The sequence below is a fragment of the Strix uralensis genome, chromosome 14 (genome assembly GCF_047716275.1).
Source record: "Strix uralensis isolate ZFMK-TIS-50842 chromosome 14, bStrUra1, whole genome shotgun sequence".
Lineage (NCBI taxonomy): Eukaryota > Metazoa > Chordata > Aves > Strigiformes > Strigidae > Strix > Strix uralensis.
In genome coordinates, this window is record NC_133985.1 from 23,841,959 (window position 1) to 23,958,778 (window position 116,820).

General features: G+C 53.1%; 1 protein-coding gene across 3 annotated transcripts; it reads right to left on the bottom strand.

Annotated features, from left to right (window-relative positions):
• Window positions 1–835: 835 nt before the first annotated feature.
• Window positions 836–102,678, bottom strand: PPP2R2B (protein phosphatase 2 regulatory subunit Bbeta). 3 transcript variants are annotated; one of them, XM_074883601.1, is made up of 10 exons: window positions 102,540–102,678; window positions 102,320–102,397; window positions 27,912–28,009; window positions 26,197–26,362; window positions 23,801–23,913; window positions 13,878–14,055; window positions 11,171–11,335; window positions 4,094–4,263; window positions 3,586–3,677; window positions 836–2,863 (listed from the first exon to the last, which is right to left on the bottom strand). In XM_074883601.1, the coding sequence occupies exons 1-10, from the start codon at window positions 102,547–102,549 to the stop codon at window positions 2,584–2,586; spliced, it is 1,350 nt and encodes a 449-aa protein (XP_074739702.1). In that variant the 5' UTR covers window positions 102,550–102,678; the 3' UTR covers window positions 836–2,583. The 3 variants fall into 3 exon arrangements, with proteins under 3 accessions (XP_074739702.1, XP_074739703.1, XP_074739704.1); XM_074883602.1 differs by lacking the exons at window positions 102,320–102,397; window positions 102,540–102,678 and adding an exon at window positions 97,476–97,804; XM_074883603.1 differs by lacking the exons at window positions 102,320–102,397; window positions 102,540–102,678 and adding an exon at window positions 67,744–67,914.
• Window positions 102,679–116,820: the final 14,142 nt, after the last annotated feature.

Genomic DNA, 116,820 nt, shown 5'->3' on the forward strand with positions numbered 1-116,820 from the left:
GGAGCAGCTCGTTTATGGGCATGAACGTCCCCATGCGATTGCTCGTGATCCTCCCACAAGTGTTGTGCAAAGGAGCATCCAGCTGCCGTTAGCCGCTGGCTCCAGCTTGTGCCAGAGACACCCCAGTGCTCCTCTGCCGAGCCAGGCCCTGATGCCGGGTGGAGTTCTGACGGGGTCTGAGTCGCTCCCTGGACACTGTCACCAAACTGAAGGGTCCAGCAGCTCCATTTTCCAGAGGCCAGGCTGCAGGGTAAGAGTAATGGCCCTTGTCACTCCACACAGCCCAGTTATCGGAGTTATTTAGTGCTGAGGCTGGGCTGCGGGGCTAATATCTGGGATGTGATAATGTCTCTCCCTGCATGGGCGAGCAGGACATCGATTGCGGGCTGTTGGCTGGCCCCTCGGGCGCTGCGTGCACCGGGCAGCGTCCCGCGCATGGCACCAACCAACGCTGCTGGCACGGCACGCGCTGCCCCACCCCGCAGCAGCCCCCGGCACCCCAAACCCCCCGCTCTGGCTGCAGGGAGCGCTGGGGATTGCAGCGGGACAGTGGGGACCAGCTGAAGCATTGTGTGACATTTCCTCAGCCCCACCACGGCGCTGCCCCCAGTGACTTGCCCTCCCCACGGTGCACCCGGCTAAGGGGGAGGCTGTACTCCCCCGGAATTATCCACTGCCCTGGTGCAGAATCCCTGGGGTCCCTGGGACACCCCAGCCCTCCCTCCTCAGCACAGACCCGGCAGCCAAGCTCTGAGCAGGGACCCTCTGGGTGCCACAGCGCTCCCCTCGCCCAGCACGCCCGAGGCACAGCAAGCAGCGACTCCACACAAGGACGTGTTTGGGACAACTTTACTTCTGATACCAGAGTGCAGGCTTTCTTTACAGGAACCAAAAAAGAACATTTTTTTTTTAAAAAAATGGTTCATTTACTCTTGCTATTTTTTTATACCATTTCGTTTTTAAAAAAAAGTTACTCCTGAAAGCCATCACTTGTAATAAATTTACGAGCCAGTGCACTTTGTTTTTTCCCTTGAGGTCACTCCTCGGAGGCAGCAAGTTCTGCCTGCCCCAGCCCTGCGCAGGCGCCCGCGGCGGGGACGGCCGTCCCGGGGGGTTCAGCACCCCCAGGCTCCATCCCAGGGCCGGGGCACCCGCTGCCACGCAGCTCCTGGTTTTCCACACGGTCCCTGCGCTCCTGGAGCAAGCGGCAGCTCGTCCCCCTCATCGGTGAGAGGCAGGAGGCCACGGCAGGACATGCGGGAGCCCCGGAGGTGCCTCGCAGAGAGGCCGCCCAGGAGGGGAAAATGCCCTTGGAGTGGTGGAAATGTCCCTGCGCTGCCCCCGCGGAACGGTGGGGCACAGCGGGGTCACCCTCACCGAGCCACTTCTGAAGTGACAGTGCTGAATTTTTTAATTGACTTTATTCATTTGCTTTTTGTTGCAGGAGCAGTTTTCAGATTGACTGAAAATTCAGTAGTTCTGGTTTTTTTGTTGAACAGTTGCTCAAGTGAAAGAGGGACCTGAACAATCTTTAGAGTAGAAAGGGGCAGCCTCGCCATGCAAAGAGGAAGAGTTATTGTTTTTATTATTATTGTCATTATAATAATGTAGGACCACAGACAGCCTCTCTCTGAAGCAGTCAGGTGCTAACAGCAATATATGGTTGGATTCTTTTTTAGAAGGTCATAAATTAGCAACTTATACTTTATCTTTAAAAAAATTGAATGAATAAATAAATAAATTAATTTAAAAAGAAAGAGAGAGAAAGAGAGAGTCACGACATGCAAGAGCTTACAACAGAACAAGTAAAAAGGACCAAAGCAAAGACAAGAAATGCAGAAGAGAAGCCCAGGTTCAATTTGGTTTGCAATCAATGCAGTTTGGAAGCATCATTTATAAAGGTATTTCATATACCAAAAAAGGCACCACAGTATCTACAAAGCCAAATCCTCACGAGGGTTTCTGTGGGGCGGGGGGGAAGGCAGCAGCCTGGCTAGAGCAGACGCGTCCCGGTGCGCAGCAGAGCCCCCCCCTTTAAACTTGTCCTTTGCAAATCTGAACTTTTCCATTTTACGTTTGGTTTTGCTGTCTCTGTTGGTAAAAACACAAAATAATAATAGTAAAAAGACAAATGTGAAAAATGGCAAAGGGGACGACATTCTGATCTCGCAGCATACCAGGTGGGGAGTTTCTAGGGTCGGGTTCAAAGCAATCGGAGCGGGACGCTGTGACCGGTGCTGGCGCCCCCGACAGCCCCCGCCCCTCGCCACGCTCGTCCTTCACCTGCAGCTGCCCCGGTGCCGCCCGGGGGGCACCAGCCCAGCGAAAGCCAAACGCTGCCCCCGCCGCCCCACAGCTCTCAGTGCGTAAATAAAGAGAAATCGGGGGTCTCTGGGGGTGCCCCCCGCCCTGGGGGGACAGGGGTGCTCGCCTCCGCACAGCCACTATCTGCAGAGCAGTAACTGAACACAGGAAGAGGAAGGAAAAGGAAAAAAAAAAAAAGGAAAGAAAGAAAAGAAACATTTGAAAACTTGTGTTTACTAGTAATCAGTACATGAGATTCCTAAAGAACAACTTGTCCTCCTAGTTAACCTTGTCCTGGAATATATACAGGTTGTTTGTTGCTGCGACGGCAATGATGTTCTCGGAGGGGTGCCAAGCTGTGTGCAGGATCTTTTTGCTAAAGTCCAGACTGTCCACGCTAATCTCGTCTTTCCTCCGCTTGCCGCCCACGCAGACCTTGCGCGGCTTGAGGATGGCGCGGGGTTTGCTGTTCTCCCGCGAGGCCTCCAGCGTCACGTCCCGCTTGGTGTTGCGGTCGAACATGCGGAAGAAGTTGTTGTAGGAGCCCGTCATGATGACGCTGCCAGGAGGGAGGAAGGACGATGGCATCACCGCGCGGCCCCGGCCCCCGTGACACCCGGGCCCTGCCTGGCCCCGGGGGCACAACGGGGACGCCAGGTACCTCCGGCACCAGAGGGCGAGGGCTTGGCCAGCGACGCCATGTCCTTCTCCTTACCCCGGGGAACATGCATGGGGGAGGCAATTCCTCGCAGGAGAACAACAGGAGAACAGTCTTTACAGCAAAGATTTAGCTGCCCTGAACCCAGTGATTTTCACACCTTTTTTTAAAGGCAGACTGAATATCCAGAGGCATAATGAGATTTGGATTAGATTTGGAATTGGCTTCAGGCCCAGTTGTGCCTCGTTAACTCGCTCTGATGGTTCAGAGAAAAAAGTGTGGCAATCCTGCCATGTCAACTGGCCACACCTTTTGCCACCTGGCTCGATGTGGCACACGTGTGGATAGTTGTCATCCCCAGACTTTGGCAATCTGGAGCCAAACGCATCACCACCCTCCCCCGCGTGTGGGAGAAAGGGGGACAGGAACTGAACCCATCCAGGAGGGCCCCGGGACCCCCTTGGCCACCCTCAGCAGCGCCTGGGTGTGGGGCTGGGGGTTTGGGTGATCCCTGGTGTACCCACAGCTACTCCCCAGACCCCGAAAGCCAGGGCAGGGCCGGCGCGGGGGGAGCGGGTGCCACCGGGCCACCGCAGAGCGAGACCTGGAGCTGCGCTGCTCACCTGTCGGACCCGTTCCAGACACACTCGAACTTGTCGAAGATGCAGTCGTTCTCGTAGAGCGAGCAGAGCTTGCTCCGCAGGTAGTCATGAACCTGCCCGCAGGGAGGAATGGGTGTGAGGGCCGAGGCCCCAGCTGGCATGGCCCAGCGGCCAGCAAACACCAGCCTGGTGCTTGCTGGGAGCTGGAGGACCCAGCCCAGCCCCACGGCCGAGCCGGGCAGCATGGCCCGATATCACATGGCCTGGACCACAGCCACCCCTCCGCCGTAGGAAGCAGCACCAGCACCGCTTCACAAACGGCTCGGGCAGCGCCAGGCATGGGGCCACCAGCACCCGAGCTTCCCCTCCTCACCCACACGCAGCCTGGTGTGGTCTCCAGCCCCTCGAGCCCACGTTTAACATTTCTTTGTTCACGTTCCATGATTTCACGGCACAATGCTGCCATCCATGGGGTTTGTACCACCGCGGGTGCCCAACCGCTGCCGGAACCCGGCCGTGCCGCACTCACCTGGTAGGTCTCGATGGGCCGGTTCTCCATGTTCAGGTCCCAGACCTTGACGGTGAGATAGTCCCGGGTCATGATATACCTCCCACTGTGGCTGAATTTGACATCAGAGATTGAGGAGATGATCTCGGAAAAAAACGACCGGTTACTCGGGTCTTCGGGCTCTTCGAAAACTGCAGAAGAGGAAAGGACAAGCCCCAGCATCAGCCAAGGCAGGAGTTCCCTGTCCCCAGGCCAGGACCTGACATCCCGCCCCGGCACCGCGGGGCAGAGGAGGCTCCAACTCGGCGTGGAGCCCCACAGACGGCACCGAGCTGGGGCAGCCACCGCCCATTCCAAACGCCCTCCAGCCCCACTCCACCGAGCAGCGGCACCCCCGTCCCCACGGGACCTCACCACTGGCCTAGACCAGACAAATGTCCGTATTTAAGGACTTTACTTAGCACAACTGAAGCTCCTTTGGTTTTAATGCATGCAGTAGGCAACCAGGATCACTGGAGACCGATCCATCATCAGCACCACAGAGCCCAGAAGATTTAGAGCCTTGCACGGCACTGCTGCTCCCCAGAAATCAATGTGCAGCGTCAATGTAAATATTTTATAGCCACTGCAACCTATAGACTTAATCTGATCAGTCTGTGAATAAATCACAGTTTGAAGGAGACAAAGTTCCAAATTAAATGTATTTACAAATTTGATTTCAAAGTAACATCAGCTGGGCAAGTCTGGCTTTAAAAAACCATCACAGAGAGATGCTGCGGGGACGTCCATCCATCTGCCTTTTCCCGCAGACAGCTCTCTGGCACGGCGTTAAAGGACACCGCTGGCTAACACGGAGCAGCTCACACCGCTTCGCTTCTCTAACAGAGAGAAATCCAGTCGCCACCCGTGTTTGTTCGACCCTCGTCCCCAGCGCTGAGGTTCTGCCACGGCGGCTGTTGGCTCCGACACGCCGGTGGCCGTGGCCGGGGCAGGGGATGTGCCAGCAGCCGGCCCGGCCACTCCCTGCCCTGGAGGCAGCGTGGCCAGTGCCGCACTGAGCACCGGCGCTCACTCGGGTTTATCGTCCCCGCGCTGAGCCCCGTGGTACCAACGCCGGAACTCCTGCGTACGGCGGGAAAAATCCCTGAAGTGCCAGTATAAATGATCTCCCTACAAATCAGAAACGGCATCGCCCACAGCAGGACCCAGCTCTGGGTCCTTTCATCACCAGCAGGAAATCTGATGACACGTCAGGTTTTTTAAATAAGAAAAGCGACAACAAGGAGAGGCCCGAAAGATCTGAGCGGTCTGTGGAGAGCAGCTGACGCCACGACTCGTCTCGCTGTACCACGGCGGGTTTGCTCGCTCCGGGCCCGCTGCTCCTGAGCTTGTTCCAAGGGCTGTGTCCTTCCGTCACGGTGTAGGGGAGCTGTGCCACGGCTGGAGGGGTTCAGTTCACAGAACAGGGGCAAGAGGAAACTGTTGCTGATACTGTAGAAGTAGAAGATGTTAACTTGCAGCTCAACTACCCAACAGGAAAGGCCTCAGAGAGTGAGCCCCAGGGCAGCAGCACGGCTGTGGAAGGGATCCCCGACGCCCGGTACCGACCGCAGGGCCCGGCACAGCTGCCGGGAGCGTTCCTGCTGGCATGGCACCACGTCTGCTCTGCTCCTCGGCCATCCCCCGGCCCCCCGCCGTCCCCTCGTGCCCGGGGGGGGAGCTGGCACCCGAGAGGGGCTGCAGCCATGCCCAGGAAGGGGCTGGGGCAAGCGGGAGAGCACGCGGGCCCCAGGCAGCTCCTCCTCTGTGCCGAGGAACTCGAGCAGCACAGGATCCAGCCGTGCACAGCGGAGTCCAGCACGGGATCCAGTCCCGTCCGCGGCCGGTGCAGATGAGCCATCGACCTTTCAGACTTTGGAGCAGCCTGGTGTGGGTTAACTGCCTCTTCCCTGCGCCGGTACCATACTGAGGCTCTGACACTGGGAAGCAAAACCCAGACCTACCAACGCTGAGAGCCATCGTTCAAACGGCACTTCTGGAGGTGACACCCCCTGAGCTGCTGCCTCCACACTCACCCCGTGCTCCCAGGAGCACCCCTCGGCCAGGGGACCCCCTCTCGGAGCAGCTTCAAAGCAAATGGGTTTTTTTCCACTCATCAATAGATTTAACCACTCATCAATAAATTTAACACCAATTCAAGCACTGTCTTTTTTTTCTCACTCCTCATTTAATCATGACAATTAGCAATGCAGACTGGAAAACCAACAGCTGAGCAGAGCTGTCCTGCACCACCACCAAGGCCAGGCTGGGCCACGGCTGTCACCCATCCCTCCCTGCACTCAGCGTCACCTCTCAGCTCAGCCCCAGCACCCGCCCCGTTAGACGGCAGCGAGGCACCAGGCCGAAGGTTTGATTTCAGACGAAGACAGGAGAGTGTTGCAAAGGCAAAGAGGTTTCCTGCTTTGCTAAATGAGCTCAGGGTGGCACAAGAGGCTTGTTCTTCACCTCCCTGGAGATTGTGCACAACCAACTAGTTAATTCTTAGCTTGAGGTCTTGCCAGGCCTATTATTCCCTGCAGCAGGACTTCATTAGCTCCTGCGAGGGCTTGGAGGAAGATGATTAGTTTCTGGGGGTGACATGACCAGCTCAGCTCTGCTCCAGCTGAAACCTGGGACAATGAGAGCTCAGCTCACCTCACCTCACCGACTCCCAGTGCTGCGCAGGTCTGGCTTTGTCTACACAAACAGGGAATCAGATCCCTGTGCTCTACTTAGATAACCTTTCTCCTCTATAAAAGGCTTAGCTGAAAAAATAGGTGAAGAGAACATGCTGTTAGCAGGAACTCAGGAGTGAATGTGTTTTGCCGGAGCCTGGTTCAGCTTTGCAGAGCTGGCACTTTAGTTTCATCCCTGCCTGCGCCAATGGCATGGGGCAGCCCGGGACACGTGGCTCAGAGCCTCTCCTCTGAGCTGGCCAGGGGTGAGGCCAAGCCTCCCGGGGTGTTTAGAGGCCACCCGCTAGCCAAGCGGCAGGTCACCCTCCGGCAAGGCCAGACTGTCACCCGGTGGGATGTGGGTGGCAGCTGCTGGGGGAAGAGCCCTCAGCCCAGCCGCAGTGCTGGGAGTGTCTCCCCAGACCACATGCCGAGGTCGGAGAAGTTAATTTAGTCCAGATGCAGCTACTTCACCCCTGTGCTCTCCTCTCTTTGGAAAGAGCCAGCTAGCAAAGCCCAGCTTCCCTCTCACCTCTTCTCCTCCTCCTCCTCCTCCTCTCCCCCTCTTATGTGCATCCTGAGTTTCAGGCTGCACCAGACCACTGGCTGCATTAAGCAACTTGCCAGATAAAGGGACTCTGGATCAGTCCATCCCAGCTCTGCTTGAGCAGGCGCGTCCTACACAGTAGGTCCTCCCTGCTGAGCTTTTGGGGCGTTCCTGGGACTGGCCACCAGCAAGCGCACTGTGGGTTTAGCTATTTCAGCATGGGTCTGTATTATCCTGTGTGAAACGAACGGGCAGAGCCCTGTCTCTGCCGGGTTCTGGCTGCCTCCTGCCCCCTCCTGCTCCCTCGCACACCCCCAGCCTTGGTCAGGGGGCAAGGGGGCTGCTGGCCCAGGGGCCACATGCCGCTCCTGTGTGCAAGGTGGTTGCACCAAAAACGATGGGGCCACTTGGAGGGTAAGCCCCAGGCAAGGCACCCGACCCCTCCGGATTTCAGCTGAGACTCCAGTTAATCTGGTAATAAATGGGGCCCCCATGGAAACCTGGAAGCACAGCGGAGCAGCACTTGCACAGGCAAATACGTTCACCCTCTGCTCCTTCTCTGGCTTCAAATAAAAAGTCAAAACCCCACTGATAGTTCACCTAAGCACAAAATTAATCATGACCACCACTGAGGAAAAGCTAAGCTAGCACAAGCAGAGAACTGAGCTTTGCTCTGCATCAGAAAAATCAACTCTGCAATCCACCCTCATCCCAGAGGTGCAGGAGCCTTGCAACCGCGGGCTACAGGCAGAAATTACTGGTCTGGTGCCAATTTCCCCCGCAAACTCGAATGATTCGCTTTTCTGCCTCATTCTGCCTATCTGTAGCGAGGCAACAAAACGTGCTCCGCCTCCTCACAGCTGAGGTACGGATTAACGAAGCGCTTTGGGCAGCTCGCTCTGCGCACCGACGGGGGCAGGGTGGGGGGAAGCTGCTGTCTGGGGGGCGGCTGGACCCCGCTGTCCCCAGCCCCTGCCAGTGCTGTCCTCACGGCCACCGGGCAGCAGGGCTGCAGCTGCCCGCTCCACCACGGGATGCCCGGGCCCTCCCCGGCCCTGGTGAGGGCTCTGCCAGGACGGGGGTCACAGCACACGGGCAGGGCCCCCCGGTCCCCAGCGGCTGAGCGGAGCGGGTCGGAGAACGCGGCTGGCCAGGGCAGGGGCTCAGGGGAGCTATTTCTGCTTCCCGGCTGAAGGCTTTTGTGTGGCTTTGCTCCGGCTGCAGAAGCAGATCCGGGCTGCTGAGCTCACGGAAAGGATTTCTGAGCACTAATTCTCTGTTACACAACAAATCCATTTTCCTCTGACACAGAGCAGCCACTGCCCTCCCCGCGCCGGCTCCCTCTGCCACCAGCCCTCCAGCCTTGCCCAGCACCCTCGCTGTGGGGACGCAGCCCAGACAAACCCCGAGGTGCCACAGAGGCTGCACGGCCCCAGGGTGACCCTGCTCCTCGGGGACTGGCCTCTCCTCCGTGCCCGGACAGCAGCGGCGAGGCAGAGTCCAGCTGGGCCTTCCTCGCGGGGCCCCCCCAAAGGCAGCAGTGCCTGCCCAAATGAGGGGGGGGGGCTCATTTCAGAGAGACATCTGCAATATTGGAGGGTAAAACCTGTGAGCCGTGGGTTACCTTAGCAAAGCAGCTCTGTGTGCTTCTTATTTCTAACCAAAGCTGAAACTGTTTTCAGCCAAGAGTAACGTTTGGTAGCATTGCTGTAAGGCAGTCAGCAGGGAAAAGACAAGAAGGCAAAGGCCCCTCCTTGGGCAACAGGCTGTACCCGGAGCCTCCTGTTTCAGGAGCCTGGTACGTACAGTCACAGGTGGCTCCTTAAAAAAAAGGTGGAAAGCCCAACGCCTTTGGCTATGAGGGACTAACCAGTGTCTTTCCTTGCTTTCCCATAGGCTCTCCAAACATTACTTTTGCCGGCGTTACCAGCTGCTCCAGGAAACCCAAGCTCCCCGCTGGCTTCCCGTGCTGCTTCGGACATGCACACTATTTTGTCGGGCCCGGTGTGCCCGGGCAGGTTCCCCCCGCAGGACCATGGCCCCTCTCAGCGTGGTGGCCTGCAGCTCTCCACCTCCCTGTGGAGCAGGCATTTCCGTGTGGAAGCCGATGGCCTCCGAGGCCAGCTACGAGGCTGGAGGTAACAGACACAGTGTCACAGATCACAGAAGCCTCAAATAAAATGGGCAAACAAAAGTTAATAAGTAGAAGCTGGCCCCGAGCAGCAAACTGCATCTATCTAAATAAACATGACTGGGATGTGCAGCGCTACCTTCTGCATTTTTATTAAACATTGACAGTTATTAAATGTCTCCGTTGGAGGATTCGCCTCCAAAAGCCAATGTTGCTTTTCATTTTGAACTTTGATGGACTGTCTCAATTTCAACTCACACATCTGCTGAACTGCAATTGACTGAGGCTGATGCTTCTGAGGGACGGAGGGAAATCAATAAGGAAATGTCACGGGAGAGGTCAAACCCAGCCGGGATTCACCGCTGGCTGGAGCGCTCGCCGAGGGCTGGAGGGACGCAGCAGTGCCCACACAAAGGGAAATGCTGGGGGCGGGGTTCCTGCCGCTGGAGTGTCAGGAAAATGAATTTTGTTTGCTCCTTAATTGTATTCTGATTCTCAGCTGGGGGCCGTCACTGTAGGACTGTGAGACACAATCGGGAAATCCAAGAATAGAGAGGCGTGTTTTGGGAAAACTGACACTTGACACTTCCGTCTCTCCTGCCAGCGATGTAAGCTTTCCTCTCCACCCACTACCCTAGTTTAAAAACAGGCATCGGACTGTGACCGCAGCTCAAAAGCCCAGAAGCACTAGCTGGTGTGTAATTCCCTGTCACCTCTAGGAAACCTCAGCCTGGAGCACAGCCAGGTGCTCTCTGGATGTAGATTATTAGCACGGGGCTCCAGGAAGTTGCACCTGGTCTGTGCATCTTGTTCTCGTAACATGATCACACTTTGAATACCAAAAATCTCCTTCATTTCCCACAAGACATTGGCCATTTTCTGAAAAAAACTCAAGAACAGGAGACACGGGTTTAGCTGTCCAGTCACACAGCACAGTGGCCCGTATTTCTGCTCGGAGGCAGATACCAAACTCCTTCAGGTCTGTCCCACCTCTGTGTCTTATTTACAGCACTGAGCTCAGCACGGAGCTGCCTCCCGGGAACTGCTGGGGCATCAACAACAGCGACAGGGACTCGCCAGCCCACCCCTAACTGCTACAGCTGTTCGTGCTGGCAGTTTACCCAGCAGTTGCTCATATTTCCTGATGGGCCTGGGCTCAGCAGGAGCCACACTCAGCTGGCTGCCTCGGCAGCAGCTCACTGGTCGCATCAGCCCGGGGAGGACCCAGGACAAGCTCCCTGCCTGCCCACCTTACTCCAAACATTGCGGGGGCTTTTCTGCACATTCTGACCCCTGCGGTGTCAACTGCAGCTGGCAACAGGATGTGGGGCTGTTTGGACAAACAGCCTCAAGAAACACAGCACTGTCTCTGGCACTGACAGCTCCGCTGATGCTGGGCACCAACATCCCAGGGACCCCTCAGACCTGCTGCCGCCGAAACATCACAACTGGGGTTTTTTAACAGGCTCCCCCAAGGGTGTGTGGCCAGGACCCAGGGGAAGCTGCTCCTCTCGGGGACAGGGAGGGCTGAGGGCAGGTGGCCATGGGAACGCCTGGGGGCACACAGGACCCCAGCCCCGCACACCCCAAGGGAAGATGGGGTGAGCTGGTGGGACAGACCTGAGCCCAGGTCGGGCTCCACACTCCCGTTTTTGGGGTCTTTTATGCCAAAGGGGGCTCTGTACCGCTGGCGGGGCTGTACTCACACTTGGCGTGGCGGTCACAGAGGGCGGAGGTGCGCATGTCGCACAGTCGGATGGTGCCTTTGCTGCTGCTGTAGACAAAGGTGTTGCAGTGGTGCGGGTGGAACTCGGCGGCTGTGATCACCTCCGTCAGCTCCTCCATGTTGGCCGGTTTGATGTCCACGATGTCTGGCGGGGCGAGTCAAGGAGCCCCACGGAGCCCGCCCCAGACCCCGCTGCTCCCACGGGGTCTCCTCCCGCTGCCCTCCCGCTGCCGTCTCTGGACACCCCGGCTTCCCCTCGCCCTGCGCAAACCGGGGGCTCCTGGGAGAGCAGCACCGGCCGGGGCAGAACTGCCGCGCCGAGCTGGGACCAGCCAGTGCCAGCGCAGGGGAAAGCCACGTCCTGCACGGTGTGAGTTCAGCCAGGGACCGCAGCTCCACGGCCCGGAGCCCCTCTGCACGGCACAGGACCTGGCTCTGCCCGCTCGCACCACGCCAGAGTAAATGTCTTTTATTGCAGCATCAGGGCACCAAAAACAACCCAGGGGAAACAAAACCCAGAGCATGCAAAAACCACCACAGCCCTGGGGCGGCTGCCCAGGGACCTGTGATTTCCAGAATATTCCACGTACTAGGGCTTGGCGAAATGCTGGGTTGAAAACCGAGCTGCAGACCCTGTCCCCAGGCCCCGCAGATGGTGCCAGCAAGGACCCGCACAGCCCCACAGAGCATCCTGGTGCTGCAGGGGACGGCTGACAAGTGTCCGCCCCAGTCTGACACCGAGCCAGCGGTCACCAGTGGAGGCGGCTTCAGTTCTTACAGTGCAGTGCAGACACCCAGCATGAAATGATTTACCCGCTGGCCAGAGGGGGAAAAAGAAACAGCACCTTTCCTCACACCCTGGAAAGCAAATTAAGATCCTGCTGTTCCTAGCAAGACAGGAGTTTAAAAAAAAAAGGAAAAGATGATGATGACCAGATGAATTTCTCACCCACGTGGGGTGTTTTACAGCAGCAATTGCTCCCACAGAAGAAGCCACCACAGTTCACAGCCATCGAGTGGTTTCACAGCCCGGCCGTGCTGCAGATGCGCAGCGGCACCTGGACCCTGGTTGAAGCCAGACCCACACCCAGCGCCCGGCCCTGCGGGGTAGCGATCGCTCCCCCCCAAGCTGCCGCAGCCGGGGTGTGCAGGTGTTGGTGAGGCGTGTGGCCAGTCTGCAACGAGGAGCGGTCCAGGGCCGCACCGTGTCCCGTGCCGCCCTCCCCGCGGCTCTGTGCCGACCCAGCGCTTCTGACCCACAACAACAGCCCCCACGCTTTGCTCAGCAGGGGTTTCAAACCCCATCACACTGTGCAGCACCTGGCTGACAGGCACAAAACCGAGAAACCCCAACCCACAGCACTGCCTCTTCCCAGCTCACAGGCAGGGGCTGGTTTGGGGTTTTTATTGACAAAAGTGAAAACCAGCGACGTGCTCCTCACCTCCCTGGGCAGGCGGGCGGTGCAGCCTCGGCTCTCCTCCCACCATCCGGCCCCTGCAGAGAGCCCAGGGGGGCTGGTCCCGTGCTCAGCCAAAGCAGGGACACCCCGGGGAGGGCCTCCAACAGGCTGGGTGGAGAGGTGACACCAGCAAGCCAGTGGGATGGGACATCTGAGGGGACATCTCTTTGGTGGTGACGTTTCTCCATCAATTCTTAGCAAGCGCTTAGGGTGCTGCACTTGCACCTTGGCCAAACTCCCTCAGGCCATCTAAACTCCCTGAGGTTTCACCCAAATTTAGTACTGCTCACCTGCTTCCCTGAAAGGTGACACACGCTGCAGCCCTGCTCAATCGTACCCACTGCGAGCTCCCACCAGCCACATGCTGGGATTGCTGAAATCCTCTCCAGCTGCCTAAATTTGCCACATGCCCTGGGGGTTTCTCCGTAGGAAGCACTATATAAATATCACCGGTGATTAGTGCCCCGTTGTTATTATTTCTGATGCGGCTGTTACAAGGGTGACTGGCACAACCTCATTTGTATGACTGTGACTGGCAGCCTGTCACCCTGCTGCAGGGTACAAAGGACACCGCACGATTAATATTTCCTCTCTCCATCTTCCCCAAGGCAGCTGTCTTCTCCATCACCCGCGGACCCCCCTCCTTCCCTACGCACACCCTGCAGGCAAAATTCAGAAATATGTCACCCACACCGGGAAGCAGCAGCCACGGTGATGCCAGCTGAGCCCTGCGCCACAGCAGGAGCGACTCGGCCATGGCCCAACGTGCCCACCAGAGATAGCCCGGCACCCGGCTGGCAGCTCAGGTGAGGCAAGAGGGATGTAATGACACCTGGGGACTGGAGATCTCCGATGTCCTGCAGCCGGACGCATGATTTTGTACTCCCAAGCCCCCACATGCCCTTGCCAGTGGGTGAAGCTCCTCTACTGAGGAACCACGATCGGGGTGCGGGGACGGGGCCAGGCAAGAGGCTGCGTTACCGGCTCAGTCACCATCGCAGCAGACACGGGCCTGGCTCCGCTGCCTCCCGTGGCACTGGGCCTTGCAGGTCCCCCCTCTGCCGCTCACCTTCACCAGGGACCTGTCTCCCCCACGCAGCTTTCTCCTGCTCCCACTGACACCTGCACGTGTCTGGGCTCCCAGGGCCTTCACACCCCAATTGCCAGCCGAGGCACCTCCCTCATTCCTGCTCTCGGTCACGCAGGGCAGCACGCACCAAAGGATACTAAAGCTTTGATTTGTGATTTCAAAGTTCCACAGGTTTATCCTCAGGTCGTCCGCCGACATGTAGGTCTCGTAGTCGCTGTTGACGGAGATGGAGTTGATGTGGTAGGTGTGCGCGTTGGCGAACACCCGCCGCGGCGTGGCCTCCACCATCAGGTCCATGGGCCGCAGCACGGGGACCTGCAGGGCGGGGAGCAGAGTGTCAGCGCCCAGGGACGGGCCTGGCTGTCCCACCCACCCCACGCCAGCACCCGGCACGGAGGCACCCCCTTGGACACGGCACAGCTCCAGCCGGCAGTGCTCCACCCCGTCCCTCGCGCTCCCACTGGGGAAAGCCAACGCCTCGCTCAGTGTGCGAGAAGGACGGGCAGGCACAGACGCCTTCTACACCTGAAAGCGACACCAGTACGGTCGGACTGCAGTGAGGCAGCAAAAGCCCAGCAAACCAGGCTCGGAGCTCTGCTGCCGCAAGCGTTCCTTCTTTGAGAAAAACCAATAAAACCCACTTCTGCCTTGTTTTGTCACTGTTAACCTGAATCTGAAATTCCTGGAGCGTTTCTAACAGAAATATGTTTCTTGCGAGAGCCAGGTCAGCACAGATTTTTCTTTTAACATTTCTGCGTTTGCTTCACAGCGAAGTGACGGAGGTAAGAGATGAGAAGAGACAGGGAAAGGGAACGCACAGGCCAGGGACAGATGGAGGGACTAGAAACAGAGCTACACGTTTGCCTTTAGATGAATAAGCATAAACACCGGGGGATGGCGAGCTGCGGTACCAACAGCATGTGCAAGGAGCGGTGTACGTAATAACTTCAGACAGAACACTCTTAAGGCAACTTAATGCACTAGAAAGGTGTCAGTCTGTGCTGCCAGTAAGCTCTTCCCTCAAGCTACTTCATTACTGTGTACATTATCTGTGCGCTGCCCAAAGAGACTTCCCATGGCTGCAGAGGTGGGGACAGGAGTGTGACAGCCAGCTTGAGTGACACTGGAGCACAGGGGCTGCCAGCTCAGGGCCTGAGCTTAATGTGACGAGCCTGCCCGCTAATTCCACCTGACACAGCCAACGACGCATCGTCTGCACTGGAGGACTCTGCCCAGCCATCTGGGGACAGAGCCTCGCACTTCGCTCGGCGATTACAGAACCGGGCTGTCACTCCGACTGTCGGAAACATGACGGCTGTGCAAGGGGAAGGGGTTCAACAGTTACACCAGGCCTTGCCAGGCACAAAAATAAGTAGAGCAAAGGCTTCGGCAGAGGACTTCACTCAGCGAGACGAGGCTGTGTGGCCTCGCGGTCCAGCCCCAGGCCCGGCAGTGTGAAGCAACCAGGGCAACCCAGGTCCGAGCCAGAGCAACCTCCAACGCCCCAGCACAGCTCCCTGCCTGGTTTGTGTACGGCAGCGACTCACAGAGCTAAGATAAACTCTTCAGCCAAGAAAATTCCCCACATGTTACTCCAGAGCCAAACTCTAGGGCATTTTTTATGTCTGGAACTTGGTCCATCAACAGGTAAAACCCCACGAGAGGAACAAACCTGGTCATCCGAGAGTATTTTGTTAAGTCAGGATTTTTTATCTGCTACGGTGGCAAGAATCTGCCCTGGAATATGGAAAACAGCAAGTGTCCACACCCCTCCTCACCACGTGCTGCAAGGTTCTGCTCAAGTTTATCAACAATAAGTATTTAAACCTGAAAGCACTGACATTTTGCAGCAGGAGCAGCCAGGAATGCGCTGGGAGCACACACCGGCCTGGGGATCTCGTCCCACAACAGCAGAAATCTTGCAGCAGAAGGCAAACCCTGGCTCAGGCCGGCCAAGGGGAGAAGCCACCCAGCACAGGCTGGGCCCCAGCCTGGGTTTAATCTCTTCTCTGCTTAAGTCTGCCCTGAAGAGGCTGGAAACACCATCGCCGCGGGGGAGGCCGATGTGGGTCTGTGGCGACGGCTCGACCCCAGTGCGGGCACTGGCCTGCTCTTGGCCATGTCCTTCCCAGCGCGGGAACCCCCAGCGCCCCAGGGCCCGCCCTGGCAGCTGGCAGACACCCGCATTACACTTCTGCTTCACGTACAATGCAGGAAAAGAAAGGGTGGTCTGGGGAAGACCCCGCAGACCCCTCCAAGCCCAGGGGGGAGAAGGCAGGAGCGGCTCAGGGCAGCAGCGGCCAGTGACGGTGAAGAGAAAGTGCCCGACAAACAGGGCAATGTGACAGAAGCTGAAACTTGTCTTTTTTTTTTTTTTTTTAAGCACACAGAGTCCCAGCCAGCATCTGCATAAAGCACCCGGCTCCCACCAGCATTGCTATGGCAATCCTCACCAGCACATAGACCTCCCCAGTGCATCCCTTCTTCAATTACAGAGCCAACCTGCAGGGCAGGCTCTGGTATTACATATACCCATTATTAAAGGGTAATTCAGTGTAACAAACCGCATCAAGTACATAGAAAGGCTGTCAAATAAAATAAACCACTAATAAATTAAATTACTTTCTGTTTTCAGGAAGGGGGGGGAATGCCAGTCATTTTTCATTTAAAACAAAGTATGTCTTAATTTTCTTTCTGCCTTTAGCAGGCACCCCCTGCAAAAGAGCCGGTCCCACTCATTCAAAGCGCACACGACTCGATTCCTCTCTCCTCGCCTGTTGAAGGCTTCCCCTTTCCTGGGTTAATGAGGCACTCATCCTCCCCTGAGCTGTAAAATTCATTTTCTGAGTGGCTGGGGGTGGAGGGAGCTGGCATGCCCTGGCCCCTTCCCACCACGGGTGCTGCATGGCCTCCAGCCACCTCCAGCCGCCGAGCACAGGACCACGGCGCAGGGAACGCGATGTCAGTAATTGCTGCCACTTCGCTGCTTTGCCCCCTGTTCCCATCAGGTTTCCCCCTTTTCCTGTCCATCATATCGACTGTCACCAAATGCTCCCTGCTCTCACAGGCAAAAGCTTCACCTGGCAGAGCTTCTCCTCATCATTTATAGCACTGTGATGGACGCGGCCTGAGGAGATGCAGAGGTTCAGCATTTCTGCCCAGAGGTTTTCAAAACACAAGTCAATGCACAGGGAAAAAAGATGAAGGCCTCAGCCGCCAGGACGGCGTGGTCACACAACCCTCACAAACCCGCGGTGTGCCAGGTTTGAGCTGCCCACTGCCGGGGTCACACGGGTGACAGGACGCCCCCAGCACAGCCCCGCAGTGAGACGGGACCCAACCACCACACGCAAGGCGAGAGCGCTGCCGGGAATCCGCACGGGACACGCTGGGGGCCAAAAATTCCTAAAGGGAGGAATACGACAGGGCTGGCTCACGAGGGGAAAGCCCAGCGCAGAGCCTCGCACAGCCCTGGCGAGCCGGCAGGATTCGGTCAAGCAGGGTTAGTCACAGCCAGAACCCAGGCTAACCCGAGCCTTGGGTTTGCAAGAAGGAAAATGTAACGGAGCTCCTGGCACACCGGAGGGTGAGCAGGGCCAGCTGCTCGGGGATGGATCCGGCACGGCTCTGCGCCTGCTCCAGCTGCTGAGCTCCTCCCGGTGTGCTCCCTGACATGCGGTTCTTACCTACAGAAGTCACATTCTGCAACTGGCCAACGCTGCCTGCAGATTAATAGTTTGCAGACAAAATGTGCATCCAACACTGTTTTCATGGCAGGCTGACAATTTTGTGCCCGTCAGGATTTTGTCTTATTGGACCTTTCCCGCGAACTGTGGACGGCACTGTCCCGTGGGAGGATAAACCCACTCTCGATTCTGGTCCGTGTAGCTGATAGAGCTTCTGGTTTCATCTCTTCTCCATTGACGTGTCCCTCCCTGCCAAGCACCACACCAGCACCGCTCCTGTGACCTGTTTCTGAGCCTTATTTCACACAGTGAAATGCCGGCTCAGACCAGCTGCCAACCACAGATCCACCTGCACGTGCACAGGCCCAAAAGGCAGCGGCTGCCCCAAAAGGCTCTGGGTGCCGGGGGGCCAGGAGGAGGGGGAGAAGGTGACACACGTATCTGGCTGTGTGCCGAGACCCTGCCGTGCCAGTGGCAAGGGCTGAGGCCGCAGGTCCCTGTGCCACCAGCCCCGTGCACCCTCCTGGAGCCCCCAGCCCCGTGGCGGAGCAGAATCGGGATGATTATCCTTCTGTCCCCAGCCGGGTGCCCCAGCAGAAGAGACGAGAGCCCTTTGCAGGCAGCAGGTCCCAGCCACAACAGGGACAGGGTCACAGGAGCATCTGCCAGGCTCCGCCCCACCAGCACCGAGGCGCAGGGATCAAAGCCTGACGTGAGTCCGTCTGTGGCAACTGCTGGGGCCATCACCATAAACACCCCCCCAAAGACAGGGCCAGTTCATGGAGGGTTTTGAGTGCAAGGCTGAGTGTTGACTGCAAGTGATGCTCCACATACAGCCCAAAGCATCCCAGATTTCCCATTCTTTGTATATTTTTATAGCTTGATAGGATTTTTTTGTTTCTAACTGAGAATTTGTCCTAGTTCAGTTATTACACTCCCTGATTACTTTCACCATCTGTACCTAAATTCTGAAATAAATCTGCAGAAACCTCAAAAAACAAACAGAACATTTTTCTTATCTGAAGTTAAAAATCCTGAAGTCTTTGTGCCAATCTCATTAGAACTGCATTCCCCTTAAAGATGTGATTGTTTGAAAAGATATTTTTTAACTTATTTCTCCCACTGAAAAAGAGCTGGTGTCAGTAAAATCCCACAGGGCCGTTTACAATTTTCCTACTTTTCCTGGGAGAAGTGTGTGGAAGCACAGCCATGTTACCAAACACACACTCAGAGCAATCCAAACCCCGTTGATAATTCTGCCCGGCGCATTGTTTTTACAATATGTCTAGACACAGATACCAGCAGTGCAATTGCTGTGGAAAAAGAGAAAAAATATCTGAAAGGTCAATTCTGGTCATCAGCATTTCAAGGCAAGTTCACAAATACTGAGAGGATGAATAATGAGTTTTCACCAGAAAAGAAAAAATTCAGCTCATGACCTGGGAAAAACAAAAAAACGAGAAAAGCAACATCAAAACAGGCTCCTCCATTTTTTTTCACATTCTGCAGAACGAAGCAGGCTGAGGTGCAGCCAGGGCACGCGCGCAGGCCGGGTGCTGCCGTGGGCTTGGTGGAGGGAGGTTCCCTGGAGAACCGCCGCTACCGGCATGGTGACTTCGGAGCCCGGGCCCTGCCGACTGGCCGTGCCTCGCCGCGAGACCGAGCCAAGCCCTGCCCTCTTCGCACAAGGTGTTGCTTCCAGAGGGACAAAAATGACAGACCCCCAGCCCTTGCAGCCTGCAGGTCCCCAGCACGTCTCAGACCAGCGTGGCGTCTTCCCTGAGCTGGCACGCACGGCACGGCACGGCACAGCACGGCATGGCGGTGCTGCCTGCTCGGGCAGAGGGGCCAGGCCACTGAGGGCAGGCGAGCATGCACACATTAGACATCGAGCTGCTTTAGAGCAATGTAAGCAACTAAGGAAAATGGGAAAAACCTTTTTTTTCTTTTCATTTCTGTAGCAACAGTTTGATGACGATCATTTGGAATTGATTAGTTCTGCCATGTGCATTTTATAGCCAAAAAAAGCCAAATGTTTCACATTACCTTGTCATTTAAATTATAATGCTTCAGAGAAGGATACAACCAACGGCCCCAGAGCTCACTGGGTGCACACCAGCCAGTCTGCAGGCTGCTTCCTTATTCACCAACATTCTGAAGTGCTCGGGGCAGGGATTGGCTGCCCAGGGCAGGGAAAGCTGCTCCCAAATGGTACCTGTGCTCCCCTGGGTCTCCCTGGGACAGAGGAGGGGAGGCAGCAGCAGGCCCCCGAGAGCCCCCGGCCAGAGCCCCGCCAGCCCCAGGGAGCCCCGGCTGCTCTCCCTGTTGTGGACGTAGCTCAGGAGCAGGGGTGGTGGAGTAAGAAACCCCAGCCTGGCTTGAGAACGCTCGATACAAGACCCTCCCACAGCAGCAGCCTCGGCCGGGCAGTCGGGAGGCAGGCGGCCATCCCCGTGGCGCTCGGAGCTCAGGCGTTACGTGCCGAGGTAGCGCTGGCAGCACGGCCCACTGCTGCTCCTTCTCCTTAAACGAACAAGGTAAAGATCAGCCCCTCTCTAGAGCAGAGGAAGGCCCAGGAGCCGTCCCTCTGGCCGGTTCCCCTGTTTCGCTCACCAGAGGCACATCAGCGCCTCGTCGCACACACAGCACCCAGGTGCCCGCGGCCGCCACCTCCGGGTGTTTCACCGCAGTCTGACTCGGGCTGTGAGGAATCAAAGCAAACACATTCTCTACATTCTCTATTCAGAAAGGTTTAAACCCTGGATATTATTTGTGTTAATTATTTCCTGTACACATCCCACGGCGTAGGTACGGCCGTACATCACGCGGCACTTGAGAGCTCGCAGAGGCTGTTAAATGAGGCCAAAGGGCTGTAGCTATTGGACTGGGGGCTATCCTAATCAGCAGAGCTCTTTTAACGACAGCAAAAGCCTTACTTTACAGTCTGAGCAGAGATAAATATTCCTTTTGCACTATGTGGATTAGAAATTCCTCAGAGAACAATGCTCATCAAGTACATTTAAACCATTACGACGAATGGGTAAGAGATGATTGCAGCAAGGTGGTTTTAACACCTTTTTGCTTGTCTGTGGTTGAAAATTAAACTGTGGACGGATGCGGCTTTACTCCAAAGTACAAGCATCACAGGACAATTAAATGTCAAAGATACACCAAGCTGCAGCAAAATGGTTACAGCTATGTAAATATCTGTCTGAGCAAAATCATCAAAACGTTCGATCAAAGCGGGGCTGGTGGAAGACTCCTCAATCTTCCGCCCTCAGGGACAGCAGGCGTTGCACAGGCAGATACCAATAACCATCTACTGAGCACTTACATCGTGTTTTACCCCTTCCTGCTCTGTGAAGCAGGAGCAGCCATTCCTCACCAGAGAGCAGGGGAATCGCAGCGTCTTATCTCACAGCATGAGGGCAGACACCCAAGTACCAAACTCCTCCAGCCTCAGGGTGCCAAGCTGCTGCCAGGAATAAATGGACTGAAAGTAAAACCAAGGCTGAAACTTTTGAGGCAAACCGCAGACTCCAGTAAATAGTGCCCTGATCTCTGATATTCCAGTGTGACTTTCTACAGGGAAAAAAAACCTCCCAATTCCCTCCTTCCTGAGCAAACTCCATCGCCCCGGCAGTGCAGGGGCACTCCAGGGTGAGCAGGGACGGGACAGGTGGGTGCCCAGTGGGATGGGCCGGCTGCCCCCGCCCCAGGCACGGCCCCCGCCCGCTGCAGGTGGCCCATGTCCTCGGGACACCCCTGGCACCGCGCTGCCCAGGGCTGGTCCTGGCACTGGCCACGCTGGCAGCACCTCTGCATCCCTGCCCCTCCTCGGGGACGCCCCGCCGGGCACCAGTGGCGATGGCTGGATGGGCTGGATGGTGTAACTTCAGGCTGAGCACTTCCAGAAACAGCCGGGTTGATTTTCAGCTCCACTTCAGCCCTGCAGTCGCCAATTCAAGTGCCAGGATGTGGTCAAATGCTATCAGCTCGTGCCAACAATCAATAATGAAGAAAAGCATGATGATTATTTATTGTCATAACCACACTGCCCGTGCGCCTGCCGAGGTGCCGGTACCCTCACCGTGGGCTCCGACTGATTGGCAGCCACTGCCCGTCAGCACGGCAGGAGCAGACGGGGGGCACAGAGGTGGGTCCAGGATGGGAGCCCGACCTGCCAGCTCGGCCCTCCTGCATCCACCCTGTGCCACCTCCACGGGTTGGCTCCTCTTCCCACCCAGCGGCTGTAACACGGGTAAGAGAGGAGGAGCAGCTACACAACAGCCTTCAGCCCCCGGCACACACGGCACCGCAGAGCCCACGTGAGCTGTGCCGCGGGGAGGGCAGCAGAGCCGGCACCGTGCACAGGAGAGGACATGGTGCCATGCAGCCAGGGCCACCCGCCGTGCTCCTCGTGGCCTCCCCTTGCCCAGGCAAGGTGGTGCACATCCCCCCACACTCCCCACGTCGGCCAGCCTCGGTCTGACCGGGTAGCAGCCACCACAGGCGAGACAGATGTTGTGACGCCTACAGAGCTGACAGCTGGGTCAATCCAAAAGATAAAAATGCATTTTCAAAAGGTTAAAAAGTTTCATTTCAAAATGTCAAAACTCAGTGTTCCCATAATGAAGTATTTTGCTTAAGAGGTTATATTGATTTTTTTGGCAGTTTTACTACAGTTTGTGTTGGAAAAGAAAAGAAATATGCATCACATTTATCCTGGACTCTTGAGTTGCTTCACCTCCCCCAGAAATTCAATGTTCTTAAAGAACAGACTAGAAATAAAAATAAATCAGCATTCAGAAATTGCTCCTTTGAGAACGCTGACCTTGCATTTGCTGTTTCGGGTGGTTTCCAGCAGTGCTGGGGTGCTCAGGTGTCCCCAGGCACAGGACCGACGCCAACAGCGACCACAGCGGAGCTCGGCACCGGCACCGCGACAGCGGATTTAGGCAGAACAGTGACTTGTGTTTCCTCAGGAAGTCCAGGGCCTTTCCAGCACGTTTACACAGAGGAGGAAGCGCCACCTGGAGTAACACCCCTTGGCACCGCCAAGCCCTCAGAGCGCCGACAACCCAGCACCGACATGCAGATGCCGAGCAAACTCCTCCAACGGGCTCTCTAAGTAACGTGTACCAGGCTGGAAATGCTGCCTGAAACGTGGCAGCAGACACATGGATACATGGAATAAAATGTTTTCTTGCTCAGTAAAGAAAAATGCCTGCCAGCCACCAGGAGCAACTCAGCACGGAGAGAATTAACTACCTGTCCGGGGTTCTCAATGGCTTCATCTCCAATGGAACTGGAAGCCAGAGAATGAGCTAAGGGCAATCATAGCAACAATTTTGTATATATAAATATAAAACCACCAAGTGCTCAAAATGCAAATTCTGTCAGAATGTTAATAAATTACAAGCTGCTCTAGTCTGATTAACATGACAAAATTCCTGCACACTTGACACTTCCAGGCCTGTGGGTTAAAGCAGGTACTGTCTGTTCCTGCTCTAGCACCAGGCGGTGGGGAGCACGGCTTCTCCCCACTCGCTGCTGGAGCCCACGCGCTCGGGCTCTCCAGCACTGCCTGCGCTCGCTGCCTGCACCCGCTGCCTGCGCCCGCTGCCTGCGCCCGCTGCCTGCCAGAGCTGCCAGGGTGCGGGTGAGCTCTGATTGAATTACCAGGGTGCGTAGTGCCTCAGGCCAGAGCAGGCTCTTTATATGCAAATTAAAGATCATAAAGAGCTATCCCAGGGCAGCCTGGGAAGAGCAGGTGCAGGCAGCTGCCCGGGCGGCAAAGCGATGCCCAGCAGACGGGCACTGCTGTGCCCGAGGGAGGCGCTCCCGGGGCACAGGGGCGGCTGCGTTAATGGGGTCTGTGCATCCATCCCCTTGCAGGAAATGGGAAACGCAGCCTTAGATGTTTGCATTTGATTTGGGAGGCCGATTTTAATCTCCTTAGGCTGGGAGGAAAACTCATTTAGAGGAAGTACTTAGGCTCCTGAAGCAGGACTTGCACTTGCAAACGCACTAAGAAGGGAGAGCTCGTTAACTGCTGCCTTGCCCATCGGGCACGCAGGGCACGGGGCACGCAGGGCACGGGGTTACCTGGCACGCGCTGAAACACGGCGCCTCGTGACACACCCGCCCAGGGCCGGCACAGCCCGGGCACCACTCCGGCGGCAGCTCCCGTGCCCACACACCAGCCAAAGCACCAGCCTCCGAAACAAGGAGCAAGCGCTGCCCTCCAACATCGCCCTACTGCGTCAGCGGGGTGTTACCGGTACCGCAGCACGTGGACGACACTGGCAGCCATTTTCATCCAAGAGCCTGAAGAGGAAGGCTCCCGGCAGCCTCGGTCTCCCCGTACTCACCCGTAGCATGGTGATCATGGAGGGGTCTCGGAGGCGGCCGTCCTCATCCTTGAGATTGTATCCCTCCGGCCTCTTGTCCCGCTCGCTGACCTTCCATAGCTTCACAGTCTTATCTGGGGGGCAGGAGAGAGGAGGCGTTACAGCCGGCTGCCCCCCCAGCCGCCCGCTGACCAACACACCGAGGCTGGCCGGTTTATGACGGTGAGAAATCTGCTGCGTTCCCGCCTGCCACTCGCTGGAAGGGGCTGCAGAGGTACCTCTCACCACAGCACTTTATCCCCCGAGCCCCAGTTTTCCCATTCCTGCCGGACAACTGCTGGTGCACTTATGCCCCATGTAAGGAGATGTTGAACAACAGAACACAACTACTGGACTAATGGAGAACTAACAGGAGAAGTGACTTCCCAGGGCTCAGAGCACCAGGGGTCAGGCCCTGAATGTTGGCATTTGATCTATCAAGTGACAGGGCCGAGTTCTGCCCAGAGGAGGTGACAAGGTGCTGGCACCGGGACGGGGCAGCTCAGGCAGCGCAGGGCAGCCAAACCCCAGGTCCTGGCGAGGGGCCGGTGCCACACGCGCTGCTCTGCTCCTCCATGACACATGCGCATGCTTGTGCACACACAGACACCCCCCCACTTCCCCATACCTGCACACTCAGCCCAGAGCAGACTCCCACCTAAGATTTTTCCTCCTACGGTTCCCAGCTCATGCAGCAGTTACCCGGGGGCCACCGGTTACTTTTCAAGAGTAATTTCTAAAGTAATTCAGCTTCTGGTAACTGGAAACGTGTTAAATACCAAGGAAGCACCAGCTCTCCTAATTCTGTCCCTGCTAGCTGCTCCGTTTCTCCTCCTCTTTGATCCTCACTCTGCCAACACCCCTCGACCATCCCTGCTGACCCCCAGGCCCACGCCAGCCCCTCTGGCAGCAGGGAAGGAGGGACGGGGACACCAGGGGTAGCTCCAGCTGGGGGTAACCCCGCAGGTGTCAGGGTGCAGCAGCGCCCGTGCCAGCAGCAGGCACCAGGAGCTTGGCACGGCTTTAGAACTCATCAGGCACAGGGTGCCACAAGGTAGATGATACTTTTGGTTCTGGTGGAGTTCCTGCAGAAATCCAGCGTGCAGTGAGCGGGGCAGAGCATCGGGAGACTCCAGGTCCCAGCAAGCCGGCTGGTGCGGCAGCAGGCGGAGGAGCGGAGCGCACCTGGAGGTACACAGCCCCTGGACACTCCCCCAAGGAGGTGAGATGGTGCCTAAAACGCACTTGGACGTCACCCTGACCTTCCCCACCAGTGGCTGCGCAGAGCCCAGCACTCACCGCGGACCAAAGGCAGCTCCGATCTGCCCCCCGCGGCTCCCCATCCCCTTCTGGCGTCCAACCCACCCGGGGCCACCGAGCCCCGGGGGAAGGAGCCCCAGGAACGTGTGGCTTTATTCTGAATAATGGTGTTTTCTTTCCTCTCTCCTGGCAGAGACTCTATCAGTAGTTTATCATCACTTCCACCAGGTTTCATACACAACCGTATCATCCATCTTCATTTTCTCCTTTACACGGCAATTCCAATAGAGTGCCATTAATTTTGTTTTTATTAACCTGCTTCATTTCAGAGGGTTTCTATATATCCTGTTAGTTTAACAGGAACAACAAAAAGAAACAGCATAACACAGGAGTGTTTCTAAAAGAATCATTTTGATAACCTGCTAGCATATGAAACACCATCCCAAATGGAAAGATAATATCCCTGTTAATCAAAAAACTATTTAAAAACTCAATTAACAGAACATTATGCTCTATAATTAATCTTCATTGCATTTCAATGATTCTTCCCCCAAATGAGTTTAATAAGTCTTTGAATTTTATTACAATGATCAATAGAGTCAATTCTATAATACAAAGTAAGTTGGTTATGGAAGATAATTAGACCCCTCCTTTTCCCCTGAAGTAATTAAGTCACATCCATCTTAAGGTCCCATTCATCCCAAGTAATATTCCTGGATCCTCCTGATATTTATCTGAACATAAGATGGAACTGCTGAGCTGAACACAGCTGCAAATTGAAACAAATCTGCTGCAGTTTTTCTTTTTAAAAAAAAAGAGTTCTCAGGATCCAAAAAATAAAAAATTAAAGTTGTCAGCAGGGGAAAAGGCTCCCTCTCTTGCAGGGAATGGCTGCTGTGAAATAAGGACAAAACCTCGTGTGCAGGAGTCGAGCTCAGCCAGACAGTGCTGGGCCCGATCCTGCTCCCCCATGATACCCATGTTACCGACATGTTTTTAACATATATTTTCCCCACAGAAACACCACAGAGAAGGCCCCATCCGGCTGTGGGGCCACGGGACGGCAGCGCTGGTGTGTGCCAGGCTGGCCCAGGCTGCCCACGGCCGCCGCCACGTACCGTTGGTGGAGAGCAGGAAATAGGCTGCGTTCTGCTGCGGGAGCCATCGTATCTTATTGATCTTCTCCTCTATCTCCAAACTCTTCAGGTAATCGAACTCCGGCTCGTGGCTCTGGAAGGTGCTGTAGACATTGTACTCTCCCCTGCGATGGGGCTGGTTTTTGCTCTGGAGGGAAGGGAACGGGGCGAAGTTAACGCACACGGAGCGAGGGAACATTTTCTGTTGGCTCTCTGGTTCTCTAAGGTTTGTTAAGTGACAGCAAGTGCCTGGCCGTGGTGATGCAGCACGGGTCTGAGCCTGAGGCACGGCCTGCTGTGGCCTGGCGGCTTCTGCACGCTGGTGTGCTCGGTGGGGACGGAGCGGGGACAGAGTGGGATTGGAGCAGGGACGGAGCAGGGACGGAGTGGGGATGGAGTGGGATTGGAGCAGGGACAGAGCGGGGACGGAGCGGGGATGGAGCCCACTGCGCTGGCCATCCCCGTGAGCGGCTGGGACCAAGCGGCAGCTCGTGCTGGGCAGCGAAAGCGTCCCCCGAGGAGCGGCCGGCCGCACGCCACCAGCACGGGGGGAGCAGCGTTGGCCCCGCAGGTGCACAAATACAAAGGAGGAGTAACACAACCAAGAAAAGGACACGATCTGTGCAGGAACTGATGCTGCGCGCCACGGCCCAGCACTCGGACTTGTGCGGTATCGTGTACCTGCAAATCCCACCCGGTGAACCGCCCAGCACTGGGCGCAAACGGGGCTGGGGTACTGAAATGAAAACTATCGTGGAGGTGAACTTCCCGCATGCAAATGAAGTGTTTGGGTTGGTGAAGCGCCACTTGTCCCCTGGAGCACGGCACTGCTCCGAAGTGGAAGCTGCACAGAATATACTCGGTGAGATGCTAGGAGGCTTAAAGTTCAGGAAAAGAGTAGAATAATAAAATGAGACATGAAATAGTGCTGGAAAAGTTGATGAAGCATCTCTGCATGTAACCTTTAACCGATTGGTTCTCTCCAGCGTATACAGAAACAATTTTGAGGCTATAACTTTGAGAAAAATTTCAAACCATCATCGGACTGTGACATTTTTCATGGCCAGGCCTGACTCATCCCTCCCACCACCAGCAAAGCCCCCCCGGGGCAGACGGCTCCCACTGTGCACTGAGCCGACCGGCTAAGCCGACCGGCTAACCGGGACCAGCTAACTGGGACCAGCTAGCCAGGACCAGCTAGCGGGACAGCTCCAGAAGCGGCAGGAACCTCCCAGGGCCATGCAGCTCTGCAGGCCAGGCCGGCTCTGGGCACGCCAGCGCAGGCGCCCCGGCCCATGGCCGAGCACTCACTCCTCCTGCGGCAGATCCTCACCTCGAGGCTCCAACAGAGGGTTTGTTAAAATGTCCTGGGGCAAAGCATTTCGGAAGGGAAACGCGATTTCCGGACATCTTGGCCATGTGAGAGGGTTTTTTAGGGTGGTGTTAGCTATGAGATGGACAAGTTACACGCGGCTGCAGAGAGCTGCAAGCAGAGCAAAAGGATGTGGGAAATGCAACGTGGTTTTGGAAGGTGTTTTACAACACAAAACCTAGTCCTGCTTATGTTAATGGTTGCTTTTCAGTTTGGAGTCTGCCAGGAGAGGCCTGAGGTTAGGAGTGACACAGAAGGATTAGGAAGCAGCAGGAAGCTTCTCCTAAAAGGATCAAATGGGCATTTTGCATTCACTGGCACTCACCTCCTGCTCACGCTGAAATATTACAACACGGCCCCCCTTGTCCCCTGTCGCTAGTAATTCTCCAGTGTGGTTGAATTCTACTGTAGAGATGATGTCAGCTGGAAAGAAGAAGACAAAGACAATTTAAGTAACCGCAGACTGGCTTTCACAGGCCTCTAGAAAGCGCCATTCCCCGTACAGCTACACGCCTTGTCAGCACTTCGTCCCCCTGTGGGATCTCCATAAATCTCCCTTTTTTTATTGTTTATAATAATAATGGCCACAGCATTTTGGAACTTTGCTCGGCACTCCTGCCCCCTTGGTCTGGCCTGCACCCCGGCGGCCAAATTCAGGGGTGTTTCCATCTCTGTGCTGCTCCTGCGCCCAGCACAGCCTGGGGACCACTGCCGGCAGCAGGGGTGTGGAGCTGGGCAGCACGGCTCGGCTCGGCACGGCACAGCACAGCATGACATGGCACGGCACAGCACGGCATGCTCCCCTCACATCCCGGGGAGCTGCCGCCATCACTTTGGGGGACCGATCGATTCCTGGGACCTGGGGAGGGCTCGGTGCTGCCTCAGCACCTCGCCTGGGCAAGGGGCAGGCTTCGCTCCCGGCCGGCTCTTCTGCTCCCCCTCTCCAATGCTCGGGGAGGTGGTTTCCCTTCGCCCCTGGCAGATGAAGGCACCTTTGTATTCTTCATCCAAACTCACCGGGCAGAGCAGCCTGGGTGACCACAACAGCTCGGCCACTTTCCACTGCCCGTTGCTGAATCTCCCATTGTCTATCAAGGCAAATTAAAGCGAGGCCTCTCAGCCCTCGGTCACCCCAAAAGCCACCATGCTTGTGCCGCCCTCCCTCCCCACGGACCAGGGGCAAAACCCCTGAGCAGGGACGGGTGTTCGCTGCAGTAACAGGGAGAAGCGGGGACACGCTCAGGGACCTGTAACTTGTAAATGCTTTAATCTGCAGTGTTTACCCTTGAGGCAAAGCAAGCAGGAGAGCTGCTAATGATTGGATTTATTGGGTCTATTTTTAGAAGAATGTCAGAGGTTAATTCCACAGCAATTACTGCCCAACTGGTGTTCACCCACTGCCTGGAGCGCAGCTCCCCGCCAGCACCAAGCTGGGGAGGGGGAAGAACGAACCCAGTGCTGGGTGCAAGATTGATTTTGCCATGAACAGCACTTAGCTGTGATAACAGCCAGCTCCCCCCTGCCGCCACGGCTGACAGCATTTGCATTTCTTCCCCCTCTCCTCTCCGCAGGCCACCCGCACTAACAGGGTTGCGCAGCCCATGGCTGCAGCCCCCGTAGCTCCGGGAAGGGGCAGGTCCCCTGCGCTGGCTGCGAACACCGGCTGCGTGCTCAGGCCACCACATTCACCCGGCCGCGGGCACTGGCACCCGCAGAGAGCCGCGATGATTCCTCTTGCTCCACAGCAGCGGAGAAAACATCTGAACCACATAACCTGAAGTGCCCCTTCTCCCTCCTACGATTTTCATCCCTCTCAGACATGTAGTAGAAAGTTACCACACCAGACTAGAAAAGAGAAGGAAGAAAAGGCCATCAACCCGAATTCAGAGACTGGAACACTTCTAAGGTCTCTCTTCCAGGACATCGGCCTGGGAAACCAGTCCTCCGGTGCAGAGAAACCCAGGACACAAGACCATCCCCAATTTGTTCACGCTGGCCACCACTCTCTGTCTTCAAGAGGACGTCCCTCTCACTCTCTGGATCTTCTGTCCCCAACAGCGTGCAAGGAACCCACCACATCTGCTGAGCTGTGAAAATCCAGACGGCTGCAGGCAGGTGAGTGACGAACTCTGGGCTGCTCCTGTTAATATTGTCCCACCTCTGTGGCAGTAAGCACGTTTGCAGTGACACACGAATACGTTCTGAAGCTCATCTTAATTCATTTACACCACTTGGCTGCTGTGAACAGATTTAGGGAGACGGTTTCACCGCAGATGGAGATGGTGCTGCGGAAGCAAAACCCAAGGGGCTAACGGTAACACCCCGTCCTGCCGAGCAAGAGGAAAGCGGGGAGTGCCAGGGCTGGGCTGGCAGGCACTGAGCTGGAAAGCTCGAGGGCAAAGCACCTTATTCCCTGGCATGGAACCTTCTGCCTCAGACCACTTCCATGGGCAGCAAAGTCTGCCAGGAAGGTTTTAACCATCTGCCACTAAAAGAAAAGGCTGAAGCGCGATGCAGAAAGGCCGAGCTCTGCTCTTGCTTATGCCGGAGAAGAGCCAGGCCAACTGCGGCAGGGCGGGCTGTAGCGCCAGCACAGATGGCATCTGTCAGGGATTTCAGTCTTCTGGGGTTAAAGTTACTGAATGGATCTTGAACTTCTTCAGGTCACCTGTTCTTTCTCTCCCGGCTGGGTTTGAGCTATTGGTTAAATATCCTTTCCACTAACCAACTGGGAAAACAGGTCATGGAAGGTTTTCAGGGTTTTTTCATCTGGTTTCCCCTAGGCAACATAATCTACACATAATTCTTGGTTTCTTCCACTGTTCTTGTAGCTCTTTAAAACCTCTTTGAACAGATCCCCTCTCCGTCAAGAGGTCTCCAGTCCATGAATGCATCAGATAACTGACGCACAGCCTCCGACCTCTAGATCACCGTTTTGCCTCCAACAGGGACTGAGACAACCCGGCACGTTCCCTGGTGCGCCCAAGACCTCCCCGCGCTGTGTGCGAGGCGCTTCCCTCCTCCGCGCGGCTCCTGAGCGAAGCCACAATACACAGCGACGTTACTGGGTTTGGCAGAAGGAAAAGAGATCAACAGCCTGCTCCCACAGTACACATGCTGCTGTTAAACAAGCACCTACTACAAAAACCAACCTCTCGTACCCACCCAGCTCTTTACCCTTGGATTTGCTCGACCAGAATAGCGAGGATCCACGAAGTCCCTGCGTGAGGGAAGCCTTTGCGAAGAGGCTGCACTGAAGCTAGAACCTCTGAAATTAAACGAGCCAAAGCCAGTGAACCAAACACCCAGCTGGTAGAGTTCTCCTTCCTACAGTCGCCATATGCAGGGAATGTGTCCGAAGGGGCAGGACAGGTATTTTAAACACCCGCTGAAGGTTGGCAAGGAACACCTAGGCAGGGCAAATCCCACCCACGTCACTGTGAACCTGCCAGACTTGCTACAGTGTTTGAGGGTCCTGCAGAATCAGAAACCAATTTTCAATTTTGAGGAAAGGACGTTGGGTCTAACAAATGTAAGAAAAAACCCATCCCTGGAAAGTTAAGCCAGAAGCTGCCTCCCACTCGCGCAGGTAACCGCATCCACAGCTGTAGACAGATGCCTCAGCCAAAATCAAACCCGCGTGAGCACTGAGAAACTTTGTGTTTGGAACCAAAGCTGGCTTGGCAGCTTGAGTGAGGCCCCAGTTCACGCAGAGGCTTTCACTCCTGCACCAGCCGAGGTGTCAGGCAGAGAACACGTCAGGGGCAGAAGCTGCAGCAGCAGCCGAGGAGCCGCAGCGGCCACGGCCAGGCAGCGTTAACGTGCACCTCACACTAAATGGCACTTTTCCCTTTGAAAATGTATGTTTTGCACTATTTAATCTTCTCCATCCCAGCTGCTGGTTTTAGGTCATTCACTTTTCAATGAATTAAAAATAACTTTCTGTGCTGCAGTGAGACATTTTTCAGGCAGCGCCGGCTACCTAATGCACCACCTTGTCAGCAGAGGCACCACCCAAACACCAGGGCCGGGCACCACCAGGATCCCCACACTGCCCCGGCCCTGCCACCCCCAGGCTCCGTGGGGAAGGGGGATGCTCATGCCCACCGTCAGGATTTCAGACAAGGATAACAACGGAGCCTGGCTAACAACTCACTTCCATACCTTAAAAAAACCCTAACAATTAAAAAACCCCTCTCTGAGAAGAAGTATTGAACCCAAGGCAAAACCCAGAGCATCACCCCCAGGACCCACAGGCTGGGTGCTGGCTCTGGGCAGGACCAAGGGTCTCGTGTTGCACCAAAGAACATCCCCAGGGTAAGATGGAGGAGTCTTGAAGAGGCGACATTTTGGGGGCACAGAGCAGCCTCAGATCCTTTTCACAGACATCTCTCCATGAACTTGGGCCCCTCCAGCACAGGCTGGTTGGTCACGGGCTGTTGCCGGCTCATCCCCCCCCACCGCACTTGAGAGACACAACAGGGCGATTATTAATTAAAATTCACATGTATTCTCATTGAAATGATCAATAATTTATGCCCATTTCTCCTAAGGTTCCTATAGCAGTTTTGTGACAACAGAAAGGAAAAAAGCTTCTCTCTTTTTTTTTGCTTTTTCATTTCCTTCATCACCTCCTACACGCTCAGTGCCCCGAATGTGGGAATTTAAAGAAAACAGTTTCCATGGAGACCCTCCCCTCCGCCAGCACCCGCCCGTCCTCCCTTCCCTCAGCATCAGTGCTCCTTCACGCTTTCATGCTAAAAATATCGAAGACGGGATTTGATTTCCGCCGTAGCGATACAGTTTTATCAGAAAAATAGGAAATTTATAACACACACACGCCCCCCTCCCCCTCTGCCAGTGTGGAGGGAAGGCGTGCTCTCTGTGAGGAAGGGGAAAATGAGCCCGTTATTAAAAAGAAAGAAGACAAAACCAGGGGAGCTGCATTCGGTGCTGGGACCTGCATCCCTGGAGCAGCCTGACCCAGAGCAGGAAGCTGCCCACGCTGCTGCCCCTCTGCTCTTGCCCACCAGTGCAGGGGCCTGGGTGCCCCAACCCCACTCCTGTAGCATCCCAGGCACCTCTTCCCTGCTCCTGGAGCATCCCAGGCACCTCATTCCACTCCTGAAGTGCCCCAGGCACCTCGTCCCTGCTCCCAGCACATCCCACCTGCCCCAGCATCATCATCAGCTCCATGCAGATGGTCCCCAATACCGCCTGTCCCGGCGGGTGTCCCCAACCTATGCCAGGAGCGCGTGCCCCGGCCTGGCAGAGGGTGACACCCCCAGTCCAGCCTGCAAGGGGGTCAGGGCGCAGCAGGGTTTCACCACCACACGCTGCCACATCACACTGCGGGACGGCCCAACAGGCTAGAAGGGCCCTGCAGAAGAGCTCGGCGTGGCTTCCAGTACAGAAGGCACCGGGTACCGCGGCCGAGCAGGCCGTGGGCACGGCCCTGTGCTGCCTGCGGGACCGACCTGCTGCCCAGGCCAGCCCCGCTGCCCTCGCCGGGAGGGATGTCGGCAGAGGCGCGTTTCGAGGGTTTGCAGTGTATCAGCTCAGAGCAGGGGATGCCGGAGTCACCGCACAACAGCGTCCTGCCCACCCGCCTCTGCTCCCGTGCCTGCTGCACCCTCCTGCGCACCACCTCCTCCAAACGCAGGGCAGGACCACGGCAGACACACAAATACTTCTGCAAAGCTTCTCTCCCTGCGAACCCCAGAGAAAACCCTCCAGAGGCAGGAAGAGCGTCACTGTAACCACCACTGTGATAAACCGGCTACAGAGGGAAGATCACAAACAGCAAACTTTGTGTCTGGGGTCCACAAATGAGTCAGGCATACAGCTGCAAAATTAGCAATTTCCAGCACAACAAGACATCTCCCCGTTGCTATGCATGGTTTCACCCTAAAGCTCCTCTGTTCCTATAAACACCTCGTACAGCTCACTCGCCCCAGGCAGCGGTATAGAGGAGCCGGCGTGTTCTTCAGGTCCTGGTGCTCCGTCACCGTTGCTCAGCCCCTCATGCATAAAACGACCTGATTTTCACTCCCCCAAAACGAGTGACACGTAGGTGTTCTTGCTGCTACTTTGTAGGACTGACACCAAGCTGGTGGAGCCTGCTGAAGTCAAGTGGATCCATCTATTTACAGTCATGGAAGATCCATGAGAAGAGCATCACGTAGCAATAATCAGGAGAGAAAAAGGCAGAAAATAAATCTGCAACGTTTTCAGTGCTTTTTAGGATTATCCTTGCTCCTGCCAAAATGTTGTCAAAAATACAACAAAACTCTCAGATTTTGACCAGCTTCAGTTCCAAGGAAGTGGCCGCTGCCTCCCTGCTCCTTGGAAGGGGTGACAGCCATGGTCTGTCCCTCAGGGACACTTAGGGGTAACCCAGAAGGGATTTACCCCTAAATCAGCCCTGGCGATCTGGCTCCTTCCAGCTGTGCAGAGCTTTGCTCTCCTTTCTCTCTCTTCACTTTTTTATGTACCTACTGAAAACACGATCCCAGCCCTTCCGCGGGGTGACGGGACGGGCCCTGTCACAGCGCGGCCGAGGGTCCCCTCAGCCAGACACCTGGGACAGAGCAGAGGGGAGCGCTCCAGCCCTCAGCTCTGCTCTGCACCTCAGACCTGGTGCCCCCAGGACCTGCACATTTTCTGTAACTGAGGGCAACTGCAAGCGCTGGGAGTCCAGGGAGGAAGAGCAGGAGGGACCTGATCCTTGTCGCTTATTCCTGCATCTCCTTCCCCTCTGGCTGCTTTCCCAGCAGGATGGGTCTGGTTTGGGGTGGGGAGCGTGGGCAGGTCTGTCACCCCGGCCCCGGGGCTGTGCAGATGACACCATCAGGCCGATTCCTTCCCTAATCCCCCAAGGGTGGAGCTCTGCCTTCCTCAGGCAGGTCCTGACCTCTTCCCTGCACCCGACTGTCCCCAGCTCGCTGGCTCGCTCGGCCCTGCCAGCAGGCACATGGCCCCGGGAGGGCTGCAGAGGGGACCCGTGACCACAGCTCAGTTCCGGATGCCCCGTTCTTTTTGTTATTTGTATAAATCACTCGGCGGATGGCACCGCACACAAAGCCTCCAGCTCTGCAGATGATAATAAATTGGGAAGCACCATAAATAACAGCAAATCAGGCTGCCAAATGAAGAAGGATTTAGATCATTCAAATCGCAGGCTATGAGTTGTCAAATCCAGTTTAATGCTGGTAAGTGTGGGATAATAACTCACTGCAAACACATCTCTCCTCCCCACCACGTCAGTCCCTCAAACAGAGCCAGGGCAGAGGGGGATTTGCTGAGCGGCCGGGGATGCCGCTCCCAACCAGGAACGTGATGGAGCTGTGGCATGATCCCCCCGCCCAGCTGCTGCTCGGCCACGGTGGAGAGAGCACCTGGGACCGACAGGTCCTGTTAACTGCAAAACAAAATCTACAGCTGAAACCATTCAGGTGGATGAAGAAAGCACAAGGAGGTCATGAAAAATTAAACAGCTTAGGGAGGGAAATGAAGGACACAGCCATGTCTGGTAATGGGAGAGCCAGACCATAAGCCCACCCGTGGATCCTCTGCGGGGGTCTCAGTGCAGGCGAAGCACCATCTCTGCAACCTACCACTCCGTGGCAGGAGGTGGGCCCCAAGCTCAGAGAGGGGTTTCGAGGATGACACAAACCTTCAAGTTGCCACTGAATAATGCAGCACAATCCTCAGCCTCCCGAGGACTCCTGGCTCCGAACCTCAGTGACAGCCTGTGGGTCTTATCTTGCTCAGGAAATTGTGAGACTCTTTGCATTTCACTGTTTAAGAGATCCCTTTGGTTTCCCTTTCTGTCTGCCTCTCTTAGGGAAAAAAAAAAAAAAAGAGAGAGAGGGGGGTTTTTTAATAACTCTGAAACTCACAGGCTGTCAGTGATGAGGAATTCACGCTGCATGTCAGAGCTTTAAATGCAGACTTGCGGAGTTTTGATGGAGAGTTGTGAAAATACCAGTGTGAGGGCTTGAACACTGCAAGGTGTTTTAAAAGGAACCATGACCTGCTCTAACCTTTGTAAGTTCAGATTTACAAAAGAAAAAACCCAAACCAAACCCAAACCAAGGAACCAACCAAACCCCAGTCCCAAACGCAAACCAGCCAACCGTACCGACTGTTGTGGGTGCCGACTGGCCGACAAATGGAGGGTGCTCCTGGGGCTGGTCCCTCCAGATCTGCAGCCCAGGGGTTGTCCTGGCCACTTCAGGGACTCGGAAGCTTTACAGGGTCACCTCTTGGGTGATGCCAGGGCATCCTGGAAACACTTCCCAGGGCATGAAGCAGCCCAGCAGCTCCACAAGCAGCACTGGCAGTGCCGGCTGAGGAGCGGGACCCAGTCCCAAGCCCCCAGCACAGCCCGTGGCAGAGCCAGGCCCCCCAGTCGCCACCCCAGCAGGCAGAGCAAAAAGCTCGTCCAAAGACCTGAATGCAGCTTTCTTCCCTGCTGGTGAAAAAGGGCTAGCGAGGACCCAAAACCAGGAGGACTCCAGGGCCCCTCAGCTACAGAAAAGACAGGCTAAAAGGGAAAGCCTGGGCAAGGCTGTGGAGGGGACAGGGAAGTGACACCTGAGCCCTACCAGAGTCGCAGGGTGACGCAGGGCTCAGCCTGGGCCACTGATCCTCCCCCAAACTGTGTGGTCCACGGTGGGGGGCAGCGGGGCGGGAAGGGAAGAGGACAGCAGAGGTTAAGCTGGGATCTAATGGCATGCAAAATCACGTGATTGATGGGCATTGATTCTTCCCTGCTGAGGTGAATGATAGCCTGGCAAATAGAAATCAATTCCACTGCATTAAGCCCAGTAAGGATCTGGTATCATCAGCAAAATGCCCTGAAACACCATTGCTGGCCGACACCGCACAGCGCGGCACCTGCGCCCGGCCGAGCCCTCCGTCCTGGCTGGGCCAGGGCTGCGGCCAGCGAGGGAGGACAGGCTCTGTGGAAAAACACCACCCCTGAGCATGGTGAAAAGGCCTGGGAACACCCAGGCCAGTTCCTCTGCCCCACCACGAGTCCCATTCCCTGCAGGGATCGGGCTGGAGCCACAGCTCGAGCCAGACCTCCTGGCAGCTTCGGGGAGGGCTGGACACACGCTGGGCTCTGCCGTCTGGGTACGGCTTCTCGCCGCGACGATGCGATGCTGCAGAGCTAGCAGCAGCTGCTACTCTTCCCCAAAATGGAATAACTCTCCTAGATTTAAGTGCTAAAAATACTGGCACATTCAAAATTTCTCTGCCCTTGTTACAGCAAAGAATAATTTAGTGCTACCGACCTAGACGAAAGAAACTTCCATTTGGCAGCTCCCCCAGTGCATCTCTACAGCATCCCCCACCGCAGCGCCTGTTTCAGAGTGCCTACATGAAAGAATGTGAATTTACATCTCTCCCACCATCCTCGCAAGGTTTGATTCACTGTAACTGCTGGAAATGAGGGTTCAGGAGGAAATAATGTGGAAGTGTTTAGCAGGAAGGCGCAGGGAGAGCAGCGGCTCTCGCGGTCCCAGGTGCCCGGGGCAGTGCCGTCCCCGTCATGTGGCAGCCGCGACCAAACGCTCCTCCAGAGCAGAATGCCCTCAGCAGAAATCATGCAGTTCGACATGTGATGGGTCGGTTCATTAACAGAAGCAGAACAATAAAATAGAAAAGAAAGCCAACACCAGCTTCAGGCAGAACCATAACTTAGCATAACACGCCCGGCAAACCACGGGGCAGGAGCCCCCACCTCAGGGGAGCTCCAGGTCCTCTCCCAGCACAGTGCAGAAACACACTTGCTCTCATGGAGCTCATGTAGGGCTCCAGCCCCTCCTGTCCGGCCATGCAGCCTGGCCATGACCCCGAGTCCCGGAGAGACAAACGGCACCATCTGCCCTGCAGTAACATACTCTCCCCAAGGACGGGGGGACGAGGGAAGAGCTGGGACTGGCAAGTGAAGGTGAAGGTGCGTCCTGGGGCTCAGCTGTCCCTCGCCCTCCCAGGTGGGCCGGGCCGAGCAAGGAACAGGGTGGAGAGGGAAGAGAGAGGGTGAATGGAGAGATGCCGGGGCTCGGTCTGTGTGACAGGCCGGGCCAAACCACCTACCCCTGCCGGGGTACTCACGTGCCACAGGGGTGGGAAAGACCTCCCAGGCTCGGGGCAGGAACACCCCAATCCTGACAAGCCCCGGGGAAACCTGTCCCCTGGGGAAGGATGCAGCCCTCGGGCCACAGCTTTGGAGGGCACCGGAGCGGGCTGTGGACATCGTGCTGCCGCAGCCACGGGCCACGTCCCGCGGGGGCGCGCAGCAGCCACTGCTCGCAGGACAGAAGCGCTCGCTTCGGAAAATGCTGGTGGTTGCAGACGGTGGCTCTGGGCAAGAAGCAGAAAAGGCAGAGGCCAAGGGCTGAGAGCACAAGGCGAAGGCAGGTGAAACCCCCCGCGCTGGGCACTTGCGTCCCCCTTCTCCTGGCCAGACACGAGTCCCTTCGTTAAGCAGAGGCGCTTGCTGCAGGCAGATGAGGAGGTGATGGGGGAGCGGGGGCAGAGCTCCAGGGCTGGCTCCCAGGAGGCTGCCCCGGCTCCCCCGGGCAGCCCTGAACGCCTGCGCATGTGCCACGAACCCTCGCTGGTCGTGGATTTGCACGTGCACACAAAACCCCTCGCTCAGCATTAAGATGCGCAACTTGTTAGCTCTTGGATTAATGACAATTTTTAATTGGTCAGGCTATGAAAACCTTACAGAGCTGTTATACATTACACCTGTGATGGCGGAACAGCATGTTAATCAAGACAATTAGTGTGGGACCCAGAGAATCTCTCTACCAGCACAAATAATCCTTCTCACTTTGAGAGGAAAATTAACAGCTGCTTTACAGCGCCCCAGAGCACCTCGCTTTGCAGGAGACCCGGCTCAGCCCTCTGCCAGGCCAGTGGGTGCTCCCTGGCCAGGGTGGCCCAGCCTGTGCTGTGGGGACTGGCCCTCGCCCCCATGAAGCCCCTGGCCCAGCAGCAGGACAGACCCTGCCCCACGCGAGAGCCCGCGGCCCCTCCTGGCACCCAGGAATGGCCGGAGCCATCCATGGGGCCTGGCCCCTGGCACCAGGCAAGGGCCGTCGTCCCCTCGGATACCAACTTAAGGACACATGTATGCAGAGGGAAGGCTGCAGTGCCCGCTCATGGAAAGCAAACGTGCACACAGCTCCGTGCGTGACAGGAAAGATTTAAAGATGCTGCCTTGATAATCCTGGTTGTGGCGGGACAGACACACTAAGTATGCTTAAGATAATGACAGAACATGCTCTACAGAGTGCAGTAATTTCAAAGCAAATGACACCTGTCATGAACTGTGCAACTACTAAAATCCATCATTTCCTCTATGAGCACTCTTCTCTTTTTCCTGTTCTTTTCTACATTATCCCTCTTGCACGCAGGCACATGCACATGTAAGGACAGCCTTCCCAGACATGCCGGCGTTTCGACCATTAAAGGGGATCAGAGGGCCAGGGTTTGGGAAGGGGCACCCCCGGCCCCAGCACCCCCCCCAGACCACCCAGCCTCTCCTGTCACGCGCTGCTGGGCGGGCTCACGCTGCCCGAAGCGTCCCCGGACAACTCATCCAACCGTACTCTGGGCCTTGGCTCACAGCAGAATTTACACTGCCATCCTTTTGCCAAGAGATCTAGGGGCGCACTAGACAGAAAACCTCCTCAATATGGCTGATTTGGGCTTAGAAATAGTAATAGAAAATCCAAGTCCACCTGCAAAAATATACTCTTAAAGTAAATTAGATTTTGTAAAAAGCATCTGAGCACTGACCAAGTCCTCCACTTCACCCTTTCCACACTAATACGTTTAAAAACTCTAAGGATTTCTGCAAACCTCGGGCTCTCTAGTCTGCCATGAGACCAGCTGGGCAATTCTCATTCACAGCATAAAGGAATAAGCAACCCAGAAAGTGGCCGGCCAGGTTTCCAAAAACCTTCTGAAAACCTGTAGTTTCCTGTGACATCAGGGGCTGCTGAAACCTGAACAGCTGACATAGGAAACTCGAATTCACAGACATTAACCGTACCTGGCTCTTTGTATTTAAAAGATCTTTATCTTCAGCAGAAATACAAAGACTGCTTTTCTAGGAAGATCAACATCGTGGTGGCCACTACAGCAACCAGCTCAGACTGTCAGTACGTACATGTATTCTCAAGATGTTGCCATGCAAACCCAGGAAACCCTAACACATGTGTACACTGTTAAATTATTATTACAGCAAAAGGGTCGGCGTACAGACACCAGGATGGATGTTTTGCCAAAGCGCTCAGTGTGCCATGCATTCTGCCTTTCTGGTCATCTTGCTGAAGCCATCTGCTAGCTTATCAGCAAAACCTATTGATTTTTTAAAAATTTTAATTAGAAGTACCCAAATGTCAGCTAAGTGAGTAAAATTTGGAAGCAGCAAGCTTTCCTCTCATGTACAGCAGCTGTTTTCAGCTTATGACCAAAATTTGTTATCGTCTTGCACTGATGCATTCTCTGTCTCATTATTCCAGTTTGGTGCCCCTGGAACAAACATCTCGGCTGAACGCAGGCAGTGCAGCACCAGAGATTTCCTCCTGCAAGTGGAGTTTCTAACAGGACACTGATACTGAGCATTCAGTAACGAGCACCACTTAGAGAGACTTTGTCCATGAAGGATCACAAAATGTGTTACAAACACAGAGACTCACAGGAACAATTGTACCAGTGGGCAGACCCGGGCATGGGATGGCTCCATGAGCTGCCTGAATCCCCTAAGCCATACCCACCATCTGGGCTACTCTGCTCAGAATTTCCCTCACCAGATAGTTTTTCTGTTTTCTCCTCCTTCCCAGTTTTCTGACACCTGAGTAAAGTCGAGAACCTGCAGCCAGGCATGGGGCAGCTCACGTGAGGTTTCACACGGGGTCCTCCCCTGCCAGCCCACAGCTCCCCTCGAAGTCTGACAGATCAGGGTTCCCCAGCCCGCAAGGTCCGAAGACCTTCTGGCAGTCACCCTCGTGGTGCTCCAGGCCCCACAGCCAGCTCCCGTAATGCCTGTCACGGGCATCGGGCAGTGCGGGGCCGGGCACGGCGCAGCCCTTGAGTGCTCGCACAGGCACGCTGCGGATCTCATGACACCATCAGGCACTTACAGGATGGACATTGCAACTGTTCACCTTCTCTCCAGCTCTGAGGTGAGATGCTCCACTCCCACCTCCTCTGAAGCTCCCGAGATCAGACACCTCCTCACCAAAAGACCACTGCTGGCCAGACACACGCGCTTGCTCTTCAGCAGTGCTTCAGCTACGGACTGGAGACTGCAGCCCTCACAGCCCACGTCGAGTACGGCCCCGGGATACTCCCCCTCCGAAGCTGAAAAGCCATAAGGAGGGCGACGCAGCTTAGAACACGTTTTAGAAAGCTCATACACCAGAGCAGGAAAAGTATCATCTACTGCAAGGGGGTACTTGTGTAAATAGGGTGGACCCATTGCAGGGTTTTCATAAAGATACCCCAAAATGAGAACATCTCTTGGGCTGCCCGCATGCGGGGGCAGACGGGAGGCAGCGCAGAGGAAGAAACACCAGTGGATTGGCGGTGAGATGATGCGGGTGGGCCCAGCACGCTGGGGAACGGGAGGAGGCAAACAGGGAACGCAGCAACGGGAGATAAACACCTTCCGCATGGAGCAGCTGAGCCTCCTCAGCCATAATCTACCTTTACAGGAAGCACACGTGGAAGCCGCAGCCTTCAGAGAGCGCTGGTATTTGAGAGAACGTGCTTCATATCCCTGCTCTATATTTAGGGGAAAGCAAACACACTGAAGCTATGTACAGACAGTCCCTGGCATTTGTTGCATAGATTTGAATTTAATCAGCTAAAGATGGCTTAATCCAACATCTGGGGCTATATCGAGCTGGAAGGCATCACAAAAGGATTTCTTTCTCGTTGGGCTCAAGCAGTCGCAGCCCAGCGGTGCTGGGCGATGCCACCCGAAGGACGGGGCTGTGCCCCCACTGCCTGAGCCAGCCCATGCCCCAGCAAGCCGGGCCTTTCAACTTGGCACCGGCCACCACCAGGCTCTGCTGAGGGCGTTTCTCCTGCCACTGTCCCAGTCGAGTCCCATCACCTGTCAGTCCTCACGTTCTCCCTGTCGGTACCCACCATCACCCTCCCAGTGCCATCAGGGACTCCCTGAGCGATGCACCCCGTTCCCGCCAGCACCCAAAGGTGCTGCACCCCTGGCAGGCAGCCGTCGGCCGCTCGGGCTCCACCACCACACTGGGCTCAACTGTGATGCTGCCACCGCCCCGCTGCTCCTCGCCTCGGGGCACAAACCCCGCAGCAGACAGTGAAAAACTCATGTTAGCCCAGGAAAAGCGTGACAGAGCCCCTGCACGGGGCCAGTCCACAACACGTGTCTCATCTGCTCGGTTTAAAATTCATCATAAACTACATTTCTGTCTATTTAACATTTCTTCCAACGGAAGCTGGATGTCTGTGCCATCACTTTCAATCTGTCCCTGGAAGAGCTTGTCTCAAGACATTTTCCATGCAGTATTTTAATTAAACTTTCTTTCTTTCAATTTAGTGTTAGGTTCATTAAGTGACATTCTGAGCCGCTGAAATGAATAGCTTAAAAGTAATTTGTGCAGCAGCTGAAGGAGGAGATTATAGCTATAAATAAGTCCATCTTCTTGCATTTTTCGCTGGTGTCTGTTCGCAGTGAGCATGTGCACGTTTCTGTACCTAGCAGCACTTGGCATCATCTGACGTAATGGTTCAGAAAAGGTAACAGGCACCCGTCCCTGCAGAGCCCTGCCCGATTCCAACGCGACGCTGGCAGCAGCTGCCGAAGGAGGAACCTGCCCCCACGGTGCTCCCCGGCCTCAGCACCACCCGGCAGAGCCCACAGCCGCGCTGCGGGGGAGCAGAGAGCGCTGAGGTGCTTGCTGGCGTGTGCTGCCTTCCCCCTGGGGATGGCCTATGCTCTGTCTGGGTAAGAAACAGAGAGTGAAAAATACTTGGTTTATAAATTGCAAGTGTAAATAACAAATATTTCTTTCTGAAACCAGTCAGGAATTTCACACACACACACACACCTGGTTGTACTGTTCTTCTCCCAATTTAGATAAGGATCTAATGCACCACTGGAATATCTCCTCCTGTCTGCCCAAAAGGAAATAACCTTGCTTACTTCCCTGAGTGATAAATCACTATTCAATCTCTATCTGAAATGGAGAGGTCGTGGTCATGCTATTTTTAGGATCTGCTAGGTTGTGATAACAAGAATTCATCTCTGAGATGAGAGAACAAGTATCTTTAAGCTTAAAGACGCCCACAGTTGGGCCCTAGCTAGGCTGCCATCACCACCACCACCTGCAAGGAGCACACACAGCATAAGCCGAAGGACCCTTCAGTAATACAAGGCCAGAGGTACCTGCTGATCACTCTCCAGCAGAGCCTCTTCATCAGCACAAACCAGCCTGTGAGTGAAGTGTGCGAACACCGGGATTTCAGAGAGCTGAGAGCAAAGATCCTCTGGAGCACTTTGGGGAGATCAGAGAGCTCCCCCAGTTGTCTGCTGACGTGTATCCTGAGAACTTACCTCAGGGTTATGGTCGGGGGTAGGTGCTGTGTGAGAGGGATCATGTATCGTCCCCACATGGGGACCAGAGCTCCCCCCTGCCAGCCGCTGAGCTCCTGCCCTGGAGGACTGTCCCCAAAGCACCAACTGACCCATCGGCTCGAGGTGCGTTGAGGATGCCCCAACGCGAACACGCTTGCGGCCACTCTCCAGGTGATGGGTTCAGACCAGCTCTTCCACACAGAGCGAACCAGCTGCGAGGCATCTTGCCACGCCACCACCCCCCGCTGCTCTGTTCACCGCCCGCCCAGCAAATTCAACTACAGTCCCCTTGCTTTTCATTTTTAATTAATCATTCTACCATGGATTTTGTCCTCTTGGAAGGAAAATTTATTTGGATTTATTTTAATCTCTCTTTAGTGGAAACAGGCAGACAAACCCTGCTTGCTATCAGGAAATAAACTCCGGGATGTAATACGCTTCCAAATGGAAGCATGGACATTCATCAGATCAAAAGAAAACCCTCTCCCAGTCAGATGGGATTTAATTAAGTTGATTCTGACAGGGAATTAAAGGTCTTTGCTGGGAGCTCTGCTTCTGGTGTCAGGGCTGCACCACTGAAGCTAAACATAGTGCTTCCAAGGCAGTATTAGTACAAAATATTTTGCACAAAATTGTCAGACTGAGATAATCTTGACATTGTTCATCTGCCACATTGCAGGAACTGGAGTCGGAGCTGAACCTGGGTGTTCCTACTGAGGTCTTACTGTTAACACAGTAACATGGCAAAAATGCATTAGAGTGCATAGAAAACTGACTTGTTTATTCTAGAACTAGTGACATATGCAGAGACAAATACAGAAAATGATCCTGCAACACAACAGGGCCGAGCAGTGGCAGAGAGGGATCGCTCGTCAAGACGTGGCGACTGCTACTGCACAAGATCCACGTGCAATCGAACAGCAACACCCACGTGCTTTTAGTAAAACATCCCATTCTCGGGTCCACCGATTTTCTATGAAACTATGAGTAATCCTGCTTAAACAGATTGCCTGCCCGGCCTTGCCCCGTGGGTCCACGGGGAATGGGGGCTCTTGGCTCCTGCGCCGGGAGCACGGCAGCTCCCGGGAGGCTGCGGTCGAGGTGCTGGGCTGGGGGCACAGGTGCTTCTGATAGCTCTGACCGAGGCCGGTGTGGGGATGGGCCCGTCCTGCCCCATCGAACCGCCAAGAGGATCACCGCGGCTGAGGGACATGGCAGCTGCCACAGCCTGGACAGGCAGGCTGGGGGAAAGATGGGGGAAATCCCCCCAAAGTCACATCTCAGCCCCTCCCAACTCTCAGCCGACTCCCTCCCGAATTGCCCACAGGGACCCCACGACATGGCAGAAACCCTCTTCCTCTACATTTGGGGGCTGCCAGGCGGGGTCAGGGCTGGCAGCGCTGCCGAGTGCCTCTTCCCCGTGGGCAGCAGTCTCACCCCCCACTACCCTCTGCCCCCTCACCCCCCTCAGCCCCCCCACCCCACCCCCAGCCACGGGGCAGAGACCGCAGCGGCTGCCCTGGGGAAGCACCAGTTACTGCCACCCCAGGGGGCTGCTCAGCTCCGCAGGGTCACACCGGGAGCATTCAGGCGTGCAGAAAATAAGAGTTAATTAATAATTTCCAGGGAGGCCAGAGCCTATTACGAGCAGATCCCTTGCTGTTCCCCGCGGTGACCCACAGCTCAGGGACGTTCCAGACCTTGGCTGGTCACAGGCTCACATCAATCTCTGATTTGTGGCACAGGCTGCAAGGCAAAATCACCTGGATTTAAACAGTCCTTTGCAGCACCACCACTGAAAAAATTGGGCTTTACTATATCTTTTTTTTTTTACAACTATGTAATTTCCCAAGAGTTAGGGCCTCGTCACAAAAGAAGATTTTTCTTCTATTGTCCACACTTTGTTTGAACAAAGCTCTGGTTGGTGTGAAGAGCACGACTCCCTGTGTATCACAGGTGAACAGCGTGGCACCACAAGCATAAAGATCTTGAACACAAACCTGTTACCGACATGAGAGGAGTGGGGCGAGTGTGCAAAATGGCTCCGACCCAGCAGGAGAGGTTATCGAGTGTGTCTCCTCAAGCACCCATGGCCAACACCAAACAGATGTAATTATGCAACATCCACCAATTTCCACTGAAAACACTCAGTGATAAACAATATGTCCTCTTACAGACCATCTTCTGGAAATTATTTCAGGGCTTTGCAAGTATTAATCACCACCACGCCTCTGTGAGATAAGGGCTGGGTCCCTGATCTCTATTCCTCCCCGCGTTGCCGGTGAGAGAGCAGGTTACCAGATGTTACCAGTTGTTGGGCAATGCCGCTTTCACACACCACCCGTGGCCCGCCCGACGCTTATCTGCAGCCGAGGCACTGAGCTTCCCTCTCCCCTCACTGCCCGCTGAGGTTCACCAAGTAGTGAATTACATTTTTGGACTAAGGCCACGTAGCACGCAGAACAGATCTAAATCCTGCTTTAAATCTGGGTCACAGCCAGCTCCAGTTCAGGGCTCCCCCCTACCCCCACAGCATCACCCGCCTCCGGTGACCCTGCGCATTGCTGCCGGCCCAGTGGAGCCTCCTGAAGCCTGGCGGTGTCCTGTCACGCTAACGAATCTGGGACAGTCTCTGCCACCAAGAGGGATGGGTGCCGTGGAGGCTCGCACACGCCTGCCTCGGGTGGGACGCTGCAGCGTGCAAACGCAGCACTCGACCCTGGGCCCAGCCAGGGGCAGGACCAGCAGCTCCCGGCGGCAGGGGCCCGTGGTCAGCACAGCACCCTTCCCACGCTGCGCTGCCGCCAGCCCGGCACAGCCCGCACCAGGCACAACTGTCTGCGGAGGCTTCCGCTGCGGCAGACGGGAGAGCTGGGCAACCAGCTCCTGCTTGAACACTCCAGAGCAATGCTCCGCGCAGGTCAGCAGGCTGCCGCTGCGGCTGCCGCCATGCAAGGCGAGACAGTGCCTCGCCCCAGGGATGGGGGACAGGAGCACCACCCTCCCCCAGAGGGGCCATCGCAGCGAAAGCGGCCGCAGGACGCCCAACGGCTGCCGCGGCGCCTTCCAGCGCACCGGGGTGCAAGCTCAGGGTGATGGTGTGGGTTTTAGCAGTTGTGCTGGGAAGCTGCTCCCCGCTCTAATGGAAATCTGGGGATTACTTAATTCAAAACGGGAAACTCAAACTGTGGGTTGTGAGCACATGTTTGGGCTAAGGGGAAAAGTGAAAATACTAATTCACCTTGGTTGTTGGAAGAATGCCCTGCAGAAACGTGATTCAGAATGGGTCACAAATCATAAAATAATAATAATAATAAAAAAGCCACAATGCTCTGGGGACATTAAGCGATTACAGAGAGTTGTTATTTGGCTGATTTTCACACTTCATTAGCATATGCATAATTTAACAAGTGAACGTGCTGAGGGCTGGCAAGACATAAGAGCCACTTTCTTGAAACACGAACTGTAAATTGGGACAGCCAGATAGATTTTTTTTTTTAAATCATGATGGAAAAGCAACAGACATCAATTCTAGGCCTTCAACAGAAGCAACTGATTTTCAGGGACCGAGGACCCTGTGGAAAGGCAGCGTAATGTGGCCCAGAGCACCCAGTTTTACATGGCTGGGAGCTACTTCAAGACAGTTTAACATAGAATTAGATAAATATAGGGGAAAGCCACACAGTGAATCTGTGACTTTCCACCATAAAAGGTAGTGCACACTCTGGCAGTTAACGAGGGACCTAGTGATGAAAGGCTGTGCCAAACCAGCCCGTGTCAGAGAGTCTGGTGCTGCGATGCGCAGCTCCTTGGTTTTGCAGCAGCAAAACGAACTGCAACACCGAGTGTCCAGGCTGCCCCCATGGAATAATTGCTGCTAGTAATTAATGGCCCGTCAGTCCCCGGGAGTGCTTCCACCATACACGCAGATTGAGAGGAGAGAGGACTGATGCCCTGGGCCTCAGCCCCGCCAGTCGGTCCACAAGCCCCTGTGCAGCCCAGGAAGGGCAGGGGGAGGGCACGGGGGTTTGCCCGAGGCTCACGGCGGGTTGGGGATTCCGCCAGCAGCCCCAGCCCTGGGGAGCAGGGGGGTCTCTGCAGCCACCCGCGCCGGGGGAGAGCAGCTCCCGTGGCCTCGTCAGCAGCCGCTGCTGCTCGCCCAGCGCTGGCCTTGGGAGCAGCCAACGACACTAAAGGAGAGGGCGGACACACTCCTGGGAGTCACCGTCAGAGCGTGGCCTTCCAGCACACTTCTTCCCCTCCAGTGGGGGAGAGATGAGGGCAGGAAACAAAGAGGATTCATCCGTACTGTACCGCCGCGTTGTCACAGAAGGGGCGATGCCAGGACGCACCAGCCCGCGTGGGGCCCTGGGCTGCTGCCAGCCCTCGTTCACGCCGCGGTGGCCGGGCTGTGGCACCGGGGACCGATGCGACACCGAAGGTCAGGCAGCCGTCGGCCATGTACGGGGCACCCTGGGTCAGCAGCCCAGGGCACACGCGGCCCACAGCGGGGTGCCCGGGCAAGTGGGGTCCCAGCCCCAGCCATGTGGGTACTGTGGGGCCCGAGCGGGATAGGGGGACTTGGCCTGAGGAGGCCTGCAAGCAAGAGAGAAAAGGACGGCTCAAATGGTGGAGAGACCGGCCTTTTGCAAAAAAAAATAATCACGCTTCTTTGCCCCCACAGTCTGCAGCAGCCACATTTCTAACAACCGTTCCAGACCGTAATTTCTCCCTATTTTAACAGATGTTCTGTTTATGAAACTGCAAGAGGATTTAGGACTTATGAGTAACGCCATGAGGTCTGGGAGACATTTCTTTATATGATTAACTGACCACAGGCCATTTGTTTTATGACAAAGATGCTCAGCGATCCATGCACATCGCTTCATTCAGAGCCCGTCTATGGTAACGGCTGACATCTCCTGGTACCCCTCATTAGCACCCACCCAGCAATGGGAGGGATGCAGATGCCCAGGGCGCGTCCCACTGCTCCCCTTCATAGTCCATCAGCTGGGGCAGAAGCCACAGGCAGGAGACCCAGGATCATGATGAGGGGAACCTAACAACTGGCAGGTTTGGTGAAGTCCCACTGTCAGGGCATCCCTAGCACTCTGCTGACTGTGGCAGTTTTGCACCTTTCACCTACATGTCTGATTTTAGATATAATAATATTTGCTGCAAAGATAACAGGTATCGCAGATAAATTGGGGGAAGCAAATAATAGTCGTCACATCGGAACCCTCCCTGACATTGTTTGTAGCTGAAATATTGCTGCACCGAGGCAGTGTGTGAGAACTGGCAAGTGGATCTCACTCTAAATGAAAGTGGAACAGACAAATACACCTTAATTGGCCAAATTAAACAGCTGATGGCGAGTACCTGGCATCATCCAGGTAACACAGATTTGCTTTCCATAAGTGCTTTATTTTGATCGGTCTAAGTTCCAGTGAAGACAAATGTTAATGGCTGCTGGAAAGGTTATTTTTTATGCTGACTCTGGCACTTAATAAATGAACGAGAAATTTTATGACTGTGAAAGAACTTTGAGTTTCTCCATCAAATGAGACACAGCGATGCCTGGATGGCACTTAGTGTTGTTTTGTTTTGTTTTGTTTTGCCACACATAAATAATTACGAGTGAGGAGGCAGTACTTTGAAGTCGAACTTAGGAGTATGAGCAAAGCTACAGCGAGTAATAAATTATGCAAAACTATTTGTGCTTGGAATGTCAATATTTCAAGATGATGCAAATAGGCACTTTTGGAATCTCTTCTAAAAACCCAAAGAAGCCTTGGGACCAAACCATATGGTTCAAGTCAGCTACCCATAGCCAGTGTAATGCTTCCACCAGCCAGCAAGGATTTGGTCAATTAGTTTATTAATGTGTTTACGCAAACACAGAGAAAAAGAGTTGGGGAAAGTCTCTCTGATTTCTCTCTACCAAACTTATTGAGCACCACAGGGCTGAGAAAATACTAATCTAAAAAAGAAAAAAACCCCAACAAACTCCCCGCATCGGTCCCAAGCACCCTGACAGGCAGAACTGATGACCCCATCGGATGGACGGGGCTGGAGCAGAGCTGTGTCTCACCAGAGGTCAAAGGGAACGGGCAAAACGGTCCCTTCCGACCTTGAAAATCTATGAGATTTTTCAGCGGAAAGCTGCCATATCAGTTACAGTTTATTATTGTATACCCTTGGCTCAGGATGAGGAATATCTAATTATACTAATTGCTTCTGGTTTGGGAATGGACCCTTTGCGCTTGGATAAAGGTGCCTATGAACAACAGCGTTTCTGCCTGCTCAGGCTGCGGGTCAGGTTTTACATGCTCGGAGAAGATTAACTTTATTCCTAGTGAAGAATTTAATTACAGAAGTGATTAGCCAAGTGCTCCCAGTCAATACAACTGCAGTAGGAGCTGCGCAGGAGCCTGCGCGTCTTCTGTTACACTGGAAGCCCAAGAACGGCGAAATTGTAGCGAAGCCGTTTGGGTTTTAAGTGATACCAGCAAGACCTGGATCTCCACAGGCCAATTACAACACGCTGACTCAAGCAACATTCAGCAGGGCTGGGAAGGGGAGAAACCAATAAAAAGACAGCAGGGGACTGAAACTCCATTTTAAAATACAGAAATAACATCATTTTATAGGCTTCTTGTTTTCTAATTGCAACACTGCAAAAATCAATGGCTTTTGGAAAGTAAAAGAAATGCACACAGTAAACTGCTTGCAAGCCCTGCTGGCCAGAAAACAATGCCTGCCAATAGATATAAATATTGTTTTCCGCATCTTTTGGAGGGGGATGGGGCAAAAGAATGCCTTGAATATTTCCCATGTGCTTCAACATTTTTCACTACAGGTTAATAATTGTACCAGCAGCTATTCACTAAGCAAGAAAAAACTGTAATTAAATATACCTAAAATAGCCTTCCAGCCTCCAAATAGCACTGCCAAGAGCGTAACAAAAGCTAAATCTGACAATCTAGCCAAGCTGTCTATTAGCTTTCTCACACTGGCGGTAACCAAGTGCAATGGTTAAAACAAGCTTCTATTTTAACGTCCTGTCACGCAGAGACTATTTAAACTGCACTAGGAAAAGGCAGCCCATTCCTACTGAAAGGGCCTGGAGATGCAGCCGCCTCTGCAGCTCCTCACTGGGCTGAGCTGGCCAGGGCTGGGGCACCCAGGGCCGCAGGTGCCCGCGGGGCGAGCAGGCGTTTCAGGCTTGGCTCCCAGAAAGGCGTCTCTGCAAGGACAGCTGAAGGCGACAGAACAGCCAAGAATAAATGTCACCTAAACCCAAACACTAACTTTGCAGAACTAAAGTCTTTCCAAGCACTCTGCTAAGACAGGATTCTTCCCAACAAACTATTCCCAAAAGCTTCGTCTGCATGAACTGGTATCACCATCCACTGGGAGTGTCTTGCCATTTAATGGATCATGGACCACAGAACGGTTTGGGTTGGCAGGGACCTTTAAAGAGCATCTGGTCCAACCCCCCTGCAGCGAGCAGGGCCATCTCCAACCAGACCAGGCTGCTCAGAGCCCCACCCAACCTGGCCCCGCGCTGCATTCTCTCACCCTGACCCCCCTGAGGAAGCCAAGTCCGTCAGCAGATGGCAGAGCACTCCTGGAGCCCACACCAGGGCCTGCGCCCAGAGGTGCATCCATGCCACCATCGCCAAACACCGCAGTGACTCCTGCCACGACACAAAGTTCCTGGACACCGGGCAGATACGAAACAGATGCATCTTGAGACTGACTCTGTAAGACAGCATTGAAAACTGCTCCTCTTTCCAGGGGATAAAATTGCTGCAGGTTTATCCTAACCAGGCACAGGACAGGGTTTGGTGAGCAGTATCCAGCACCCGAGGGAAGAGAACTCAGGACAATATCTCAGTGCATTTTTCTTGTGCTAACAATCACCCTCATCTCTTCCAAGGCCTGCACATGCACTGAGAAGGTACCGCTGGACCCATGGGCCGCAAGACCATCAGCCCAGCAGTTGCTGTCTGCAGCCGCTGCCCTGAACCCCATCCACTGCGCATCAGCACACGGGTTTTAAAGGGGGATGGTTTCATTTGAAGGCCTGAGACTGCACATGCAGAGGAGAAAAGCCTTCTTTTTCTGGCAAATCCTAGTCCACCAGATTTCATCACCTTGTCAATAACTTCGCACGTTGTCAGAAACAGATTGCAATGAAAGAAAGAGGTTTGGTGAGGCAGTAGCTCTTGGAAGATAAAGAACAAAGTGCCACAGAAGTCAGGAATTCAGCTGTGCGGTGGTTCTTCAAACCAGGGCACGTCTCCTGTCTGGAGCCATGATGATTGTTTGTAGCCAGCGAAGTGAACAGCTACATATTCTTCAGCCCAGCTGCGTTATCACCTGGCAAACGGAAAAGCCACGAAGCGGAGCAGGCAGCCATGGTGCCCCTGTTCGGAGGGGAACACTGACACACACCGTACTCACCACAGGGATCGCTCCCCGGGGCCAAGCCACAGTATATAAACACACCAAAGCCTTCGGGCAGGACCCATCACCCCACTCCAGCAAGGCAGAGACAGGGCAGCACCCCCAGCCCGATGGGGACGGACAGCTCCTGCACATGGGACACGAGCATCCCTGAGGAGACGCTTCCCTCCAAAAAGTGCGAGGAGAGGTAAAACGAATCTAAAAACAACCTCACAGTTTTAACAGCAGGTTCTTAAGAGAAAGCAGAGCTCTCTTAATTAAAGAAACAAAGCCTTCAAGAATAAAACTCCAAAGCCTCGCTCGTTCCCAGGGCTGCGTGGGTCCCTGGCAAGGGGAAGCACACCAGACGTGAGCACAATTTGGCACAATTTCTGGCAGTTTCTCTCCAAATACAGCTCTGTGCAGGGTCCCTCCTCCTGCCTCTGAAGGAGGTCTCTGTCCCACCCCGTGCCGATCTCCCGTGAGAGGGGCCCTCCTGCCTCCCCCCACTCAATCCACCGCCTGCCCACCGCCCCTCCTGGCCCTCAGGCAGGGCTGAGTGGTGCAGGGCCAGCCCCCCATGTCCCTGTGGTTCTGGGTCCCCCCGTCCCCATCGCAGCACCGCCGGGTCCCCGCAGGCACCAGCTCTCACGGCAAAGGCGGGAGGTGGCTGGCACTCCTGGGGCCCGGAGGTTTGTACAGACGTGGGGACTTCACACGAGCTCCCTGCTCGGGGGTTTTGCCAGATCAAACGCAGGCCACGGGCTCAGCCAGATCTCTGCTATTCATTTCAAAATGAAATTCATTTGGGTTTATCTTGTTCCCATACCTACCAAGGATTTTATTCTAACACATGGCAGAAGAGAAGCTTGCTATTTTGGTTAGAAAAGTAGTAAAATATACAGGTTGCCATTTGAGAAGACAGATGTCCTGGTTTCAGCAGAAATTTTAGCAAAATTCTCAGTTCTCAGCCTGGAATTAGACACATCAACCCCTGCGGGACAGCTGCCCAAACCACAAACTGACTTTATTTCTTCTGCCCAGATCACATTTGTGTTTTGAGCTATTCCTGTTTGCAATGAGTATTACACCACAGAAACTCTGTGAAGCTCACAGGCCCAGTAGGTGAAATCCTGTTGAAATATGCATTACCAGTTACTTTGCAATGTTTCATACTCCCCTTCAGGAAGGATTTCCATAGGTTTCAGATTTTTTGGTGTTTTCATAGAACAAGGAACACTTTCTCAAGAGCCCCACCTCTCCTGCTTTTGCAACTCGGGACTGTTGTACTGGAACGTGGTACTTGTTATACGCCAGGCAGGGAAATACCATTTTTTTATGTTTTGCAAATGAACAAAGGAGGAGGAGGAGGGTTGGTGGTGCTGCCTGGCAGTCGACGTGAGGACAGACCCCGGCCATCAACATTGAGGACAGAGTCACGTCACTGTTGGCTCCACCCGACGGTGCCATGGAGGCAAAGGGCCTGACCCTGCCGTCAGGTCGGTTGAGGAGATGTTGGCCACTGCCTGGGGTGGGCCAGAGCCCCCCGAGAAGAAACAGTGGCCGAGGTGCCTTTGTGCGAGGATGCCCTTCAGGCTCCTGAGCAGCTCAGGGAGGTGCGGAATTCAAGCGAGGGATCTATGAATGATCTATAGAATAATGTCACGGGTTTGTAACTCTAGCAACAGACTGACACAGTTACGGAAAGATGAGGCAAAATGCAATTTGGAGAATAAAATGAGCTAGAGTTTCCAAGACTCCAAGCAGAGCAAAAATAAACACAGAAGTCCACAGCTTTGAATCTGTCACGCTACCAGCCACCAGCATCTGACACAGCCGTGGTGGTGCCGTGTCCCCGCACCCCTCGGCGCTGCCTGCAGCCACGCACCCACCCGCAGGGACAGTGCCCTGCCCGGGAACCCGCCACGGGCGTTCTGCCTGCTTCGCCTAAGCTGTCCTAGTGCACTTAATCCAGGCTCCCAGCTGCTCTGAGGCCAAGGCGGTTGCTCTTTTCTCTCCCTTTCCCCTCCTAGTAAGTGCTGAGCCCAGCAAGCAGGAGCAGGTTCACTAGTGTATGTGTGTGCTGCCAAGCACGTGGGTACACAAGGTGGTGAGTGAAAACACAACCAACCACCCTTAGCTGTTGGATGCACAGCTGCTTGTCCCTTCAGAAAGGGGTCCCAGAAATGCTCATGAACATTCCTCTGCCCTTCCACCTCCTCCTGCAGGTAAAATACCCCCCTCAGAAAGGGAGACTTGGCTTCTACTCGCCACACAGAAAACCCTCATGGAAAGCGGGCAGCTGGCACTGTGACTGGTTTTAGTTGTTCAAGGAGATGGCAGGAAAGGCACCCAGTCAAAGCCCTCGACAGCCAGCGTCCTCAAGCAACCCAGACAAGCTGCAGAGCAACAATTCTCCCACCCTGGTGCCATAAACTACGTGGGACATCAGGACGGCACAGCCAGAGGCATCGGGACCAGGACCTCGCGTCTCTATTTAACAGGCAGACAGTGCTGGTGGCGAAGCGCCACGGCCACGTCGTCAGCGACGGGAGTGACATGGGGATGTGCTGGGGGGGATCTGCAGGCCAGGACACAACAGGCAGCCTTCACAAAACTGGGGGCAACGTTTGGTCCTGAGAACCTCACTTAGAGCAAGCCTAATTGCATTAAGGACCACACAGCGTATTGCTTTATTTGTAATGAGTTTTAGGCTTCAGAAGCGGAGAATCCCATCTGCAGGAGCAGACTGTTGCAGGATTCAGCTATTAATAGCCACTGGTACATGCTTACTTCCAGCTGAGGGACACGAGGGGGGAGGAGACAACCAGATGGAGATAATGCATTAGGGTGACACAAAGCCAAAAAAAGGATGATCCACTTCCCCACATCCTCACACACATCTCAGCCTTGCAGCGGGGAGCAAACAAAGTGTCACATGTGATTAACTCATAAACATCCTAATTAGAAAGTTCTTATGTTAGATCAAATGTCCAAACATGACAAGACTTCACCGTCTCCTCTCAAGAGACCCGTACAGACAAGGTAACGCTGCAGACTTCAGCTCTAGCTTCAAAGCAGCATCGCCAGGATCAGTGCCCAGCCTGGAAGTGCACTAAGAATCGGTAAATACATCTGTAAAATATGAGCAGGAAGCCCCATCTCATTTATGAACCACTTTGAGAGCTGCTAGTGAAGGAGTGCTGGATGAGAACCAGGAGCCGCTGCTCCCTCACCGACCTCACAGCGGTTCCCGAGTGCCTGGCCGGGGCCAGATCCCCGTGTCCATCTCACAGCCGGGAGTATTGTCACCCGACGAGCACGCACCGACGGTGAACACTGAACTCTGCTCACCTCAAGGCCAGCGAGGAGAAATGGATCTGGCTCCACGGACACCGGGGACAGCCCTGGCTACGGGGTGATCTCTGCCAGCATCACAAACACAATCTTGGGCGAACTAAACCAGTTCATGCCACAGGTACTGACCTTTGACTTTATTTTTATGCCTGATGACTAATAAAGGATGTTTCTTCATTACTTCCATTGCTGAAAAAAGCTTAATAGCCTGTTATTAGCTGGAGGCGCTTCATCAGTAACACTAAGCTGCTGTATTTTGCAGGACTCCTAATGAAAATATTACATCAAGGTGTCAAACAACAGTATGAAACAGGATCCATAACTGAAATGCTCTGGCTGGAGGGGGACTCAGACCTAGCTGGTGCGGGGGGAGAGGGGCTTCCAGCTGCACCTTGCTGGATGTGACAAACAGTAGACACCTTCAGGGTGCCAGCAGTGTGAGAGGTGGCTTCCCTCCAGTTTCCTCACGAACCACAGCCTAACACACTCGCTAGCAACAGTGCAGAGACTCCTCACAGCAACTGTGCCTCCAACTCTCTCCCCTGCCCAGCCCCCAGGCTGCTGTCTACTCCGACACAAAGAGCACAGCAGATGCAAAAATCACCAGCTCAGAGCATCATTCCGTGCGTTCCAGCCCAGCGAAACTCCTGGGCCTCAGAGGCATTGCCGGGGCAGTCAGGGCCCTGTCGCCGCACGACTCCAGCTACACTCTGCACGTGGCTGTGTCTCAGCAGGCTGAAATCACGCTGGGTCTGGTGGCTGCATGAACCCCCAGCCCAGAGAGCACAACGAGGGCTGGGGCAGAGGGACACCTTCTCCAAAACTTAGCCAAAATTCAGCAGCACATCACTGGCTGGAGATGTGCAGACCCCTGTTCACTCCAGTGCCTTCTAACATAATGACTCTTGCAGAAGGTAATTGCTGCCGAGACACTTGAGAAGATTGTGATGGGCCTATGCAATGGGACTCTGGCTTCTGCCAAGAAACTAGGCAAACAGACCAAGCCACCCCCGGATACCTGCGTTATTTGTATCCTCCAGCTGAGAGCGTTACCCCGAGCTGATCCTCCCAACCAGAGGCAATCACAAGCAGACATCTGGCATACCACTCCTGCTAGCCAGAAATTTTCAGTGGGGAACCAGTTACAAAGCAACACTGCTCATGCTGTTATTATAATTAAGGGTCTGTCAGCCTACTGCAACCGAGGCCAAGTTTATTTAGGCATGGTGAGGGAGGGCACTCAGAAACCACCTCTCTAATTCTCCCTCTTCCATTCCCCTGACCCCACACAGACACACGTCTCCACAGACAGCTTCCCAGCTCAGGCTGGAGCTGCTTCCACCTCTGCCGACGTCTGACCCCCAGCAGCAGAGCACATCTCCTGCTCCGAAACACCAAGTGCAAGGGTCCTGAGCCAGGAGTCACAAAATAATCGGCTCATAACAGAGGCTTCCTCTACCTGCCAGGCAGGTGGAAATTGGTTGATACACACAGGTTTGGAAAAGTGTTAATTTTATATGTATCTACCTGTAAGTGTTCAGAAAATTCAGATCAAATGTGTGACATGTTTAGCTCCCTTTTGTTACATCTCACGTGAATTATGCACCCCACTAAACCACTCTGCTTAAGATCATCTCCTGCTGCAGGTGGTGGGGTGACAACCTTCCCCCTCCCCTGGACAACCCTGTTGCCACAGCAGAACAAAGACCAACATCGGTCACAAGAGCCGTTTTGCTCGCTCAGGAAACATCAAGTGTGTCTCATTTTCTCAGTGCAGAGCTCTCATCCCAGCATTCAGAGAGCTCCTCAGAGCTCTACAGCCCAGCTACCTGCACCTGGGGCCCACAACAGTATTTTATGACAGAACATCATTAAGCGCTTCCCTTAAAATAAAGTGGCTAAAGAAAAGAAAGAAATTCTCCGAGCCCTGCACAAGGGGTCTGGGGACATACATGACAGGCTGAAGGGGCATCTGGGCTGTTCACTGCTCTATCACAGTTTTATCACAACTTTTAAACCAGAGTAATAGCCAAAGCTGGACACCAGCAGCGTGACCTCTCAACAGACTCCTAAGCACCCAGAGAGCAGGATGGTGACAAAAGCGGGTGAAGAGGGAGCTGGGCTCTCCAAGCAGCCTCCCCAGCCCACAGACGTTCCCAGTGAGACTGGGAGCAGCAGGCACATGCCCCGGGGGGAGGCAGGTGGATGGTGGCAGAGCCGCCACCGGTGCCTCACTCCTGCCTCGAGGGTCACACCACGTACCCACCTCCCAGGAGACCGCATCAGGCAACAATGGAGCAGGGGCCCTAAAGAAACACAGTTTCACACTGGCTGAGCCGCCCCAGGCCTGCACAGCACAGCTCTCAAGGCACAGCTCTCAAGGCACTTGCCGCAGGGCTGCCGTGCCCCTGGAACGCCACGTGTAGACGGGCACTCTTCCTGGCAGTGGGTTTTTGCAGGAGTGGCACGAGGAACACCAGAGTACAAGCGCTCGGCATTCTGCACCATGCATCTGAGCAAGTTTAATGGGTAGGAGCCAGGTGTTAAACAAGCCTCAACCCCCCCCAGCACGGGTCGGCATCTGGCGCCCATCAGTCTGCACTCTGCAGCGAGACAGATTCATCAGCGAGCGCTGCAAACAGTGCAGGTGGACGGACGGGCTCCTCCGCGCTCCCCTGACCTCCCTCCCCTTCTCACTTGGCAAAATTTACTCAGCGTGCAATGGAGTCATCTGTCATCCCAGCTCACATCGCTCATCAGCTGCTAACGCTACGGGACAGGCGGCAGAAAGGAACTGTCGATAGCTGGGACTTGGCATCTGGTCCCAAGCCTGTGCTGGTCAGACTGGTTGCTCTTCACCAGATTGCCTCTCCTTTACTCGGGAGCTAACGAAGGGAGCGTGAGGAAATGCCTAACGACTCCTCACCCAGGTTCACCCAAAGCGGCGCTGACCACAGGGCCACGCTGGCTTGGGTCGCATGTCAATATGTTTATCTTGCTAGCAACATGTACGTCACCGAGGACTTGTATATCACAAATGAAAACACCAAGACAAAGCTTAAAAAAACAGTGGTCTTCCAAAGTCTACAAAACCTTGGAAAAGAGCATGTTCGGGAGGCCACGTGTGTGGACTGGGTTCACTGAGGCTGCAACTGAAACAGCGGCTGTTTCGGGATCCAGGGGTTCTCCCCGTGCTGTACTTCTTGGGGAGCTCGTTATCAGCATTTGGGCAGTGTCCACTCCGATACCCCTGCGCTAGAATGAGTTGCAGATCAAACCAGGCAGCTAACAGAATTTTTAAATTAAGCCACAAAATTATTTAAAATCCCCTTTGAGGATGTTGTCACAGGGTTAACACCCGCTCTGGCTTGAGATAATACAGCAGCAATAAATGGTAATGTGCACTATGGAACATGATTTATTTTTGCTAAGCAGACTTGGCATCTATAAATCTCAGCACTCAACATTTAAAGTTGTTACTCCAATGACAAAATAGACATGAGGGAGATAACAGTCTTTATCTCCATTAACGTTTTATTGTTATTCAGAGAATATGGATACGGCCTGATCCAAGGGTAGGAAAATCACAGCAATTTGTTTGCATACTCGGGAAGCTGAGATAATGGTCGTGTTTTATGACTGCACTAGGGAATCAACGGAAATGTAGGACAGAGAAGATCGAAATGGGAGATTAGCTGTCTATTCTGGTTTCTATTTCGGTTACCTTTCCATTCACAGGATCGGCTTTAGCACGGCATTGGGAGGGACGGTCCATCGCGCGCTGCTGAACAGCTGACTCGCTGCGCACGAGCAAGTGGGGAAACAGTTTTTAAAGGAAACAAAAAGGCTGCAGAACAATTCTGTGCAATGCAGACAAACAGCATTGCAATGGAGGCAAGATCTTTCTGGATAGGCCAGCCGCCTGGAAACGACTCCCTGCTCTCGCCCAGCCCTGCCACCCGCATTCCTGCGACGCCTGCAGCCCCCCACCTGGCTGCAACACAAAGCTCCAAACTTGCTGGGCATTCTTCCTTCTTCTCAAGGTACATATCGCACCTCAGAGCACTACAATGTCCTCTGTGAGCTGACTCCAAAACAAAGTGATCTGAAGCTGCAGCGAGAGCTTGACTGCAGGAGGCTTAAGCAGTTAAAGGCTGGAAACCAAACCAAACCAAACCAGAAAACCCACAGAACCCGCAAAGCCACCTGCCCAGCCCCAGGGCCCGCTGTGCCCAGGAGGGCGATGCTTCCGCTCTGGCACAGAAACAGCCCGGGGGCTGCAGCCCCTCGCTCCCGCCCGGCAGTTGCCACTCATGTTCGCTGCACACCGGAAGGCAACAGCGGTACCACAGGCCGTCACTCCACAGGCAGCTGCATTTCCATTCCCATTCCCATTCCCATTCCCGCTCCACCACTGACCTGCCTGGCCCCACGCTGACCGGGAGCAGGTATGACACCGAGGAGGAATTCGGCAGAGCCTTCGTCCCCAGCACGACGTGCAACTGACCCCAGGGCATCCTCCACGCAGGCAGGGACAGGCAGTGCTCCTCCGCCAGCCAGCGTGAGCACTCGCCACAGAAACCCCGGTCTGGGATGGGCCAGCCCTGCCTGGGCAACACCGCAATGCCGGACAGATTCAGAGGACCAAAGAGCTTAGGACAAGCTTGAACTTGACACAGGGAAAGTGTAAAGTCTGCACTGCTCATGGAAAACACCCGGGTTACAAGAAAGGCCTCAATAAAAATGCAAAGCTATCACGAAGGGCGCTACCTCAGACTGTTCTGCCTGCCTGTCACCTTACTGTGCTCACTCATGCTGTGCCGAGCAGGCAGAGGGGCTGCAGCTCGCCCAGGTCAGGAGCTGTCTGCCATATTGGACTGTCAAGGGCAAAGCGAAAAATCACCCCAAACCAGTCAACTGCTGGATGCAACGGCAAAGCTGACAGGGAATGACACCAGGATGTCAAGGATGGCAGCAGCGCCCAGGACTCCCTTCGCTCACTGCCACATGGAGCCAGGTCCTGCTAATCCCTCCCTGCGCTCCCAGAGTGACCCAAAGGCCGGCAGCACCCTGCAAGAGGAGCAGTACCATTCCCTGCTCCGTCCGCGACAGCAGCTGCTACGGGAGAACAAAACCGCTCAATAAAAGTCCCTTCAAATGTTTCCCCTCAAGAAATTAGGGTCACAATGCATCAGGAGAAAAATAACAACTGGTGCTGGAACAACTGCTCTGAATGGAGACATTGACACTAATGGCTCAATTACGCCTTTATTGGGGAGGGCAGCGGGACACAAGCTGTGCACAGCAGCCCCGACAACGTATGGACAACGCGCCGAATGCCTCCACGCCTGGGCTGCGGTGCCCAGGCGCTGGGGCAGGACGGCCACGGTTGCTCCTCACCCCTTCCAGGAGCACGGGGGCCAGGCACAGCGTGCCCAGGCCCGTCCCAGTTTGCTCTGCCGCAGGTCCCCAGCTCCAGGGCAGGGCTGTCACCTGTCCCGTGACTCCCAGGGACACCAGGAGGACCGTGAGGAGCTCAGGTGCCGCCGCACAGGGCCGCCGGGTACCCGGGAGTCCCGGCGGCACTACAGAGAGATGCTGAGATAAGATGTCAGTGGGTGTTTGGCTCCAGACAGACCGGCCTCCCCGGGCACCCCGGCTCCCGCTCCAGCCCCGTGGCAGCGGGCACCAGCGTGGCACTGCCCGGTGCGCTCCTGCGGTACCCGCCTGCAGCCGGGGCTTTCTGCCTGCTCAGCACATTGGCCTAAGCGCTTCCAGCTCCCAGTCGCAGCCACGCAGCTGAGATCGGGAGGAGCAGGGAGGAAGCAGCTGCTATTTTTAACCTGCCTGATCAGTATCCTGCCACATCGACGTGCCTCAGCTCTGCTCCGTGTGCGCGGCCCCGCGGGCCTCACCTCTGAGCGAGCCGGCACACACCTCTCATGGTGGTTACAGGAGTCACCAGCCCACACCAGTGACATTTCCAGCAACCCCAGCACCTAGGACTTAACATTCTCAAAGGATCTCTTCCACGAACCTTTATTCCCACAGCCGACCACCACCAAGCACCCTTGCAGGGGGACACCTCTGCTCCAACCCCAGAGTTTAGAGCAGCGGATGATCACCTGGTCTGCCGGGTCTTTGGGGAGGAGATGTTGGGGGTTTGGCAGAGCCCAGCAGACTCTTGTTCACACAAGTGGCCACAAGAACCTTGCACAGGAGCAAGGCTGGGTCAAATCAAAAGCAAATCCAGCCCAGCGTCCCGTCTCCCCAGTAGAGAGTCCCTCCCCCCTTTCCTGTAGCCCCTTTCAGTCCTGGGAGGCCGCTCTAAGGTCTCCCCGGAGCCTTCTCTTCTCCAGCTGAACCCCCCCACCTCTCTCAGCCTGTCCTCACAGGGGGGTGCTCCAGCCCCCCGAGCATCTTCATGGCCTCCTCTGGCCCCACTCGAGCAGGTCCGTGTCCTTCTGATGTTGGTGCCCCCAGAGCTGGACCCAGCACTGCAGGGGGGTCTCACAGAGCGGAGCAGATGGGGAGAATCCCCCCACTCACCCTGCTGCCCACACTGCTCTGGGTGCAGCCCAGCACACGGGTGGCTTTCTGGGCTGCCAGCGCACGTTGCTGGCTCACAGGCAGTTTCCCATCCGCCAACACCCCCAAGTCCTTCTCCTTGGGGCTGCTCTCCAGCCACTCCTCGCCCAGCCTGGATTTGTGCTGGGGATTGCCCCAACCCATGGGCAGGACCTTGCCCTTGGCCTTGTTGAACTCCATGAGGTTTGCCCGTCCCCCCTCTCCAGCCTGTCCAGGTCCCTCTGGCTGGATCCTTCCCTCAGCGTGTCACCGCACCACACAGCTCGGTGTCGGTGGGGAACTTGCTGAGGGTGCCTCGATCCCACTGTCCGTGTCCCCAACAAAGATGTTGAACAGCACCGATGCCAACTCCGACCCCTGAGGACGTCACTCGTCACTGCTCCTTCTCCAAGATGACCCCATGTGCCCAACAAGCCCTCTGGGCAGACACCAGCAGTCTATAGAGACTGGACATCACGGCGGAGCCAGCTGAGGAGCAAACACAGCCAAGGGGAGGCACGAAAGGGAGGCAGGTACAGAGTGGACGGGATGAGAGGGGCAAGGGGAAAGCTGCTGTGTTACCCCCAGGGCCTCCACCACCACTTCACCCAGTCCCACGACCCCATTTGGAAAGGTGATGCTGGGGCTGTCCTGTGCCGGCAGCCCGAGGCTCACCATGCGAGCACCCCCAGCGCCCCGGGCTCGAGGGGAAGACTGGGGATGGGCTTCGACCTGACGCAGCTGGTCCCCAGAGCAGAGAGGCCCCTACAGCAGCAGGGGCTGGGCTGGGTTTTAGGGCCAGACCATTCCATGTTGCTGTCGGTGCCTGCTGGTAACCACCCGGCTTTCCCCAGCGCTGCAGAGGGAGCAGCTCCTGACCTGGAACTCGCATGGAGACGGGGAGGGGGAGACACCAAGCCCCGTCTCCTGCAGACGGGTGCGAGCCCCGCAGGTGCCATCACCGGTGACCGGGCACTCTCAGGGCCCATCTGCGGTAGGTCGGAGTTGCATCATTACCTGCTCCCAGTCCTCTCGGTAATCCTAGATTACAGAGTCCCCTGGCACATCTATTCTCTCATTAATCCGTGGATTAAAGTATCCCCAAGTCGGCTTTGACGCAGTGCACTACAAACAGCTGAGTTACCCGCTCTCCTCGCAGTGATCCCCAGATTAGACAGAAGGAGACGTGTCTGTGGGTCCTTCCAACCCAGCTGGAGCACAGGCTCAGGGAGAGGAAGGGAGGTCTAAACATAGTCCATGTATATAAATAAAAGGCATAAAGGATGGGATTGTGTTTCGTAATCAAAGTACTTATGTGATAAAACAACAACTTCAAGGAGGTTCCCGGATTAATTAAATCCCAATCCATATGATCCCCAAACAGCAACTCACATCATTCGCAACAACAAAAATATACAACAGCTCTCGCCCTGAGCCCAGCGCTGGGGGAAAACACCTCCCTTTGTGCTTTTCTGGGGACTACACATAGGTTTTTTTAAAAAGTCACTGTAGCTGCCACAGCAAGCTCTTGGCAAACTGACCTGGAAAGTGAAAAATCTTACCTGGAAGGGCTGTGGGGCCGCATGGCCCAGCCCCAACCCCCACGGCCTGGGCAGGCAGAGGGAGGGAGGGATGGAAAACCCCCGGGAAACAGACACACACCCCAACACCCAAGTAAACTGGTGACCAACTGGTCAGGTTTGAATCACACGGTTTGCTTCTCTCCCCAGAACAGAAGAGTCTGAACTTGTCCTTTGCCATATGTGGAGGCTGCTTACACATCTGACGGCTCCGGGGTACCCGAAGGCCCTGTCATGGTGCTGGTGGGGGGCTTGTGTGGCCACGTGCCCAGTGTTGGGGTGGGGGGGGGGGGGTGGGGGGACAGGGGACCACCATCAGGGCTCCTTCCCACAGCACAATGGCGGGGTGGGAATGACTGAGAGAGGCATGGGGGTTACAGCTGGGAGTAACAAGATTAAACTAGGAAAAGGAGATAAAGGCTTAATGATAGATTTCTCAATGGGAAATCTATTCAGTTTGGGAAACACTCCTCGAGGAGATTGAAGACTCGCGGGGAGACCAGCCACCACCCTGGGAAAAGGGGTGTGGGAAGCAAATGAGCAGCGGCCGGGGAGTGAGTTCAGGGCATCGTGGTCTTCCCACCCAGGGACACAGCGCATCCCCGGAGCCACACGGCCCAGCAGGGCCGGCCCCACGCCCGCAGGGGACGCGCTCCCGTGGCAGAGCCATCAGGAGACAGGGATGTCCCTCTACAAAGGCCAGCATGGCCCTGGGACACAGCTGGCCCCACAGCAGGCCCACGTCATGGCTGTGGGGCGAGGCTCCTCCTCCACCAGCACAACCACCTGGCCACAGGCCACCTCCCCCATGCAGCCCCAGGGGAGGCCACCAAACCATGGGTGCCACAGCGGGCCTGGGGGCACTGCACTATCTGTACAGCCCAAGCGCACCCCCCGGAAGGCACAACTCCCCCAGAGGCTCCTCCTGGTGCCTGCCACAGGGCAGACATGTTTAAGTCATGTTTAAGACATGTTTAAACATGGTCCGCAGTGCCTGTGGCACAGGGCACCCTCACGCCCCGTGAGATCCTCCTGCCTGTTGTACCAAACCGTCAGGAAGGGACATGTCTCCACGAAAAGGGTCATCCAGCCATGGCTACTGCAGGGCCAAACCCTGTGGGGTCTGTGCGTGGAGCCCAGGACATCCTGCAGCATCAGAAGGGGGTCAGGACAGAGCTGGAGAGGAGAACCCCGTCCCCACGCTGGCGCTGCCACTGTACCCACCCGCCCCAGAAGGGACCCGCCTCCCCTGGGCTAACACGGCACTCAGCATTCCTCCCCCATCGAAGACCCGGCCCTCCCCCATCGAAGACCCGGCCCTGCAACAGGACGGGTGTCTACGGGCATGGAACGCCCTGGTTCCATCATTAGGCTGAGCCATGATGGCCACGGTTCCCATCCCACCCAAACCCACCAAGCATGTGGGCTCGGTCACCACCAGCACTCTCACCAGGGGCGTTCACGCTGCTCCTCCTTTGCTGGGATGCGTTTGCCCACCTATAACCCAGCAAGAGGACTCAGAGACTTGCCAGGTGGACAAGCAATACTACACAAAAACGTGACACCCACAGCTTGAAGACTTCAGAGATGGGCGTTTTGGGTCAAGGTACTGGAAATGGGCCAGCTTTGGGGGGGTGTGAAGGGCCCTCCAATATCTCTAGCAGGCACGTCTAGAAGTGGAAGCTACTCAAACGGTTTGTTTGCATTCAAATAGTCTCGATTTGTCCTGCTTTTGGCCGGGCGCTCAGCAGAATTGCGGATGAAGATGGATTTCTGCAGCAGAACAAACCAAGCATATTTTCTGGGCATTTTTGACATGAGCCCTGCTGTTCCAGGGCAGGGCTGTGAGGCCTGAGCCAGCGAACAGCTTCACTGGCATCACCCTGGAACCAGCTCTCCTCGCTCCCTGCACTGGGCAAATTCTGCGACCCCAGCCCTGCTGCATCTCAGCAACTTAATATTCCCTGGCAACTAAAGTCGAATTAGCACAATGGCTGCACTTCCTTCATTAGCAGTACTTCTGAGCACCACACAAGAACAAGGCATTCAAGTGTGTGCTTTTGAAATACCATCCTCACCCCACATTTGCATAAAAATACCAGACCTATTTAAGCGACAACACTTCACTAAACCAAATTACATAACCCCACTTGTTCCCTCAGTTGACACACCAGAGACACCTTCATTTCCAAAGCAAGTCTGCACCTTCTGAACAGGATTTGGAAGGATTTTATTCTTTTTTAAACAGAAAGCAGGTTACCAACCACATCGTCTTAGCCATATGCTGCTTTCACATATAGAAAAAACCAAACTGAATTATCTTCCCAAATTTTTTTCCACACTAGCAAGCTCTACCATTTCAAAGGGTATTCAGCACTTCCCCTGGCAGAACCGCCGCACGGAGCATCGGGAGTCCTGAGCAGCGCGAGGTGCAGAGAACCCCCAGCTGACACGCAGCCACTAAACGCTCCTGCAGCTCCTCCAGCCCCGCCACGGTACTGGGGATCACCCTGGCGTAGTCGGCTGCCCACCCCACACGCTCTGGCTGCCTCATTTCTAGAGGTTTGCTCCAGTCTTCTGGTACGACACACACAGCTCTTCTGAAAAGGGCAGCACACAGCTTGGGGCAGTTCTCCACGGATTACTACACCGACCAGGTCTTATCCCTGAAACCCCGACTTGGAGAATGCCTAGATCTCCTGGTGTCACGGGCTGAAGTCACTGCAGGCTCATCTCAGCACTCCATCCTTCCGACCAGGAAAACCAAGTTCTCAGCAGGTCACAACAGGGCAGCTCATCCCATTTTTTATTTGCCGGCTGCTGCAGTTGCCTTTTATAATGCAGCAATGGCACATTCACCCTTCCACGGACCGCAGCACAAGGCGGTGCGAGCCAGACGCGGAGCACAGGAGCTCAGCCCCATCCCGGCTGCACCACTCCACGGGAAGCACCAGCTCAGGCCATCCTCCCCCCCCCCACCCCGCAGAAACGTCCCAGCACCCCGGGCTGGCAAACTGGCTGCAAGGAGCCTAGCATGGTCCCCACGTGCCACCGGGCCCCACCAGGGAAAGTGGCAGGGCCAGGGATGCCAGGGTGCCACCCCCTGCCTGCGGGGCTGACAACGCCGAGCACTAGCCTTCCAGCTACACACAAGCCACATGAACTTGCAAACGCCCGCTCTCTGCAGCTCGCCAGGTGTCCAAGGCTCTGCATTACTGTATTACGTCAAAGATTTCCCTGCTAGATAACCCCTCCTTTAGCTATGTGCTGGAATCGTAAAATCCCCAAAGTTTGGTCCTATGGTGGCTTCCTCTAGAGCCTTAGGAGAGCGAAACAGTCAGGGGAAGCCTCCCGGGCTACTAATTAAGCTGTTAATAAGCCTGTTCAGACTCTCTGGTGTGGAGCCTGTTCTCTGAAGTTTCATGGAAGGGGTCAGTGCTGCCGGGAGGGATGGGGGAGTGGGCTCTGCTTCACTGCAGCTGCGTTTCCCCTGGAAGCGAGGGACCAGACGGGGGTTGTGGCGGGGCTGAGGCGAAGTCAACAAGCACTTCGGCTGCCAGGGAGGACGGAGGCAGCGTGGCCGGGTCCCCGTCCCTCCATCCCCACCTCTGCCGGTGCAGCTCTTTGTGGCAGGCTGCCGCGTCATGTGCGGGCTGCAGCTCACTTCGCGATGCCTGAGCTGAACATGGCCACAGCGTCTCCTCCGCTCCCCGAGCCATGACGGGGAACCGTGGTCGAACGCGCCCGCGAGCTCAGCCGGGGCTACGGCATCAGCCCTCTCTAACAGTTTTGGCCTCCCCTCGCGTCTGCAACACACCGGTCAGAACACGTATTTCTCCCTGCAGAGGCTTGTAGGAAAAATAGCCCAGAGACAACTATTTAATTTCTGTGACAAGACCCGCACCAGTATTTGCCGTATCTCCTGACCGCACGAACGCAGCCACAGCCCCAGATCCCTGCGGCGGCCCCGCTGCAGCCCGGAGCCGGTGAAGCCTCTTGTGAAGCCGCGGCCGCCCGCACGCCCCAGCCCCGGCGAGCCCAGCCGGCACCAGCAGAGCCCCGGCTCGGGCGGGTGCGGGGCTGCGAGGGGGCCCGGGCTCCCCCCGCTCCCCCCGGCCGGTCCCGGCAGCGGAGGAGCCCAGCGGCGAGCGGGGAGGTGGGGGGGGGGGGGGGGCTCGGCCCCGGCACGGGGGTGGGGGGGCGGGGGGGCTCGGCCCGGCCCGCTTCGGCTGCCCAGGGCGGGTGGCGCGGGGCTGCGGGAGCCCCGGGGCGGGGGCCCTCGGCTCGGCCGCGGCTCCGGCGGGCGGGGGGGGCCGGACCCCGCCAGCCCGGATCGGGGGGAGGGCGGGGGGAATCCAGCCGGTGCTGAGTCACCGGAGCGGGTCCAGCCGCACGGCGCAGCACCCGCGGACCCCCCGGCACCCGCCGCCGCGGGGCGGGGGGCGGCCCGGCCCGGCCCGGGGGAAGATGCGGAGCGATGCGGGCGGATGCCGGGGGCCGGTCCCCACCTGCTGCGGGCGGGCAGGGGCCGCCGCCGCCCCGCGGCACTCGCTCACCTTCCGTGGCATAGCTGTGGTCTCGCAGGAAACTGCTGCTGATCTTGCGGGTCTCAACGTCCTCCTCCATTGACGGCGGGCTGGCGGGCGCGGGGCGTCAGCAGCCGCAGCCGCGGATCCATCATCCCCCCCCGCGCCCTGCTCCGCGGCGGCCGGCCGCGAAATGCGGCGGCGGTGGGGGGGGGGGGGCGCAGGGGCGGCGGAGACCGCTGGCTCCTCCCATACGGCTCGGCACGGCTCGGCTCGGCTCGGCGCCGAGCTCCGCCCGCCCCGTCGGGCACGGCCCTGCCCCTGCTCCTACCGGGGGATGCTCCTGCCCGGGGACACCCCTGTCTCCGGGGGACGCCCCCGCCCCCGGGAAGCTCCTGCCTGAAGGAGAGCTGCTCCCTGACCCGCCTGCCCCAAAGACAAGAACCAAGCCGGGGTCTGACCCACTGCTGCGCCCCACAGCACAGCCCTGCGCTGCGGTCCGGACCCGCCTCAGCTGCACCCTCGGCAGTGGCACAGCCCTCGTCCTGTCCAGGACCGTCGTGGGTGCTGGGCGCTGGCTGGGCGCAGCAGCTCGATATCATCTCCTAGCTGTAGTATCATAATTAAAATCTCGTTGGGAAGATGCAAGGTTTTACAGCCTACGTTATTCTGCTGAGACTGCGCTGCCTCCCCGGGAGCTGCCTGTTTCGGGGGAAGCGCGGAGGCAGCGTCTCTGAGCGAGACGGCCCAAGAAGCCCAGTACGTCCAGTACACACGTCTCGCGGACAGGGCACTCCGCAGCTCCGCAGCTCCACCTCACGCCTTGCGGAGGAGCGTGTGGTTCCTCTCAGGCGAGAGGCAAGAGAGAGGGAAAGCTCCTTCTGCCCCCGCGTCGTGAGCTCCTCAGGAAAGGCGAATTCCCCGGCTCCCGCCTGCCTGCCCCCCCCGACGCTTTCTGACACGCTGTCACGCGGAGGTTGATGCAAGGTGGTGTAAAACGGCACCTCGGAGGACTCTGGCACTTACTCGTACGTGTGTGTAACTTCAAGGATTTGTCAGTCAGCCCCATCACATCACGGGCCATTCATTAATACGTGGATTACTGATGTGACAAGCCAGAAGCACTCATCAGACAGGCATGAGCCTGGAGTCTCCATGCCCAAAGCCTTCACCAAATTATTCTGGGACGCGAGTTCCTCGCTCCAGTCACCGGGCACTGTTAAGCGAAGACACTGTGTCTGTGGCTGATGCTGCCCTTGGCTGCAGTGGGCCAGACCCATGGGTTAGTCTGAATTCACTCACTGCGACAAGGCACAGGACCTGGCTGCGGTTTCACGGCAAAGTGCAGAGATGTATTCCCCAAAGCTCTCCCGCGGGCCAGAACGGGTCACAGCACTAACATTGGGCTTTAAAAATCACTTTTGTGTTGCTAGTGACTCCGTGTACACACGACAGAGCAGGGGCCCGGACCCAAACACGGCACGGCAGGTCTCGGAACTGCCGCTGGCTCTGGGCATGTCACTGACAGCTCCGTGCTTGGGGCCTCCTGTCTCCAAAGGGGGAGAAGGGTTCAGACCCCGCAGGGAAGGAGGGGAGGAAAAGAAAGGTTAAAACTAACCCACTACACCCGGGAATGCGATTACCTCTGCCTACAATGTGCCTTTGCCTGCAGGTGTGCACTCGTGTACGCCGTGTAAAACACAGGAGCAATCCAGCTTAAACAATCCCAACTCCAGAAACAAAAAATAAAGAGATTTTTAATAGGCAAATGTTACCGTATCACATCCTCCCTTCAGATCTCAGATGGCGAGCCTCAGCCAAAAGGCAATGCCCAGCTGAATAACAAGCTCCTGCGATGCTTATGAATATCATTTAAGAAACACAAACACAAATCAGCAACCTCCTTCCCTTTCTTTTCAGCAGGCTCCGTCTTTCCAGTGTATTTCCATTTTAACAAGCGCCAAGTCCTTTCTCCTTTATTAACTAGAAAAATTATTCTCCCCATTGTGCGTGAATTATAATTATGTATTCATAAGTCCTGCAAAGTTTTTCAATACACCGCATCATTTAAATACATCCACCAGCCACCTGTTTGTTATGCAATGCGCATAGGAGCTGCATCATGAAATCCATTTATTCTCAGCTTTTTAAAATCCAGGAACGAGCCTTTACAATAACTAAAAGCATTAGCTGTCCTAAGCAGGAATCCATTTGCAGATTAAATTCGCCAAAGGTCAGCTTGTAGCTGTCACTGTTTTCCAAACCCCCAGGTGCCTACCATGTTATATACTCTGACATCTCCTGAAGGGCCAGGACACTTTCCACTCCGCTGATTTTTGCTTCAATTAGAATAGGTTTAAGAGCTCCCGTGTGCAGGCTTCTGTGGGACCTAAGCAGGGTGTTAAGAATAATTGAATCAAACCTCCGATTTTATGCTCAGCACAAAACTTCTTTCACCTCATTTATTTTACCTTCACATCCACGAGCACTAAATCTATTTTCCTAATTACTAGTTTGGGGTAGAACGCTAGCCTCACTTTTTTAACTGTTAAATATAATATTAGATAACAAAATTTCTTTTAAACTTGTAAGCATTGTTTCTATCGATCAGGTGACTGTTAGTGCCGTGCTGCCGCCGAGGCGCTGACTTGCCGGACGATGCCGGGAGGTCAGCCCGTGCGGAGCAGCCCTGGTGACAGCACGGGACAGGGACGCAGGGGACAGGGCTGGCCACGGCGTCCTCGTGGCCGCTCCGCTCTGCCCCGGCCGCAGGGTGTGGGGCAGCACAGCAACCCGAGGCCGCAGGTGGACGCTGGGCCCTGTTCTGCCCCTTCCCGCCATAGGAACGTCCTCCTGCCCCGGGGTGGGACGGGAAATGCTCCCCAGGAGCAGGACCAGCTCCCACCCTGCAGCTTCTTCAGCCACTGTCACCACGTGGAGGAAGAGGCTCGGTGGAGACTGAGCTGCTGAGCAGCTGCCCCGCACGCCTGGGTTTTATGGAAGCGGCCACATCAGAGGGCACGGCCAGACGGGCTGTTCCTCCAACCACCCTCGGTGGGCACCGGAGCTGACACTGCTGCGGAGCATTGCAGGGGGTCCCCAAGGAACCCGGCAGGTGGTGGGAGCAGGGGTGCTGGGGAGAGGCACCGACAGTGCCCAGAGGAGATCGCAACGTGGATAAATATTTAATTGAGTATGTTTCAAAGAGGAATACCATCTTTCTCAACAGTGCACTTTAATGCATATGTAGTGCACTTTAATGCATATGTAAATTACTTAGAATTCATGACATTCGGTGTGCCAGTCCTTACTTATAAACTGATGCGATCCCTTAGACCATTATTGGCTTTTGAAAACACATCCAGCTCCACACGGGTGTTTTCTTACGTGGGAAAGAAGTTTTCTCCCGAGGAGTGCTTGTAGACTTACCAAGCTGAGGACACAACACCATTGGTGGCCACCACTGTCTGCACTAATCAGGTCTGCTTAACCTCAGAGCACGCTTAACTGAAAAATCGGCTCTGCGTGAGACAGGGAACCCAGGCTAGCACGACACCGTGCCGCACCTCGCACCTCGCTTCTGCTCTGGGTGAAGGTCGTGTCATAAATCAGTATCCTGAGAGGGAGAGCCCTGAAAGTCCTTGTACAATTTCTCTCACCGTGTCAGGCTCCCAATGCATTTATAAATGTGCTCCAAGTCCTTCGGCCGGCAGATTCCAGCAGACAGCGCACCTCAAATCTGAGAGCTAATTAAGCACCAAAAATGTGGCACACCACAACAGCTGACTGATTTCACTACACTGTCAGTTTGTTTTTCACGTTTTCAACTATAAGACACGTTAAGAAAGGTGGGGAAGCTGTAACTCATGTCCGGGATGAAGTCTCAGTCACATGAACCTTAATTAGCATGACTTCAGGAAGACCAGTAATTTACTGGATTAAACCAAGATCAAGAAAATTGGGAAGTCAGGTCACATGCAGAGGGCGAGCTGCAGCCCTCTCCTTCACAAATGAGGGAGAACAAGGGTCAGGACCTCGGGGCAGAAAAGGGAAGAATCAGTTCATCGAATGCAAAGTAGGTGAAGACTTCTGCCTCCCAAACGTCGTATGATAAATTGATCTACTTGGCCTTCGCCCCTGCTACGTGCTGTTACTGGTACTGGTACAAGCTGTACATGATTAACAGCACACCAGTAACGAGCACTGCCACACACCCAGCCCAGCTCGGGGAATAGCTGCTCTCCAAGTGCTTTCTCTCCCATCTTCAATGACACTGACCAGCTTCTGTTGCATTTTAGTCGGCCTTTCTTCAGTTTTACTCTTTCCCTACTAAGCATTTTATGCCAGGGTCTGAAAACAGACTCCTTTTGCCTATTCACTGCTTTTGCCCTTTTTTTGAGCAGCCCTATCCAATGCCCATTGCCAGTGCTTCTAGCTTGCTTTCTTCTGAGCCAAATCTTTGCTCTCCCTTCATTCATACCCAGATAGCTACAACCGAGCTAGTGGGACACGTTTTTTCAGTGCAAAACTACACAGATTTTGCACGAGTGTCTGCGTGTGACTGTGCACACACTGCACGTGCGGTACGGAAAGGTCATGTCAGCACAGAGCTCTCGGTGCACCCAGCGGTGCTAGGGGTGTCCACGAATCGAGTGCAACCATCAAATCTCAGCATCTTTGGTCGCAGCAGAACCATTTGGAAGAAGAAACATTTTTTTGCTACTTGATCAAGGTTTCACAATTTGTTCTCTGCTCTTCTGAGGGCAGTGATAACTGATGACCATTGCAATTATCAGGACTAATCATCAGTAGGAACTCTTCCCGCAAGTTCAGACTGCGACATATACATATATATATATATATATATCAGATAAGAAATAGCTTTTCTCAAACGTGTTTTCAGGTATTTCCTTCATATTATCTCATCATGCACTTTGGACGTACTGTTTACTGGTACTTTTACATATATAAGTTATCTTATGGGTTTCAAAGGTGACATGACAAATGAGGGAGAAACAACAATGGACTACACTGAAATTAGAAAGAGAAGAGTTATTTCTGTGTCTCTTAAGCAGTAGACCTGGAATATCGACTGGCTGTTCCTCAGCAAGCTGACTTATTTTTTGCAGTCCATTGCCCTGCTGTTCTGCAGTGGCTTGACTTTGACCAAAACCAGTACGGAGCTAAGGGCCTGGCTCTGAGCTTGCCTGTGCCCGTGAAAGCCTACAGAAATGCTCCCGAAGCCAAGCAGTGCCTGTGGCAATCGGGCGTCCCTCTCCCTGTGGCTGTACCCCAATCGCTGGATCGCTGCCCCAGCGCTACGCAGTGCTGCACAGCGAGGTGACGGGGCAGCCTCTCGCGCAGGAGAGGGCCCAGCACCGCGCCAAGCCCCACGCCGCGCCCGGGAAGCCTCGGGGGACACATCGATGCCTGGCAAAGAGCCGTCCGGGGTTTTGCCTCCCGTGCCGGCGGAGCATCCCCGCCGACAGCCCAGCGCCGCCCTCCCTGCCGCGGGAGCGGGCCCTGCGGCCACAGGTCGATCCCCGCGGCTGCTGGCCGCTCCTCCATGGACACGTGCCTTCTCACCTCCCGGCCCCTCCACAGCGCCTGCAGAGCCCATTTAGAGCTTCACACAGCAGGCTCACTGGAGAAACTGTAGTGTTCTTATTTAAGGCATTGGCACGGGAGCTCGGCTTCAAATGCAGCTTTTCTAAAGCCAAAACATCTTTCTGTTTACCAAATCACTCCTATAATGCACCAGGTACCGTAACTGGGCAACTGCAATGCAAACATGGCGCTTCCAGGAAAGACCTGTTCTGAATTCCTTTACAGACAATCTAGACATAACATACTCATTTTCTCTGTATTATTACTAAATGGTAGCATTGCTAAATACACTGCAGAACACACACGATACCCCAAAAATGGAATGAGGCACAGAATATTTCATGAGGGTCCAAGACTTCAATGTCTTTTAAAGGATACAGTGTGAACTGTTTGTCACATGTGCCTCACATCAGAGATGTAATTAGCTTAAATACTTACACAGTAAATAGGATTTGCCATTTCTGAAGATTAAGGCCACATGTTACAGCATTGGTGCATCGGGACCAGTTGAGCACAGCCTATGCTAAGGAGTAAGTTTTTGCTTGAGAACAGCTCCTCTGAGCAGTGCTGCAAATGAGGTCTGTCAGTGCTGGGGTTCTGGGTTGGGCTTTGGTTTTTAGCTGGATGAACAAACTCCACTGCCCCTGACAGTGGAAAGCCAAAACCTGGCGGGTGTTGGTTGGGTATCCGGGTCTGAAACACCCTCGTGAGACACCAGCGCAGGTCTCCCGGGACTTGCAGCACTATTTACAGAGCACAGGGCCGATGTACTCAGCACCGTGTCACACACAAATACTGGCTCCTTGCCCCAACGCGCTGACAGTCCACTGCAGCCAACCGCGATACAAGGCATAAAGAGGATGCACAGTAACACTGGAACACTGTTCATGAGATAAGCCCTACAGGAAGTCTAAGGCTGAATAACTAAATCTAGCGAGCACAGAATGGAAAAATAAAGGCAGTATTTTGTTTCTTGGATTTCCCCGTTGATTTATTGTCAGTTGGTGAAGAAAATCACCATGTTAATTCCACTATTTCATACAGAGATACAACTCCCGAAATGTTTTATGTTAAGTTAGATCATCGTATAGGAGGGGAACGTGTGAACTTGCCAGTGCATTTGAGTGGAACAGATATTGTAAAATCATAGTGAAGGTTCTCTGCTTATCTTCAGCTGGCTGCGCAGCTCAGCCCTGCACGCCCCCTCCCATCGGCCGCTGGCGGTACCAACGCACACAGGCTCTGGGGACTGGCTGCCCCAGCGCAGACGTGTGTCAACTGGCTTCCTAGAACTGTTTCTCATTCATCGCTCCTGCTTAAAAAAATTCAGTCATCAAGCTGAAGGCAAAAAACAGTTCCACAGAGCAAAGATGACAATCGCACACCACAGTAATAAAAAAACTCAAAAAAACTCCCAAAACCTGGAAAGCTATCAAAAGACCAATAATCTGCAAACTGTTTATCCATCAGCTGAATGATCAGAAAAAGCAACAAAAGGAGAAATTGGGATCAGTCTGAGTGCAGAAAAAAGCTAAGTTTGCCATGTAATGTATTTATACTGATCGCTCAGACATATCCTGGGACAAGATACTATTTGTGAGACTGACTATTTAGCATTTATTTCTGTTACATTAAGTATGTAAAATTTTGTATGGCCCCAAAGGTGGATTTTATTTGAAAGGATGTATGCCAGTATGAGAGACCAACACATCTAGGTCATCTTGAGTCACACATCCTAAACTGCAATTACGCCACTGCCTTCATTTAATGTGAACATGGACTATATCAAAAAGTAATGAAATCATGGTATAAATTGAGCCAGGACTGCCTACATCTTGTAACACGGGCACGGTACATTTTGCAGCATTGCGAACTTGGCGCTGGGTTTATTACTTTATAAAAATCATTCTGCTTGTCCTCAAATGTCATCTAGCAGCAGAAGAGAGGAGAACACCCAGATGCAGCTTGGCCATCCTTGTAAAATGGAAAGCACAAAGGCTAATCAGTCAGACAGGATTAATTCTCCAAAGAAAAGGAAACTGTATGTCTGGCAGAGCAGCAATCTTGACCCGTACCGGGAAGTTTCGCAACCATCAGAAGGATGGATGGGGTCTCAAAACCGGGCTGGTGGATAACGCAGAACTGGGTAAGGCAAAATAAAGCAGCTGATGGCTGCAGTACTGAAAGCCGGACAACCGAGGGGGCCTGTAAGTACTGATCTACTTGCCGACTGTTTCAATATTCATAGGAGTTTCTAAATTTTTAGTGATACTTCACAAAGCAACAACACGCAGGCCTGGCCCCTGATAACTGTGTTTCTTCCACAGCTGCCTTGGCAGAAGGATACAGTCTGTTGGAAGGGCACTGCACTAAGCTGAGTCTGAAATTCAGCCGAGTGCTGGAAAGCCAGCCCAGCCTCATGCACGCTTCGGTTAGTGTAGAATGTATTTTAAGCATGAAACTATTTTGGTATGGGAAAAAATCACACGAAGTCATCACAACATGCTCTGATTCACCCGCTCTTTGGTAGCGTATGGCCACACGTCCCACAGGCGCGGCTGAGCTGCCTCAGGGGACGGCAGCCATGGCACCGAGGGGGCACGGGAGGCTCCTGCCGAGCCTGGGTGAGCCTGGGGACTGGAACGGGAGGGCTCGGAGGCAGGCAGCTGCGCGCCCCGGGGCTGTGCACCAACGGGGAGATACTGCTGTGTGCTCACATCACATCTGCGTTTGCATGTTGTCATTATACGATGATATAATACGTTATATACTGTATCATCCTGTAAAACAAAGCCCTTCAGAACGGAACCTTTCAGCTTAAATTATGCTTGCGTTTGAAGCCCCTAAGCATTAACAGAGCGTCAGGGAATGTTATGCTTTACCCGTTCAACGTTTCTTACATGCACGTGATCCTAAATTCAGTCGGTGATGCTGCTTCTCCATGACTCAGAGCCACAAACAGGGAGTGGCAAACGCCAGCAAACGGAGCGTCTGCGTCTCCAGCCCTGCGGGCCGGCGCTGCCCTCGGCGCAGCCCTTCCCTCCCACATTGTTCCCATTTCATTCACTCCCTGTGAACACCTGAAATTCAGCGTTCAGATTTGACCACTCACCCCTGGGGCTGTGCATCCTCCTCCACAGGACCTCTGGGTGCCTCCAATAAAAACGGCAGCTCGGGGAAACGCGGTGTTGGAACTGGCTGGGTCCCCGTCTCCGGGGTGTGCCCTGGTACCCAGCTGGCCCCCGCCTGGGTGACAGAAGGGGCTGCTCCGTCACAGACCAAAAATACCCCCTGTTTTTGGACTCCCAGCACGAGGTCTCACCGGTGAAAATGAACCTTGCGGTGCCCTGCGCTGCGCTGCCAGCCCCTCGCTATTCCCCAGGACAACAGAGCTCGTCTTCCCATTCTCCTCTTCAGCTGTGGACAGCAAGAGCTCCCAGAAACAACTGTAGCCCAGGCTGGGAGAATTCTTCTCTCCTGTGTGGTACGCACTCTTCATACTCGTTTACACTGATTTCCACTTCTGGAAATCTCCGGAAAGAAAGCTGGGATGTGAGTATCATCCCAGGGGATGTAAATGGGATGGAAGAACACCACGTAGGCAGGATAAATACAGAGAATGGCTTCAGACACAGGCCAGCTCTATGCTTTCCTTACGCTAAGGAGAGACCAACCTCTAACAAAACATAAAACCAGTTTTGCCACTGAAGAATTATTATGAAGTATAGCTTGGGGGAGAAAAAAAAAGACACCATGGGGAGCCTTAAAAGTTTGCACGGCTTCTCAAAATGCTAATGTTGTAAAACTAATATTTGTATGTCACTAATATTTACATATAATCTACCTCATGTCATTTGGAAAAACAAACCTGGAAAAACTGTTAATTAATAAAAGATATCACATCTTATTAACGTTCATACAGTAATTACGAAAACCACAAATCCATCTGTTAAGTAGTCAGCAAACAAGACAAATGACTGTGTTATGTTAAACAGATTATAAAATGCCTGAGGGAAGGCAATCTAATAGCCCCGACCAAACGATGAATCAAGCAGCAGCCCAGACTAGCACATGGGCTACAGGCGAACACAAACACGTGCATGTGCTCACACACGTACCTGCCTTTCCCAAAGCCTTTCCCTGAATTACATACAGTAACAATACAAGCAATGAGGTCAGTGTGACACTATGTATAAAAGTCTGCATTGAAATGTGATGATGTGATCATGAAGATTTTATTGTCCTTTGAAAAAAATTTACTTCCTAAACCAATCAACTATCCCCACCAAGATGAGACTGGAACAATATGCAAAGTAACATTAAATCCAATCACTCCTGTCCACATGGGAATCCAGTTACTTTAATCCAATTTAATAAACAAAACTGATTTCATTCTTGTCATGTTTCTGAATGATTTTAAAGGAAGAAACATTCGCGCATGGAGAGTAATTGATTCATTAGCATGATCATCATTGATCCATCAGTATGTTCTCTGGACATTCAGCACAACACTGAGGCACGAAACACTGAACACCCCATTCTCCACACTAGATCTGCAAAACTGGGTGCCAACTTGTATGTGGTCTTACCACGATTACTCACCCAAACCGAGGACCTGTGCTCATTGAAAAAAGGCATCCAAATAGCATATTTCACATGATTATCCTGAGTTCCCATGCACTGGCACTCACTCCACTCCTCCGGAGCAACACGCACCCGTACTGCTGCAGAAGGGTGTCCCGGGCTAAGGGACAGTGCACCCAGCTCCTCCTCAAACGAACCACAGACATTAATTAGCGCCTGCAGCTCTTGGTCCCCACCAGCTTGTCCCAAGCACTTCCCACGCTTCATCTCTCTTAGCCCTTCCACTCCAACTTGCCAGTCCGACCAGAGAGACAGTCACAGTCCTGCTGACTGCAGAGACTAGTTTAGATCTATCCACACACCGTCACAGGTAACTTCTGCCAGCAGACTGTGGCAAAGAGGTCACAGTGCTCCATTCTCCTGGGATCCAAATTATGGGAACAAAACGTCAAGGGTGTAACAGCAATGGTCCCCTCACTCCTGCCCTCAAATAATCTGTCAGAAAAATATGGCCATGACATTCTATCAGAAACATTCTCCTTGGTCTTCCCAGTCTTACACACGTGGAATTTCATCAGTGTGAATTTTATGGCTTTGAAGTTCAGACAACACGGAGAGTGATGTCAAGCACAGCAAACCTGCAATGCCTTTCCTCTCAAGGACAACTACCCTTGAAAAATTACAAAGCCAGCACAAAAAGGAGAAGATAAAGATCTGAGGGCAGCCCGAGCAGTGGAGGATTGTAAATGGAATAATCTGCAGGGAATGTGTTTGCTGTGCAGTTGTACCCTGAATGTGAGCACACACACAGCACCCCAGAAAAAGACAGAGAGCTGTTTGCCTCCCTGGTGAGAGGAGGACAGGGAAGGCACAAGAACCCCCCAGGGCCACGCAGTGGGTCTGGGTCACCCCCACGCAGGGCCGAGCCTCTCTCCTTGCTCTGCACCAGGCATCCTTAGGTCTGAACCCGCCCGCGCACCAGGAACTGTCACTGCGGTCCTGCAGCTCTCCTGAAAATGAGCCTCTCTCGGCGACCCTTGACCCTCTCCCCCTGCAAGCCACAGGGCCCTGGAGCCCCAGGCTGGAACCCCCCTGGAGCAGCCCCAGGGCCCCCTCCTGGGGACAGAGGCTGCCCCAGCCCTGGGGAGCGATGGCCCTCAGTGGAGCCTCTGCCCACAGGAACACTGCAGACGAGAACCGTGCGGGGAACACGACTGTCTCTGGCTTCCCCAAGCCACAAACACTTCTGCCTCTTGCTCTTGGGCTGCTCCTGTTTGTAATCAGCTGGATTATTTGCTTTCTTCTCCAATTTTTCTGTCGCCTAGGACTTCAGATTAACAGTGCAGATGGAGAAAAGCCTAGGCTGCTCTTAGGTTACCCAGTCAAGTCAGTTAGCTTCTTTCAATGGAAAAACATCTAACTATGGGGCAGTGGGTCAAAAAACGCACCGTGACGGTTTTTCATCACGGGTTAGCATGGTGGGTTTGTTGCCATCTGCTTGTGAGCTGCTTACTCTTTCATTTCAGGAGGAATGTTGAATTTAAAGGCAGAATCAAGGAAAAAAAAAAGAAGCGAAGCCTTCTCATCAGCTCCTGCTTTCGAATGCATTGATTGTGTTGTGAAATTTCCACTTCAGGCGGGTTACTAAGAAACCAGATTAAAGAGAAGTAACACCAGTGTGCCAGCTTGTACTGACAGGACCTGCACACGCGTGTCTGCTTGCTTGCGTGGATGTGCGTGTGCACGGACATCCCACAGCTCTGAGAAGGAGCATCCAATGAAAGGGAAGCGTAAGGTGAGCTCTGCCTGCGACGAACAGGGACACCTCTCCTGGACCAAGGCACTTCTCGACCTGCTCCTTCCTGGCGCCCGGAGAACACGGCTGTGCAGACACGTTCCGCCCTCCCGGGGCTGATGAGCGGGTGACTGCAGGACCCTGCCCAGCCTCACGCCTGGTCTGTGCCACCGCTCCGGCCCCGGGGAGCCGCGCTGCAACGGCTGCTGGGGCAGAACGCGACACAAATGGCCCCAGATTTAGAGCCAGCTCTGCTCTGATCCAGCCCAGACTAAGCCATGAAGTCCCTAGGAATACTCAGTGCAATAAATCCTTCTTCAACAGGTAGTTCAGGTGTTTAAAGCCAGACTCCTGACGCTGCTGGAGCACCAAGGTCCTTGTGATTTCACAGCCTCAGGAGCCGGCAGCTTGTTGGTCTCCCGGCAGGAGGTGAACTCACGTGCAGTTAGAGGTGTTTCCACAGGCAAGAACTGAACATGGCCCCAATGCCAGCAGACGTGGTCCCAGCGCTGATGGCAGCTGTCCCCCCTTGGGCAGGGAGGCACAAAACACGGGCAGGAGCCACCAAGGTACATGCTCACCCCAGGCTCTGCCGGGCCCCGGCACAGCCGCACTGCCTGTGGTGCATCGCTGGTGCTTGGCACCCCCAAACCTCCTTCGGGGCCGATGCATTTCACAGTGCCGCTGTGTGCTGCCGTTAATCAGCCCAAAGTCATTCCAGTTTTCATAGCTCCCAATAAAAACAAACCACAGTTCAAACCTTATGGTATAAACCCTGCTCAGACAGCCACTGGTTTAATAGGATCATGGCATTGACTGGTTTTTACTTCTATACAAAAAGCAAGATGCCTCAGCAGCTACATCACTGCAGCCCAGACCCACAGACTAGGTATCCAGGTAACTGAGGCAGTGGGGTCCCCAAGCAGAAGAAAGAAGAAAATAGACCAATTTCATTAATTGCTGGAAGAATTCAGGAGAGAATTTGCAGCTAGCCAAAAGAAGAAAAGTATTTAAAATCAGGAAACTCCTCAGAAACCCAAGAGTGTCTCTTCCTGCTTAAAGGACAGACAGCCTGACCAAAAGGAATTCCCTCACCCATCACACCGTCTCCTGGAGCACGCGAAGCCCAGCACCACTTCGCTCCCCCGCCAGGCCCTCCCTGCGCTTCTCTTCGACAGCCGACCCTTCATCCTCGTGCAGGCAGGGATCGCACCAGTGCGCTGGCAGAGGGCCCTGCAACAGAGGTTTCCTTCCCCAAGATGAACAGTTCATGCCCAGCACAGCGGGAGAGAAGATGTTATTTTCGTGTTGTGGCTCCTTCACAGCCACTCCTGGGAGGTGGGTTTTGTGGGTTTTCATCCAGTTTCTAATGGGGAGACACTCACGGCACAGAAAATGTCTGCTGTGATATCTGCACTGGACAGCCACGGCCTAAGCCCTACCTAGCGTGCTCCTTTTCCAGGCTCCTGAAGGCCTCCTCCAGCCGTGCTCCAAGCCACCTGCGTAATTTGACGATCACACTAACCCCTGCCAACGCCATCCAGCACGTCCTTGGTTTCCTCCCCAAACCACAGGCTGCAGCTGCACGTCACTCTGTTTGAGGGGTGGGAGCTGCCGCTGGCACGCGCCGTGGGAACAGCTCGATGGGTGCAGGGTGGCAGCGCCCAGAGCGGGGCACGGGGCGCAGCCGTGACCTCCTCTGTGCCACCACGGACATGGAGCTGCGGCCCCAAACCAGCGGGAAGCCACAACCAGCATCACATGCTGCCGAACAATCGCAGTGATGCTGAACTACTGCCCTACCCTTCTCTTGACTGCTCCTGTGGCTTTCTCACCATTCCCACCAATTTCTAGGGAAAAGCAGAGGCAATCAGATGTATCCATTACTAGATGTTTTTAAATAAATGATCCCAACAGCCAAGCATGTTCCTCTGTGAAAAACTGGGATAAAAGCAGCACAGCTTTATGCTGACTCCTGCCTCTCCGTATGCAGCACTTCCCGGGATCGCAGCTGCCAGAAAGCATCTCCCCCCCGTGCCCAGGAGAGAGCAAGGAGAGATGTCTGGCTAATCGTCAGGCACCAGGCTCCCCAAGGGACTGATGACTCCACAGCAAGGGCGTCTTCAGCCGCCTCCCCCTCTCCTCCTGCTCATGTGTACGCTGCCACAACAGCAGCAAGCATGAGTGGCAGATGGTGGGGGATGCAGGGCACACCAGCTCCGGCACAGCAGAGGGCACGACCTGGCAGGTTGGCCTGGGCAGGTCTTGGGGATCGTGTTTTCCCGATGCCAGATCCTGTTGAGGGAACACCCTTCCCAGGAGCTCCACTTGAGGCCTCACTGCCCCAGAAGCAGCTTACCAGCGCTGGGAGACACATGTATGAAAGGGCGCAAGATCACATGAAGGTGAACACACGTACACAGACACAGACTCATCTCTTTCGCTTGCACATGCAGCCATGGATGTTTCCAGGCATCTGTGCTTCACAGAAATACCTAAAAATGCAGGTCCTGAGCCCCTGCCAGCCTGCCCTTCCAGCTGTGGATGGCAATCCAGTGTGCTGTGTCCTAGGGCAGAAGGTGCCTTAAAAGACAGAATAAGGAGCTTTTGAGCCCAGTAAAGGGTCTAACCCAGGTACAAATCAAAGGAGTAAACTTGTGTTCTCTGCTTAGTGAGAGCAGAGATTAAGAACCGATAAACCCTTTGCTTATGTTTTAGACAGCTGGGATTTTATAATAATGCATTATTATGAAAATAAATACTCCATTCCAGACAAAGACAACAAAAGGAAATGGGCTGATAGAGCAGCTCAGCATGTAGGTGCAAAGCACACCCACATCAGAGGCATCGAGTGCTGAACTCAGCCCCACCTGCAGTCCCTTTTCTGTTCTCCCCTTGAGTTCCTTAAATAATGCATAGCTCCTTAGCAAAGATGTTGTGCAGGTTCGTTAGTTCACGTTTAAAAGGCCTTTTTGAAGCTGTTTAGTGCTAAGTGCCATCATTATACAGGTGGGCAGAGCAGCTGGAACAGGCACAAGGGAAAGATTTGTGGCGGCTATCAGCTACAAAGCAGCGAGGGAAGCAGGCACCGGTACGCAGGGACCATCCCGAGGGAAGACGCAGGGAAGGAAGAGGAGCCAAGCACCCTCTGCTCCCTGCACAGCCAGCGGGGTCGAGGGATTCACCAGGGACAATTGTGACTCTGCACTCACACGGACCCAGGCTGTAGGGACCAGAGCAGCAGTGACCTGAGGGTGTCAGCGGTTACTCCCACTGTGAGAAGGTTGAATCAGGAGGCGGCCCAGGAGGCCCATCTCAGGTCCCTCCATCTCTGACCAGCACGGCATCCCCCTGCTCACGGCCAGACGCGCTCTCACCCTCTCCTTTAACCCCGCTAGGTCCATGATGGGGACCAGCTGCTCCCCGGCCAGGTGCTGAGCACACCTCTGCTCACACACAGACCCTGCTCGGCAGAGCCCGGGCTCCAGCACCTGGCACTGTCGCAGGACACAGAGCCCCCTCCCCGGGACAAGACCACCCTGCTCCAAAGGGCACAAAGAGGATCTCCACGTTCCCACAGAGCTGGTACCTCCAAGACCCCCCGCCCTCAGCCAGATCTGGTGGAGCAGGAGCAAGTGCCAGGAGTAACAGAGGAGAGCGGGTCTGATGGCCACAGACACACGCGCCAGGCGTGGTTTTACAAGCCCCATTTCCAGAGGAAACTGAGCCAAAAAGCCACACTGCTGTGCCACGCTGCACAGAAAGGAAAAAAAGCAGCCAGCAGCATGGGAAACGAATCTGTGCAGGGACAAAAAACTGATGATGAAGTACACAAGAGTTTGTAAGAACTCACTAATGTAAGTGATTAATTATATTGCTGAACACGCGTTGCCCAGACAAGAGGTGGCCTACAACTGCAGCCAGCTGACCGCTCTCAAATTATATGCTGGAAAAGGAGAAAGAAAAAAAAGAGTGCTGAGCTGTATACTGGAAAATGTATTACTAAATGCCATGAACTTGCATTTGAAAGGAACTGCTGATTGTGAATAAATCCACCACATGGCTTTACAAAGCTGATAGTGCATTTATTTCCCAAATATAGCAGGATCAGCCTATGACAGGCTGGTTTTCTTTTATAATCCGTATCAGAAATTGTTTAGAGTATAGTATCAAACACAATTTGTTGGGTTGCTATAAAATAGTCTCTGGTGTGATACAAGGCTCTCACGGTAAGAACAGGGTCTTGTGTACAGCAATTACACCTGCACAGCTTCACCACAGTCTCAAAACGTTTAAGGAATTTCTGAAGCTTTTTTGGTGACTTTGCTTTAGCAAAGCTGCCTGCAGAGAAGAGAAAGATTAAACCTCAGACTATTGTTTTTGTGAACGTTTTTGCTGAGTCAACACAGGTGGACCTGTGGCCCTTCATGCCCTCTGCCAGCAGGGCCATTTGTGACATTCCTGGGGGGTTCAGTGGAGAGAGCACACAGAAACCGAGACGCTGCAGGCTATCGCTGGGTATTTACCACCCGGGACAGCAGCTAAACACCCCTCTGGGCCTGAGCAGGGTCACGAGCTGTGGCTTGTGCCAAAGGCAGCCCATGGTGCTGGGGGACATGCGTGCCCTCACCCCGGGCCCAGGCAGGAGAAGATTGGGAACCCCGCCAACACGCGGGCGAGGCTGCCCATGGTGGGACAACAGACAGAGCCAGTTCCCCTGTTTGTTCTTACAGGTAGGTCACCCCGCCCACACGCACCGTCCTGCCTTCCCCAAAAGTGCTTAAAATAACTCCGTGCCAAGCCAGACGCAGACTGGGAGATGCTCAGCCTCCCAGCCAGCTGCTCTCTCCCACCCTGAAGCATTTCTGGCTGCACAGGCCTGCACCTCAGTCAGGTCTCCTCAGAGCGGGAGGGATGGCAGAAGGTACCTTTGTGCTGATTTAAGCACTGACTAAATATAGATGACACGGGAACACTGGGAAGCTACAGCTGAACCCATCTGCAGTGAGTGAAATACAGCCACTGAACGGAAATATCTCTAGAGCCTTGGAAATATGCTCTTAACTCGGCTCCTTCTTTAGCTGGAGCTGGTTTGACCGCTGAGCTGCGGGGAGCTGCAGCCTGGGACGGAGGGTCGCGCTGGGATCGCTCCTCAGCACCAGAGCGGGATGGGGAGCGACTTCCCAACACGGACTGGGGGAGAGGAAAAATCATTTTCAAAATCCTCTGATGGTAGGATGGAACATCCACAATTACATTATTTTTGATTAAAAACCCCTCAGCAACACTTTTTGTTATTGAAGAAGAAAGCTGTTTCAGCTGCCGGTGGTCCCCAGGGGCGACGTGATGCAGAGCCCCCCCGGTTTGATCGCACCGAGCATCCCCCGCAGCGCGGGCGGTGAGGGGGGAGCCGTGCCCCGCTGCCGCACCCCGGTGCGGGGGGAGAGGCGAAAGGAAGAGGAGTCAGAGCGGCCGGTGCCCCCCGACACCGCCCGGCGCACCCCAGCAGGGCCCAGGGGCGGCGACGGGACCCCGACCGGAGAGGCCGCCCCTGCCCCCGCCGCGGGACCGGGGCGGCCACCGACACCGGTACCGGTACCGCCCTCGCCCGGCAGCCGACGGGAGCGCACCCGCCCGGGCCGGGGCCGAGGCCGGGCAGAAGGGACCGGGGGGCTCCGGGGCTCCGTCGGCTGGTTCTGGCTGCCCCCCCCGCAGCCCCGGGGGGTCGCGCCGGCCCCGTCTCCGCGGGGGTGTCCGGGTCTGTCCCCCGCTGTCCCCTCCCCGCGGCGGCGGCACGTCTGCCCGCAGCCGGAGGCGCCTCAAGCTCCGCTCCCGAATAGCGTCTGTCTCCGAACTTCTGGGAACAGCCCCGAGCGCGCTTTGCCGCGGGAGCACCTGGTGACATCAGTGCTTGGGGGACCCCAGCGGGGAGCCGCCGGCCCTGCCCGAACCCCTCCAGCCGCTGCGCAGGGGTGGGAGGTCTAGGGGGGAGAGGGAACACAGACTCGGGGGAAAAAAAATACTAATTTGTCTCCAGTAAGCGAGTAATAGCTTTTTTTTTTTTCTTTTTAAGAGAAAATAGCCCCAAAGCCTAGAAACAACGCTTCAGAAGAAATTGTATACAACACCCTTAACAGGCTGTTCAAGTAAACGGCGTGCAACTCCAGTAACCACCTCGCCTGGCAGGGCTAATCTAGATCCACCATTTCAACCGCATTTCAATTAAAACTTTAAAAACTCAGCAGAATCGTCTCCTGCTCAATGCTCCCTCCCACTTAGAATCATGAACTCCATGGTCAGGGATTTTCCCATTCTTGGCCTTCCAGCACAAAGATGTTGTTGCTAAAAAGCAGAACTTGAAAGGACAGACCGGTCCCAGTTTCCTTCACCGGAGCTGTACGGCCCCATGAGCCAGCCCAGAAAGCAACCTTATTCCACATCAATAATCCCCAAAATCTGACTGAAGACAACCCCAGGGTCTTGACAGGAGTGCCATGGCACTGCCCACAGCCACTCCAAAGGGAACCAAAGGCAAAACCTGAACAACCTGCTCAACTGTGTTTATTCAGATAGCTCAGAAGGGTCCCAGCAGGGTATGAAGATTAATTCATTTCAAATAGCAGCTCAGTGTCATGCCCATGAGAATTTAAAACCAAATTCAATCCCACTCTCTACCCAATAGCTTTGAGAGAATACAAATGAGGCCATGTTTCAGCCTGGGAAATTAGTGCAAATGCATATACTTTTGTAATAATAAAAGCTGATCTCCAACGCAGGCCTTGTCTGAGCCTAGGAGCTACTGGGCTTTTTTTTCCCCTCCTTTAAAAAAACCTACTTGAGCATAGTCATATCATTTATGGCTGCAAACTTAAGAGTAGTGTATGATCATGTGAGGGATCATGGCCTCGATATAGAAATGTTTATGCTATCAGAGCTTATCTGCAGATACAAAGCACTTTTAAGTTGCATTAAGAGGTTTAGAAATGCCACTGGCTAGAACTAAAAATTCCACCCCTAACTGAGGAGAGCATCGTGTGCAGCTTAGACCTCTGTCCTCGTTTACAGCAGCTTTCAGCGGGGCCGCCATCAGCCCCCGGCTCAGAGCCCAGCACAGAGACAGGAACCACTCTGCTCCTCCAGCCGCGGCAGCTCGTCACGAGGGAAGCGGGCAAGGACCTCTCCCAGCCAAGGTGCAGTTATTACCTGCAGGAAATCAAGAGGGACATTCACACAGAAGATGTGGCAAGGATCTGTGGGCTCCTGGAGGAATCCTGACTGCAGCAGAGCTGGGACAAGAGCACAGAACGACCAGCTGCGGGGCAGCCGAGGAAGGCAACACGGGGCAGCTGGAAGAGGCTCCTGCTGCCACCCCAACGGCCAGCGTGGCTCCACCAGCCAGCTGCCCCCTGAGCCAGCCCACACAGGGAGCAGCCCCAGCGCACAGACCGCCACTGGGCTCTTCCACAGCTGAGACCTCAAAAGGCGGTTTTTCGTCTTCTCCAACACCTGGTTTTTATTAGTCTCCTGGGCCCTCAGCACTGCATGCCTTGGACGGCGGGGCAGGTGCCATTCAGAAACACAAGGCACAAGATCAGCCCCGGCGTGCCCCGAGAGCTCAGCTCCTGCACTGGTACGCCGCAGCTGGGATCCTCAGGGTGCAGGGAGAAGCTGCGGAAAGACGTTTTTCCAAGAGCCTGCGCACTGAGCAGCAGAAAGGCGCAGCATGACCCCCTCCTGGGCTGTAAGGAGCCTCGACACTTCTCCTGGCCTCCTCCCGAGCTCCTTCCCTCACCGCAACCTCTGGTTGGGCATCCACCCGCTGCCGCCTGGGCCAGGCGTCCCCTCCTGCCCGGACAACCCTCACTGCTCCAGGTGATGCAGTGAGAAGGCCCAGGGAGGGATCTCGGCTACTTCCCTCCCCACCACAGGGCAAGAGCTGCGGCTCGCGAGAGCCATCCCGCCTGGGGACACCAAGGGCTGGAGCCTGTGAGCAAAGAACAAAGCACAGAGGAATCATCCAGAGCGAGTCCTCCCTCTCATCTTTGACTGCCCTTAAAAGACAAAATTTAGCATCTCGTTAAGGAGAGACTTCAAGCTGAGTTGAACAAAACAGTAACATCTTTCGAAGTGGCTTGTACACTTTTTCCCCAGTGAAAGCGCTCCAAGCATATCACCATTCAGACAAAAAATATGGGTCTTACCGTTACTGTATTCTGTGGCAAAAAATTATACTGAAAGAGTGTAATTGCAAGAAGAAAGCTCCATATCTGTGACAGCTGAAACAGCATTCTCTGTCTTTTATAAATTCCTGAAGCTAGTAGAGAGCAAAATAAAACCCTGTAAGTATACATGAATAATGAACACATTACTTTTTCCTAAAAGGCCTTGAAATGGACTCAGTAAGAAAAAATGCAAAGGAAATGCAATCAGTGCAGCCAAGGAAAGATATTTCCAGCTCCTGAGTTACCACAACAAAAATGCAGGTGCACCCATCATCCCTAACGGAGAGAACAACCCATCTGCACCACCAGTACGCCCAAGTACCAGGAACCCAACCTGGCAGCTGCAGAGCTGGGCACCTCGCCACTGCGTGAGCGGCGGCACCCCCAGCTCAGCCCGTCAGGACAGAGTTCGTCATTTCTTCTATTAACGAAGTCCAGTGCAGTGCCTGCAGCTCTCCCTCCCCTCCGGCTGCAGCACAGCTCCCACCTCACACCCGGCACCATGGCAGGAGCTGAGCAGTGCTGGGATTTACCTCCCCCAGGTAAACAGGAACGAACAAAGGTGTGGATGTAGCAGAAATAAGGCTTTGAGCTCACTGGGAGGAGATATAGTTTCCACATGCCATGCTTCAGTTTGACATTATGCCTAGTATTATGGAGAGGGAATTTGCTTCTTTTTCCCCTAGCAACCATCCATTTCTTCATGGCCGCACAAAATTAACCTCATTTCCTGCTATGGAGAGAACAGACCAGGCGGTTGGACTCCTGCACATGGCACAGGTTCTGATAAACGTAAGAACTGAGATTAAAGCAAGTCTGATGGTTTTCACTAAAAAGCAAGGGTTGATACGGCTTTCAGACTGAGAAATTGAAGAATGGCTAAATCAGGAAATGCAATTATTGTAGGGAGCTCAATCTTAACTCGGTGTTCTCCTCCATGAGCCTTAAACTAATGGCCTCTCTTCATGTAATTATAGACTATTAGTTACACCAAACCATATTTGCATAGTTACACAATCTTTCTGTACCTCTAATGCAGATACTATTCTGTAGTATTAACACTGCTTCAAATTTAATTTATGTGGGTTTTACTCCAGGGTAATTCAGGACTTCAGTGAAGCTCCCAACTGCTGGTGCCTGATTAACTCAGGTCGAAGCCATCGGAATGACTCACCAGAAAAATAAACCCACTCATGGTCAACACAGTGGGGACAAAACCGACAGGCTGATGGTGAGTGTTAAGGGTCACCACAACAACAAAGCTAAGGTCTTCAAAAAAGAATGACCAGAAAATTGGCTATTTTAGGTTCACTCCAGGCCAAGGCTTTCGCCTGTGGAGTCCTGCTGTCCTGAGAGCTCTCCAGCATCCAGACCACGGTTTGCCCAGCAAAGCCTCGAGCAGAGACTGAGCGCAGCCCAAGGAGAGAGTCAGCCACCAGCCAGCTGGTCCCCACGGCTGCTCCACTCCACTGACGCTTTAACGTCTAGGATCAGGAGTTTCAGGACACGTTTTAAACAGTTCCCAAGCAGACTTCCCTTCACTTTGTTAATTGGCTTATTCCACTGATCTAAATACGGTAAGAGGTAAAGCCTGAACGTACTTTCTGTGGTCACGCATAGAGGAATCCGCTGTCTGGAGTGCATGAGGAAATAACTATTTTTATTTTTCACATGCATCACTCAAAAATATTCCAAAGGCCAAAAGCTTAGCCTAGAGGTACCCCTAAGGTAAAGTGCTTAGTTTTAAGGTGCCTCTGGCTGTGCTTTCATGTTGAAGACCCCTAAAAAGCTAACCCTCTAGCTTAAGGGCACCTTTGAGCTAAGCTTTAAAATCGGCTCAAACACGAGTGATTAAACACCCCGGCCTTCATGTCACCTCCGCTGGAACCTCCAAAAACGCTAGTGCAAAGCCTGGGCACAGACTGCGAGACGCAGAGAAACAGAAAACTGTAAAAGGCTTCAGAGAAGACAACAAGATAGTTACCTCGGAGCTACTTAAACACAGGAATTGCTCCACTCTTTGGTCGCCCTTCTGAGCCAGGGAACTATACATACAAATACTCTGGGAATTATAACGACTTCAACATCCTTTATTTTAAAGGAAAGTCAGTCACATTTTGGTCTTTCAAGGACCCTGAATCTTGTGAGAATCATGCTATTCAGGAAATAATCAGTATGCTTAAAGATATGTGTTTTTTTCCATAAAACAGTATTTAATTTTGAGCTAAAAGTTGGTTTCACTAAGAGCACTGATTACCTGAGTGGTGCTTGCTGCTTACCTTGCCATTGAGAAATTTATAAATCAGGCACTGGACAGTCTGAACACTCAGTATTAATGAACTAAAGGTGAAGGAATTCCTAAAGCAATAGATTAACTTCCTTAGAGTAATCACATTAAATGGACCAAGTTAGCTCCAGGCCGAGGCTGTATGACCTTTTCTAGCTTTGCCTTTGTCAAAATACTGATACCAAATAAAGAACGCAGGATCCACATTTGCAAAAATGCATTTGCATACATTTGTACGAACTCGACTGAGGAGCAGAGCCCAGGCACAGCCGAGCACAAGGAGGTTTACAAGGACGTGCAAGGACTTGCCATGTCCTCTGGGCAAGGCCGGCAGGCTCCAGCAGCATCACAGCGCTAATGCTTTCCGCAACAGGCTCCTAACACGCAGCTGGGCTTTTTGTGTGACTCCCACTGCCCACAGAGGTGATGAAGCCAAAGCCAAACCAGAGATGCCCCAGATCAGGGAGACACAGGAGCTACTTAACAGAAGACAGAGGAGTTGCTGTGAGTTATCAAGCAGCAGGGATCAGAACTGGTCCATGCCCTCCCTTGCTCTCCGCACACGCAGTCTGTAATTTGGAAGTACGTGTAATTTCTGAAGATCAAATGTAGATACACTTTCTGTTTAAACTCCCTGCAGGACAGACCCAAGCTGCTGGCGGGAGGAGAGCACGCTGCTGCTGACCGAGCTGCCCGCAGGTTCACGCCTGGTGCAGCAGCAGCAGCGGGCACCGCGCTGGGACCGGGCCCACAGCCAGGGGGCAGCCCCTTGGGATAACTCCAGCAGGCTCTGCTTTCTCTCAGGGATGAGGGGGATCGGGGACAAGGGCCTTCTGTACCCGGTGGCAGGGTGGAGCGGGGCTGCACCGCGGGCTGGTGCCCACCCTCACTGCAGACAGTCACTGGCCTGTGCCTCTGCTGCAGCTGCAGCTCTGGCAGAACCCCCCAGGAACGGGTGCCAGCCATTCTTCAGAGGCCCTGAAAGAAGCATTCATTTTCAAATACAGATTTTAAAAAAGCAACGGGGTAAATATTCTATTTGTTAAACTGCCTTTTCACTCCTTTTCCTCCGCTCGGCACTACGGCAGCTCCTCCCCGGGGTAGCCGCTCAGGGGGACAGACAGCCGCCCACCCAGGCCAAGCCGGCAGCCCGCGGCGGGGAAGGCGGCAGCGGCACCAGGGCACCCGTGACAGCACCCACCGAGGCCCTGAGAAGGCAGATCACCTGCTTTGAAATAAATGGGCTTTAGAATAAAGTTTTCAGGAGGGTGGAGGCGAGGAAGGCTGACAAGCTTAACCCTTAACAAACCATTTTTCACAGTCTAGAGTGTTACCTGACACAGCCATGACTATTGTCAGCAATACAGAAACTCACAACTTCAGCCAGAATTCCTCTACTGTGCGTAGAAAACTCCTCGCAGTGGAGGACACAGATGCAGTAAAGAGCACAAACTGAGTTTAACGGCACTACTGGCCCAAAGGTCACACAGGTGGTGACAGATCAGCCAGCTGCCACACAGTAAATACATAAAACACATTCGCTACTAAGGACAGGCGATTTTCTTGGTTACAGTACCAGTTCCCTTCCTGGCCATCCCGCCTGAAGGGAAAATAAAAGGGCCCAACAAGAGTAATAAGAAGTTCAGAAAGCTTCATTTGTAAGGACAGGCTCAGACAGGGAATTTAACGGAACAAGGCTAGATACAACATCACCATAAAGCCAGTGCTGAGCAATCCTTCCGCAGGCTACATAGCAGAGACTGAGAATCATTTTAACTTGCAGATATTTTTGTTAGAGATAAATGAACACACACAGTGAAGACAGCTCAGCACTAGAACTGATTAGCAGCAAAGAGAGCGACTTGGCATCCTTTGAGGATTGAGAGGTGTTTGACAAGAACCTGTTAAGTATCTGCTTTAGTAGAGCCTACTACAAACAGAAAGGAGCTAAGAGACCTCCCTAGCTCTTACCAGCCCTCCAGCCATTCGTCACTTCTCTGACTGTATGTTCTGTGCTAACTAATAATTATCACTTAAAATCACTTAAATATTCTCACTTAAATCTTGGGAGAAGATGATTTTCAATAGGCATGATGATTTTCTCCTGTATATCTCCTCCCATTCAAAAATCTCAAGTCAATTTATTAATTCATTTATTGCTAAATTAGAAGAGCCTAGAGACCAGCTGGATGGGAGTAAGATTCCAGACCAAATCTGGCGTGGATGGAGATCTTTCATAAGAATCCCTGTACCATGTCAATACTACCAATAATTTCAGTTAATCCCGCTACATGACTCCCAAGGGACTCTTCAATGCTATTTTCTTGATTCCTTCCAAAATGCCACTAAGAAATCTACCCACATTTTCTTCCAGCCTTGAACCAATCCTTTGATTTTGGAGGAATGTGTAAAATCCCAGACTGCTGTGCCAGCAGTCCCACCGAGCACAGACTGGCACCGGTGAAATATCAACAAAACCATCTCCTGGGAAAGCCCGGGTTCCCAGCAGAAGCGCCAGCTGCACAGCCAGGAGGGCAGCGAGCGCAGCCACGGCGAGAACGTAATAAAGGCAGCTGAGACTGAGACCCCGATCGCGGCCTGCGGTCACTGTACAGCCAGCCCGCTCTGTGTCATTTCTGCAGCTGCGATTCAAGACCTTCCTGTGCTCCCCCCCACTTGTTCTCCATCGCGAGGCACACGGGAGCAGCACTGCTGCTTTCACCTCTGCAGCCCACAGCGGCCGGGATGAAGTGTGGCCGGGTTTCACAGCACCAGCAGTGGCTGCTCCCTGCTCGTGTCACAGACACAGACCTGCTGTACCTGCCCCGCACTGTCATGGTTTTGGGTACGCTGGATGTAGGAAGTTCTCTTTTACTTCTATGTTTTCTATTTCCCAAGCAAACAGAAATCTATCCACAGTCCAGAGTGAAGCTGTTTTGTCCCCCATGAGAAAGAAAGCCAGCCAGCATCAGAGTTCTACACCAATGGTTACAAACCTCAGCCCACTGCTGCTCAGAATGCACTACCACTGTAACTTTCTGTAAGCTACTGATTTAGGCATTCTAAATTATTTGCAGAAATAAAAAAATGTGCAGGAATGAGCTGCAAAGCAATATCAAGCTCCTGGTGGACTCTTCAAAGCAAGAAATACCAAGACTTGTTGGGGCAGAACAGAGAGCGAGTTTATTGCTCGTATCAGTCCTGCCTGAGCCTACTCGCAGCAATGACTGACCTCCAAACCTCTGGCCTCACGTGGCTTATGCTCAGTGGACGCTTTCTTTTGGTCCTTCACAAGAGCACATGGGAAGTATAAAAGCAGTGCTAAAGTTTCTTATTACATTGTTACAGTAATTAGAGTTAATCAAATAGTACAAAACCTATAGCATATATATGTTTTGAACCTAGCTTGAAAGTAGCAGTGCTTCCTTGACATACACCTCCTACATGTGCTTTCATTGTATTGCCCAGATTTTTAGCATTGCAGTATCAAATGTGCATCATTATTTTTCTGCTACAATTAAAAACTTTTATCTAGACCTTAGCGGTAAATTCAGATATTGGATAAAGTATTTAATATTAAATAAAGAATAAATTTTAATAATCCCTGTCAATTGCAATGTTAGTGAGTGAACTAAAAGCAGATGCATTTGTATTGGTCACTGGTTTGTATCTGCACCAAACTAACGTACCATCACACAGAGATCCCACACCCGCAGCAATGAATGGCCATGCTTTCCCAGCAGGAAACACAAAGGGATTCAAGACCTTCAGTCTAACTCAACATCAACCAAATTTGGGAAAATTTGGAAGTTACCGAACTATTACATGTCTAAACATCAATTAAAGCATCCAAAAGAATTAATACTTCTGCAGAACAGCCAACACTTCAAACCCTGCTCAGGAAAGTGCACAAAAACACATCTCTTTAAATTCTGGAAGAACAACATATGCATGACTCAAAGTTTGGCGATTGTATGACCTCAGAGAACTCACTTCCCATCTTTGTGCTTGTTTCCTTGTCTGCAGGAAGGGATATTATTTTCTTAATTCAAAGGCTTTTTTTCTGAAGGTTACTTAGCTAAAGATTTAAATGATCTTTGATATCCTTGACTTGAACATGTTGCAGAAATAGAAAAATAGTTTGCATTTTAAAAAACAGTAAGTTATATTGATCAGTATGTATGTATTCATTCTGAAGCATTTTATTTTGTAAACGTACATCTCGAGGCTGACAGCTGCTGCAGCCTGTCCAGGGTTCTCAGCAAACCTGATACACACTTTGGGTAAGGCACCAGTCCCTCTGTCATTTAGCCCTTTTTCAGCAAATAATAAATGATAGAAAGCCCACAATGCACATTCCACATCGAAAGACACATTTGGATCCATTTTTAGCGCACACACCACCGTGAGAACAAGGCAGACCCAGATAACTGTTTTGCATCTTAAGTAACAGATCAAGAAACGCTTTTCTACAGCAATATTCCTCCAAATACAGTTCAGGAGGAGCAGTCAGGGTCCAAAGGACAGGATCGTGGGCTCCAATTCTGTCAAACTGCCATTGTTCAGTCAAGCTACAGGCACACCTTTAAGGTCGATGGGACACAGGTGTGCACTCCTACATGCTGCTGAGCGGGACTGAATTCAAACTGGCGACACCAGCCCCAGGTCTCCCTGTGCCACTGAGCTGTGCTCTTAAGGCCCAAGTAGCCAGTATTTTCAAAAGATCTCAAAACCCACGTGCTATGCTGCATCCTCAGCCACACGCCTTGGTACGAGGAGGACTGGTGTTTCTGGACGGCAGTGAGCATCAGGAGTGCGATGGCAACACCAGGTCATACTAGAGAAGCCAGCATGTCACCCACTCAGCCACGCCACGGCCACCACCGAAGGTGCTTGGCTTGTACCAGCTCCTGCCAGATGCACCCTCTGCACCCCCTTCACCACCAGAATCCCGCCCCTCCACAGTAACAATAACGACACTGCACCATGTCCACAGGCATGGCCAGGCAAGGACTGTAACCTCACAGCAAAGCAGAGCTGGACAACGAATGGGTCTGTGAGGAAATAAATGAAAGCTCAGCTGCAGCTTTCTAAAGCCATTTCACAGGCAGTGCCAGAAGAGGATAAACCGCGTGCTTGAGTTTCAAGTTTATTGCAGCTTGGTGCCCAGTCTTTGTTCTCTGTTCCAGGCTCTCTGCTGACCTAGATCTCTCGTTTACAACTCTGGGAATTTGGGATGAAGGAAAAACAGAATTTTTACAGTGAGGTAATAAGAGAATAGACCAGGATTTCAGGTCTTGGTCTGGATGGAGCTGGGATCAGCAGGGTCTTTGGAGAACGCCTTCGCCAAGAAGGGGTGAGTCCAGAGGGTGCTGCAGGGGCACGGAGGAGTTCCTCCTCTGGCTAAGAGGGATGCCTCTGTCAGGCTGTGGGCAGAGAGGAGCCTCTTCTCTTTGACAGGCTCAGCTGTCCTGTGCCTCTGTCTTTCTGCAGGGTAAAGCTTGGCTGAAAGACGGACCAAGGCAGCATCTGACTGAATCTGGCCCCTGAGGCACCGCAGCTTCACCCTGTGAATAGTTCTGTCCATCTGTGAGCCTGCACTGCACCCAGAGCGACCCAGAAACACCAAATCGCAACTTCATCACTTCAAATCATAGAGGTATGAGCACCGGATCCTACTCCTGCTGCACATCATATGCTAAGGGTTCTTGTCTGTGACATTGGCCTTTTTAGCCCCTCTGAAAGGACCGAGGCGGGAGTCAGGCTCTGGGTTCTCGGTTCTGCTAGTGAGCTGGCCTGCAACAGAGTCGTTTAAAGTCCCCAGACCTCAGTTTCACCCCAAGTTAATTATATGCATTTGACAACTGCATATAAGAAACAGTTCTGTACAAGCTTCATTCTTTATATATTGTCTGCAATGGAGAGGAATAGACAGCACACTGGTGTGGCATTCTTTAATTATTTTTTTTTCTCTCAGTAGTCTCGTATGACCTCCCCTGAAACAGCGAGATCTGCTTCTCCATTGAATTACTTATCCCAGTAGAACAATCCAAAAGTTACTTATTCAGAATACCTTAAGGAGCTGTGCCTTTGGACAAAGTCAACATGAAAACAAAATAAATCTTCAGAGAAACTTTCAAAGAAAGAACTCCAGAGTTAGTCTGAGTTATCTATTGGCATAATTTTATCTGCTTAGAACTTCAGAGAAAATTAAAAAAAAAGTCCATACTGTCTGCTTGGACTACAACATAGCAACCAAAGCAGATAAAATAATTTAGCCTGGAGTGTCCTCACCTACTGCCCCATCCTTCCTGCTTAACCCTTCAGCCTTATGACACTCTTGGCCGAGGCACCAGGAGCCAGGGCAAGGTACCCTCCAGTGCTGCTTTCTCACTAGATACAGCCAATGGGCAGAGATTGAGGCCAATCACCCCAAAACCCGCTGCAAGTGTACACCCCTGCAGCGCTGGTCTGGATCTCCCCACTGCTGGCAGACAAGGTTGGTAACTCAGTCAGCGCCCACAGCTTCCAATTGGATGAGTCTGTGGAACGCTGGGTGAGAGGAAGGGTGTTTTCCCTCATTAACTAACTCTGCTCAGGGCATGTGAGGAACATGGCTGTGGTTCCACATCGGGGAGCAGAGTGGTGTGGAATTTTGATCCTGCGGAGCTGTTTGGACAACTGCAGATGATGCACAAAACTGTCTGGTGGGTCACGCACAGCGAACGCGCCTGCAGTTGTACCACAGGGGGTTATAACTCAGCACAAACAAGCACTCCCGATGGGAGAAGTCCCACTGAAGTCTCAGTGGACACAGACCTGATACTCTGCATTCCTACCCAGAAAATACAAAGTTCAAACACCGCTGAGAACATTTCATTTACCCCAAATAGCTGCAGAGCTGTTTTGCTGAGACCTGAAATCAGGCTTTACTGGATGAGGGAAGGGGCGTGGGTAACCAGACGCAGGCAGTGATAGAGGTGATTTTTTCATTTTCTTGGGTAAATACAGATGAATTAAAGGCCACAGTGACGAACTACATAAACCTGAAACAGGCACAGCCCCGTCAGCAGACAGTCTTCCCTAAGCCGGCCCTGCTGCTCATTCGCACAGTTAGTGCAGAGCCAAGAGTAAACCAGAGCACCGACGGGAATAAGCAAAGTCCTCTCCTGCTCAGCCTTCAGGCGCCCTCCGGGCCTTCTCCCGGCCGCCTCGGCCACCTCCCGCGGCAAACAGCCGCCCCCCGCGCTCCCCCCGCGGCGCGTACCTTCCGCATGGCAGCTGGAGGAGAGGAGGGCGCTGGGCGGCCTGAAGAGGTACGGCAGGTACCGCGAGAAGCATTTCATCTTCCAAACCCGTAAGTTTGTTTTTTTTTTTTAAAAAAAAGGGAAATAAAACCATACAAAGCTAAAAAAGAAAACAACCAACCACTACAAAAAATGAAGAAGAAAATAACGCGAGCCCTTCTGGGTGCCCGAGGAGCCCAAGCAGCCCACACGGCGGGGGCTGGCTGCGGGGGCTGCCCGGCCCGGAGAGCCGGCCGGCCCCATGCTGCCGGCTCCGGCCCCCCCGGTCCCGCGGCTCCGGCGGAGGCGGAGGCGCGGCCGGCAGCGCTGACTAAGCCCGTCCTGCCCGCGCCCCCCCCCCCCGAGCAGAGCAACACCCGGCCCGGCGGGGAGGCACCGGCCCGGGGGAGGCGGGGAGGCTCCGCCGGGCCCCCCTCCGCTCTCCCTGCCCCGCGGCGGTCCGGCAGCGCCGGGCCCCGCCGGGGGGGCCGTGGGTCAGGAGGGCGGTTTGTGTTTTGACACCGAAGCCCAGCCTAAATCCGTGAGCCCAGCGGCTCCGCAGGCGCCGGTGCCGGCCCCGGCCCCGGTGAGCGGTGCCGGCGCAGCCCCAGCCCCAGCCCCGCTGGCGGGGCGCTCCGAGGGCGTTTCGGCACCGGGGAGCGAGCACAGGCCGCCAGAAAGGCGCTGACAAACCGCAGGACGCGAAGCGAAGCCCAGGACGCAACCGCGCCCGGCTGGAGCGCGGATTCTGCCGAGGCAGCGCGCTGAAGTCAGGCGCTCCACGCCCCGGTTGAACCGGCTGCGTTCCCGCGGTGGAACTGATCCAGAACAACATTTCGAACGCTTTTTCAATCACAACCCACTCTCCAAGGCCAAGTGTGGTCCAAACCGGCGCTGCCGCAGCCCACTCAGGTGCACGTAACCCGCAGCATCGCGCTACCAGGTCGGAAGGAAATAACGTGATCAGCTGCTGATGCCACCCCCCCCAATCTGCGTTTTCCTGCTGGTTAATTCCTCTGCGGACCAGCTCCTGGTTTAGGACCAGACCACTCACCGCTCCGGCCCGCTGCTGCTGCCTCGTGCGGAGCACCAGGCCTTTCTGCAGTTCGGTTCCATCACCCGGCTGCAGCCTGCCCCGTCCTGCTGTCACGGGCCAGTGATGGAACCACTGCACTTACAGCAAAGAGATGCGAAGCACCCGTGCCACTGAAGAGGGAAGCTTTTCATTCCACTTCAGTATCTTTCTCTTTATCCAAAATACCCTCTCTGGATGTGGGAAAAACAATCCAGGTGTGGGCTGCAAGAACACAAACCCTTCGTGGTTAGGGATGACGGCTCCCGGATTGCATCACACAGAAGTGGAGGCTGAGGATCAAGTACTGTTGTGTATCTCGAGTCCATCCCAGGAAACGAGATATGAACTAAAGAGACTGGATTTTATAAAGCACTCCTCATGGAAGGTCACTGTACGTGTTCACGTACAACTCGCACAACCAGATTATTTCATATACCAGCCTGGAAATGTAAACGGCTCCCTGGAGCAAACACTGCTGCTTGGCTGCACCCTGAAACTAGTCAGGTTTTCTGGAGAAAGTGCTGAATGCTGCCTCCAGCTGAAATCAGAGGGAGGTTAGATGCGGTATGCATAATTAAACCACATCACAGACGTGCAAACTGCAGTTACTTATCTCTAACAATCACAGCAGCTCACTCGACACTTTCATAGGAGTGCGCAACAAAACCTGGAAAAGAATATGAATTTCCAAGCGGCTGGTTGAACTAGCGTTCTGGAGCCGGGGCGCCTCTCGACAAGGCTGCGGCCACCGCTAAGCCAGGCCCACTGCGAACAGCTCTGGAGAAACCACCCGCTTGCTCCCCAGGAAAACGCGTGCGTTACTGTGGTAGTTTGGACCTTTCCCTCCCAGCAGGCAGCCGATGCCCTGCCCGCGTGGGTGCGTATCGGAGAGGAGGGCAGCACACTGCTTCAGCACCGTGCTGCCGCGCCACGGGCCTGGTCAGCCGCTGCGCACAGGCCAACCTGCCGGTCCTCCAGCGCGGATTTCCACGCCAAACACATCCCACTGCCAGCTGGATCCTCCCGATTGCAGCCCTGGGCTGGTAGCTGAGAGCTGGAAGTTCACCCCACCACTGGGACTGAACGGATGAGGCGTCAGCTGCTCCAGGAGGGGAGAGGAAAACCGACAGCCCCCAGACCCGTCCCAGTGCCTCGGCTGTGTGGACCCAACTTCTTCGGTCCCGTGCTTATGGGCCCAGAAAGAGATTTGCCCCAGTTCTGCTTACAAGATCACCACAACAGCTTCAGGCAGAGGACTGCACTTCTTCCTGAACCCATGTCTCTCCCCCGTTCATGCCTTTTTAACTATTTATATGGCATCCCTGTAGTTTGTGTGTCTGGCTGTGTCACCTCCTCGCGGACGTAGATAGAGATCACAGAGTCGGATGTTATGTGACCCCCTGGAATAAATATTGTCCACACCAAGCTGTGCAGTGACTCGCCTCAGGTTTACCCAGGAACTCAAAGTCAGCTTGAAACAGAAGCTGCATCTGAGACCTACTTGCGGGACTGAAATCTGCAGATCCTGTGCCTCTCTTCCACCACATGCATGGATGTAATGGATTCCATTGTACATGACAGAAAATATATTTTTTCCACTTAAAAACAGACACAAACGTTCCCTGAGAAACAGCTTAATTCCACCTCATTAAAATCATGTACAGAAAAAACCCACAACACCAAATTATCTTTATTGTGGCTTGGGTCTATTTAAATATTTATACTCAGTCTTTATGTTCCATTAACAAACTGAGTTTCACTTCACATGCAAAAATCAGGATATATATATTTGAGCTTAATTAGCAAGAAACACAAAAAGGAAACCAACATATAAGAACACAAGGCCGGCTCTGAGCCAGCTTGGTGAGCCTGCAGGCCATCACGCAACCCTGAATTCTTTGATTTGGAGGGACTGGTTACACATTTGGATGATGTGGCAAACACAGGCGTGTGCCAGCAGGCAGAACAAAAATCTCAAACCCACTGGAAATGACTGTTGGTCATGGAGCTTGCTAGGATCTGGTGACATTCCAACTGCAAAACATTCCAGACGCCAGGCAGAACAGCTGACTCCATTAGGACCATTTCAGTTTAGCCATTAATACTTACGTGATATTCCTCCATTTGGTAACTTTATTACATGTATGCTTTACACCGGACTAATTGAATATGACCACAATTTAAATGCTGAGCACCTGAGTTCCTCATCTGAGGCACACAGCCCACAGGCATGGCAGCCCCAAATCTGGCGAGGCTGCCCTCACCCTCCTGACCGCCGTGGCCATGGCAGGACTCTCCCTGGTGACATGCCCTTCAGCAAGCGCTGGGGCAGCTTCTACACCGTGGATCTTGAGGCTCAAGAGGACTAGAGGAAATGTCACCTCTTAAGTTTGCACTAATCTAGTTTCTACACTAGACTGCTAATTATCAATACATCAAAATAAGGCAAGATCTCTAAATATTGTTTCCTTTTAGTAGTAATGAAACATAGTTCAAAGCACTGGGGCACCACAATGGCAAACAGCAACATAATTTACTTCATATTTAACACTGAAATCAGTGTTTGTTTGAGCAGCTGAAAGATGTCCCAGGCCTCCCATCTATGCACAAGAGAGCTCATTCATTCCCACAGTCGTGTGAGAGTTAAAGGATTCGTTACAGCACTGGTTTCATCAGGACGAGTACCACACACTGCGACACCACACTCCAAGTTAAGGAAAGCAATGAACAAGGAAAGAACAAAATGGGAAAGTCTACGTGTAGCTCTGCTTGTGCAGCTTTACACATGCATGGAAAAGAACAAGCATATTATTGGAGAATTAATACAGAATTATTCTCGGCAACATTTTAAGTATCATTTGAAAGCCAGAATGACAATCCATCCTGCTGAAGGAGGCAGGCTCTTCTACATTTAAAGAAGCAAAACACCATAAACATAATAGTAGCATCTCCTTTCACCTGACCATACACAGCTGCATGCATTCCACTAACTAATGAAGCACATTTTGTAAATTCAGGATGCTCAGATGTTACCAAGAGTTCTGAAGGTCAAAAACGTGCCACAAAGACTAGCATAAAATAACAAGTTATGCATAAACTTCTGATGAAGGTGAGGCATCTGTGATAGAAACACATTTATGACATGATTCATGTGTATGGACGTCTGTATCCACACACATCCACGTTCACACGCAAAACCAGCGTAACAACCAAAAGCCCAATCCTGTACCTAAAATACTCTCCCAAGCTTTCTGCTCAGTCATGGTGAGGCCACTTGTACCTGTTGACCAGATTCAACAGACCAACGCGATCACCTTTTTGTTACCAGTTTCACTGAATATAGCCTTTAAGTATTATCTATCAGCCTTTACTTTATGAGCACCAAGTTATCCAGAAACAGGATCCAACTGACTCCAGTAAAGGATGTTATAGTGAGAGAGGCTGTCTCATAATTCCCTGAAACTGTAAATAACAGCTGAAAAGCAAAAGGAAATCTATTTCAAAGACTATTGATATGATTAAGCCACAATGCCTTCAGATTAATTTTTTGGATCAGTAGCTAATTTTAGAGACCTGTCTCTTTCAAATGCATAGGTACATAATGAAGGCAGAGACGAAAAGAGTGTAACTTAGCTCTTTGCCAGCCGTTTTCAACAACATGGGAACAACCCCCTGCACACTGATTAGGGGAGATGTACACGACAAACAAGTTATTTTTGATCACAGCAACAAAAGGAAAAATAAACTTACCTTCTGTCACCCCAATATCTATAGTTCCTTTTACTTGACTAAAGCACCACAGCACATCCTGCATGAGGTTTCCAAATCCTGCCAGGGAAACACATGCAGAAAGATAAGATACGATCATATTGGTATTTAGCTTGTCCTTTTTTAAACAAACACACACACGCACATACAAATTGGCACACAAATATCTGCAATCCCCGCATGAAGATAAATAGCTGCTCACCTGGTATCATTCTTCCATACAAAGCGCAAAGCTAACACTGCAAAACTGAAAACATTACGCCCACGTTATGAATTGCCCGTCTGTTTGTTTTCTCTGTTCCATGGCAGGGCTATTTCAAAAACGGTGCAATTGGAGTCAGTCCCCTCCACATCACTGGCAGCATCACAGAAGAGTCAGGAGGCCCTGTAGTCACGGTCTTTGTCACAGCCTCTCTTCATCAGAATACTAATGCCCCCAATCATCTCCAGCACCATTAAAGAGCGAGTGGAGGAGAGAAAAAGAGAACTACTCTTGCTACCACAACAATATTTTTTCCAGTTCGTGGTCAGTGTAGTTGTGAACCCAAGCAGAATGAAGCCACTTTACAGGATGCCGTACTATTATAATCAAAATTTGCCTGGAATCAGAAGTGTACTGTAGTTGCTTTAAAAGAATACTACAGGCATTTCTATTAGAAGGCATGTTATTAAGCTGTAGCTCTCTCAGCTGTGCTTGCTGCTGTAGCAATACTCTGTGTTAAACCACTCTGAGAGAAATTAGGATTTTATCTACTGCTGCTCCTCATTTTCTTGATAGCTCAGCAGAATTTTCCTTTCTGTAATGCAGTTTTCACTGTAGCACAAAAAATCCACTGCCTCAAAGGACAACTTGCTTTCTTTTATCCTAACACACGTTTTATCTCAAAGTAATTTCCAGACATGAAGAAAGCAGCACAATGGAGCCATGAGGACAGGAAATGTCATCTTACTCGTTTTACACACTGGTGAAATGTGGCACAGAAAATGTGAGTGTTTCACAGTTGGCAAGTGTGATACTGGAGACTCAGTCAGGGGGTCGTGCTATGGGAGACTCAAACTTGTGACTTCCCTGCAAAAGAAGGTAAACATGGCATTGGGAGATAATGTATAGCTGGAGATATAACTGAGTTAACTGGGCTATCTCATGACCTACCCAAATGTCTTTGTGAGATTTCTGTCTGGTTTTATTTAAATCATGGTGAGTTGCTGCATAGTAATACAGGTCTATATATATCATATATATTAATATAATGTTATGTATCTTTGATACATAACAAAGTCCAGAATGAGCTTTATTGGATGATTCAAGCCAAATACAGGGGAAAACTGGAGTTTTCAGAATGTGAAAAGATCTGGAATCTGAGGGTATGAGACAGTTTGATAAGATTATGAAAAAATATTAAGTTTACTGAGATTCATAACTTGAGATGTCTGAACAATGGGAACAGCTACAAAATATGACAGGAAGATATGAAAAAAAATGACATTTACAAAAACAGGTCTTAACATTATTGCATGAACTTGAATGTCTCCTAAATTCTGCTAGAATATTTCAAAAGCAAGTAGACAACATGGTGGGTGAGAGGAGCAATACCATGACACCTTTTCTGGAAAGCTCTCTTGTATTATCTAATTCCCCTCATAAAACTCCTCAAAGGAAAAAGGATTTATGACTTGAAATTCTTCCTCTTAGACTGGGAGTCTGATGACATCTAACAAGTTTCTGAAAACAGGGATTTTGGTGTTTTCCAGTACCTTGGCTGCTCACAGAAGCAGATGTGGACAGGATGGACAGACAGCACAACACCCCCCGCAGTGGTTTCCTTACTGGCCGCTTGCCCAGCTCCACTCAGAGTTGTTCCCAGTTCTTGTTTAAGGAAAGCTTCTCAGTATCAGAGCGAGGCTTTTTTCTTCACGAAAGGTGAAACTAAGGTTTTAGAGGGCTGATCTGTACCTCTCTACCTTCTCAAGAGCCCTGGGAAGTGGCACCTCGGACCTTGCTGTGGGACCAAGAGGCCTCCTGTCAGCTCACTGGGCTGTCTGAGGCAGCTGCCAATGCCAACTCCTCAGGCACGGCTTTAATTCCGAGGACAAACAAAGGCGGTACCTAACAGGGTCCCGCCTGGCTTTAGCAAGATTCGCTTTCATCGATTTCCCCTGATAAAACCGTTTCTGCCCCCCGTGGCACCTGGCGGCCGCTCCCCGGGACCGGAAGGCGCCAAACGCCACCGCGCGCCCCCTCAGCCTCGCGGCTCGCGCCGCGCATGCGCACCCGGCTGGGCGCGGGCTGCCGGCCGGGTGGGGCGCTCAGGCCAGGCCCAGGTAGGCCCGGCCTGGCCAGGCCCGGCTGTGCTGGAAGCTGGGCCTGTCTGGAGCTAAGTGGTAAAGAGGAGGCGCCTGGGCTGCCCTTCGGGCAGACTGCGAGCGCAGGTCGGAGCGGTGGGGCTGGGCGCACCCCGCCGCTCCCCTTGGCCTGCCCGGCAGCTCCTGCCCAGGCCCGGTTCTGCTGCAGCAGTACCCCCTCCCTCAGCTGCTGCCCGGGGTGGCCGGAGGCTGGACTGGCTGCTCTGGGCTGTCGTGTTTCTCCTGAGGAGGCTGTTGAGCCGCTCTGAGCGAGTGGCTTCGTGTGTCTGTCTCTGGACGGTGTTGAGTACAAAGATGAGCGGTACCAGGGAATATCCAGGTGTTGTGGGTACGTGAGTGCTAACACAGCACATGTGTTTCTTGCCCCAGTTGTGTGCTTCCAGGGTTGCCCTCCTAACAGTCCCTGAACAGTTTACTTCCCCGGTGTGTTTCAGAGTGCTCGCAGAGGCCTGGTCTCAGCCTTCCTGTGTTAAGACAACGCAGCCATGGGGCAGCGGGCGCCCGGCTGGCCGCCATCGCCCTGATGGAGAGTCTAGTGCCAGAGGAGTGGGTGAAGGCACCACGTACCCGTCGTGTGCACCCAGTCAACACTTGGTCCAGCTGTCTGACTTGAAGAACTGAAGCAAGAGAGAGGTCAGCTGCTGCAGGCTCTCGCACACCTGTGAGCTCCTTGTACCCTGGCTATATAGTGTATGAGCAGAGCAGTGCCTCTTTAGGAACCTCACTGAGCTCTGCTTCTCTCTGTGCTGCAAGAACAGCAGATCCTGGTGCCAGAGTCCCTGCCACCAGCCCCTGCCCAGCAGGCTGCTCAGGAGGAGTTCGTCCTTGGCTAGGCTGTGGTTAACCATAGCGCTTAACCTTTTGTGCACACACGTGTTCTGGATGAAAGCTGTTCCTTCTGACCTCCCTGTTAACGCTTCTGTCTGTCTGGAGTCTCAAAAATAACTACTTGAGCATTTGTAAGTAACAGCAACCTGTTCTCCTTTAAATATTTACCATGCAAGGTGGAGGATGGCATCCAGCTGCTGTAGGCTCTGCTGCTGGGCTCCTCGGTGTGTGGTTTTGCTCCATGAGAGTTACTACGGAAGATGGTCTGCATGTGTGTTTGAGAGACATCGCTAATGATTTGCCCTCTAATTATGTGTTTCTGTAGCTCTCACGTGAGACTCACTAGCAGGGGCTGAGCACAGGGCTGATAGAGGTAACTTGGCGCTTTGTGCTTTCCTTTAGGCTTTCTAGGTGTCATCCCAAATCAGTAGACTTCTGTTACCAGAGGTCAGAAAAATTCCTGAAGTTTAATATGTGGCTGTGCAACTCTCACAATGAAGTACTGCACAATACTGAGCAGAAGGGTCTGTGTGTGTGATAGATGTCTAAAGTTTTTACTGATGCAGTTACTGACATTTTACAAAGATTTCTATGCTTATAAACACATCTGTCTCATTTTATATGATTGTTATGAAGAAGCCACAAACAACCATATGTTTGACATTTTCTCTATGTTTTCAAAGCATTTCTCGGGAACAGCTGCTGCTGAAGACATTCCTGAGGAGTTTTTGGCAGTGGGAATGTGGAGTTGGACACCTGAACTCTTGAAGATACTAAGCACCTGTAAAAGAAAAGCCAGTTCTGTACAAGGTGTGTATACATAATATATATAAGGTCATGAAAACATGATTATGCACACTGTTTTTACAGCACAAATGTAACTGTCTCGCAGGTCTCCGAGACATTGAGAAAAATTATCCAGAACTCCTGATTTCCATTTTTAATCTCTAACTGCTGTGGCATGGCCTCCTGGCTTCTCAAATAGTTGAGTCCAGCCAGATACATAAAAAGTGTCCTGAATAACAGAATCAGCATCTTCTTAGTTTGCACTCAAGCAATCCTTTATGGCTGTGTGTAAGCTTGCTAGGAGTTTTGCTGTGGGCCTAGAAATAATGAGAGCTGGTTAAAGACTCACCATCAAAGCCTTATTAGTCACTTCCAAGAACTTAATCCACAGCAGTGTCTTGGACAAAAAAACCCATATTCTATCTTGTCAGAGAGTACCCCGGAAGCCTGGCCGTGCCCGGGCAGCCCGTGCGGGAGGGGCCCTGGCAGTCCTCGGACCCACGCCAGGCGCTGTGCCAGCAGTGGTCGCACCGATCCGGTGCCAGGGAGCCCAGGAACGGTGCAGTGCAGTCACTGTCGGAGCCTGTGACAGCAGCTCGTTGTAGGTAATGTCTGGTCATGGAGTGGGACTTCGTATGGAAAGAAATGAATTCAAGGGAAAGTTGTTTGTGGGGAGAGGGAGAGGGTGAAATACACGCGTGCAGGTGATGGAGGGGTTGCCGTTTTCCACAGGCTCTGTGGTGCTTGTTGGAGATGGGCCTGAGGCTTTGAGAAGAGCGATGATGAGTCTCTGCAACATCTGGGCAGTTTGCAGGGTCCTGCCTCGGGTCTTCACTGGCATAAATGTTGTTCAGTAATTTTTTAGCCCAACAGTCTTTGACAGGATTTGTTCCTGTGCTCACCACTGTAGTTCTCACATTTACACCAGGGTTTGTTTATGCCTGCTTTACGCTGGAAATGCTGGGAGCAGCAGACAGGGTTTCTTGGCCCTCTCTACCTCCTGACTCCTGGAACATGAATACTGCAATATTTCAGACATCAGATTGGAAAAAAAACCTTTAGTAACTGAGCCCCCATTTGGCATGTTCAAGATGATTGATTTAAAGAATGGTGGTGTGGTTTTTGAGTTTTATTGCTGACTTCACTTCTGCAAATTCTCTGTGGACCATGTAGATATCACCTGTAGTTCTTGGACTTGTTTCTTTTGAAACACCAGTTCTTGCGATACAGGTAGGATTTCGCTAATGAAATACATGTCTGGTGATACCGATGTATAAAAAAAGCTTGCATGCAAGCTTGGTCTCTTCCCTGCGTGCAAATTAAATGCCTTTCTATTCTACAAATTTGAAGAACTCATTTAAAAGTCAAATATGCCTGGGGAAAGGCTGCACGTGGATATTGATTAGTTTTAGGATGTCTGCTGCTAACTGCATTGCGTTCGGTCCTGAAACCAAACAAGTCGGGAGCGCTGTGTAGCGGTGGGAGAGCGTCTGCTTGAGTTGGGTGTGAGGGTCTGTTAACACTGATGGGATTGGGTGATGTCCCCAGAGAACACTCCCCCTGTGCGAGGGTATGATATGTACTAGCTAAAAGCAGTGGGAGTAGGAACACTTTTTTTACTTCCCAGCCCACCTATTGACACATCGGGTGACCGTAAAACTGAGTTAACTTCTGTGTTCTCCCTGCTGTAAAACTGAGCTCCTTAGTTGTGAGAATTATTATTAACATTCCAGCTGCCTGGAGGAGAGCTGTTAGACACTCACTATTTATTTTGGTGCACAAAGCTATTCATAAAGCATTTGTTTCTGCAGAAACTTACTTAAAACTTCACTTAAAACTTTTGCTTCCATGCTATGATTTTTCCCCTAAAGTTTGGTTGGTTTTTTTTTTTGCAATGTAAATATTATGGAAGGCTTTTTAAAAAGTCAAGAAAATGAAGATTAGGGTGGTCTTCATTGTGAAAAGAGAAACACGTAAGTGGAATGAGGTGGATTTCCTTCTGTATCTGTCCATGTCAGAAAATGGACTCCCCTCATTCCAGGTGTAAGTAGAGCTGGAGGAAGGGAATGCATAGAGCGTAACCAAGTGTGAAAGCAAGGCTGGAGTTAAGGGAGACCCCTCGGGACAGGGAGCGCAGGCCAGGGTGGTCTGAAAGGGCTGGTGAGGATCCCCAGCAAGGAACAGAGCCCAGATCTTCAAGGAGGGGCGTGGGGTGGGAAGGGCTGGGGAGGGAACAGCCTACGTAAACCACTGTAGTCAGCTCCTTATTTCTCCCCTTCCCACTCCATCTACAGCTCTTAAGGTGTCTTTGGTGCATTTGTAGCTGTGAGTGCAATAACTTGTAGAGATAACTGAGCTGGAAGGAAAATGAGTTCGACAGAAACTGATACACCCTGTTCTTTGCCTGGATTTTGCAGCTGACTCTGCAGAAGCGTTGCTACCTCATCTCGCTAGTTTAACGTTGCCGTTACCAGCACAGCATAGTGGGTGCTGTGCAGGGGGGAACCATTTACTGAAGGGGAGTCAGGAGCCTCAGGTCTGCGTCTCAGGATTTCCCTTCAGTGTTCTTTCTATTCCAGTACTCCAGAAGTTGGAATCAGTTGACAGTAGGTTGAGAAGGATTAAGAGATGTGAGAACAACAGGAGTCCTGTGTTGATTTTCTGGGAAAACTGAAACCTTTAGAGTTGTCATCTTTTAATCTTGCAGACAAACAGGAAAGCGTGGTGAATTTTACTGTTTGTACAGACCACTGCCAGGTAGTGAATCCTCCAAAAGCTGCTGTGGGCAAAGCTCAGGTTAGTGAAATAAATTCCATCTGTGAAAAACTAATTTGTGTCCAGTAGCCACAGAGTTGATCTGCTGTTGGTGACTAAAATCTTTGTGGTAGCTTTATACTTTCAGTTAGCATGGAGTAGGAAACAGGGGGGACCTGAGTAACAGTGGTGCCTAAATGTGTGCTGAGAAGCAAGTTCAGGAAACATTCCTGAAGTTTCGAGTTGTTCTGGGAAGGATGAGAGAGAACTCCAGGGTGTATCTCACTAGTATCCACATGAGTTACTTTTTTGCTTTCTTTCCTCTGTGAATTAAAATGGGAGAAACCTGTGTGAGTCTGTGCCAGTTGCTTAAGCACAGCAGGGACAGCACCAGCGCTCACACTGCTGTGCTGTTAGTTTTGGGGGTGCTGGCTGTCAGCAAGGGTGTGTGATGCGTGTGTCTGATACCGGCTCCTTTCTCGCTGTCCTTCCTGCCCCGAGCTGCTGCCCTGCAACAGGAGCTCCAAGCAGGTGTTTCTCTCCCTGACAAGTACTCCTCTTGCCATGGGAGGGTCAGAAAAAAACAGGCGCTTTCTGTGCATCCCACTTGTATAATCCTGTTTATAGATTTATCAAGTTGTATTTTAAACTGCTTGGGTTGTCTCCTTGTGTCTTATTTTGGAAGGGAGTTTCCAGAACTTCGTTCTTCTGCTGACAGCGTTCTGTAATGTTTGGAAGTAACACCTGCAGCAGGAGATACACATTTTATCCTTATAAATTTAACCTGTAATGTAAACTAATTTACTGAACTGTAACGTATTGACAAGCCCGTTGTGAAACATTTTTTGTCCTTCAGGTCTGGGTGCACTCGTATGTATCTGGGATTCAGTGTTGACCCTTTCAAAGCAAAAAACAGCCTGCTCCGTACCCTGAGGGCACGTTAGCAAGAGGGATGGGTGACGTAGCCAGCCTGGTGCTTTGGCTGTATGTCACAGAGATGGGGACAAGGATGCTGCCTTGCCAGGGGTTTGTGCAAGTTTGCAGTGGTTTGTGCAATCTCTTTACCAGGAGCAGTACTATAGAAGGAATATGGAACTTCAGTTAAGATTACCATTAACGCACAAAAGCTTTTATCCAGTAGTCTCTGTAGAGCATGTCCTCCCTCCGGGTTAACTTTAGCTTCTGAAATCCTGTTCTGCCTTAAATTCTAGTGACCTCTAGCTGAAGAGTCCTGGCACTTCACGTGCTGCAGCCAGGAAAAGCCACTGTTCAGCTGTTTTCCAAACCAGAGCCCAGACCAGAACAGAAATCTTGCAGGGATTGGTGTGTTTAAAAATTTTCTTTTAACTCGGGCACCTGGGTACTGTGGTTTGAGTTATGAGAAGGATGTCCAGGATGGTTTCAGGACAAGCCACCTAACAGCGCGTAGCACAAGTGGGTGCTGAGGCTTGCTGGAGTCTGTGAATCAGGGAAGTCGCACGCACACACTTCCTTCCTTTAAGCTGGATCTGTTTAATAGCAGCAATTTTAAAATCACAGTACTTTTTAAAACAAAATGAACCCATGATACTGCCAGGATATCAGCAATTCTGCATTGCTTTAGAGGTTTTGTGGTGTTGAGTGGCTGAAACTTTAGCTCAACCCAGGAATGCTTTCTGCTGCATTGAGGGACTTTGTGTAGGGATGCTTCAGCAGGACAGAGTTGGCTGTGCTCTTTTTCCCCGCCTCTGCCAGTTACCTCATTAGTACAGGCATAATGGTTGCAATTTAAGAGACTACAGGCAAGGCCTGTAATTTGTTGGATGCACAGTTCCATCCCTTCACGAAGGTGTACAGCTGCATCCTACCTGTGAGTGGGTAGACTACTCTTGTGCGTCAGTAGATGGTGTCCTTCATGCCGCTCTCTTCACAAGAGAGTCCTTCTCTGGACACGCTCCAGCCCCCCAGTGTCTTTCCTGTGGTGAGGGGCCAAAGCTGAACCCAGTATTTGAGTGTGGCCTCACCAGTGCCAAGTACAGGGGGATGATCCTGTCCCTGCTGGCCACACTACTCCTGACACAAGCCAGGATGCCGTTGGCCTTGGCCACCTGGGCACACTGCAGCTCACATCCAGCCGCTGTTGGCCACCCCCCCAGGTCCTTTTCCTCCGGGCAGTTTTCCAGCCGCTCTGACCAAGCCTGTGGCGCTGTGTGGGGTTGTTGTGACCCAAGAGCAGGACCCGGCACTGAGCCTTGTTGAACCTCATGTGATTGGCCTGGGCCTATCCACCCGGCCTGGCCAGACCCTCTGCAGAGCCTTCCTGCCCTCCAGCAGATCAACACTCCTGCCCAACTGGGTGTCATCTGCAGAGTTACTGAGGGTGCCTCGATACCCTCATCCAGACCAGTGATAAAGATATTAAACAGAACTGGCCCCAGTACTGAGCCCTGGGGAACACCGCTTGTGACCGGCCGCCAGCTGGATTTAACTCCAGTCACCGCAGATAGTTCAGAGGCAGGAGATAATGTTGGTTCTCCATTGGCCTGCTGCTCCACTGACGGGCAGGACTGTGTGTGGGGGAAAGAGGGTGTCCTGGGGAGATCAGCTCAGCAGCTGCCTGTGGCTAGTTTCCTCTCGCCTGTATGTTTGGTGTTGGAGATATACGAGCCATGAATTAAACCCAGTGTGGCCTGAATCTCTAGCACTTCTCAGGAGGAAAGCCCTTAAATGGCAATGCGCAAATGTAATGGGATGTGTGTCAGTTGGGGAAACCAGACTGAATCCCTAGCCATGGCTTGCTTCCTTGTTGGACTGATCCACGGGATGACGTTTTGGACACTTGAGATGCTGAAATTCTGCTTACTAGCATCCAGCCTGCTTCGATTGCTTTGTCTGTACCTCTGTGCAGTGAAAGAATGTAGGAGTGGATTATTTTTATTTTGTTGAAGTTTTGAAAAAGCCTGCCTGAGTTGCTGTCCTGCCTGGGGGAGAAATTAATCCCTGTGCAGGGGACCAGCTAAGGTCCCACTGTCAGTTATACTTTGCTGTTTAAACAGGTGTAAATGGGACTTAACTGCTGAAGTGATTTGGGCTGGCTGTCTACAGAAGTGCCAGACAGTTTTTAACTCACATAATTGTCTTTTGCTCAAAGGAGCTTGCCAGAGCTTTTCTTGCTTTTTTAGAGTTGGGTTTTTTTTTTTTTTTTAAAGCAGTTTAACTGAAAGGGAGCATCATGGCAGCTCTGATGATGATTTAGCAGCTGTTTGGGGTTTTTAAAGGTGCTGTTAATGGGCTCTAATTGCATTTGTTAACCTGATGTGGAAAGCTAAAACCCTGCAGGAGGAGATTAGTTTAACCCCCTTTGCCTCTCAGGCCTGCAGTTAAGCAGCCAGCCAGGGACAGAACCTGGTACTTGTCAACCAAACTCTGCTACCAGTTACACTATTTCAGGCTGAGCGGGCTCCAAGCGTAAGGCAGAGTGGGGAAGGGTCAGTCCTACCCTGAAATGGCGGGGATGACCTAAGCCACCCAGAGCAAACCAGCTTGAGGCAGATGCAGTGTGATGCCTGTCAAAAGGAAGCTCAGTTTACTTGGAGCGTTACTGCAGAAACCAGATCCAAGATGCAGGGTATCACTGAGGATAAGGCCTTGTTTAAGCTTTCCCAGAGGTGTGCTTTGTCCCAGTACGTAACAGCTATTTGATATTTCACTCGGCTGAACTCTAATATGAGCATGTGCAGCATGAAGCATTGCATGCTGAAAAGCCCAAGCAGGTCTTAATGGTTCTTCAGCGGGCACTGATGAAATGCCACGTGGACCCTTAGTGTTATTCTAACAGCATTTTTGAAGAATCCCTGATGTCTATATGATAAGGAGCTGGTAGTGGAGACACATCATTGCTGCTTCAAAGCACAGTTCCTAAAAGCCAGTGAGGAGCCTTTCCTGGTAAAAATTCTGGGGAATAATTACATTGCATTTGTATGACCTCAGGAAGCTGAACAACAGGTTAAAGAAAGAAGGAAAAAGATCAAGCTGTAATGCAAGGTGATTATGCAAAAAAATGAACAAGAACAGATTATTTTCTTTTTTGAAGGCTGAGAAGAGCTGACCGCCCTGCTGCAGATTGCTTGCTTCAAAAGTGCAGCTTTCTCACCCTAAAGGAAACATTTCTCCAAAATTTGGAAGCATGCAGCATACTGTCTAACCAGTATGACCAGCTCAGTGCTGTGGTCAGCAGGGGCTGTTCACTCCTCCCGTGGCACGGGGACGCCTGAGTGTCTCCTCTCCTCTTTTGCACAGTCTCTCCGCAGGCCCAAAGGAGACGTTAGCACAGGGTTTAGAAGAGCTGTGAGTGAGCTGTGCACGTGGTGAACAGGAGTCAAGTGGTTTCCACTTTTGGCAGTGGCGGTGTGGAAGTCCCTTCCCTCGCGGGCTTTGGGTTCCTCTGGCACACCACGGGGTGAAGGAGCACTTTGCAACACAGTCCCGGTACACGACTAGAGGTTGGGCAACAGACCCCTGAGCCAGGGCCAGAGACATGAGAAGTCTCAGGGGAAGCAGCTGACATTCGAGATGCCGTGATGTGACTCCCCATCTCCCAAATTGTTTAATGTTTTCTCCTTTTCTGGTTAAAGCTAAGACCCAGAACAGATGGGAAATACCCAAGTGCTCTTGGCTGTGGGAGGAATTTGGGCTTCATACCTCACAGGAGTGGGCCACTTTGATTCCTGAGGATAAAGGTAGCAATTATGTCTGTCAGATATAAACTAAAAAAACCCTCCAATCCCTAACAGGGCTTTTCATTGTTTAACTTCTCCATCTCTGACTGGAGTTTTCCAAAGCCTTTTATTCAAGCCAATGTATGATATTGGCACTGTTTCACATGATCTGCTGAAGACAACAATCTTTTTGTGCACTGTCACATTCAAAGTTGTGTCCTTGGAGGAATCGTCTCCTCTCGTGATTTTTCTTAAGCAAATCTCATCTCCTATGACTTCTGAGGCCCCTTCAGAGGAATAATATAATTCCTTCCTGCCCCAGGAGGGTTTGCAGTCTGTTATTAATAGACAGTAGTTTGATCCTCAGCTGGAATAAATGAGTCCTTGCTTCCCTATGGGTTAGACGGGTCAACTGCCACCACGGACAGATTTGCCCATCCAGAAAAACCTCGCTTCCTGCTCATGGGAGAGCCAGTGCTGCTGGAGGGGAGCCTGGGTGCTCCCTGCCTGCCGCTGTGAGCAGCGAAGGCAACAGGCTCCAGGAGCTGCTGCAGCTGCGGGTTTGGGAAGCGTGAGCCGTCAGCTCCCCACTCATGAATCCCCCCACAGCAGACTTCACCCTCCAGAGATGACTCTGGGTGGAGGCATCTGAACCAAGAAGAGTTGCTGTCGGGGTGAGCCCAGAGAGGAGAGTGTCAGTCAGGAGTGACCCTCTGTGGCCAGTGGCAGAATTGCTGTCCCTGGGTGGAGACCTCAGCCCTCCAGCACTGAGGGGTACAGACACCTGCAGATTTTGGTGGGGGAACTAAATGAAGTAGATTAAAATATTCAACATACCAGTTTTAAGCTTGATTATATATGTATATCAACACCTATGCCTTTGAACCAGCATCCACCTGCAAAGCATACAGAATTCCTCTAATGCAGTAGAAGCTTTGGGCACTCGTGTGAATGTGAGCCCACTTTTACCACCAGAGATGCCAGCAGTGGATATTGAAATCTGACACAAGGAAGACATACCATAATGTTAAAGTTCACCAGAGGGTTACAGCTGAGATATAGCTGCTAAGTATAATCTCACTTCTTTTAGGGCTTAAGGTTCCACGAAATACGTACCATAAATATGCCTAAACTGCTCTAGTTTTGTAAGCCATTGCTAAAAATTAGCTTGGTACTTGAAACAAAAATATAGTTGGCTGAATAGTTAAAATCGTAAAAGAGACTTAAACTTCTTTCTTTTTTTTTTTCTTTTTTTAAAATTCAGTGGCAGTAATTAGGTGCTTCTCCCTCTGACCTGTGCGGAGCCTGGGAGGTTTGTCCTGTGTGCACAGGCTGGGTGGGAGGGGAGGATTTCGGGATGCTTCTGGTTTGTGTCAGGAGCCTCTGGGAGCAGAGGGACCAGCCTCGCCTCCTGCCGTTAGAAGGCACCAGAGATCTGCCATGGTGCTCCCGTGCCACCAGCCAGGGACAGCGGGGGTGGCTGTTCCGCATGATGGGCGCCTTGGGGACCCCACTCCTCTTCCCCGCGTTTCTGCTTGGCACGTTCCGGTGCAGGCTCGCCCCGCCGCTGCCTCTCCTCTGCAGAGAACTCTGCCGCACTTAGGAATTTCGCTTCTGCTTCCCAGCTCTGCTGTGTCTCCAGGAGCACATCTTCAGCTGTTGCCCAGAGATGTCTGTGCGCGGTGGGAGTCCGTGCTGGGACAGGGTATCTGCTGCTGCTGTGTGCTGGAATCCTCATCTCCTCTTGGTGTTGCTGCTCGTTGGTTGTGTTGTAAGAAACCCAAGGAAAATCTATACAAATGGCTCTAACATAAGCTTTCAAGCATATTTTTGATGTGTAGCTCCTAGCTACACACATAGGCCAGGCGGATGCTTCATTTTCCTTCCGGGCAGGTAGTTCCCTGCATTCAGCTGTGACGGATCTGTATACCATGTATTGCATATAAGAGGGAATTTCTAGCACTTTCCCTAAATTTTCAAGTTGGACAAATGGGTGTCAGTAGAAATGAAGGAGAGCTGTGAGTGTGACCGAGGTAGCAGAAAAGAGAGCTGCAGTTCGTTATTCCCTAACTCATCTGTACACAATGCCCCTATTTTGTGCAGCAGACTGGTAGCATGTTACACAGGTGAGTGACTTGGTTCAGTAAATGGGGGTCTGCTTTTGGAACAAAGTCCCTCTTTCTCTTCCCACTGAAAAAATTCCTCTACTTGGGACATGCCTCCTGTTTCTGAGTTGACAGAGTAGGAAAGCTTCTTAAGAAAACTGGGGGAAAAGTTTTACTGATTTTTTTTTTTTTTTTTTTAAAGCGTGCCTTCTTTTCACTGCAAACCCAACAAAGCCCCAGCTGAAGGAGCTGAGGTGCTCTGTCTGCCATGGAAAATGAATCCCATGCCAGCTTGCAGCCAGTGCTGAGCTGAGCGTGTTTCCTATTTCCCAGCGGTGGCTGGGCTCCGTGGCCGGGCTGGGGCGCAGAGGTTGGCTGTTCCTTAGAAGCTGTTGCGGGAGAGCTGCCTTCTGCCCTCTCATCTGCTATTTCTTTGGCCTGCTCCGGAATTTGGCCTTAATATTTTATTTCTGTCAATGTACAAAGGTACCAAAACTTTTCAGATGACCCACTCTGTAGACAACAATTCTGAATTAATACTTCTGCAACACTTTCACTTCTGATGCCACTAACTGTACTGGTTTTGTTCTGGATTCTAGCTTTTGTTGAAAACAAAATCTTAAGAGAATAATGATTCTGTGAGTAGAATAGTGATTCTGTGATTCTGTAATGTTTAGAAAAGAATTCTAATGACTTAAGGTAAAAATTTTCAAATTTCATTTAAATCACTAATGTGAAAGATCAGATAGGATCCTCAATCCAGCACATTTTAGTCCATTCAGGAAAAGCTGCTTTGAACATCAAAAGGCTGCAGGTGGATGCTCGGAAAGGTAAAGTCTGCCCCTGGGCAGGGAAGGGAATCTCAGGCCTCTCCTGTTTGCTGGAGCCATAGATAAATCATTAAACATTCCCTGCAGCAGTAACTTGTTATCCCACCCACCAGAGACGC

What these genes read in the sequence shown, in the direction of transcription:
- PPP2R2B (XM_074883601.1), bottom strand. An exon ending in AGATATTGGGGTGACAGAAG is followed by an intron (nt 28,010 to 102,319) that starts GTAAGTTTATTT and finishes TCTTCTTTCCAG; the next exon opens with CTGACATCATCTCTACAGTA. An exon ending in CCATGATCACCATGCTACGG is followed by an intron (nt 14,056 to 23,800) that starts GTGAGTACGGGG and finishes CCCGCCCTGCAG; the next exon opens with GTCCCCGTGCTGCGGCCCAT.